Below are 121,484 nucleotides of genomic sequence, written 5' to 3' on the forward strand. Positions count from 1 at the left end.
CCCCGAGCTCAGAAGCAGGTCTAAGATTCGGGTTTCCTGGCCACCACTGGGCAGGCTGCTTCTCTGAGTGGGTCCTATGTTTGTCTTTTCTCCCTTTTGACTCCTTTATGGAAAATTGCTGCCACATACTCCTTTTTTTTTTCTTCAGGTATTTAATAAGGGTCTTCCCTTATCTGAGTGTGTAAGATGACTATTTTAGTGGCTGAAAATGAAGAGAGAAGCCTTGCCCACCGCTCCTGCAGCCTCACCCCGCACAACTGACAGCTGGAGGACATCAGGCCGGCGTGGCCACTGGGTCCTGCTGACAGTCCTGATGGCTGCATTGGAATGTGAATCTGGAGGTCCCTGCGCCCACCCGTGACCCCGTGCCCGTGACCCCGAGAAAGAAGTAGGAAGGTTCCCCTGAGCTGCTAGAAGATGCCAGTGTCTTTTCCGGGAGGCAGGGAGGGAGCACTGCTAAACGCGAACGTCCCCAGGTAGAAGTCGGGTTTCAGGACCGGGCTGTGGGGTAGAAGCCATTAGGCCTCAACGCCCGCCTGTCACGCAGTCCCGAGGGGGGCGGGGTCTGGAGAACTATCCAATAAGGGGCGCCAGGAGGCGGGGCGACGCGCCTCTAGTCCGCGTGGGCGCTTCCGCTCCCGCCGCGCGCGCGCGCCCCCGGGCCTCGCCTTCCCCGCCGCGTCGCCCTGTCCCCTGCGCGGGCCGCGGAGCGGAAATGGTGAGTACGCGGGGCCGGGGGCCCGGGCCTGGGGGGCGGAAGGCGCGGCTGGTTCTCGGTCGGCGCCAGCTGGGGGCGCGGGACCCCGGGTCGTCTCCGCGCTCCAGGCCCGGGTCTCGGGGTCCGCAGGGGGCGCTCGGGCTGCAGCCCCTTCGGTGCGCAGGGTGGGGCCGGGCCGGCCGCCGGGACCCCAGGCGTCCAGTCCAGTCCCCGCGCGCCGCCCCGCGCCCCTGCCCGCAGCCCTTCCTGGGCCCCTCAGCGCCGCCGCCCCGGTCTCCCGGGGCTCGGGGGTGGGCGCGGAGGTCCTCAGGGGAGGGTCTCCCTCGGTCTGTGGGGTTCGCGCCTGGGAGGCGCCCCCAGGACCCGCAGAGAGCCAGCGCGCAGGGCGGTGGGTGGGGTCCCGGCGCCTCCGTTTTCGCGGAGACTTCAGTTGTGGGGGAAGCGGGGCCTCGTCGACCTTGCCCGGGTCTACATCTCAAACAGCTGCAGTGTTTTCATTGTGCGTCCGTTTTCCCCGGTGCGACCGACGGACCCTTCTCAAGACGTGCTGTTGTTTGTGGCGATCTCGCTTGAGAGGAAAGCGGAGGTTAATGTCTTGCCTCACACCCTGGTATAAAATCCCTGGGCCTCTCCTCCCCGCATCTTGCCTGGCACAGGCATCCTGCGGGAGCCCTTTGGGTTGGGGTCCCGCTTTGGGGACGTCTGCTGGTGGCGCTGTCCCTTCAGCCCGCTCTCCTGCCTTTGGCTGGTCCTGCCCGGGGTGGACCAGGATGCCTGGAGCTGCCACCTTTCTTGGAGAGTCTAGGGAAGATCGCCAGCTCCGGGGTCTTCTCCTCCCTGAGGACAGCCCGGGTGGGGGTAGGAACCTCGGGGGAGGCGCAGGCTGCGCTGCGTGGGAGGGAGCCTCGGATATGCGAAGCATACCCTTTGTGTAAAACATAACCTCTGCATGTACACTGGGCATTTTATTGCCCAAAACCAGGTTTCCTTCTTTGGAGACCAATTGTTTCTGACCTACAGGAGGCTGGCGTTGAGGGGGACCACAGGTAGAAATGACTCCTCTTTCTGGGTTCTCACAGACTAGTGAAGGGAGAAAAACTAACCGAAAAGAAAAAAAAAAAAAAAACAGTGGGGCGTTGCAAAGCGAATTGCTCGCGGACCTGGGGGCGGGCGCGCCACCCGTATAAGCGGCAAGGGGTGTCAGGGAGCAGGAGGGGAAAGGTCCCTGGGGTGAGATGACCCGAGTGGACAGAGTGGGACAGGTCTCGCTCCAGTTCTGCACCACGTCCCCCGTTGTCCCCGTGACAAGATTTAGTCACTGAATGAGCCTCAGTTGTTTCTTTTCAGTAAATGCGAAATGTTTAATATGTTTAATAGAGATTGAGAGCAAGATAAAATATTTCAGAGATGCCAGAAGAGGCGAATTTCAGAAAAATAAATATTCTGGTGTTACATTGCATTTGTTAAAAATTCTTGACTGTTTTCTCCCACGCAGTTTCTCAGGTGTGCTCTTTTCTCTTGGGTGAAAAGAAATGGGATTCCCAGTCCTAGCCTTGAGAATGCTGTTGGGGAAAGGAATCTCAGGGAAGAAGAGAAAATATTTCTATTATTCTTTACCAAAAAAGAATACAGTTCCACCCACCCCACTCCACCCCCAAAAAGTGTGATGGATAAATTAGCGAATTTTAGAAGATTTCTGAAAATACTACTTTCTCTTCATTATAGGGTGGTGATTTTGTGTAATGGGAAATTCTGTTTCCTGTTACCTGGACATTGGAGGTTAATTACCCTGTGATGAGACTTGTAATGCCTGGAGGTGTTCAGTTGATGGTTTGCCCAACAATTTATTGTCCTGAAATAATAATTAACCAGCACCTTTAAATTCTGAAAGGAATAAATACATGTGTTGATGAAAAATAAAAAGTGTTTTGCAATTTTTGTCCCTCTTTTATGTATAAACAAACAATGGGTTGAATGATTTTGCTAGATTCTTCAAATGTTGGGTTGGACTAATTTAAAACTCTAGTGCCCAGAGCAAGGACTAACCTTGACCAGGGAGCAGAAGAGGCCTAAGGCGTCCACTCCAAGCTGAGGCCAATCTTGAGGCTGTAGAGGGAGGTAAATGCAGGCCCAAGACCCTTCATCTTAAGAGAAGCTGGAGATGATACGCAGATGGGAATGGGAATGAAGTTGTCTTTGTAGTTTCCTCGTGGCTGTTTCTGGAACTTTTTCTTTTTGTTCCTAGTAATGGTAGCCAACTTAGAGAAAATTTCCTTGGGGTGTGTGAAGTTAAGAGTTCATTTGGGTCACGATCTTCAACTGAATCAGCTGAGTCTCCTCATTGGGGGAATTGAAGTCTGGAGTGGGAGGCTCCCTGAGTTACTTCCTGGGGCTGCTCAGGTTCCCTCCCTTCCATCCCCAAGACTGACCCATTCAAGGGGTCGTATTTCAGGGATGAGAGTCTGTGTTACTGGACAAAGGCTGTGGATTCTTTTGCCCGAGGTGCTTAATAACCAATTCCTGAGACACTAGGGTTTCAAAGAGAGAAAGAGTTAACTACTAGGCACGTAGTAGGAGCAGATGGCCTATTGGCCCAAAATCTGTCTCCCTGCACTGCAGTTATTCAGGAAGTTTTATTAGAGAAAAAAGGGTTTAGGATAATGAGCGCCGTGGTCCCAGTTGATGTAATAAGAGGGGATCTGAGTATTGAGCATCTGCAGGTTGATTACATGCTTAGTCACAGAATGTATGGAAAAAAACAGTGGGATGGGGTATAGGTGACTTATAGGTTAAAGTCTAAGCTACCTCGCATGTCAGGAGGGCGCACTTGGCTAGATCCAGTCTCGGTCATCAAGATAACTTTAGATTTGGGGTGGGTTAGCTCTCGGCTTATGCAAGACCCTTCATTAGTAAACATTGAGGGCTGTCTTAGCTATTACAAGAAAACTGGATAACTGGGTACAAATGAAGGTTAGTTACAAGGTTTTTACAGTCACAGGGGCAGAAGATAAGGGCTCTACAACCATTATCAGAGATCAGGGCAGCTGTATTATAATTCAGAGATTTCAGGTATTTCTCTGTATATTCCAATATGTCAGAAAGCAAAAAGGAATATTTATATAATGATTCAGTAATCAAAATCACTCCTGACTCCTGATTTCTTGGTTACATCTGGATCCATGCTGGGGAGTGTGTTTCACCTGATTGTGGGTTTTCCTTGTGAATTCTGCGTGGAGCAGGTGGCTTGTCTAAGTTGATTGAAATGTGGCTCTTCTTTCCCCTTATGCTGTTATATAACTATTACTTCCCTAGGTATTTGATAGTTGTATTAAAGCCCTGAGTGTGTAAGGCTTATATCTTGGTGATGCTCTGGGTGGGTTGAAATATAAGATGTGAGGAACACAAGAACATTCTGTAATAAGAATTTTTTATCCTTTTTGTGGAGGTTCCTCATGATATGATGGGTTTATTTAAGTTCCCATTTTTCATTTTCTAGATCCAAATTTTGTATTTATGTGTGCCTAGGAAAATTTGATATTTAAAAAGCTTTACTATTTGGAAGATGATTGAATTTCCATTTTAACTAAAAGCTTATGCAAATCCTTCCTTGAATATCCTAATACATTTACCAGATTATGCACAAAACCCTGATGCTTCAAATATGCTAGCCATTTCTGAATATAGCGCAGTGTGTCAGACAAGAAGTACAAACTGGGACCGCTTGTCATTTTAGTGACAAAGATATTGGAAAAATCTCACTTTTGTTTTGCATTTTCATAAATCTTCCAAATAGTCTTGGTAGCCATTCTAGTTTAAGTATTTTTTAAGAAGTCAATAGGTAAGTTACTTAATGTTAATTTAAATAAAAATGCATGCAGTGGTTAAAAATATCCATAAGACAAGGAGGTCTAACGGATGAAGACTCACAGCCAGCAAGCCCTAGTCCACTTCTGTATTCTGGCTCCAGCCACCCCTGCTTAATTAGTATTAAAAATTTCTTATACATTCTGGCAGTTTCTTCATATAAAAATAAACAATTATGAAAACATATCGTTCGCCCTACAAAAAGGTAACATGGTGTTCATGTTGCAATGCCCTTTGCTTATTATTATCAATAAATCCTAAAGAAATTTCATGATTCCTGATGCCCTTTGGTTTTATGAAAATGCGTATGATGATACATTTATGTAATTCTTTCTGTATAGACACTTGGCACATTTCCAAGCTTTTGCTTCCAAAACTGAATTAAAATTAGATCGTCACTTTAATAAAGGATAATATAGATAAATAAAAATCATTCATTTCCTAACTCACTCAATATTTAACATTTTTATTCTGAGATATATTCACAGAAGAATTTAATAAATATCTTACAGTTAAGTTTTAGTAGTAATAACAGTTTAAACCTCATTGGAATCATGTTGAAGCTTATAATGGGCCTTGGCAGTTTTTAGACTCTCCTGATCGCCCCCCCCCCCACCCCGAGCTTGCATCTGTATTACCTGTTGATGCCTACTGCCCTGATTCTTTTGCATTTCGTCATAACTTTACCCTTTTATTATTTTCTATTAAGCAGATTTTTGTTTGTTTTTCCCTCTCTTGAGCTTTCCATAGATGAATATTAACGTGATTACTCTGAAATGGCTTTTCTCTGCTTTCCTTACCTCAGTGCTTCTCACATGCTGGTTTGTGAGGCATAGGCAGTCTAGTTTACTCTTACATCAGTGCTTATAGTGTTTGGATGTTAGGAAATTTATTTTTATTTTTAATGGTTCCTGTCACTCGTTTCATTCTCCTAAATTTAATTGTGTTATAAACCTCTATACATTGTGGGTGATGGCCAAATTCAAATTTGCTAGGAAATGGCAATGGGGTGTATTAGTTGACCTTCCCACTACCTGCGTGTACTTATGTATTAATTCCATATCTATAGCATCAGTACTTGGGATTATGTGATTTACTCATCTTTGCCCTTCTGATTGGTGTGAAATGGGATCTACCTGAAGTTTTATTTTGCTCTTTGCTAGTGAAGGTGACCTTTTGTCCTATTTGGTCTATACTAATCAGCGTCCTCTTGATTCAGTGAGACCAACTCATGTTATGGAGGGGAAGCCCTTTTACTTATAGTCAGCTGATTTTGCTAACCCTTCTCAGCAGTATCAGAGCTAGTATCTGACCAAATAAGTGGGCACCACAGCCTAGGCAAGTTAGCATGGAAGGTTAAGCCATCGCATGATGTTTCACCTTTTGTTAAATATGTTTTGTCATTTTCCCATTTTTTATTCATTTCTCTGTTCATTTTTTTAAAAACTCAGCATGCAGTTCTACATTTGTTACCATGTTGCCATATGTTTGAAAGTACCCCAGAAAAGCCATGTTTTCCTGATTCATTATTGTAGGGCAGAAACTTTTGACTAGATTTTCTCTACAGAGATGTGACATGCCCAATATATATAATAGCTAGTTAAGTTGAAATTTTTTTCATCTGTTCTTTTTTTTTTTTTGGCATGGGCAGACTGGGATTCGTCTGCTTTTTAGCCATTTGTCTTTCTTCCTAGGAAAAGTATCTGTTCAAGTCTTTGATAAATTTTGAGTTAATTTTGTATAAGGTGTGAGATAGAGGTACTTGTTCCTTCTTTTCAGTATGGATATTCAGTTCCTGCACCATTTGTTAAAGAGATGGTTCTATCCTGGTTGAGTGGACTTGGCAACCTTGTTAAAAATCAATTGACCACAGGCCTGAGGGTCTATTTCTAAACTCTCAGTTCCTCCTGTTGATAAATACATCTCTCTTTATGCCAGTACCATGTGCTGTTTTTACCACCATAGCTTTGTAATATGCCTTAAAGTTAGGAAGTGTGAGTCCTCCAACTCTGTTATTTTTCAAGATGTTTTTGTCTATTCAGGGTCCCTTACCATTCCAAGTAAATTTGATAATAGCTTTTTGGCTGTTGGAATATTGATTGAAATTTTGTTCAATCTGTAAATCAACTTGGGTAGAATTGACATGTTAACAATACTGAGTCTTCTAATACATCAACAGAGGATGCTTTTCCATCTATTTGGGTCTTTGATTTCTTTTAGCAATGATTTGTAGTTTTCTGAATATAGGTCCTTTATATCCTTGGTTTATTCCTAGATATTCGATTCTTGTACTAGCTATTGTAAGTGAAATTCTTTTTTTTTTATTTCCTCTTCTGATTGCTCATTACTAGTATTTAGAAACACTACCTATTTTTGCATGTTGATCGCCACTTTGCTGACCTTGTTTATTGGATCTAATAACTTTGTTACAGAATTTTCAGGACTTTGTAAATATAGGATCATGTCATTGCAAATGGTGAAAGTTTTACTTCTTCCTTTCTGATTTGGATGTCTTTTATTTCTTTTCCTTGCCTAATTCCTCTAGCTAAAACTCCTAGCACAATGTTGAATAACAATGGTGACAGTTGGCATCCTTGTCTTCTTCATGATCTTAGAGGGAAAGCTTTCAGTCTATCGCCATTAAGTATAGTGTCAGCTGTGGGTTTTTCATATATGCCCTGTTCTAGTTTGCTAGCTGCCAGAATGCAATATACCAGAAACGGAATGACTTTTAAAAAGGGGAATTTATTTAATAAGTTGCTAGTTTACAGTTCTAAAGCCAAGAAAATGTTCCAGTTAAAACAAATCTATAGAAATGCCTAAACAAAGGCATCCAGGGAAAAATACCTTGGTTCAAGAATGCCAGTGAAGTTCAGGGTTTCTCTCTCAAGTGAGAAAGCACAAGTGAGCAATGTGTGAGTATTTTAAATTCTCCCTTTTTTTAAAAAAATTTTTATTAATTAAAAAAAATTACAAGAAACACAAACATTCCCAACACATACACTCACCAATTCACAGTATCATCACATAGTTGCATATTCATCATCATGATCATTTCCCAGAACATTAGCATCAATTCAGAAAAAGAAATAAAAAGACAACAGAAACATATAACAAACAGAAAAAAAAAATTTTACAGGCCATACCCCTTACTGATCCCTTTCATTGATCACTAGCACTTCAAACTAAATCTATTTTAACATTTGTTCCCCTATTATTTATTTTTATTCCATATGTTCCCCTCATCTGTTGACAAGGTAGATAAAAGAAGCATCAGACACAAGGTTTTCACATTCACACAGTCACATTGTGAAAGCTATTTCATTATACAATCATCATCAGGAAACATGGCTACTGGAACACAGCTCTACATTTTCAGGCAGTTCCCTCCAGCCTCTCCATTTCATCTTGGATAACAAGGTGATATCTACTTAATGCATAAGTATAACCTCCAGGATAACCTCTCCACTCTGTTTGGAATCTCTCAGCCATTGACACTTTGTCTCATTTCACTCTTCCCCCTTTTGGTCAGAAAGTTTTCTCAATCCCTTGATGCTGGGTCTCAGCTCATTCTAGAGTTTTTCTCAATCCCTTGATGCTGAATCTCAGCTCATTCTGGGATGTCTGTCCCACGTAGACAGGGGGAGGGTGGTGAGTCTGCTTGCTGTGTTGGCTGGAGAGAGAGGCCACATCTGAGCAGAGGTTCTCTTGGGGGTGACTCTTAGGCTTAATTTTAAGTAGGCTTGACCTATCCCCTGTGGAGTTAAGTTTCATATGAACAAACCCCAAGACTGGGGGCTCAGCCTATAGCTTTGGTTGTCCACACTGCTTGTGAGAATATCAAGAATTCAACGTGGGGAAGTTGAGTTTTCCTCCGTTCTCACCATTCCCCAAAGGGGACTTTGCAAGTACTTTTCCACTCACTGATCAAATCACTCTGGGATTCATCAGGGCATCACCTGGACAAACCAACAAAATCTCATGTCCTATACAAAGTTCCATGTCCTTAAGGTGTTCAATCAACTATCTACATAGGTTATATTAGGAGATGCACTAGTCAAAGTATAGATTTGTACCAAATAAACATTTTTTGCTTTAGTCTCACACATTAGTTGAAATTTTAAAATATTAAGTACCATCTGTTTTCAGCACACTGCAGTAATGACATTCTTTTGTTCTTCCTCATGCAAAAACATTTTTTTAATCTGTACATTTAGTCACTATCATTATACACTCTAGGCATTCCTAGATTACACCATCTCAGTCTTTATCATCTTTCTTTGTGATTTCATTTATGCCCCAGCCCTCCTCCCTCTATCATTCTCATATGCAGCTTCATTCAGTGTTTTTACATAATTGTATTACAGTTAGGTAATATTGTGCGTCCATTTCTGAGTTTTTATATTCAGTCCTGTTGTGCAATCTGTATCCCTTCAGCTCCAATTACCCAATATCTTACCCTATTTCTATCTCCTGATGGTTTCTCTGTTACCAAGGAAATATTCCAAGTTTATTCAGTAATGTCAGTTCATATCCGTGAGACCATACAGTATTTGTCCTTTTGTTTCTGGCTAATCACACTCAGCATAATGTCCTTAAGGTCCATTCATGTTGTTACATACTTCATAACTTTATTCTGTCTTACAGCTGCATAATATTCCATCTTATGTAAATGTCACAGTTTGTTTAGCCAAGTGTCTGTTGATGGACATTTTGGCTGTTTCCATCTCTTGGTAATTGTTAATAATGCTGCTATAAACATTGGTGTGTAAATGTCCATTTGTGTCCTTGGCCTTGTGTCCTTTGAGTAGAGACAGCGTATAGATGGGTCCTGGTTTTTAATCCATTCTGCCAGACTATGTCTTTTGATTGGAGAGTTTAATCCATTAACATTCAGTGTTCTTACTGCATGGGTAGTACTTTCTTCTACTATTTTGCCTTCTGGATTTTATCTGTCATAGCTATTTTTCCTTCTTTTTACCTTTACTCATAGTCTTCCTTTCTACACTCTTCTCCACACCTCTCTCTTCTGTCTTTGTATCTGTCTCTAATGTTCCCTTTAGTATTTCTTGCAGAGCTGGTCTCTTGGTCACAAATTCTCTCAGTGGTTTTCTGTCTGAAAATGTTTTAATTTCTTCCTCATTTTTGAAGGACACTTTTGCTGGATATAGAATTCTTGGTTGGCAGTTTTTCTCTTTTAATAATTTAAATATATTATCCCGCTGTCTTCTCGCCTCAATGGTTTCTGCTGAGAGATCTGCGCATAGTCTTATTGGGCTTCCCTTATATGTGATGGATTGCTTTTCTCTTGCTGCTTTCAAGATCCTCTCTTTCTCTTTGACCTCTGACATTCTGATTATTAAATGTCTTGGAGTATGTCTATTTGGATCTATTCTCTTTGGGGTATGCTGCACTTCTTGGATCTGTAATTTTAAGTCTTTGATAAGAGTTGGGAAATTTTCAGTGATAATTTCCTCCATTAGTTTTTCTCCTCCTTTTCCCTTCTCTTCTTCTGGGACACCCAGAGCATGTATATTCGTGCGCTTCATATTGTCTTTCAATTCCCTAAGTCCCTGCTCATATTTTTCCATTTTTTTTCCTATAGGTCTGTTTCTTGTTGGATTTCAAACGTTCCGTCCTCCAGTTTTGAAATCCTATGTTCTGTCTCTCGAAATCTACCATTGAAGGTTTCCATTGTGTTTTTCATCTCTTCTACTGTGTCTTTCATTCCCATAAGTTCTGTGATTTGTTTTTTCAGACTCTCAGTTTCTTCTTTTTGTTCTTTCCTTGCCTTCTTTATATCCCTCAATTCATTGATTTGGTTTTTGATGAGGTTTTCCATGTCTGTTCGTACATTCTGAATGAATTGTTTCCGCTCCCGCATGTCATTTGAATTGTTGGTTTGTTTCTTTGACTGGGCCATATCTTCAGTTTTCCTGGTGTGATTTGTTATTTTTTGCTGGCATCTAGGCATTTAATTACCTTAATTAGTTTATTCTGGAGATTGCTTTCACTTCTTTTATCTAGGGTTTTCTTGCTGGATGAATTTGTTGTCTATCTGTTCTTTGACATTCAGTTCAGCTTTTTCTTGCTCTAGCTTAATTTTTGTTTAACAGAGGAGAATTTTTCAGTTCTTGTTTTCTTGTTTCTTGCCCTGCTTGTATAGTGCTTTTTTTCCCTCCATCCGTAGGAGGATCTACTTAGGTATTATAGACCCCAGCCAGATTTTCCCAGACCAAACTGGCCTCCTATCAGGAGGAAAAAGTCACCTGCATCACTTTTCCCTGAGAGTGAGGCCCAACAGGTTAAAAGACTTTCCTGTGAAGTCTCTGGGCTCTGTTTTTCTTATCCTGCCCAGTATGTGGCGCTTGTCTGACTGCAGGTCCCACCAGCATAAGATGATGCAGTACCTTTACCTTTGGCAGACTCTCCCTGCTGGGGGCGTGGTGGAGACAGAGGACAGGTTGTAGGCTGGTTTTAATGGCTTCAAATTATCAAGGCCTGGGGTCTGAATTCCTTGATGGAGGGATTCCACCTGGGTGGGGCTTCACCGCCCCCTGGGGAAGGCACAGGCTCCAGACAAGCCCCCAAAAGAGCTCACTTCTGCCTATGCCTGGGGCCGTTGCAGCCTGAAAATTCCTGCCGCTGTATCCAGAGGCAGTCAAGGCTTTGTAGATACACAGCCACAAAAACCTGTTTCTTTCTTCCCCCCCCCCTTTTTCTTTTAGTCCTGCCCCCTTGCCACCGGGGCAAAAATGAGCAACCTCCACTTTGATCAGGTACACCTAAGCTGGGGGCCTATTTTTAGTAGTCAGAATTTGTTAATTAGTTCCACAATTGGCGTTTGATTGTGCCCAGTCCCTGCTGCTGGTAAAGTCCTTTCCTTTCCCCTCTGGGAAGTGGCCTGTGGGGGAGGGGCGCTGGCTGCCACAGCTTTGGGAACTCACGGTTCTGGGGGGTGCTCACAGCCAGTCCAGCTGATCCAGACTGGGGTACGCTGTGTGTCCGGTCTCTATCGTGGCTCCAGGAGCTGTTCTGTACTGTTTCTAGTTATTTAGTAGTTGTTCTGGAGGATGAACTAAAATGCGCATGTTGTTTAGCCGCCATCTTGACCTGGAAATCTGTATACATATTTTTAAATTTAATTATTTTGTATTATTATTGCTGTTAGTTATTTTAACTTATTTTCTCTCTCTCTTTTGCGGGCACCAATCTGAGTTCATTCACTATGTATCTTGGGGTAACTCCTTCTGACTTCTGGGACCTATAGCTGTTGAAGTGTGTTTTTTTGTTTTTCTTTTATATTTTATTTCATTCATTCATTCATTCATTCATTCATTCATCTACTGGTGCACGGGCTGGGAATAAAGCCCAGGTCTCCCACATGGCAGGCAGGAATCCTGCCACTGAAGTTCCCAGGCACTCCTGCCTAGCCTTTAATACACCTTCGGTAGACCTGCATGCCCTACATGAGATTCAGGCCTTGGAGTGGTGGGAATTACTGACAAACCAAGAGCAAAAGGAAACCTTCAATGAAAACCAAGTAATACAAAATTTCAGAGTGAAAGGAAACAACTTGCAAAATAACCTTGCTAAGGTAAACAAATGCACTGAACACAACAGAAAATCACAAAGCACTTGAAGATCTAAAAGGAAATGGCCCAGCCAAATGACCAAATAAAAACTTCAGAGGTAATACAGAATATGGAACATCTATTCCAGAAATTATAAAGAAATAAAGGATATCAGAAAGACACCAGAAGAGCATAAACAAAAATTCAGAAGATTAAATAAAAATGACAGATCTCACAGAGATGAGAAATACAGTAGACCAAATTTGAAATATACAAGAGACACACGATAGCAGATTCAAAGAAGCAGAAGGAAGAGTAAGTGAGTTAGAAGACAGTACAATTGAACTAGAGTGTGCAAAAGAACAAATGCCAAGAAAAATGGAAAAAATGCAACTGGATCTTAGGAAAATGATGGATAACAAGAGGCATCCAAATATAAGAATCAATGTTATCCCAGAAGGAGAAGAGTAAAGGGCTGGGAAGGTTAGTTGAAAATATAATTAGGGGGAAATTCCAACCCTTATAAAAGGCATAAATATGCAAATCAGAGAAGCCCAATGAACTCCAAACAGAATAATCCCAAAATAGGCCATTCCAAGACATACTAATCAAACTGTGAAATGTTGAAGAGAAGCATTAAGTCCTGAAAGCAGCACAAGAAAAGCAATCTGGTACCTACAAGGGAAAAAACATAAGACTGCGTCCACACTACTCAAACGACACCGTGGAGGCAAGAAGGCAGTAGTATGATATATTGAAGATCCTGAACAAGAAAGGCTTCCAGCCAAGAACTCACTATCAGGTCAAACTGTCCTTCAAAATTGAGGGAGAGGGTAGGCCACAGAGGCTCAGCAGGCAGAATTCTCGCCTGCCATGCCAGAGACCTGGGTTCAATTTCCCATGTCTGTCCATGCATTAAAAAAAAAAAAAAAAAAAATTGAGGGAGAGATTTAAAATCTTCAAAAACAAACAAAGACTCAGAGAACTAGTCAACAAGAGATCTATCCCTTAAAAAATACTAAAGGGAGTCTTGTCAGCTTGAAGAAAGAAAAAGACAGGAGAGGGAAGTCTGGAGGAGGGGACAAAATTGAAGAGTACCAAAAATAGTAATTTAAAGGATAAAAAGGGAGAGAAGGAAAAGAATATATAAATCTGGCAAATAAAAACTAAAGGATAAGAAGGTATATTCAAGAACTGCTTTTACAATAACTTTGAACATTAACGGACTAAACTCACCAATTAAAAATATACAGATTAGAAGAATGAATTAAAAATGTAGTCCATCTATATGCTGTTTACAAGAAATGCATTTTAGACCCAAGGACACAAATACACTGAAAGTGAAAGGATGGAAAAAGATCTATGCAAGTCGTAACCAAAAGAAAGCAGAAATAGCTATTCTAATATCAGATAAGACAGACTTTAAATGTAAATAAGAGCCAAAGAAGGACACTACATATTAATAAAAGGGATAATTCACCAGAAGGAAATGATGTTCATAAATGTTATGCTCCCAATGAAGGTGCTCCAAAGTACATGAGACAAACTCGGGCAAAACTGAAGGGAGCTATGGATGTTTCAGCAATAATAGTGGGAGACTTTAAATACACCACTCTCCACTGTAGATAGAACAGGCAGACAGAGGATCAAAAAGGAAATAGAAAACCTAAACAATGTGATAAACAAGTTAGACCTAACAGATATATATAGATCATTACACCCCAAACACCAGGATACACATTTTTCTCTAGTGTACACAGAACGTTCTCCAGGAGAGATCATATGCTGGGATACAGAATGAAATGTTTATAAATTTAATGAGATTTAAATTATCCAAAGCACATTCTATGACCACAAAAAAATGAAGCTGGAAATTAATAATCACCAAAGAATAAGAGCTTTCACAAATATAGGGAGATTAAACAACATACTCTTTTTGTTGTTAATTTTTTTTTTATTTAAAAAAACAAACAACGCACTTAGAACCACCAACAATGGATATTTTGGTTAGCTTAACCATAGACATATTTAAATAAAGTATCCATATAATCATTATAAAGCCTGTGTTTGTGCAGTAAGTTTCATAAACCAATTTAAAATTATGGCAATAAGGAAAAAATATACATACTCAGATAGCAAAGTTGTTAAATTCTAAGAATTAAACACTACCATAGATACCATTTGATTAGCTGTTAAAACTGTGAATATTCTCAAAATATCAAAAATCAGCATACTCTTAAATAATCAATGGGTCAAAGAAGTTGCCAGAGAAATCAGTAAAAATCTTGAGATGAATGATAATGAGAATACAACATATCAGAACTTACAGATTTCAGCAAAAGCAGTGCTGAGAGAGTAATTTAAGCCCTAAATGCCTGTATTAAAAAACAAGAACAAGCAAAAATTGAGAACTTCACTGTACACCTGGAGGATTTAGAGAAAGAACAGCAAACTAACCCCAAAGCAGGTAAAAGAAGAGAAATAACAAGATTAAAGCAGAAATAAACAAACTGGAATACAATAAAACAAAAAAGTTTGTTCTTTAAGAAAATAACTAAAATTGATGAAGACCTAGCTAGACTAACAAAGGAAAAAAGAGAGAGGAAGCAAATAAACAACATCAGAGAGGGTGTCATTAACCATGGATCCTGAAGAAATCTTTAAAAATCTTAAGAGAGTACTACAAACTCCTATATGCCAACAAACTAGACAACCTAGAAGAAATGGAAAAATTCCTAAAACACATGAACTATCTATACTGACTTGTTAAGAAACAGATCTCGACAAACCAATTATTAAGTAAAGAGATTCAATCAGTCATTTAAAATTTTCCCACAAAGAAAAGCCAAGGACCAGGAGTCTTCTTCATAGGGGAATTTCATCAGACGTTCCAAAAAGAACACCAATCCTGCTCAAACTCCTTCCAAAAACTGAGGGGAAAAGGAGCGCTACCTAACTCATTTTATGAAGTTAACATCACTCTAAACTAAAACCGGATGAAGATGCTACAAGAAAGGAAAAATACAGACCAATCAACCTAATGAACATAGATGTAAAATTCTTAACATAATAGTAACAAATTGAAGCCAACGACACATTAAAAAAAAAAACTAAACATCAGAACCAAGTGGGGTTTATAGCAGGAATGCAGGAACACAAGAAAATCAATGAAAATAATACAGCACATTAACAAATCTGAAGTGAAAAATCACATATCCTATCAATTGATAATGAAAAAGCATTTGACGAAATTCAGCATCCTTTCCTGATAAAAACACTTCAAAAGGTAGGAGTCAAAGGAAACTTCCTCAATATCATAAAGGCTATATATGAAAAACCCACAGCCGGCATCATACTTAATGGTGAGAGACTGAAAGCATTCCCCCTAACATTGGAAACAAGGCAAAGGTGCCCACCAACACCACATTATTCAATATCGTACTAGAAACCTTCCTTAGCAATTAAACTGGTGATTAGACAGGAGAAAGAAAGTGAAGGCATTCAGATTAGAAAGGAAGCAGTAAATTTTTCATTATTTACAGATGACGTGATCCTATACTTAGAAAACCCTGAGAAATCTATGACAAAGCTAGCTGAGATAAGCAAATTCAGCAAAGTAGTGAGATGTAAGATTAATGCACAAAAATCAGTAAAGTTTCTATATATAACAATGACCTATTTGAGGAGACATGTAAGGAATAAATTCCATTCAAAACAGTGACCAAAAGAATCAGGACTCTGGGAATAAGCCTAACCAGGGATGTCAAGGACTTGTACACAGAAAACTACAAAATATTGCTGAAAGAAATTTAAAATGTCCTAAACAGACCATGCTCATGGACAGAAAAGTTGAATGTTGTTAAGATGTCAGTTCTATAGACTTAAAGGTGAAAGAAGAACCAGAATACCTCTACAGTTACAGGCAAATGATTCTATAATGTAAGAATAGGGAGAATTTTCTCATATAAAAACAAAGGAGTAACCCATAAAGGAAGAGACTGACAAACACCACTATATTAAATTTGAGTGAAAAAAAATAAACTACAAACTGGGAGAAAATTATCTGCAATATATACCAATTTTGAAGAGTGAGTACACAGATAATGAATAGAGACTTGAAGGAAATTGGCAAAATAGGGAGGGAATAGTACAGGTCTCACTCCTCTCCCAAAAGAAGTGGGCAGGCAGGAAAACTGTCCATATAAACGGTTTTGGGACTCTGGAGACCAGTGGAATTCTGTACAGCACCCGGGAAAGTGTGGGGCAAAGTGACTGCAAACTGCAGGCAGAGACTGAATTAATTTCATCTGCTGCTCCTGGTGCCCATTCCTACACTTTTTTAAAAAAATGATGATTGAATAATGATATAGCTTTCACAGTGTGACTCTGTGATTGTGAAAACCTTGTGTCTGATGCTCCTTTTATCTACCATATCAACAGACGAGTAGAACATATGGAATAAAAATAAATAATAGGGGGAACAAATGTTAAATTTAGTTTGAAATGCTAGTGATAAATGAAAGCAAGGGGTAAGGTGTATGGTATGTACAATCTTTTTTTTCTGTTATTGTTTTTTTCTGTTGTCTTTTTATTTCTTTTTATAAATCGATGCAAATGTTCTAAGAAATGATGAATATGCAACTATGTGATGATATTGAGAATTGCTGATTGTATATGTAGAATGGAATATGTTAATATTTTTGTTTGTTGTTAAAAAACATCGCCAAAAAAATTTAAGTTTTACTTATACATAAGTAATTAGAATATGTATAACACAAAATTATCAGGATAAAATGTCGCTGCCATTTTGATTGCAGGGAAGACTCAGGAAATGGAACAATGAGATATTCTAAGACTGTCCAAAGAAGCTAGTTTAAGAATGCAAAAAGGCAATGACTAGAAAATCTCAAGTACAGCTAAACAGCTCTGCTAAAGCTTAAAAGTACTGTGAGATTGACCAGTAAAACATACAGAACAAAAATAAATAATAGGGGAACAAATGTTAAAATAAATTTAGTAGATTGAGCTGCTAGTCATCAATGAAAGGGAGGGGTAAGGGGTATGATATATATGAACTTTTTTCTGTTGCCTTTTTATTTTTCTGAATTGATGCAAATGTTCTAAGAAATGATCATGATGATGAATATACAACTATGTGATGATATTGTGAATTACAGATTATATATGTAGAACGGAATGATCATATGTTAAAAAATATTGTTATATTTTTTTAAAAATTAAAAAACTAATACAAAAAAAGTACTGTGAAATTGTTGGTGTAAATTTCAGTCTAGTGTAGGCTTAAATTTTGTATTGTACAAAGGCAGCAATTACATTTTGGCTTTTATTCTAGAAGGTGAAAAGTAATCTTTTGTGTGTGTGTGATCTACACACTTTTTAATGCTTAAATGGAATGAAGCCAGTGTTACTTTATTGGCGTCTTACACACATATTCATATAAACAGAATTAGGAAAAAAAATATGAAAGGCAATCATTCTAAAAGGCAATCAGTCTAAATGTAATATGGCAACACATTAAAATGCAGTTTATCATGGAAATAAAATAATACAATCAGCACTCACTATATAAAGGCAATTCCAACACAAAGGTAAGAGCCTGTACCACTCATCTTTTTAATCATAATGGCTTGTAGAAAGCATCAAATTTCCGGTAGATAAACTACTCTATGAAAGTCTGTATATCTTTTGAAAGTTTCACATCTGTAAAACCTGGATAAGGCTACAACTATCTTTAAGCTTGGACAATTTTACAGTAAGATTCCCAGTCATGCACAATGCTCTTTGGCTCCGGGAAAGCCTCATGCACATAATACAGAAGCTGCTGAAGAAGTTAACTGCACTGGAATAGTTCAGCTAAGTTTCCATTATGAAGTTGACCTTTAAACCTCAGGGATAGTGTGATCCATCATGCCTTCATAATGCTTGATGCCGTCCATTTAATAATAGGTTCAAAGATAAAAGCAGGCATGGTTGTTACAGTAACTACAACTCCAGATGTCGACAATATGTTTGCAATTTAAGAGTCCTTCAATCCAATGACATTCTGTCCACTAATTTCACAGATGCTGTGTTCTGTGAAAAGACTGTTTCTGGCTGCAGAGCTATCTTTCACTAGGGATGTAATTTTCCCATTTTTGAAGATAAAGCCAACGTGCCAGTACTGTCCTTATGCTTGGTAACAGCACGTTCAAAGGGCCTGTCATGAATAGTCATAGTTATCTTTTCTCCAAAAGCCTGTTTGAGAACTTTGTGTGCTTCATCCAAGCTCCAGCCTGCACAGTTTTCACCATTAATCTGGAGTACTTCATCACCAAATCTCAGACCAACCAAGGATGGTGGAGAATTAGCTTGGACTAGCTGGATAAATACACCATTATCTACTGACTTCTGAGGCCAATTTTTCCATCTTGATCCTTACACAAAACAACTCCACGAATTTCTTGCTTAATTTCTGCTCTTTGAATTCCAACATCATTACCAGTTACTGGAGCCACCATGTACTTGGCACTGGAAGGTCTACTCCCTACACCAGTTCTCCAGAGATCACGGCCATATTTGCATGCATTTCTTCTTCATTGAGACTCAGGCTCATGTACTGAGAGAGCTCAGGACACAGTTGAAGATAAAGACTTCCATCTTGGGTGATGGGCACAGAAGCTTCTGAGAAAACTGCTGGGTTGGCAGGGTTTGCAGAAAAGGCAGTTTGAGCCTGAATTACTTTGTCTACTTTCAGGTCTTCAAGAGATGGATACAAAGACATTTTTGCTGGAATTTTCTGGGCTGCAGGACCACTTGCAGCCACCATCTCTGCACAGACTTTGAAACCTGAGGCATCCCCCACTCTTGAGGCAAGCAGCGTCAGTCAGTCCAATGCCTGCCTTGTGGGGTGCTGTTATTAATACAGACTATAGGGGACTTAGAGATACACAGAAGCTGAAGATGGGTGAACCATTAGCTAATGAGGTTGAACTCCAATGTAAGGGAATAGATAGGAGTGAAGGTGGTTCTCTAGTGGGTCTAGAAGTAATGTTATCATATTGAAGATGAACAAGATAGAAAGGGGTTGTATAGACCTACATGTCTCACACCAAAAATATGAACGAGTTCTCGTATTACTTCAAAGATATGGTTCTTGTATAAAGAGTGTTTAAGTCCAGGCTACAGAGGGAAAACTGCTATTGCATGCTATGAGCTATGTTCAGAAGGAAACCATCAGCACTACCACAGCAACAGCAGAGGTAAATAATGGCGTGAGGGACAAGAGTTAAGAGGAGGTTTAGATTTCCTGTTTGGTGAGGGTGTGTGTTCTAGTTTGCTAGCTACTGGAAAGCAATATGCCAGAAATGGAATGGCTTTTAAAAAAGGAAATTTAATAAGTTGCTAGTTTACAGTTCTAAGGCCAAGAAAAATGTCCCAATTAAAGCAAGTCTATAGAAATGTCCTATCAAAGACATTCAGGGAAAGATACCTCGGTTCAAGAAGGCCAATCAAGTTCAGGGCCTCACTCTCTCAAGTGAGAAGGCACATGGCAAACACAGGGTTTCTCTCTCGGCTGGAAAAGGCACATGGTGAACATGGCATCATCTGCTAGCTTTCTCTCCTGGCTTCCTGTTTCATGAAGCTCCCTGGGAAGTGTTTTCCTTCTTCATCTCCAAAGGTTGCTGGCTGGTGGACTCTGCTTCATGGTGCTACAGCATTCTCTGCTCTCTCTAAATCTCTTTCATTCTCCAAAATGTTTCCGCTTTTATAGGATTCCAGAAACTAATCAAGACCCACCCAAATGGGTGGAGACACGCCTCTACTTAATCCAGCCTACCAACCACTCCTGATTAAATCACATCTCCAAGGAGATGATCTAATTACAGTTTTCAAGCATACAATACTGAATAGGGATTAGAATACTGAATAGGGATTAGAAGAAACGGCTGCCTTTACAAAATGGGATTAAGATTAATACATGGCTTTTCTAGGGTACATACATCATTTCAAACCAGCATGGTGTATTTATTGGTTTTCTGTCTGTTGGGAACAAATGAAATTATCTAAAATTGAAAATGTTGATGGACTGTGGGCTTTGGGATGTCTACATGATGCCTGATGAATGCAGGTGGCTGAAGGATGCACTGATGGAGAAATAGATTGATGAACAATGGTGTATACTTATGAAAGTACGTTGTGCTGCTACAAAAGGAGCAAGGTTGTGAGGCTTGTAGCAATGTGAGTGAACATGTGGGACATTTGTGAGACAAAATAAGCCAGGAACAAAAAAATAACACTAGTATGGTCACCTTTAGAAAATGCTTATAAGAAAATAGGGGCCTAGACTGTAAGCTTTTAGAGCAGACACATTAAGTCCAGAGTGGTGATTATTATTTCTGGATTTTGAGAGGCTGTTTTGTATATATAATCTGATATTTAGAGATAAGAACAAAGTGCAACAGGTTGGGGTTAATGCAATTCAGATCACAGGGGTAAGGAAGACAGTGTCTATATTTTAGAACCAAACATACTCTTTGAGACCAACGGAAGAAAGGTTTATTTGATCTGGAACTGAAATTTTCTATAGTGCATAATCTAAATCAATGTATCTGTATAGCTCATTTGAACAACTGAAACACAGGGAGCACAGAAAGAGGCCCTTTAATCCTGTATAGAGTATTGATATGCCTGGCAACATCCTAGAGTATATTCAAAAGAAAATAAAAAAGTATTGGAAAAGTCCCCTGAGGGAGGGGAGAAAGACTATGGAAATATTAAACTTACCATCAGGGAATCCCCTAATACTGCGGCAAACTTTAGGGATACCCAAATCAATAGGCCATGCCCACGATCATGAGGCTTACTCTTGTGAATCTTATGTAGGTAGCAGAGAAGCTTAGACTACCTATAGGCATGCCTAAGAGTTACTTCTGGAGGACCTCTTTTGTTGCTCAGATGTGGCCTCACTCTCTCTAAGCCCAGCTCTGCAAGTGAAATCATTGTCCTCCCCACTACATGGGACATGGCAATGTGGGAGAGGACTCCCACGGATGAATCCAGACCTGGCACTGTAGGATCAAACAATCCCATTCTTACCAAATGGGGGAAAAGAAGTATAATTAATAAAGTATCAGTGGTAAAGAGAGCTCAAACACAGTTGAGAGGCTACTCTGGAAGTTGCTCTTACACAAGTTTCAGTTAGACCCTGTGTTCTAGTTTGCTAGCTGCCGGAATGCAACACACCAGAGATGGATTGGCTTTTAATAAAAGGGGATTTATTTTGTTGGTTCTTCAGAGGAAAGGCAGCTAACTTTCCACTGAGATTCTTTCTTACGTGGAAGGCACAGGATGGTCTCTGCTGGTCTTCTCTCCAGGCCCCTGGGTTCCAACAGCTTTCCTTGGGGTGACTTCTTTCTGCATCTCCAAAGGCCTGGGCTGAGCTGCGAGTGCTGTGATGAGGAATCCCGAGCTGCTTAGGCTGGGCTACATTGCTCTCTCTCATTTAAGCACCACCCAATTAAGTCAAATGTCACTCATTGCAACAGACCCGCCTCCTAGCTGACTGCAGATGTAATTAGCAACAGATGAGGTTCACGTACTGTTGGCTTATGTCCGCAGCAACAAGATTAGGTATGCTCACCTGGCCAAATTGACAACTGAATCTAACACACCCTGCTACCTATCATAACCTGCCAATGCCCAACCAGGACTATTCAGCCAATCCTAAAGAACACCTAGGGTAATATATAAGATTCCACAAGGTTTCCATGGGTCCCTGGTCCAGATAAGCCCTGAAACCTAGCCCAGCCTCTCCAGAACATCAGACAGTTCATCTCCCTACCCCATACTAGGACAGACCCTTCCAATATGAAAAATTTAGAATCGCTATAGTCCAAACAACCCCAAAGAGAGGTATGGAAAGAGCAAAGGTGATGGTGTAATTATAGATAGAAAACAGGACTTAACAAATGAATATGAATGCTGAATCATTAAACTGATATCTCTTTTAGGCTCCAGTATTTTAGAGCAGCTAGAAGGTAAAAACCTAAAATTGTGAAATTGTAACCCATGTCAAAGTCTGAAATATGTTCTACAACTAATTGTGGTGGTGTGCTTTGAAATTTACAGCTTTTTTTGGTATATATGTTATTGATCACAAAAAAAGAAGGGAAAAAAAGTCGATTGTGATGATAAAAAAGTATGTAAGCCCTCTAGCCTCCTATATTCTGGAGCAGCTAGATGGAAAAATATGAGGATCGTATGGTAGCCCATGACAAACTCTGGGATCTATCTTGTAACCACTTTTTGAAGAGTACTTTGAAAACTATTGCTGTTTTATTTCTTTTCTTTGTATATATGTTATACTATACAATTTAAAAAGCTGGAAAAAAAAAAAGATGATCAGATGCCCAGGTATCACCAAAAAAATGACAAGTCATACTGAAAAACAGGAGGATATGACCCACTCAAAGGAACAAATCAAAAAGAGAGGATACAGAATTTGAAACAACTAATTAAAGGTGTTCAAACAAATCTCATAAGTCAATTCAAGGTAATGTAGAAAAATGGCTAAAGAGATAAAGAACAGTAAGAAGACACTGGGTGAACATAAAGATTTGAAAGTATGCTAAGAAAAAAATAATAGATTTAATAGGAATGAAAGGGACAACAGATGAGATTCAAAATATACTAGAGGCACACAACAGATGTGAACAGACAGAAGAAAGGATCAATGACTAGAAGACAGGATATCTGAAATCAAACAGACAAAAGAACAGATAGAGAAAAGAATGGAAAATTTGAGCAGGTTCTCAGGGAAGTGAATGACAGCATGAAGGGCTGGGGGTCTCAGAAGGAGAAGACAAGGGAAAAGGGGCATAAAGAATATTTGAGATGTTAAAATAAATTTAGAGTGAAATGCTGGTGACTGGTGAGGGGGAGGGGTGGTGGTAATGGTATGTATGAATTTTTTTTGTTTTCTTTTTATTTATTTTTCTGAATAGATACAAATGTTCCAAGAAACGATCATGATGATGAATATGCAACTATGTGATGATATAGTGAATTACTGATTATATATGTAGAATGGAATGATCAAAAGCTATGAATGTTTGCATTTGGTGTTTTTTGGTATTTTTTTTAATTTTAAAATTAATTAAAAAAAGAATTTTTGAGGAAATAATGGTGGAAAATTCCCCAACTCTTACTAAAGATATAAATATGCATACCAAAGAAGTACAACATACTACAAACAGAATAAATACAAATAGAACTCCAAAATACGTATTAATCAGAATGTCAAATGCCAAAAAAAAGAGAATCCTGAAAGCAGCAACAGAAAAGCAATTCACCACAGACCCGGGCCCAGTTTTTCACCCGAAACCATGGAGGCGAGAAGGCAGTGACATGATATACTTAAGATACTGAAAGAGAAAAACTGTCAGTCAACAATTCTTCATCCAACAAAACTATCCTTCAAAAACAAGGGAGAGGGGTCAAGATGGCGGCTTAACATCGTGGACATTTTAGTTCGTCCTCCAGAACAACTACTAAGTAACCAGAAACAGTACAGAACGGCACCTGGAGCCATGTCAGTGACTAGACACACAGCATATCCCAGTCTAGACCAGCTGGACTGGCTGTGAGCCCCACCCCACCCCCAACCGTGAGTTCCCAAAGCTGCAGCGGCCAGCGCCCCTCCCCCACAGGCCACTTCCCAGAGGGGAAAGGAAAGAACTTTACCAGCAGCAGGGACTGGGCACAATCAAACGCCAATTGTGGAACTAATTAACGAATTCTGACTACTAAAAATAGGCCTCCAGTCAGGAGAACCTGGTCAAGCGGAGGTTACTCATTTTTGCCCTGGTGCCAAGGGGGCAGGACTGACAGAAAAAGGGGGGGAAAAAAAAAGAAGGAAACGGTGGTTTTTGTGGCTGTGTATCTACAAAGGCTTGACTGCCTCTGGATACAGCGGCAGGAATTTTCAGGCTGCAGCGGCCCCAGGCATAGGCAGAAGTGAGCTCTTTTGGGGGCTTATCTGGAGCCTATGCCTTCCCCAGGGGAGGGGTGAAGCCCCACCCAGGTGGAATCCCTCCATCAAGGAATTCAGACACCAGGGGCTTGGTAATTTGAAGCCATTAAAACCAGCCTACAACCTCTCCTCTGTCTCTACCACGCCCCCAGCAGGGAGAGCCTGCCAAAGTTAAAGGTACCACATCATCTTATGCTGGTGGGACCTGCAGTCAGACAAGCGCCACATACTGGGCAGGATAAGAAAAACAGAGTCCAGAGACTTCACAGGAAAGTCTTTCAACCTGCTGGGTCTCACCCTCAGGGAAAACCAACACAGGTGACTCTTTCCTCCTGATAGGAGGACAGTTTGGTCTGGGAGAATCTGGCTGGGGTCTATAATATCTAAGTAGACCCTCCTAAGTGTGTGTGTGGGGGGAAGGTACCACACAAGCAGGGCAAGAAAAAAGAACTGAAAAATTCTCCTCTGTTAAACAAAACTTAAGCTAAAGGTCCAGATAAAGCTGAAAGGAGTGTCAAAGAACAGATAGACAACAAATTCCTCCAGCAGGAAAACCCTAGATAAAAGAAGTGAAAGCAATCTCCAGAATAAACTAATTAAGGTAATTAAATGCCTAGACACCAGCAAAAAATAACAAATCACACTAGGAAAATTGAAGATATGGCCCAGTCAAAGGAACAAACTAACAATTCAAATGACATACAGGAGCTGAAACAATTAATGCAGAATGTATGAACAGACATGGAAAACCTCATCAAAAACCAAATCAATGAATTGAGGGAGGATATAAAGAAGGCAAGGAAAGAACAAAAAGAAGAAACTGAAAGTCTGAAAAAACAAATCACAGAGCTTATGGGAATGAAAGACAGTAGAAGAGATGAAAAAAAACAATGGAAACCTACAATGGTAGATTTCGAGAGACAGAACATAGGATTTCTGAACTATAGGAGGATGGAACATCTGAAATCCACCAAGAAACAGAAACTATAGGAAGTAAATGGAAAAATATGAGCAGGGATTCGGAATTGAAAGACAATATGAAGCGCACGAATATACGTGTTGTGGGTGTCCGAGAAGGAGAAGAGAAGGGAAAAGGAGGAGAAAAACTAATGGAGGAAATTCTCACTGAAAATTTCCCAAACTCTTATGAAAGACTTAAAATTGCAGATCCAAGAAGTGCAGCGTACCCAAAAGAGAACAGATCTAAATAGACATACTCCAAGACATTTAATAGGCAGAATGTCAGAGGTCAAAAAAGAGAGGATCTTGAAAGCATAAGAGAAAAGCAATCCATTACATACAAGGGAAGCCCAATAAGACTATGTGCAGATCTCTCAGCAGAAACCATGGAGGCGAGAAGACAGTGAGATAATATATTTCAATTATTCAAAGAGAAAAACTGCCAAGCAAGAATTCTATGTCCAGCAAAATTTTCCTTCAAAAATGAGGGAGAAATTAAAACATTTTCAGACAAAAACTCACTGGGAGAATTTGTGACCAAGAGACCAGCTCTGCAAGAAATACTAAAGGGAACACTAGAGACAGATACGAAGACAGAAGAGAGAGGTGTGGAGAAGAGTGTAGAAAGGAAGACTATGAGTAAAGGTAAAAAGAAGGAAAATTAGCTATGACAGATAAAATCCAGAAGGCAAAATAGTAGAAGAAAGTACTACCCATGCAGTAAGAACACTGAATGTTAATGGATTAAACTCTCCAATCAAAAGACATAGTCTGGCAGAATGGATTAAAAACCAGGACCCATCTATATGCTGTCTCTACTCAAAGGACACGAGGCCAAGGACACAAATGGACATTTACGCACCAATGTTTATAGCAGCATCATTAACAATTACCAAGAGATGGAAACAGCCAAAATGTCCATCAACAGACACTTGGCTAAACAAACTGTGACATTTACTTAAGATGGAATATTATGCAGCTGTAAGACAGAATAAAGTTATGAAGTATGTAACAACATGAATGGACCTTAAGGACATTATGCTGAGTGTGATTAGCCAGAAACAAAAGGACAAATACTGTATGGTCTCACTGATATGAACTGATATTAGTGAATAAACTTGGAATATTTCCTTGGTAACAGAGGCCATCAGGAGATAAAAATAGGGTAAGATATTGGGTAATTGGAACTGAAGGGATACAGATTGTGCAACAGGACTGAATATAAAAACTCAGAAATGGAAAGCACAATATTACCTAACTGTAATACAATTATGTTAAAGCACTGAATGAAGCTGCATGTGAGAATGATAGAGGGAGGAGGGCTGGGGCATAAATGAAATCACAAAGAAAGATAGATGATAAAGATTGAGATGGTGTAGTCTAGGAATGCCTAGAGTGTATAATGATAGTGACTAAATGTACAGATTAAAACAATGTTTTTGCATGAGGAAGAACAAAAGAATGTCATTACTGCAGTGTGCTGAAAACAGATGGTACTTATTTCAACTAATGTGTGAGACTAAAGCAAAAAATGTTTATTTGGTACAAATCTATACTTTGACTAGTGCATCTCCTAATATAACCTATGTAGATAGTTGATTGAACACCTTAAGTACATGGAACTTTGTATAGGACATGAGATTTTGTTGGTTTGTCCAGGTGATGCCCTGATGAATCCCAGAGTGATTTGATCAGTGAGTGGAAAAGTATTTGCAAAGTCCCCTTTGGGAAATAGTGAGAACGGGGGAAAACTCAACTTCCCCACGTTGAATTCTTGATATTCTCACAAGCAGTGTGGACAACCAAAGCTATAGGCTGAGCCCCCAGTCTTGGGGTTTGTTCATATGAAACCTAACCCCACAGGGGATAAGTCAAGCCTACTTAAAATTAAGCCTAAGAGTCACCCCCAAGAGAACCTCTTTTGTTGCTCAGATGTGGCCTCTCTCTCCAGCCAACACAGCAAGCAGACTCACCACCCTCCCCCTGTCTACGTGCGGCATGACTACCAGGGGTGTGGATCTTCCTGACAGCGTGGGACAGACATCCCAGAATGAGCTGAGATTCAGCATCAAGGGATTGAGAAAAACTCTAGAATGAGCTGAGACCCAGCATCAAGGGATTGAGAAAACCTTCTTGACCAAAAGGGGGAAGAGTGCAATGAGACAAAGTGTCAATGGCTGAGAGATTCCAAACAGAGTGGAGAGGTTATCCTGGAGGTTATTCTTATGCATTAAGTAGATATCACCTTGTTATCCAAGATGTAATGGAGAGGCTGGAGGGAACTGCCTTAAAATGTAGAACTGTGTTCCAGTAGCCATGTTTCCTGATGATGATTGTATAATGAAATAGCTTTCACAATGTGACTGTGTGAATGTGAAAACCTTGTGTCTGATGCTTCTTTTATCTACCTTGTCAACAGATGAGGGGAACATATGGAATAAAAATAAATAATAGGGGGAACAAATGTTAAAATAGATTTAGTTTGAAATGCTAGTGATCAATGAAAGGGATCAGTAAGGGGTATGGCCTGTAAAATTTCTTTTTCTGTTTGTTATATGTTTCTGTTGTGTTTTTATTTCTTTTTCTGAATTGATGCTAATGTACTGGGAAATGATCATGATGAATATGCAACTATATGATGATATTATGATTTGCTGAGTGTATGTGTTGGGAATGTTTGTGTTTCTTGTAATTTTTTTTAATAAAAAATTAAAAATATATATGTGACACCTCGCCAGCCAGCCAGCCCGCCCGCCCTCCTCTCCCCCTTTGTCCGCCGACCCGGTGCATGGCGCCCACGCCCCGCCAGCCAGCCCGCCCTGCCAGCCAGCCCACCTGCCCTCCTCTCCCTCTTTGTCTGCCGGCCCGGCGCGCAGCACCCACGCCCCGCCAGCCAGCCCACCCGCCCTCCTCTCTTTGTCCGTTGGCCCGGCGCGCAGCGCCCACGACCCGCCAGCCAGCCCGCCCGCCCTCCTCTCCCTCTTCCCCCTTCTGCTCCGGCGGCGCTCCATCCGCCATCTTATCCTTCCATTTCTCCTCCTGCTCCGGCGGCTCTCCAACCACCACCATGCCCTCTTCCGCCTTCACCGGCTCCTCCGCCACCGGCCTCGACAGCCTTGCCACCCTCACCTTTCCTCCTCCAGAAAAGCTACTGGGGGAGTGGAGACAATACAGAGCAGCTCCCGGAGCCACGGAGATCAAAGGGACGGCGTACCCCATCCTGGAGTGGCTGACTGTCTGGGAGAACCAGTTCCGGTGAGATCGCCGAGGGGCGCGGGCTTTCCCGGGTGGGACGGCAAGCGGCCAGAGTCCCTCCCTTCCTCCTTCCCAGGCCAGCTGGCAGAATTGGGCAGGGGGTCCCCTTGGGCCGCAGCGGCTGGCGCCCCCACCACGTGAGCCCCCCGGACCAACTGAGAGAGTTGGGTCGGAAATCCCCAGACTGCGGAGAACGGTGACCGGGGGGTCCCTTCCAAACACGTGACTCCCCGGTCCGGCTGGAAACAGTGCACTCTCCCAGGCTGCGGCATCCGGCGCCCTCCCGCCACGCTTGGTGCCCCCGGCTGACTAGGAAATTCGGTCGGGCGCTCTCCCGTGCTGTGGCAGCCGGCGACCCTCCCCGCGTTTGGACCCCCGGGCCGGCTGGCACTCTTCCAAGCCGCTTCGGCTGCCAAACCTCCCCCACGGCGAGAGTTTTCCAAAGTTAAAGGACCCACAGCACCTTTTACTGGTGGGACCCGTAGACAAACGTGTGCCACGAGCGCCACCTACTGGGCAGGATAAGAAAAACAGAACCCAGAGATTTCACAGAAAAATCTTTCAACCTGTGGGGTCCAACACCCAGGGAAATCTGACTAAATGCCCAGACACCAGCAGAAGGTAATGGATCACGCTCAGAAAATTGAAAATATGGCCCAGCCAAAGGAACAAACCAATAGTTCAAATGAGATACAGGAGCTGAAACAACTAATGCTGAATATATGAACAGAAATGGAAAACCTCTTCAAAAAAGAAATCGATAAATTGAGGGAAGACATGAAAAAGACATGGGCTGAACAAAAAGAAAAAATAGAAAAACTGAAAAAACAAACACAGAGCTTATGGAAGCGAAGGATAAAGTAGAAAAGATGGAAAAAACAGTGGATACCTACAATGATAGATTTAAAGAGACAGAAAATATAATTAGTGATTTGGAGGATGGAACATCTGAATTCCAAAAAGAAACAGAAACTATCCGGAAAAGAATGGAAAAATTTGAACAGGGTATCAGGGAACTCAAGGACAATACAGAACCGCACAAATATACGTGTTGTGGGTGTCCCAGAAGGAGAAGAGAAGGGAAAAGGAGGAGAAAAACTAATGGAAGAAATTATCACTGAAAATTTCCCAACTCTTATGAAAGACCTAAAATTACAGATCCAAGAAGTGCAGCGCACCCCAAAGAGATTAGACCCAAATAGGCATTCCCCAAGACACTTACTAGTTAGAATGTCAGAGGTCAAAGAGAAAGAGAGGATCTTGAAAGCAGCGAGAGAGAAGCAATCCATCACATACAAGGGAAACCCAATAAGACTATGTGTAGATTTCTCAGCAGAAACCATGGAAGCTAGAAGACAGTGGGATGATATATTTAAGTTACTAAAAGAGAAAAACTGCCAACCAAGACTCCTATATCCAGCAAAACTGTCCTTCAAAAATGAGGGAGAAATTAAAACATTCTCAGACAAAAAGTCACTGAGAGAATTTGTGACCAAGAGACCAGCTCTGCAAGAAATACTAAAGGGAGCACTAGAGTCAGAACCGAAAAGACAGAAGAGAGAGGTATGGAGAAGAGTGTTGAAAGAAGGAAAGTCAGATATGATATATATAATACAAAAGGCAAAATGGTAGAGGAAAATATTATCCAAACAGTAATAACTCTAAATGTTAATGGACTGAATTCCCCAATCAAAAGACATAGACTGGCAGAATGGATTAAAAAACAGGATCCTTCTATATGCTGTCTACAGGAAACACATCTTAGACCTAAAGATAAATATAGGTTGAAAGTGAAAGGTTGGGAAAAGATACTTCATGCAAATAACCAGAAAAGAGCAGGAGTGGCTATATTAATATCCAACAAATTAGACTTCAAATGTAAAACAGTTAAAAGAGACAAGGACACTATATACTAATAAAAAGAACAATTAAACAAGAAGACATAATAATCATAAATATTTACGCACCGAACCAGAATGCCCCAAAATACCTGAGGAATACACTGCAAACACTGAAAAGGGAAATAGACACATATACCATAATAGTTGGAGACTTCAATTCCCCACTCTCATCAATGGACAGAACATCTAGACAGAGGATCAATAAAGAAATAGAGAATCTGAATATTACTACAAATGAGCTAGACTTAACAGACATTTATAGGACATTACATCCCGCAACAGCAGGATACACCTTTTTCTCAAGTGCTCATGGATCATTCTCAAAGATAGACCATATGCTGGGTCACAAAGCAAGTCTTAACAAATTTAAAAAGATTGAAATCATACACAACACTTTCTCGGATCATAAAGGAATGAAGTTGGAAATCAATAATAGGCGGAGTGCAAGAAAATTCACAAATACATGGAGGCTCAACAACACACTCTTAAACAACAAGTGGGTCAAAGAAGAAATTGCAAGAGAAATTAGTAAATACCTAGAGGCGAATGAAAATGAAAACACAACATATCAAAACTTATGGGACGCAGCAAAGGCAGTGCTAAGAGGGAAATTTATTGCCCTAAATGCCTTTATCAGAAAAGAAGAAAAGGCAAAAATGCAGGAATTAACTGTCCACTTGGAAGAACTGGAGAAAGAACAGGAAACTAATCCCAAAGTAAGCAAAAGGAAAGAAATAACAAAGATTAGAGCAGAAATAAATGAAATTGAAAACAATAGAGAAAATCAATAAGACCAGAAGTTGGTTCTATGAGAAAATCAATAAGATTGATGGGCCTTTAGCAAGATTGACAAAAAGAAGAAGAGAGAGGATGCAAATAAATAAGATCAGAAATGGAAGAGGAGACATAACTACTGACCTCACAGAAATAAAGGAGGTAATAACAGGATACTATGAACAACTTTACGCTAATAAATACAACAATTTAGATGAAATGGATGGGTTCCTGGAAAGACATGAACAACCAACTTTGACTCAAGAAGAAAAAGATGACCTCAACAAACCAATCACAAGTAAAGAGATTGAATTAGTCATTCAAAAGCTCCCTAAAAAGAAAAGTCCAGGACCAGAAGGCTTCACATGTGAATTCTATCAAACATTCCAGAAAGAATTAGTACCAACTCTCCTCAAACTCTTCAAAATAATCGAAGTGGAGAGAAAACTACCTAATTCATTCTATGAAGCCAACATCACCCTCATACCAAAACCAGGCAAAGATATTACAAAAAAAGAAAATTACAGACCAATCTCTCTAATGAATATAGATGCAAAAATCCTCAATAAAATTCTAGCAAATCGTATCCAACAACACATTAAAAGAATTATACATCATGACCAAGTAGGATTCATCCCAGGTATGCAAGGATGGTTCAACATAAGAAAATCAATTAATGTAATACACCATGTCAACAAATCAAAGCAGAAAAATCACATGATCATCTCAATTGATGCAGAGAAGGCATTTGACAAGATTCAACATCCTTTCCTGTTGAAAACACTTCAAAAGATAGGAATACAAGGGAAGTTCCTTAAAATGATAGAGGGAATATATGAAAAACCCACAGCTAATATCATCCTCAATGGGGAAAAATTGAAAACTTTCCCCCTAAGATCAGGAACAAGACAAGGATGTCCACTATCACCACTATTATTCAACATTGTGTTGGAAGTTCTAGCCAAAGCAATTAGACAAGAAAAAGAAATACAAGGCATCAAAATTGGAAAGGAAGAAGTAAAACTATCACTGTTTGCAGACGATATGATACTATACGTCGAAAACCCGGAAAAATCCACAACAAAACTACTAGAGCTAATAAATGAGTACAGCAAAGTAGCAGGTTACAAGATCAACATTCAAAAATCTGTAGCATTTCTATACACTAGTAATGAACAAGCTGAGGGGGAAATCAAGAAACGAATCCCATTTACAATCGCAACTAAAAGAATAAAGTACCTAGGAATAAATTTAACTAAAGAGACAAAAAACCTATATAAAGAAAACTACAAAAAACTGTTAAAAGAAATCACAGAAGACCTAAATAGATGGAAGGGCATACCATGTTCATGGATTGGAAGACTAAATATAATTAAGATGTCAATCCTACCTAAACTGATCTACAGATTCAATGCAATACCAATCAAAATCCCAACAACTTATTTTTCAGAAATAGAAAAACCAATAAGCAAATTTATCTGGAAGGGCAGGGTGCCCCGAATTGCTAAAAACATCTTGAGGAAAAAAAACGAAGCTGGAGGTCTTGCACTGCCTGACTTTAAGGTATATTATGAAGCCACAGTGGTCAAAACAGCATGGTATTGGCATAAAGATAGATATATCGACCAATGGAATCGAATAGAGTGCTCAGATATAGACCCTCTCATCTATGGACATTTGATCTTTGATAAGGCAGTCAAGCCAACTCACCTGGGACAGAACAGTCTCTTCAATAAATGGTGCCTAGAGAACTGGATATCCATATGTAAAAGAATGAAAGAAGACCCGTATCTCACACCTTATACAAAAGTTAACTCAAGGCGGGCCGCGGTGGCTCAGCGGGCAAGAGTGCTTGCCTGCCGTGCCGGAGGACCCCGGTTCGATTCCCGGCCCCAGCCCATGTAAAAAACAAACAAACAAACAAAATATAATAAAACAAGAAAATGTTTAAAAATGTTTCCCTTTCTTCCTCCCTTCCTTCCTTCCATCCTTCCTTCCTTCTCTGTCTTTCCTTCCTTTCCTCCCTCTCTCTTAAAAAAAAAAAAAAAAAAAAAAAGTTAACTCAAAATGGATCAAAGATCTAAACATTAGGTCTAAGACCATAAAACAGTTAGAGGAAAATGTAGAGAGATATCTTATGAATCTTACAACTGGAGGCGATTTTATGGACCTTAACCCTAATGCAAGAGCACTGAAGAAGGAAATAAATAAATGGGAGCTCCTCAAAATTAAACACTTTTGTGCATCAAAGAACTTCATCAAGAAAGTAGAAAGACAGCCTACACAATGGGAGATAATATTTGGAAATGACATATCAGATAAAGGTCTAGTATCCAGAATTTATAAAGAGATTGTTCAACTCAACAACAAAAAGACAGCCAACCCAATTACAAAATGGGAAAAAGACTTGAACAGACACCTACCAGAAGAGGAAATACGGATGGCCAAGAGGCACATGAAGAGATGCTCAATGTTCCTGGCCATTAGAGAAATGCAAATCAAAACCACAATGAGATATCATCTCACACCCACCAGAATGGCCATTATCAACAAAACAGAAAATGACAAGTGCTTGAGAGGATGTGGAGAAAGAGGCACACTTATCCACTGTTGGTGGGAATGTCAAATGGTGCAACCACTGTGGAAGGCAGTTTGGCGGTTCCTCAGAAAGCTGAATATAGAATTGCCATACGACCCAGCAATACCATTGCTAGGTATCTACTCAAAAGACTTAAGGGCAAAGACACAAACGGACATTTGCACACCAATGTTTATAGCAGCGTTATTTACAATTGCAAAGAGATGGAAACAGCCAAAATGTCCATCAACAGAAGAATGGCTAAACAAACTGTGGTATATACATACGATGGAATATTATGCAGCTTTAGGACAAGATAAACTTATGAAGCATGTAATAACATGGATGGACCTAGAGAACATTATGCTGAGTGAGTCCAACCAAAAACTAAAGGACAAATACTGTATGGTCCCACTGATGTGAACGGACATTCGAGAATAAACTTGAAATATGTCATTGGTAACAGAGTCCAGCAGGAGTTAGAATCAGGGTAAGATAATGGGTAATTGGAGCTGAAGGGATACAGACTGTGCAACAGGACTAGATACAAAAACTCAAAAATGGACAGCACAATAATACCTAATTGTAAAGTAATCATGTTAAAACACTGAATGAAGCTGCATCTGAGCTATAGGGTTTTCTTTGTTTTTTCTTTTTTTTTTTTTTACTATTATTACTACTTTTATTTCTTTTCTCTATATTAACATTCTATATCTTTTTCTGTTGTGTTGCTAGTTCTTCTAAACTGATGCAAATGTACTAAGAAACAATGATCATGCATCTATGTGATGATGTTAAGAATTACTGAGTGCATATGTAGAATGGTATGATTTCTAAATGTTGTGTTAAGTTCTTTTTTTTTTTCCGTTAATTAATAAAAAAAAAAAAACTGGTTAAAATGGGAAATGTTATGTAGTATATATTACCACAATAAAAATTTTTTTAAAAAAGTTGAAAATAAAAAATATATATATATATGTATAAGTAAAGAATACTAATAAAATATAGAGAGAAAATATAGAGAAAAGGCAGAAAAAATAGAATAAAGGGATAAAACTATACTATATATTTTTTTCCATTCATAAAACTTTTATTCCGGTAGTTTAGTGGTTAGAATGCCTGCCTTCCATGCGGGAGACCCAGGTTCAGTTCCCAGACCATGCACCCCCCCCCCCCCAAAATCAAAAAACCTTTTATTCCACTTACATCAACTTAATACATGTGTTAACAGTTATGTTTGGATTGTTCATGAAAATTTCATAAGACATTAAGCAAAGTTAGTCATCATCAAATTATTTCACTGCTAACTATTTATACAGCACATGCATATCAGGCAAGTATCAAAAAAAATCTCAAAAACCAAAAGCTTAAAAAAATGAAATAATTGTTTTTTTGTTTTACTGCTGTGTTTGATAAATACGAAGTAAGGACTATCAAGCAACTCATGTTTACTGAGTCATTACTTGTACATTTGTTCTTAGGTTGACTGAAACATTTAAATACAAATAAAGTGAGTGTAGCAAAAATAATGAGGCAAACAACAGGTAACATTACATATAATGGAATGTGAACAGTTTCTGCCCTTCAGGATAAATTGTGTCACAGCTTTGTCTAAAGGAGCATTTCTGCAGTTGGAGTCAGAGGTATGCATACTGAGATCGTGTATTTTACAGATACACGTGGTCGTGGTTCACCATGTAATATACATGGGATATCTATTTCTACCACAGCCCTTGAAAATGTTCCAGCCTTAAAGTACCAACAATAACTATACTTGTGACTGGAACCTGTTATCCCTTTTATCCCCAGCGGGACAAACCAATATGTTGTGGGCAGTTTTCTTTGCTTACACACGGAAGTAGTTTTAACACTGGCCCTTATGAAGCCACAGTGTACCAAAAGTACTATGCCGAACATTTATAACTTGTATAAAAATTCTACATCCCCATAGTAGCCACCTCAAGATGAAAACAAAAAACTCTCTAATTGTTAAGTTGCTCTACTCCCCTAATAGTAAACATAAAAATCACATGAGAAATACAGAAATTCAAATAGAAGTAACATAAACCTGTCATAAATCGTAAACAAAACCTATTTGTGGGATAGCATGGATGACAAACAATCTATTGTGTAAATTTTAGTATGAGGCAAGACAAAAGTTGGAAGGCCAGTTAATTTTCCCCTCCTCTTGCTTCAGCTTCGTCTCCTTGGAAATTCGAATCCACAATGTCAAGTTGTCTCTCAGTAATTGCATTACTAGTGTGGTGTCTTTGTATGATTCTTCACTTTATGTTCCAGCAATGGCGTCATCAGAAGCTATCTTTGCAAGAGAGCAGGCTTTCTCCAGGGAGTTCAGAATCTCATAATAGAACACAGAAAAGTTTAGGGCTAGACCCAGTCTGATAGGATGCATCAGTTGCATTTTCTTTTTGCTGATTTCAAATGCCTCTTGGTACGCTTGTTGTGACTGAGCCACAATCCCTTTCTTGTCATCACCAGCAGCAACCTCAGCCAAGTTAACGATAGTAGTCACCTTTCATTTTCAAATAGAAGCCTTTTGCTCTCTGCTTGTGAGGCACTGGGAATCAAAATTTTTTCCAAAAGAGACAGTAAATCATTACAGATATCTCTTTACTCAGTCTCAATTTTCTCTCTGTGTTCTCGAGCCATCTGCTTTTTTTTTTTTCTCAGCACTTTCTGTCTTTTGCTCAGTACTTGAGAAGACCCTCCTAGATGGCTTATGAGCTCCTACATTTTTATGAGCAACTGCGAGAAGTTGCTCCTCATTGGATAATTCAGCTCCTTGCTCAGACTTCATGCAGGCTGCCGTGTCATCATGTCACCCAGCCTGCACGTCAGGTCTGGCCTTCTGCACCAGCTCACGTTCTGTGTCCGGAGTAGGTGGTGGTGATGGATGGGGCTCAGCATTCTCTGGGCAGTGGCAGCAGCAAGGCTGAGACTCATATAGTAAATTTATAATTCTGTATGGATTAGATGTGAATACAATATAAATACCCCATCTACCTAACAGTTTGTCCCTGGCCCATATATCAGTATGTGTCATTTTCCCCAGTGTGTTCTGTCATCTACCTGGGGGCTTGCTTAGGACTCTTCTCTGCCATTACTGTTCACCTCCCTGCTCATACCATGCGATGGATTACTGAAGTTTTTAAATCCTTGATATACGTGAGGTGAGGCAGGGCTACACCTTGTTCTTCAGAAAGCTCACAATGTTTTGAGATTTGTTTTTCTTATTAGTTTGGAGAGAGCATACTCATTAAGTCCAAAAAAAATAGTTTTGGATATTTAATGGAATTTTGTAAAGGCTATTTGTCTGTTTTGGGAGAATTGATATCGTGGTGGCATCTTTCATTTATTTCCTTCTGCTTTGATAGCGTCTAATGAAATTTGCTAAATTTTTCTATTAGGATCTTTTTCTCTCCTTCATTTGACTTTACTACTTAGGTAAAATTAGTTTTTCCCATCGAATAGACTAGCTTTATTGACGTATAACCTACATACCATATCATTTACACATTTTAAATGTGCAGTTTTATTATATTAGCAGGGTGTGCAGTCATCACTGGAGTGAAAATGTAGAGATAATTTCAGTGTGTCCATGGTGGTTTTTTGCTTCTGAGGAAGTATGTCCAGGACAGTTCTAACAACCAAGTCATGAAGTGAATGTTTGGAGTTCACAGACTCTGATGTCAGCGTTCTATGAATTCAGTATCAGCACCAGTGCTGTCATTCTCACCATCTTCCTTCACATATACATGGGCTCTTTTAGGACTCAGTGACCTTTGAAGATGTGACTGTGAACTTCACCCTGGAGGAGTGGGCTTTGCTAGATTCTTCTCAGAGGAAACTCTACAGAGATGTGATGCTGGAAAACTTTGGGAACCTGTCCTCAGTAGGTAAGGGTATGTCATTCCTTCACTTAGTCAGTTAGAGAATTGATATTCCTTGCTTATCAGTACTGCTGCCATTATATTTGTGGGAAAGGTATATGGGCAAATAAATAAATTAGCTGTGGTCTCAGACATCATGGACCTAGAATCTGTTTCCATGACAGTGAAAATCTATTCATTAAACTGAGTTTTCCTTTCTGTCTTGAGTAAGAGACTTAAAAGTTCTTTTAGCCTCATTAGAGTATAGTCTTCATGGGTTCTTTTCAATATTGGGATAGTTTTACTATGTTTATTAAATTGCTGGTCATTTGACGCCTTGTACTTGTTTCTGATGACAATCTGAAATAGTGAAACCCCTGAATAGCTTCCTTTGCTCCCTGGCACCTTCCGAATAATACTTGTTCACTCATTTTACAGATGAGGAGGCTCAATTTCAAGCCAATGGATCAGTTGCTCATGAGAATATTTTTAAGCAGAAGACGTGCAAGGAACAGATAATGGCAAAATTCACAAGAAATCATTCTAGTGCCTACGCATTACGAAAATATTTGGCAGACCATAACATTGAAAATCAGCAAAAAACACTGGGGGGGCATCACCGGTAAGTAAGAGAAACCAGTTTCTCAAAAGAGAATATTAGTATATCATGAAATTTTAAAATAATTAAATTATATCCAGTTTCAGTTTATTTTCAGAGAATTTTACCTGAAATACTTTTTTCTTAAATGTGACATTCCTATTTAGTGTTTGAAACATAATTCAGGTGGAAACGGTATCAGGAAACCCCATGTCTGAGAAACACTTTTAATCATGTCATGCCATCTTCCAGAACACTCAGAATGTTTATTGGACTGTTGAACAGTTCACACAGGGTAGAAAACCACTTTCACTGAAAACACCAAAAATGTAATTCTAATACTCAAGAATAAATATTAGGTTATTGATAAACTATTAATGTGCTTCTCATTTTTAGCAGAAGTCATATGGTGGACAAAGTCTGTGAAAATAATGAAAGTTCTCAGTGTGGAGAAACCTTGAGCCAGACACTAAATCTCTATCTGCAAAAGAAAATTTCTTCTGGAGTAAGTCTTTATGAATGCAGTGAGTGTGGAAAATCCTTCATGCATCATTCCTCTCTTAAGCGGCACATCAGGTCTCTAACTGTACATAAACCAGATGGCTGTAAGGAAAGTGGACCAGCCTGCAGTCGTCCCTCCTACCTAAGAACATTCATGAGAACTCAAAGCAGAAAGAAAACCTATGTATGTAAATTTTGTGGGAAAATCTTTCGTTATCGCTATTGGTTCGGTGAACATATTAGGACTCACACTTCAGATAAAACATATGAATCCGACCAATCTGGCAATGTCGTCAGTGAGTTCTCAAGTTTTACTAGACATGTGAGAACTTACAGTGGAGAGAAAACTGGTAAATGCAAGGAATGTGGGAAAGAGTTTATTTATCTTGGATCCTATAGAAAACACATGATAACACACACCCAAGAGAATCCCTATGAATGTAAACTGTGTGCTAAAACCTTCACTTCTTCTGCCTCCTTTAGAAGACATGACAGGGTTCACACAGGGGAGAAACCCTATCATTGTAAATTGTGTGGTAAAAACTTCAGGTATTCACAATCCTTTCGAAGACATGGAAAAATTCACACTGGAGAAAAACCTTTTAAATGTCAGTATTGTGGGAAAGCCTTCAGTTCACGTGAATCCTTTAAAGGACATGTCAGAATGCATGCTGGAGAGAAACCCTACGAATGTAAACAGTGTGGTAAAGGCTTCAGTTGTGTCAGGTCAGTGAGAAAACATGAATGGATTCATACTGGAGAGAAGCCCTACAAATGTAAGTATTGTGGGAAAGCCTACCGTTCACTTACAGGCTTTACAGTACACGTGAGAATGCACACTGGAGAGTATCCCTATGAATGTAAACAATGCGGCAAAGCCTTCCGATGTCACAGTTCATTAAAAGGACACTTAATGATTCACAATGGAGAGAAGCCCTTTGAATGCGGGTATTGTGGGAAAGCCTTCCGTTTGCTCAGATACTTTAAAGGACATGTGCGAATGCACACTGGAGAGAAACCCTATCAGTGTAAACAGTGTGGCAAAGGCTTTGCTTTTCCAGAATCCTTTGTAAGACATAAAAGGATTCACACTGGAGAGATGCCTTATGAATGTAAATATTGTGGCAAAGTCTTCCGTTGGTCTGAATCTTTTCAAGGACATGTTAGAACACATACAGGAGAGAAGCAGTATAAATGTGAAATATGTGGGAAAGCTTTTGGCTGGTCCTCATCCTTTAAAAGCCATGTGAGAATGCACAGTGAAGAGAAACCCTAAGAATGACACAAATGAGGAAAACTTCAAGTGGATCTTACCTGCATGAAAACATGAGGATGCACAATAGCTAGAAACAGTATATTGTGAAAAGTATGGAAAAGCCATTACTTGGTCCTCATCCTTACAAAACCACGTGGAAGATCTCACTGGAGGGAGGTCCTATAAATAATCTGAGAATGCCTGATGCTAATTCACTCGTGGAATCTTCAAAAAAGTTCGCACATTTTCCTTGCTAATCATGATTGATATATATGTGTAAATAGTTTATCAAAGAGTATATTCTTATGTGACACATTTTTTACCTTTTTCTTTTTGGTCCTTTCTTCTTGCTTCTGACTGGGATTTGAATGCTAGAGTTTGAATTAAGGAGTGAGACCTGTGGTGTGACCATAAAATCTGGAGTTAGATTGTATTGTGTCAACACAGATAATGTTGGGAAGTCCATTTTCCAGAATTGTTTCATTATGGATGCATGATAGAATTCACCACTCTAATTGTATAAGATTTGGACACAGAAATTAAAAGGCCATTATTGAGGTTTTGAAGCCACCAGACAAGATATGTATAGGCAAATTGTGGACCAGCTTCCCGCACATTTTCCTTGTTCCTTGCTGATTCTTGACCCTCTCCTACCAGAACATCCTCAAAACAGCACCAACTTCTTAACTCCCATTTTCTGAGAGGTGTGTCTTCCACAGACATCTCCATATGCTTGATGTCAATGAAACATTTGAAAATGCATGTTCCTGTGTCCCAGTGCGTCCATTGAGCCACTGATTCCAACTGTCATGGTCAAGAATGTTGCTAAATTTCGGACACCTCTCTACTTGGAGTGTATTTGTATCAGTCTAATTTGTACATTAAGGACCAGGTTCTCTTACTACTGCTAGTGGCTTTTTGTCCTTAATTTCACCATGTCAGCTAGAGCAGTCAGAAAAAGAAACCAGATGGGGATTTGGTCCTCACTTGCAGTGTGGTGACAACATTGGCCTTGTCCTTCCATGGAAAGATGACACCCTTCTCATAGCAGGCAGACTGTGTGCACTCTTGTACCTTAGAGTAGCATGGGATCCCCCAGTATGTGTTTGATCATTGTTTGATTGTATATGATTAAAATCAATGTCCTTTTTTAAAAAGTTTGTTTTCAATATATTGTTATTACAGTAACATATACAGCATAACATTTACTATTTTTTGAAACTATTTTACTGGAATTTTATTGATATATTCACATGCCGTATAATGTATCCACAGTGTACAGTCAGTGGCTCACAGTGTAGTATCATCACATAGTTTGTGCATTCATCACCACAATCAATTTTAGAACATTTTCATTACTCCAGAAGAATACAAAAGAAAACCCAAAACCTCCCATACTCCTTCTCCCCACCCCCCATTATTGACTCCTAGTATTGGTGTGATACATTTGATACTGTTGGCAAAAGAGTATTAGGTATTACTATAAACTCTAGTCCATAGTTTGAAATAGGTTCATTTTTCCCATTAACTCCTTGTGAAAGTGACTGCATTCATCTAATTCATGAAAGAACTTTATATTTGTACTGTTCATTATAATCATTGTCCACCGAAGATTGGCTATGTTATATATTCCCAGGCTTTGACCTCCAGGTTTCCTAGTGGTGACATACATGACTCTAAAAGTCCCCTTTCCACCATATTCACCCACAATTCAGCATTGTTATACTCACAATAATGTGCTACCATCACCTCTGTTCATTTCCAGATTTTTAAGTTAGACCTATTTAAAATTTCTGTGCATACTGAGCAACCCCTCTCCATTCTCTTATCATTCTATATCTTGGTAACCTATATTCCAGATTTTATGCCCATGTGTTTACACAGAATAACTAGTTCATATTAGTGAGATCATAAAATGTTTGTCCTTTTGTGTCTGATTTATTTCACTTAGCATAATGTCCTCAAGGTTCATCCATATTGTTGCATGTTTCAGGACTTCATTCCTTCTTTCTGCTTAATAATATTCCATTATATGTATATACCACATTTTGCTTATCTATTTATCAGTTGATGAATATTTGGGTTGTTTCCATCTTTCGGCAATTATGAATAATGCCACTATGAACATTGGTATACAAGTGTTTATTCATGTCTCTGCTTTCAGTTCTGGGTATATACCAAGTAGCAGGATTGCTGGATTGTAAGGTAACTCTATATTTAGCTTTCTGAGGAACTACCAAACTGCCTTCCACAGCAGCTGTACCATTTTACATTCCCACCAGCAGTGAATGGGTTCCTCTTTCTCCACATCGCCAACATTTGTAGTTTCCTGTTTAATAATGGCCATTCTAGTAGGTGTGAGATGGTATCTCATGGTTTTGATTTGCATTTCCCTAACAGCTAATGAAGCTGAGCATCTTTTCATCTGCTTTTTAGCCATTTGTATTTCCACAGGTCTTTTTTCCATTTTATAACTGGGTTGGTCTTTTTATTGTTGAATTGTAGGATATCTTTGTATATTCTAGATACTAAACCCTTATTGGATATATGGTTTCCAAGTATTTTCTACCTTTGAGTAGGCTGCCTTTTCGCCATTTTGACGAAGTCCTATGAAGCACAGTTTTGAGGGGGGTCACAGTTATCTATATTTATTTTCATTGCTTGTATTTTGGGTGTAAGATCTAAGAAACTACTGCCTATCAGTAGATCTTAAAGATGCTTCCCTACATTTTCTTCTAGGACTTTTATGGTACTGTTTTTACATTTAAGTCTCTGTTCCATTTTGAGTTGATTTTTGTGTAAGGCATGAGATAGGGTAAAATTCCTATCAGTTTCTCCATCAGGTTCGCAGCTTTTTGTTGGGATGTTTTCGAGGACTGATTGAATCTCTTTGTTTGTGATTGATTTGTTGAGGTCTTCTAGTTCTTCTCAAGTCAGGGTAGGTTGTTCCTGTGTTCCTAGGAAATGCTCCATTAAATCTAAGTTGTCTAGTTGGTATACAGTTGTCCATAGTATCATCTTATGATCTTTTTTATTTCTTCAGGTTTCATTGTAGTGACCCCACTTATCATTTATGGTTTTATTTATTTCCATCTTCTCTTTTTTTCTCTCTGTCAGTGTAGCTATGGCTTGTCAATTTTGTAGCTCTTCTCAAAGAACCAAATTTTGGTTTTATTGATTCTCCCTATAGTGTTTTATTTCTCTGTTTCATTTATTTGTGCTCTGATCTTTCTCATTTCTTTCTGCTTGCTTTAGGATTAGTTTACTCTTCCTTCTCTAGTTTCTTCAGGTGTTCAGATTGGTCTTTAATTTTAGCTCTTCTCTTTTTTTATATATATCTACTAAATGAATTTAATCCTTAACTCAAATTCTTCCCACAAAAAATGCACACCTAGATGTCCACTCTAATAATTTTTATTGAACAAATAAGGAATAACGTATCCCAGTCATGTGGAGGAGGATACCACATTGCCATCTCATTTTATGCATCAGTATGACTATGATAGCAAAACATGTAAAACATGTCAAAAGTAAAGTACTTGGCATTAACATATCCACAAAAATCCTTAACAAAATCTTGCCAGATTGAATCCCCCATTATTTAAAATGAAATAATAACAACCAAGTGGGGTTCGTCCGAGGATGGCAAAGTTGGTTTTACATTGGAATATAGAATGTCAGTCAGCTAAATATATTAAGCGAATACATCTTTACCTTTTTTTTTGGGGGGGGGTGCATGGCCCGGGAATCGAACCCAGGTCTCCTGTATGAAAGGCAAGCATTCTACCACTGAACCACCCGTGCACCCTCATCCTTTTTAATGTAGTATTAAAGCTATAACTTTCCCCCTCAGCATTACCTTTGCAGCATCCTGTAAGTTTCAGTATGTTGTGTTCTTCTTTTCATTCATCTTGAGATATTTCCTGACTTCTCTTGCAATTTCTTCTTTGACCCACTGCTTATTTCAGAGTGTGTTGTTTAACCTCCATATATTTGTGAAATTTCCAGTTCTTTGGTTATTGATTTCCATCTTCACTCCTTTATGATTAGAGAAAGTGCTTTGTATAAATTAGTTATTTAGACCAGTTTTGTGCCCCAGCCCATGGTCTATCCTGGAGAATGATCCATGAGCACCTGAGAAGAATTAATATCCTGATTGGAGTGCAGAGTTCTGTATGTATCTGTTAGGTGTAGTACACTTATCACATTACTTAGTTCCTCTGTCCTGATTGATCCTCTGTTTGGATGCTCTGTCTACTACCACTATTATCTTAGAGACGTTACTATTCCCTTCAATTTTGCCACTTCTCCTGGTTTGAGTCTGTGGTGGACCCCAGAGAAGCCATGCCCTTTAATCCTCATTCATTATTGCTGGGTGGGAGTTTTTAATTGTTCCCATGGAGATGGGACTCACCTGATTGTGGGTGTTAACTTTTGATTAGAGGGAGATGTGACTCCACCCATTCCAGGAGAGCCTTAACTGGAATTCTTTAAACATTTTGGAGAGAGTCCTTTTAGAGCCACGACAGAGCCCACGCAGCCAGAGACCTTTGGAGATGAAGAAGGAAAACGCCCCCTGGAGAGCTTCATGAAACAGGAAGCCAGGAGAGAAAGCTAGCAGATGACGCTGTGTTCGCCATGTCCCCTTCCAGCTGAGAGAGAAGCCCTATGTTCACCATGTGTCTTTTCACTTGAGAGAGAAACCCTGAACTTCATCGGCCTTCTTGAACCGAGGTATCTTTCCTTGAATTCCTTAGATTGGATTTCTATAGCCTTGCTTTAATTGGGACATTTTCTCAGCTTTAGAACTGTAAACTAGCAACTTATTAAATTCCCCTTTTTAAAAGCTATTCTGTTGCTGGTATATTGCATTCTGGCAGCTAGCAAACTAGACTACCAGTGTTTGCCTCATGTATTTTGGGAAATATTTATGATTGTTATTTCTCGATGTATTGCTTTTTTATTAATATGTAGTATTCTCTATTTCATAACATTTTTACATTTAAAGTCTATTTTGTCTGTTATTAATATAGCTACTTTCCTCCCCCCCACCTTTTTTTTTTTGGTTACTGATTGCATGGAATATATTTTTTCAGTCTTTCACTTTCCGCCTATTTGTAACTTTGGGTCTAAAATGTCTCTTGTAAATGGCATGTAGATGGATCATATTTTAATACATTCTGTAAATCTGTCTTTTGATAGTGGAGTTTAATCCATTAACATTCAGTGTTATTCCTGTAAAGGCAGTACTTGCCACAGTCATTTTATTTGGCTTTTGTTTGTCAGACCTATTTTTCCCTCTTTTTATCCTAGTTACCCTTACTAATAATCTTCATTTCTGTACTCTGGTCTTCCATGCTTCTCTTTCCTTTCTTTTCTTTTCAACCAGCAGAACTCCCTTTATTATTTCTTGTAAGGGAGGTCTCTTGTTAACAGACTCTGTCAGTTTGTATTTGTCTGTGACTGTTCTAAACTCTCCCTCATTTTTGAAGTGTGGCTTTGGAGGATAGAGAATCTTGGATGGCAGTTTTTCTTTTTTGATATCTTAAATATCACTGCCTTCTTGCTCCATGGTGTCTCATGAGAAATAAGCATTTAGTCTTATTTGGCTTCCCTTTTATGTGGTGAATTGCTTTTCTCTTGCTTTCATAATTTTCTCTTCTTTGGCATTTGACAATCTAATTAGTATGTGTCTTGGAGTATATCTACTTGGATATTATTCTAGTTGGAGTACTTGCTTGTTTGAAACTTTTATATACCCCACAGTTCTTTTAATCTTAATCCAGTCTTTGGGGCAGACCTGTTGTAGGGTGGAATCTTTTGATTAGGTTGTTTCCATAGAGATGTGACCCACCAAATTGTGAGTGTGACCTTTTGATTAGATGGAGATGTGACCCTGCCCATTCGAGGTGGGTCTTAATTAATTTACTGGAGTCCTTAAAAAATCAGACAGCAGAGAGTTCAGATACTTGGAGCACTGAAACCAAGACAGACATTTGGAGATGCTAAGTTAAGAGATGAAATCCAGAGTTTGCTCTAGAGAAGCTAAGTAAGGGGCCACAGAAGCTCAGAGAGGAGACCACTGGAACAAGGAGCTGCAAGCAATGAAACCCAGGACCAAAGGGCCAGCAGGCATTGCCATGTGCCTTCCCATGTGACAGAGAAACTCTGAAGATGGGATCGGCCTTTGTTGATGCCTTAATTTGGACATACCCATGACCACAGAACTGTAAACTTGTAACTGAATAAACCCTTTGTAAAAAGCCAGTCCATTTCTGGTATATCAAAGCCAGTTCATTTCTGGTATATCACGTTCTGGCAGCTTTAGCAAGCCGAAGCAGATTTTGGTACTGAGAATGGGGTGCTACAGTTTGCAATTACCAAACATGTTGCAACAGCTTTTTACATGGACAAGGGGAAGGCTCTGGAAGAATTATCATATACTTGATAGAGAAGGCCTAGATTGTTTGAACAGATTGTGTTAGATATATGGACTCTAAAGATACTTCTTGTGAGGGCTTAGTCAGAAACAGTGAATGTGTCATTGCAAACTGGAAGGAAGGAGACCATTGTTTTAGTGGGAGAGAATCTGGCACCATCGAGTCCTAGTGCTGGATGGAAGAGAGAATTTGACAGTGACCACCTGGGATATCTGGCTAAAGAAATATCCAAAATAACTGTGGAAAAAATGCAGCCTGGCTTCTCCATACCACTTCTAGTAAAATGCAACAGGAAAGGGATAAGGTGAGAACTAAACTCTTGGGTACAAGGAAACCAGAAAATGATGGTCTAGAAGATTCTTGGCTTCCAGAAAGTGAGACCCCAGAGGCTAGTGCCCCACATAAGGATTGAACCAAACATGGAAGCAGTCAGCCATTGTAGAACAAGTCAGGATGGAAATGGAGTCATCTGGAAAGGATTTTGGAGAGTCCTATTGTCTGATGGGTTTGACCCCTGTATACTGCATGCAGAATTTTTTGTGCGCACTGTATAAACGGAACCACTGCTAGTTGGGACTAAAAGGAATAGAAAAGGGACTGTTTGAAGGAAAAATTACTTCAAAGGCAGAACCAAGGAAGCTAAGGTCTGAAGCTACAAAGTTTTGGGCCAGGAGAGCGGATCCACCTTGCCTGTGGAGAGGGTGCGTTTGCCCTGAAGCTAGAGGGTGGGCTTTCCACCTCAAGGTTCAGGAAGCGTGTTGCCATCGTGGGCCTCGAGAGGGTAAAGCCTATTCCCTGGGGGGAGTTCCCTGTTCTGAGGGGGATGAGTGTGTGCCCCAGAGCTAGAAGAGAATTTGGGTGCTGCCCTGATGCTTGGAGAGGGTGGAGCTGAGGAAAAGGTCGTCTCCCCAACGTCTCCCAATGTTGCAACCCTCAAACCCAGTGTTTGGGGAGTGCAGGACCACTGTGTAAGCCCTTGGAAAGGGTGGGACTGCCCCTCTCTCAAGTCCTGAGGATTAGTGACTCTCAGACTATGGGATCTCGTGGAGTTGGCCCTGTAGGTTTTGGAACTATTTGGGCCCAGTGACTCCTCATTTCCTTCCAGTTTCTCCCTATGGCAGTGGGAATATTTATTTGTCCCTCCTTTGTACATTGGGAAAAGATCATTTAAGTTTCATAGGGCCACAGCCAGAGGAGAATATTTGCCTTAGATAATGCCTATAACTGCCTTTGATGAGATTTGTACTCTTTTTGACTTGGTATTATAGTTGCATGGTTACTAACATGGTTTAAGGCTTTTGTAATATTGTGATGGATGATTGTACTTTGTATATGGAAAGAACCTGTCTTTTGGGGGTCCCAAAGATGGAATGTGCTGTTTTTTAAACTATTATGTTCCCCAGAAAAGTCATGTTCTTTTAATCCTAGCCCAGTCTTGTGGGGGCAGACCTGTTGTGGGGTGGGATCTTTTGATTAGATTATTTCCGTGGAGATATGATCCACCTAATTATGGGTGTGATGTTTTGGTTAGATGGAGTTGTGACCCTATACATTCAAGGTGAGTCTTAGTTTGTTGGAGTCTTTAAAAGAACTGATACTGAGAGTGGAGAGTTCAGATGCTTGCAGAGTTGGAAACAAGACACAAACATTTGGAGATGCTACGTTAAGAGATGAAATGCAGAGCTTGCCCAAGAGATGCTAAGTGAGGGCCCACAGAAACTCAGAGAGGCCGCCACTGGAACCAGGAGCTGAAAGAAGTGAAACCTGGGACCAAAGGGCCAGCAGGCATCGCCATGTGACAGAGAAACCCTGGACAGGATCGGCCTTTCTTGAGTGAAGTATCTTCTTGTTGATGTGGCCTTAGAACCGTAAACTTGTAAGCTAATAAATCCCCTTTGTAAAAGCCAATCCATTTCTGGTATATTACATTCTGGCAGCTTTAGAAAACCAAAACAAGTACATTGGGCTTCTTGGACTTGTATATTATGTCTTTTATAGGGGTGGGAACTTTCTGCTATTATTTCCTCAAATATTCTTCCTGGCCATTTTCCCTTCCTTTTTCCTTCTGGGCACCTATGATAGATATGTTTGTGTGCTTCATCTTGTCTATAATTTCCCTGCAGTCCTGCTCAAAATTTTCCATTTTTTTCTCCATTTGTTCTTTTGTGTGCTCAAATTCAGTTGCTCTGTCTTCTAGCTCACTGATCCCTTCTTCTGCCTCTTCAGATCTGCTGTAGTGTGTCTCTGTATATTTTCAATTTCATGTACAGGGTCTTTCATCTCCATGAGGTCTGTTATTCTTCGTTGTGTTCTTTCAAGTTCTTTATCCTTACCTAGTATCATCTTACTATCTTTTATCTCATTATCTGTCTTGTTGAATCTTTTTAGAAGACTTGCTTGAATGTCTTTGGTTAGTTGTTCCAAATTCTGTGTATCTGATTTTATTGTTGATATCTGTCTGTTAACTGATTATTTTGTTGGGTCTATCCTGAAGGTCAGTTTTTCTTGTCTAGGATTTAGTTGTTACTTGGGTTGGTATTCAGGCACTACCGTGACAGTTGGATCATCAGTTTTTGCCAGCCAAAACAGGTTCCTATGCAGGGAATGTGGACTAGCTCTGATGGAACTGGGCTTATGTCTAAAGAAATTCGCAAAAGCTGTTCTCTTTTCCCCTGCACTTTCCAGTCTGCCCACCAGATGGCACACTTTGGTTACTTATCCTGCCCAGCAGCATCTGGGTGCAGCTGAAACTGTGGGGTCACATTTTCTCATTTAACCTTCCAGTATCTGGTTTAGTGTTGGGCTGTGACCCATCTGTTCTTGGAACAGAGGCTACCACAGCCACCCCAGTCCATAGCTACCCCCCAGGCAAGGATTGGGCTGCCCACTGTTGCTTTCCTCAGTGGCGGGTTTGGGTGCCAGATGCCATGACCAGAATTAGAGGATCTGCTCACATTTTCTCAGTCTTTGTCCCACCCTGACCTAGGTATAGAAATGTCCTCGCCTGTCCCCTGGGCTCTCAGATAGTTGATTTAGATATCTTCTGCTTAACTTTTTCTTGCTTTTGAGAAAGATCTGCATTACCCTCCCTAATCTTTCATTTTGGATGCCCCTCCTTGGGACCCTTTCATATTTTGCATCCCTTAGCAGCTTCTGTGTTGCTGTGGGTCTCTGTGGACTTTGGTCTTTGTGTCTGGGATAGACCCCATATGTGGGGGTCTATCTCTCTGCTTTGAGAGATGTTACAGTCTGTCCCAGCCACTGCCTCTGGGCACTTCCTAAGCTGTGTGGGACTGCTGGTTGATTGGGGGCAGGGGAGAACTGGCTGATCTGGGATGGACATTTTTCCTACCTGATATTTTTCTTTCTGCAATTAAGCATTTGTGAGATCCTTCTCCAGTCTTGACCTTCCTTCAGAGTTCTGAGCAGGTGAGATTTGCCCTTTTTTTTTTTAGAATCACATCCATAATTCTAACACTATTTATTCTAATACAGCTAAAATTCACAAAACACTACTTTCACCCAACACCAACACCTGACACACTAGATACAACTAAACAACTAACCCTTGAGAAACAAGATGAATGAAAATTTATTTGCCTCCTTCATCACTCCTACGATAATAGGACTCCCTACTGTCATATTAATCATTATATTCCCCACTATATATGGGAATTGGTATCCAGTGGATGACTTATATTGTCATGTTGGTGGCATAACTTCCAATTTTATTGTGAAACAAACCTTTCTGTAGGTAGAGTAGATACCCTGTCAACAGTGTTTTTAAAAATGTTGATACTAACAAATGTTCTTGTCTTCATTTTTTATTTATTGGAATATAGTAAAATATCCCATTGAGACTGGATTGTCCACTCAACTTTGTAATTTTGTGAATTGCCAGGCACCTTTAAATCGGGCTTTTTTTTCCTTCAGGTAAACTTTATTTCATATTTTTGTATAGTTAGAACTTTTGTCTTTAAAAGAACTTCTTATTCATTCATTTTTTTTTTTCTATGCTGTATGGTGGGTTCACATTTCATTCTTTTTCCATGTAGAGTATCTCCTTATTGCCACACCATTTGTTGAATTTTTCTTTTTTGGTTTGGTTTTTTGTTTGTTTGTGTTTGCTTGTTTGTTTGTTTGGGAAGTGCATGGGCTGGGAATCAAACCCGGGTCTCCTGCATGGCAGGCAAGAATTCTACCACTGAACTACCCTTGTACCCCTCCCCCTAATTCATTCTTAATAGCGAAAATATAAATTATAGCTTAGTCAATGTCCTCTAGCCAGAGACCACCAGGATCACATGTATCACAGAGCTGGGATTGAATTGTCACAATCAGGATGAACACAAGTCATAAAGGACTGGGTGGTATATCTGGAGAAGGTGCTCATAGGGACTTATTACAGGATGTTTGCTTGGGTGAGGTGATTTGCTTGATGATTCAAAAGGCACTGCCCTGTATTGGATGCTGCAAGGAGATGAGTTCTGTGGTAATCATTTTAGAGCCCATCTACAAGGCAGAAAGGATGCTATGCAACGAAATGGAATTGGTAAGGCAGAACTAGTCAGTTGCATTAGTGAGATGGAGGAATGTTTGGTTAATTTTGTGGTTCTTTAGATCACATATCTTTTAAATATGTAATGATGGGCTGCCTTTGTTTTTGTCATGATCTGTTGTGGACACCAGATAGCCTTGTCTGATAATGGAGGTATGTCATTTGTCTCTTCAACAGGATAAAACATGACCTAGTGGTGAGGGCCAGGCCACCTCCAGGGGGTCTGTGGACGCTGTTGCCTTTCTCACTATCTAAGCAGTAAAATATCTGGACACCATTCTTAGTGTTTTCTATAAAGTAACTCGATTTACTCCGTTATGTGCCGGGCACTGTCTACTCAGAAGGCGCACGACTCAGCCCCCCCAGCCAATCAGTGTCCTCTGCACTCTGGTTACAGCATCAGGCAGTCCTCGCAGTCCTGGTGCTGGGAGTTCCGGGGAAGAGAGAGAACATTAGGAAAGGGAACACTTTGATTCATCAGATAAAGGGCTTAGGAGGAAAGTGAGCTCTGAGGTGAGATAATGAGTGTATAGTTTGTACCAACCCTCTGGAGGCATCAGTAAGTGAAGTTGTCACTGCAAATTCATTTATAGATCTGTTGCTGAGCTGGGCTCACCTGATGTACATGAAAGACCTGTCCAGTGACACCGGGTTTCCAAAGAGAAAGAGTTTATTGCTAGGCACCAAGTAGGAAATGGGAACAATAATCTCAGATCTGTCTCCCTGAGCTGGAGGAGCGAGGGATTTTCAACTCTGATTTGTGGGTAGGGTCCTGCTCTACTGTAAGGCTGGGGTGGTGCTCAGCAGAGTGTAGCTGCTGCTGGTTGGTTACTTTTTCTGAGGAGTGGGCTGTAATGTTGCCAGAACCTAGGTGCACTGGACGTCTTACCTTTTCTTAGGGTCCAGTGTTTCTTTTCCCTGAGGCCTCTGTTAACCTGGGTTCTATTTACAGGGTTACTTTTGGTCAATATTGCTTTATCTTCACATGTCAGAGAAGAGGGTTAATTCTAACTGGTCTTGGCTATCTATTGGGTGAAGAAAACAAGGGACTTATTCTTTTAATGGGAAGTTCCTTAACACTAAATGTGAGGTGAGTGTTAAGAAAATGAAGTGAGCAAGCAAGTAAGGGCTTTTTAGAAAAGCATAGATGTTTTGGGAAGGTTTTGTGTCCCACATTTGTCTTAACTAACACTGTTTCGGGAGCTGATCACTGCTACCTAAACAGTTTGAAAAACTAATTATGGTCTGTGTATGAAACATTTATAGCAGCTCTAGTCACTATCATCAGAAACTGGTAGCAACTCAAATTTCCTTCAACTGGTGACTGAATAAACAAATTATGGTACATCCATACAATGGAATACTACTAAACAACAAAAAGAAACAAACTATTGACATATACAGAATCATGGCTGAATCTCAAATGCATTAATTCTAAGTGAGAAAAGCCAGACTCAAGGGCTTCAATCCATCTCATTCCACTTGTACGACTTCTTGGAAAAGCCAAAGCTATAAAGACTAAGAAAAAGATCAGTGGGTGCAGGAGGGGTATCTAAGCCAAATTTCTGGATGATGAAACTGTTCTATAATCTTGATTATGGTGGTAGTTAAGAGCTCCATGATTATGTCAAAACTCAAAACCAAATGTCAAAAATCAGTGAATTTTACCATACGTAAATTAAAAATAAATAAAGCAATGATATTACATAAGAAAAAAACAAACTAATTATGGGGCATGATAGTGAGACAGCCCAGCATTCGTGGAGTTAACAGTAATGATTCCCCATTGAAACAAAGGCACAGGCATGGTGGGAACTTCATTTTTGCAATAGTTACAAATTTTAGGGATAGTGATCATGAGCTTGGACATGGGTATCTAGGCAGGGGTGTTTCCCGGTGAAGTGGGTTACAGGGAGTTGGTGTCTGTGTTTTATGTCCTTGTGAAAGAATTTGTAATTGACATGAATGAATTTGCTGCCATTACAGATTGTGTGACATAATTTATGCCCCAGACAAACATGGTGTTCCTATGACCCAGAGGGACATAAGTCCAGTCTTACCTATCAGCTGAAATACTGAGCAGGCCATGGGTATTTAGAGGGCAGTTATCTAAGAATAATTAAGATAAGCTACAGACAGAAGGTATTTTGGGGAATTTCCCTAGTTGGTGAAAAAGTGGTATATATGACATCGAAGGGGAAAGTTTCATGGCTTTTTCTAAATGGAAGAGCTGTAAGATTTTGTTTTAATGATCTGTAAATCCCCAAAAAGCCCATTTTAAACATTTGCAGATATCATTTCCATATGGTTAGACTTCAGATTTAGGGAATAAGAAAAGTAACAGCTATGTATTTTATTAAATAGCAAATGATACTTGAAACTCTCCTGAACACTGACTTTCAGATGTAGAATAATACTTCTTTCCACCACCCTAGAATCATTAGAAGGACTTCAAGGATTGGTAAAGGACTTGTACTCCAATAGACCTTTTGTGGCACGGATTCTTAATTTAGGACCCACCTGTTGGCCGCACCTGCCCTCATCTCACAAACATGCCTGGAGGAAGTGAGAAGACCCCCAGGATCTGCATGAGGTTCCCTGGGTGAGATTTTGGGGAATGCTATACCACTTCTCTCTCCCAGGGAGACCCTACTGGGGGACCCCCTTACATTGGGCATCAATACCATATCTTTCCAGAGCTTGTTCTGAAGCTGTTTCCATATCTAAGGTTGTTAGCTTAGAATTCTGTGACTTTTTGATGGGAAATGGCATTAGGAATCCACACTTGCCACACTCTGGAAAAGTTCTCCTTTGCAATCCCAGATGGCTGTGTGACGAGAGGCAGAAGAAGAAGTAGTACCCATGTCATGGGGCCACAACTTAGTGACCACAGCCACCCCAGCTATCAAATAATCATCAGCTCAGCATCCAAAGCACAATCACATTTCATAGCTGCCAGTGACATCACAGAGAAGCCCTGCCTCAGCTGCTGGGACCCCCGCTGCAAACAGAGCCTCTACTCAGAAAGCACACACCTCAGCCCCCAACTGATTGATGTCCTCTATGCTCTGGATATAGCAGCATCAAGTAAGTCCTTTCAGTACATTTGAGTTACTTTATGGAAAACACTTGGCACCATGTCCAGATATTTCACTGTTCAGATAGTGAGAAAGGCAACAGCACCTGCAGACTGTGAACTTTTGGGGAGTTGAAATTCCTTTAGGAAACTGATGGTTGATCTGTACTTTCAGGCTGCCCTCCTACCTTTTCTTGGTCCTGGGACTGAAAACTTGCTAAGTTTGACCCAAGATGCCCCATAGCTCCCAACTTTTTTTAGAGAAGCTGGTGAGAGTGTCACCTAAGAAGGAAAAAGTAACTTAAAATTATGTTCTTTTCCAGACTAAAAGTTTTAAATCTTTGTTGTGGAAATGTTCACAAAGAATGCACAGAATATCCTGTGGTAACTTAATCCTAAAAACACAAGCTTCCTTGGAGTTCCCATCAAGATGAACAAATGGGGCTTTGGATCTCCAAATATGCCCGTCCTGGAGCTCTCTGTCTTGCCCCACCAATGTCCACTGTCCTGATTCTCTGGTAAATTTTCACACCTTGACCATCTATTATTTTTCATATAAGCAGTGTGCTGTTTAGTTTTTGCCTCTTCTGAAATTTCAATTACTATTAATGGGATTCCACTGAAATCAGTATTAGTAGGTTTTTGCCTCTGTGTTTGGTACATGCTGATGTGTGAACCTGTGGACCCTCCCACTTTCTCTTCCATTCCAGTCCTGTTCCTATTTGCTGGGTTTTTTTTCAAACTTAACTTTTTCTTTTCTTTTTGCAAAAACTACCACTTCCGTTATTCATGTTTCATTCTACAACTGTGAAGAGATAAAAGCTCTCCATGCACTGGAGTAGAATCATCTGGTTGTAGATGGTGGGCAAGTTCACATTGACCAGAGTGGCAACAGGGCGGAAATAGGTCCTCCCTCCCTCCATCCATCAATGTTTGCATGATTACCAACATTTTGGATTATCTAATTTACTAACTTTTACTCTAATCATCTTTATGAAATGGGATCTATTTGAGATATTTTCATTATCAGTAAGGTTGACCTTTTCTCTGTGGCCTTTTATCTTTGGTGCAGTTTGTTCAGGAACTCTGAAACTTAAGCAATTACTTCCCATTCCCCACTCTCCCCGGGCCCTGATACATTTCATTCTCTACACCTACCAGTTAATATATTCCAGTTATTTCTTAGAAGTGGAAATATACAATATTAGTCCTTTTGTTTCTGACATTGTTCACTTAGCATAATGTTTTCAGTGTTGATCTCTTTGGTAGCAGGTATCAAAGCTCATTCCCTTTCCTGGCTGAGTAATGTTCCATTGTATGTATATACCATATTTGATTTTTCCATTCATCTGTTGGGCACTTGGGTTGTTTCCACTTTGTGGTAACAGCTCTAAGTGCAAAGTTTCATCAAAGTCTGTTATGCTTGTCAATCATGGGACCAGATTCCTCTCCTTCTGTGGACCTGTGAATACTAAGAAACAAGTTATCTGCTTCCAAAATACAATGATGGGTCGTGCATAGGTTAGACAGTCTCATTCCGGACATTCCCATCCCCCTCAAAAATGGGTTTGAGGTGTGTCAGAAAGCCGGCATGGCAAACGCCATTAGGTTCTGAGGTCTGAGAATCATCATCAGTTGATTTTTGCCGCTGGGCCTACTGGACCAGCATCCCCACGTTTCCCAAGGGCAGGGGTCACGGTCAGGCTCTCCCCAAGCCCCTAGGCCCCACCCTCTGCAAGCTCTGGGCTGCAGCCCTGCTCTCCCTGAACATGATCACGAGGGGAAGTCCTGGCCCCTCCAAATGTAAGGGCTTGCCCTTTCCAAACAGTGGAGTATTGGAGTCTCCAGTTACTGCTGGATTGTCTACTCCTCCCATCATTTGTCAGTTATTGCTGCCTGTATTTTGCTCCTATATTATTAGGTGCCACTATGTTGGTAATCATATCTTCCTGAGGAATTCACCCTTTTATTATTTTGCAGTTTCTCTATTTAACTCTAGTAGCACCTTTAAATTTTGTTGGATATTGGCATAGCCACTCTAGCTTTCTTATGGTTCCTGTTTGCTTCATTATCTTTTTTTCCATTTTTTTCCTTCCAATATATATGTATCTTTTGAATCCAAAGTGTGTCTCCTATAGGCAACATATGTTTGGATCCTTTTTCTTATGCAGTCTGACAGATTTATGCCTTTTGATTTTATTGTTCATCCATTCACATTTAACATTAATGATAGTTAGACTTAAATCTGATATGTCACTTTTATTTCTATACATCTGTTTGCTTTTCAAGTGCAACATTTCAATGTCATTAATGATTTTTTCACTTTTAAGTTATCCTTGAAGTAATCTGAGACCATATAGATCATAACATATCAGAATATATACATTTATATATATTTAATCCCAGAGAGACAATAGAAATCTTACCCCCACATACCTGTCAATTTCCCTTCTTTTAGTGATGGCATTTTTAATAAAGATTACATTTATTAATGCCAAAAATCCAATAATTCATTATTTCCTAAAACCAGTTCAGTTTTGCTCTTACTTTGTACTGTCATTGGCATATTATACATATATTTCCTTCCTATATATTATGGGATTGTAGGCTTTTTGCGTGTGTGTGAATTGTACAGTCCTCTTTTTTCTTTAATTCTTGTAACATGAACTAAAATTTGTTTTAACTACATTCACATTTAAATTCAGTGCTTTAGTTACATTCACAATGTTATGCTACCATCACTACCATCCATTACCAAAACTTTACAGTCTACCCCAATAGAAATCTGTACAGTTTAAGCATTAACTCATCAATCCTTATCCCCAACTCAGCCCCTGTAACCTCTATTCCAGATTCTAACTCTGTTTACTAATTCTATTATTTCCTATTAGTGAACTCATAAACTATTTGTCTTTTCATATCTCGCTTATTTCACTCAACATGTCTTCAAGAGTCATCCGTGTTGCTGCCTGATTCAGAACTATATTCCTTTTTAATGCTGAATAATATTTCACTGTATGTATATTTCACATTTTGTATCTATTCATCAATTGAGGGACATGTTTTGGTTTGCTAATGCTGCCAGAAGAAATGGACTGGCTTTCCTAAAGGGGATTTATTGTTACTAGTTTACAGTTTTAAGGCCATAAAATGTCCAAACAAAGGCATCCAGAGAAAGAAACCTGGACTCTGAAGAAAGGCTGGTGTCTGTCCCATGGGAAGGCACATGGCTGGCATCTGCTGGTCTTTCTTCCTGGTTCCAGTGCTCTCAGCTTCTGAGTCCAGTGGCTTTCTCTCTGTCTGTGGGTCCTCACTTATCTGCTCCCTCTGAGTTTCATCTCTTAGCTTAGCATCTTTTGGGCCTGGAGATGTCTTGTCTTGATTCTGGCTATTTCTGTGAGGCCTTGGTTGGCACCCAGGGTACTTCTGTCTCGGTCTCCAACGGTCTGTGTCTAGGTGTCTGTTCCTGTTATAGACTGCAGTAAACAAACACCCACTGTGAGTGGGTGGGCTCACAGCTCCATCTAATCAAAAGGTCCCCCCCTAAACAATAGGTCTCCCCCACAAGACTGCATCAGGAGTAAAAAGAACTTGGCCTGTCTGGGGTACATAACAGTTTCAAACCAACACAGGACACTTGGATTGATTATCTCTTTTGGCAATTGTGAATAATACTGCTATGAATGCCAATGTGCATTCAATGTTCGAATCTCTGGTTTCGATTCTTTTGGGTACAGACCTAGTAGAAGGTTTGCTGGATATGACAGTTCTATACTCAGTTTCCTGAGGAGCAGCCAAACTGTATTCCACAGTGTCTGCAACATTTTTCATTGCCACCAGCAATGAATGTTTCCATTTCTCCATACCGTCTCCAACACTGGTAATTTTCTGTTGTTCTTTTTAAATGGTAGCCATTCTAATGGGAGTGAAATGGTATCTCACTGTGGTTTTGATTTGCATTTCCTTAACAGCTGATGATGTTGAGCATCTTTTCCTGTGCTTTTTAATCATTTGTATATCCTCTTTGGAGAAATGTCAGTTCAAGTCCCTCACCCATTTTTAAATTGGGTTGTCTTGAGTTGTAGGATTTCTTTTTATATGTTCTGGATATTAAACCCTTATCAGATATGTAGTATCCAAATATTTTCTTCCACTGAGTAGGGTGTCTTTTTACATTCATGTTAGAATCCTCTTCTTTTTTTTTTTTTTTGTTGGTGCTTTTTTGTCTTTATTAGAGAAGATATTGTTTACAGAACAATCATGCATAAAATACAGGATTCCCATATACCAACCTATTAATAACAACTTGCATGGGTGTGTAATATTTGTTATGATCTATGATAGTACATTTTTATAATTGTACTATAGTCCATAATTTAACTTAGGGTTCACAATGTAGTGTAAACCTATGAGTTTTTAAAGAATCTTATTCTTTTTACCATATATACAATCTAACATTTTCTCCCTTTTAATCACATTCAATTATATATTTCATATAATTACCTTCTCAGTGTTGTACTACCATCACCACCATCCATTACCAAACAATACCATCATTCTGAATAGGAACCCTGTATATTGTAAATCTTAACTTCCCATTCCTTATCACCTCATCTGCTGGTATCACAGCTTCTAGAGTCTGATTCTAATCGTTTCAAATCAGTGAGATCACACGATATCTGTTCTTTTGCTGCATATGTTATCTCACTCAACATGTCTTCAAGGTTCATCCATGTATCAGGATTTTGTTCTTTTTTATGGCTGAATAATATTCCATTGTATGTAAATACCATATTTTGTTCATCCATTCATTGGTTCATGGACACTTGGGTTTCTTCCATCTTTTAACAATTGTTGTTGAAAGATGCCACTATTGAACATCATTGTTCAAATATGTTTGAGCCACTGCTTTCAGTTCTTTTATATACCTAGTAGTGGGTCTGCCAGATCATATAGTAGTTCTGTACTTAACTTTCAGAGGAACTATCAAACTGTCTTCCACAGCAGCTGCCTCATTTTACATGTCATCCTGTCCAACATTTATTTTCCGTTTTTTAAATAGTAGTCATTCTAATAGGTGTGAGATGGCATTTCATTGTGGATTTGATTTGCATTTCCCTAATGGCTAATGATGTTGAGCACTTTTTTCATGTGCTTTCTGATGATTTCTAGATCTTCTTTAGATAATGTCTATTCAAGTGGTTTGTCCCATTTTTTAATGGGGTTGTTTGGTCTTTTGTTACTTGAAGGATTTATTTATATATTATGGATACTATCCATTGTTGGATATGTGTTTTCTAAATATTTTCTCCCACTGGGTAAGTTTGCATTTTACTTTCATGATAAAGTCCATCAAGATGCAAAAGTTTTTTATTTTGATGGGGGCCCATTTACCTATTTTTTCTTTTGTTGCTTTTGCTTTGGGTGTAAAGTCCAAGAAAATAATGCCTGATAAAAGATCTTGAAGGTGCGTCCTTCTAGCTGTTTTACTTTTCTAGCTCTTAAATTTAGGTTACTGATCCATTTTGAGTTAGTTTTTTGTATATGGTATAAGATAAGTGTTCTCCTTCATATTTTGCATATTGATATCCAGTTCTCCCAGAACCATTTGTTGAAGAGATTATTCTTTCCCAATTGAGTGGACTTCACAGTCTTGACAAAAATCAGTTGGCCAGAGATGTGAGAGTCTATTTCTGAACTCTCAGTCTGATTCCATATCTATATCTATCCTTGTGTCAGTACCAATCTGTTTTGACCACTGTATGGTCCTGAGTTTTAAAGCCAGGCAATGTGAGTTCTCCAACTTAGTTCATCCTTTTCAAGATGGTTTTGGCTATTTGAGGAGACCTCCCCTTCCAAATAAATTCCACAATTGGCCTTCCCACTTCTGCAGTGTAGGCTGTGGAATTTTGATTGGGGTTGTATTGAATCTGTAATCATTTGGGGTAGAATTGACACCTTGACAATATTTTTAAATCTTCCAATCCATAAGAATGGGCTATCCTTCCATTTATTTAGGTGGTCTTTGATTTCTTTCACCAGAGTTTTGAAGTTTTCCATGTATTAGTCCTTTACCTTGTTGGTTAAATGCATTCCTTGATAGGGTTCTTCTTTGTTGTTATTGTAAATGATTGTTTTCTTGATTTCTTCTTGAGATTCTTGTTACTAATCTAAAGAGATGCTATCATTTTTATTTATTGACCTAGTAGCCTGCCAGTTTACTGAATTCCTTTATTAGCTCTAGTAGCTTTGCTGTAGATTTTTCAAATCTATATATAGGACCCCGTCATTTACAAATTGTGGAAGTTTTTACTTCTTCCTTTAAAATTTGGGTATTTTTTTTTTTCTTTTTCTTGCCTTATTTCTCTGGTTAGAATTTCCAGTACAATATTGAATAACAGTGGTGTAGTAGAGGTCTTGGAGGGAACCAGCTTACAGTCTCACTATTATACTTAGCAGTGGGTTTTTTATATTACCCTAATAGCAAAATAGTATATGTTGCCCTCATAGAATGAGTTAAGTAGTGGCCCTTCCTCTTCAATGTTTTGGAAGAGTTTGAACATGAGTGGTATTAATTGTTCTTGAAATGTTTAGTAGGATTCACCTGTGAAGCCATCTGCTCCTGGGTTTTTCTATGTTGGGAGATTTTTGATGACTGACTGATACAGTCTCTTGTAATCGGTCTGTTGATATTTTCTATTTCTTCTAATGTCAATGTAGGATGTTTGTAGAAATTTGTCCATTTAATCTAAGTTGTCTCATTCATTGGCGTACACTTGTTCAAATGTTCAAAATGGAGCAAAGACCTGAATATAAGAGACACTAACATAAAATTCCTAGAAGAAAATCTAGGGACACATTTTCAAGATCTAGTAATAGGTGGTAATTTATTAGACCTTACACTAAAAGCACATGGAATGAAAGAATAGAGATAATAAATGGGATCTCTTCAAAGTTGAAAACTTCTGTCCTTCAAAGGACTTTGTGTTACTCAGTATTCTCTACAGAAACAAAACCAACAGGAGAGATCTGTAAATATGAGATTTATAAAGGTGTCTCATGCAACTGTGGGGCAGGAAGAATCCAAAACCCACAGGGCAAGCTGTAAAGCTGGCAGCTCTGTCCACAGGAGAGGGTGGCAGGCTTAGAATCAGTGAAAGAGCTGCTCTTCTCCCTTAAAAAGCCTTCAACTGATTGGATTATCTTGTGGGGAGGCATGCCTTAGTTGACTGCAAACTTAATCAGCCACAGATGCATTCAACTGACTGATGACTTAAAACACCAGCCTTCCAGTTTATCACTGGTCACGAAATATCCTTGCAGCAATGGTCCAGGCCAGTGCTTGCCTGACCAGACAAACTGGGCATCATCATTTGGCCAAGCTGACACCAGAACCTAACATCACAGACTTCATCAAGAAGGTGAAAAGGCAGCAGGTGACTCAATGGGCAAAAATATTTGGAGACCATGTATCTCATATCTAGAATAGATAAAGAAACCCTACAACCCAATTCAAAGATGGGCAAAAGACATGAATATAAAATTTCCCACACACACACAAAATACAAATGGCTAAAAAGCATTTGAAAAGATGGTCAGCGTCACCAGCTATTGGAGAAATAAGACTCAAAACCACAATGAGATATCATTTCACACCTACTATAATGGCCATTATTAAGCAAAGCAAACAGGAAACTAGAAGTGTTGGACAGAATGTGAATAAGTTGCTGGTAGAAACGTAAGATGGTACAGCCACTGTCCAAGATGGCTTGACCATTCCTCAGGAAGCTAAGTACAGACCTGTCACATAACCTGGCAATCTTACTATTAGGTATACATCCAGAAAAACTGAAAGCAGGAACACAAACAGATATCTGCACACTTGATATTCAAGGCAGCATTATTTACAATTGCCAAAAGATAGAAGCAACCCAAGTGTCCCTTCACCAATGAATGGATAAACAAAATGTGATATATAGATATGATGGAATATTATTAAGAAGGAATGAATTTCTGAGGCATACAATAATGAAGCTTGTGGACATTATATTGAGTGAAATAAGTCAGATACAAAGGCAAATATTGTGTGTTATCACTACTATGAGCTAATTATGAGAAAACTCATAAATATAAAATCTAAAATACAGATTACCAGGAGATAGAATGAGGTGTAGATGCTTAGGTTGAATTTAAATGTTTGGAAATAGATAGAGGTGATGGTAGCACATTATGATGAGTGTAATTAATGGCACGAATTGTGGGTGAATGTGGTAGAAAGGGGAAGTTTAGAGCCATGTGTGTCATTAGAAGGAATGCTAGAGGTTAGAACATGGGGCTGTATAACACAGTGAGCCCTGTGGTGGGCAATGGCTGCGATTAATAGTACAAGTATAAAAAAGTTCCTTCATGAACTTGAACATACGGTTGTCACTATTATATGGAGTTAATAATAGAGTGTGGTATAGGGAAAATACACTTGTTGCAAACTATGGACTCTAGTTGAAAGTGATATTTTAATATTCCTTCATCAATAGTAATAAATGTACTCCACCAGGACTAGGGATGAATAGTCCCTAGGGATAAAGGGTATGAGATGTTTTGAGTTTTCTTTTTTGGACTATTGAAAATGTTCTGGGCAGGCCACAGTGGCTCAGCAGGTAAGAATACTTGCCTGCCATGCTAGAGGACCCGGGTTCGATTCCTGGTGCCTGCCCATGTCAAAAAAAAAAAAAAAGAAAGAAAAAGAAAATGTTCTAAAATTGATTGTGATGAATGCACAACCATGTGATGATACTGTGAGCCACTGATTGTATACTTTGGATTGACTGTATGGTAAATGAATATATCTCAATAAAACTGTATTAAAAAAGAAATTTGAGTAATTAACACCTAAGCAACCAATGGGCCAAAGAAAAAATCACAAGGGAAATTAGAAATTTAGAGGTGAATGAAATTAAAGTCACAATATGCCAAAACTTAACGCATGCATTTAATAATGCTGAGAAGGAAATTTATAATACAAATGCCTATATTAAAAAAAAAACCAACCTACCTTTACACCTTAATAACCACCTTAAAAATTTTCCACATTAAGCAAACGAATCCCAAAGCAATCATAAGGAACTAATAAGATTAGTTTCTGCACTAATTAAAAAGAGAATAGAAAAACAAAAGAGAAAATAAAGCCAAAACTTGGTTCTTTGGAAGATCAAGGATGCTGACAAAAATTTAAAGTAGAACAGATCTACAGACAGTCTGAATAGACCTCTAACAAGTGTGACACTGATATTAAAAACAAATGACAAAAGAAAAGCCTAGGCCCAGAGGTTTTTATAGGTTAACTCAACCAAACATTTAAAGCAGAATGCTTTATTCTTAGCAAATTCTTCAAAAAACTGAGTAGAATATTTTCCAACTCAGTCCAGTCTATAAAGCCAGAATACCAATGCTAGACAAAGCCCTTATAAGAAAAGAATATATTAGACTAATATCTCCTTTGAATATACATGCAGAAATCCTCAACCAACTACAAGCAATCAGATCTTGCAGTATATAAAAAGACCATTTTATTACCCGTTACCAAGTAGGATTTATCCCAGGAAACAATGTTGACTGAACATCTGGAAGTCAATCAGTACAACATATTAATACAATAAAAGTAATAAACTACAGATCATCTCAACAGATTCAGAAAAGCATTTGACAAAATTCAATATCCCTTCATGATACACACTCAAAACTAGGAAGAGAAGGGAACTTCTTCAACCTGATAAACAGCATGTATGAGATGGTGAAAGACTGAGTGCTTTCTCACAGTGATCACAAATAAGGCAAAAATGTCCATTCTCAAGACTTCATTGCAACACATTCCTACTGGTGCTACCCAGGACAATTAGGCAATAAATGAAATAAAAAGCATCCATGTTGAGTGAACCTTGAAGGCATCATATTGAGTGTGATAAGCCAGGCACAAAAGTACAAATACTGTGTTAGCTCGCTGATTTGAAACCATTAGAATAAGCAAAGTCATAGAGTCTAGAATATATAGGCATGGGGTGGGGATAAGAAATGGGAAGTTAAGGCTTAAAATGTACAGGGTTCCTATTTGGAATGAAGGAAATGTTTCGATAATGGGAGTACCACACTGTGAATGCAATTAACAGCATGGAAATATATACCTGAATATAATTAAAACAGGAAGTGTTTGTATATATGGTAACAAGAATAAATTAAAAAAAAAAACTCCATGGAACTATACTACACAATGAGCCCTAACTTAAACCGTGGACTTTAATAATACAATTATAAAAATGTGGTATGATCAGTTGTAACAAATGTTCCACACCAAGGCAAGATATTGGTGGGGGGGGTATATAGGAATCCTGTATTTTATGCATGATTATTCTGTACACGCACTTCTCTAATAAAGAAAAAAAGACATCTAGAATATAAAGAAATACTTTTTTTCCTCCATTTGGTAGTTACATAACCTTGTATGCGGACTACCCTAAGGAATCCATTAAAAAAAAAAAAACTATTAGAACTCATAAACCAGTTTAGCAAGATTGGCTAAGATCAACATGCAAAGAATAATTGTATTTTTGTAAAGTGGGTCAATTAAAAAAATTTTGTGGAAACATACACAGAACATAACATTTCACATTTTAGCTCCTTCCAAGCATACAGTTCAGTGGTGGTACTCACACTCCCAACGCACTGCCATCACCATCACCCATCACCAAAACTTTTTCCTCACCCCAAATAACACATTATACCCAATAAGTATTACCTCCCCATTCCCCACTCCTACCCTGCCCCTTTGTAACCTGTAATCTTCTTTTCTAGTTTTTCATGTAAGTGAAATCAAACAATATTTGTCCTTTTGTGTGAGGCTTATTGCACTCTATGTGTAACTCCATACATGTTGTAGGATTTTTCAGAAGTTCATTCCTTTTTACAATACCTGATTGTTTGAGGAGGAAATCAGACCTGACAGGAGGGTACAATCTTGAGCCTGCTGCTCTGGTGACTGTTTTGTTCATTAGTTTTGTGTGTGTGTGTGTTAAATTGTAGGTTTACAGAACTATCATGCATAAGATTGTCCATTTTTGAGTAGGGTGCCAAAAAAATGGCAAGTAATCTGAATAGATGTTTCTCCAAGGAAGATACACAAATGGTCAATAAGTACATGAGAAACTTCTTAACATCATTAATCATCAGGGGAATGCAAATTAACACCATGATGAAATATCATTTCACACCCACTTGAATTACTATAATAAACAGGGCAAATAACAATACAAATGTGAATGTGGTGAAATGAGACCACTTGTTCTCTACTGGTAGGAATGTATAATAGTGCAGTTGTTTTGGAAAACAGTTTTACACTTGAAGGGTCAGGAATCCAACTAGTTAGTTTATACAAAACAGCATAAAAATATATGTCCACACAAAAATGCATACATCAGTGTTCTTGGCAGCATTATTCCTAATAGCCAAAAAGGGGGAACAACACTAATATCCATCAGTTGATGGATAAATAAAATATTGTATATCGTACAATGGAGCAGAATAAAACAGAGTGAAGTATTGATGCATGCAGTAGCATGGGTCAGCCTCAAAACAGTTATGCTAAATGAAAGAAATTCGAGGCAAAAAGTCACATATTATGAAATGTCCAGAATAGGCAAATTCAAAAATGTAAAAATTAGATCAGTAGCCTAGATGGAATGGATAAATTCCTAAAAAAAAAAACACAAAGCATATACACTGACTCAAGAAGAAATAGACAATCTCAGTAAACCAATAACTAGTAATAAAATCGAACCAGTACGGTGGTTTAGAACCATACCCTGGAAAATCATGTTCTTAAAGTTAATCCAGTCCTGTAGGTGTAAACCTATTGTAAGTAGGACCTCTTGTGTGAGGCTACTTCAATTAAGGTGTGGTTCAAGGTGGGTCTTAATCCTCGTGCTGGAGTCCTTCATAAATGGACGCAGAAAGAGAGAGAGAGACATGGAAACAAGAACCTGAAAGCACTGAAACTCAGAAGAGAAGGGGAGAGATCAGCAGATACCACCATATGCCTTGCCATGTGACAGAGGAGCCAAGGATCACTGGCAGCCAGTTTTTGGGAAGAAAGCACTGCCCTGATGATGCCTTTTAGTCAAGAAAAAGAAATAAAAGGCATCCAAATTCGAAAGGAAGAAATACCACTTTCCCTATTTGCAGATGGCATGATTCCATAGAGGAAAATCCACAACAGAGTGGTAATAAATGAATTCAGCAAAGAGAGGATGCAGTATAAGATCAATACCCCAAAATCAGTAATATTTCTATAAAATAATAATGAACAATTTAAAATAGATATCAAGAAGGAAATTCCATTTTAAAACAACTAAAAGAGGTTTTTATCTAGTAATAAATCTAACCAAGGATATAAAGGACTTTTAAACGGAAAACTACCAACTATCATTAAAAGAAATTGAAGATCTTAATAAATGGAAGGACATTCCATGTTCATGGATTGGAAGACTAAATATCATTGGAACAGCAATTCTGACCAAAGTGATTTACAGATTCAATGCAATCCTAATCAGATTCCAATAGTCTTCTTTGCAGAAATGGAAAAGTCAATTTTCAAATTTACACAGAAGGGTAAGGGGCACCAAATATTCAGAATCAACAACAAAGTTGGAAGCATTATACTTCCCAGTCTTACAATGTATTATAAAGCCAAAATAATCAAAATATGGTGTTTCATGATAAACTTAGTGTATGCACAACTACATGATGACACTATAAGCCAGTAATTGTACACTTCAGATGGTTTTATGGTATCTGAATATATCTCAGTAAAACCACATTTTAAAAAAGAGCATGCTGTTGGCAGGAGGGCAGATACATAGACCAATGGAATGGACTTGAGAGTTCAGAAATCAACCCTCATTTATACAGCCAACTGATTTTTGACAAGAAGGCCAAGTCTGCTCAATTGGTCCTCTGCTCAACAAATGGTGCTTGGAAAACTGGATGTCCATATGCAAAAGAATGAAAGTGTACCCTTACCTTATACCACGTGCAAAATCAACTCCCAATGGATCAAAGACCCAAATATAAGAACCAGAACAAAAAAAAAAAAAAAAAAAAAAACTCCCAGAAGAAAACATAGTGAAGCATCTTCAGGACCTTATCTTAGGTGATGAGTTCTTAGATTTTACAAAGCACAAGCAACAAAAGAAAAAAATAGATAAATAGATCCTCATCAAAACCAAAACTTTTGTGTATCAAAAGACTCATGACAGCAAAATGTCTATCAGTACACTGAGAGGAAATATTGGAAATCACATATCTGATAACTTTAATATCCTGAATATATAAAGAACTCATACAACTTAACAAAATGATATACAATCCAATTTAAAAATGGGCAAAAGAAAGTCCATTGAGGGACTGGAGAAAAAATATGGAACTATTAAGCTTTACCATTGAGGAAAGATCTGATACTGTCTCAACATTAGGGACTCCCAAGTCAATAGGCCAAGCTCTTGCTTGCTCTTATGAAGCTTATTTCTGTAGTGAAGAAGCTAAGCCTACCTCTTCCTAGAAGTTACTTACAGGAAACTTCTTGTTGCTCAAATGTGGCCTCAATCTCTCTAAGCCCAACTCTGCAAGGAAAGTTATTACCCTCCCCCTACGTGGGACATAATGTCCAGGGGGCAGTGTCTTCCTGGCAACATGGGGCCTGACTCCCAGGAATGAGCCTGGCCCTGGCATGGGGGATTGACAATGCTTCCTGACCAAAAGGGGGAAAAGAAATGTAATAAAGTATCAGTAGCTAAGAGAGTTCAAATAGAGTCAAGAGGCTACTGTGGAGGCTACTCTTACACAAGCTGTAGCTAGACGTTCCTAATTACCATGGTTTGCCAAACCCCAACCAAAACCATTCCTGTCAACCCTAAAGAACACCTAGGGCTCTGTGTGAGATTCTACTAAAGTTTCACGAACTAAGATTACCTTCCAGAAACCTACAACCTCCACATGGTTCCTAGGCCAGATAAGTCCTGAAACCTAGAGGGGCCAGGCTTTCCAAGAACATCAACTAGTCCCATCCCCCTATCCCATATTGTCAACACTCCTTTTCAACATAAAAAAGTTAGAATGGGCATAGTCCAAGCCCTCTTAAAGATTGGGAGAAGGGTCAAAGGAGAAGGAGGAGTTAGAAGATGTGATTTCAAAAATGAGTAAGACTGCTGAATCATTACACTGATATTTTTTTTAGTCTCTATCTTGGAGAAGCTAGAAGGAAAAGTCTAAAATTATGGAACTTTAACCCATACCAAACTCTGAAATCTGTTCTATAACTATTTGTTTCAATGTACTTTGAAATCTATTGCTTTTTGTATATATTTCACAATTTTTATGTTTTAAAAAATGGGCAAAAAGACGAATAGACATTTCTCAAAGTAGATATACAGAGAGCAAAAAAAGCACTTGAACAATTGTTCAATATCATTATGCATTAGGAAAATGCATATCAAAACCACAGTGAGGGCGGGCCACAGTGGCTCAGCAGGCAGAGTTCTCACCTGCCATGCTGGAAACCCGGGTTTGATTCTCAGTGTCTGCCCATGCCAAAAAAACAAACAAAACAAAAAAACCACAATGAGATACAATAAACTATCGTAGAGGATATAGAGAAACAGAAACACTCATTCATTGTTGGTGGAATGTAAAATGGTGCAGCCACTGCGGAAAACAGTTGGGCAGTGTCTCAGAAATTTACATATAGAATTAGCATATGACCCAGCTTTTATGTATAATACCCAAAAGAATTGAAAGCAGAGACTCAGTCAGCCATTAGCACACTAATGTTCACAGAAGCATTATTCACCATTTGCAAAAGATGGAACAACCCAAGTGGCCTACAACCAATGAATGGATAAAACAAATATGGTATATACACACAATGGAATATTATTCACCATAAAAACGAATGAAGTCCTGAAAATGCTACAACATGGATGAACCTTGAAGACATCATGTTGAGTGAAATAAGCCAGACACATAAGGGGGGAAAAATAGTGTATGATCTCACTGATATGAAAGAGAGTAAAGAAATTCATAGAGTCAGAATCTAAAATATCCCAGGGGCTGGGTTGGGGTTAGGGAATGGGAAGCTAATGTTTAAATTGTACAGAATTTCTACTTGGGATGATGGAGAAGCTTTGAGAATGGATGGTTGCTGATAGTAGTACAACATTAAGAATGTAATTCAAGGCCCCAAATTGTATATTTGAACATGATTAAAAGGGGAAATTTTTGGTTGTATATGTGTTACTAGTATAAAAAAAATTTTAATCCATAGGATTGTAAACACAAGCAGTAAACCCTGAGGTGAACCATGGACTACAGTTGGATTTCTGTATGTGATAATAAAAATGTTTTAAATTTGAATGTGGTGAGAGATGCACAACACAAAAGAAATACTGAATTATACACTTTAAATGCATGATAGAATTATATCTTAATAACCCTGTTATAAAACAAAATTACGTACTTAGGAATTAATTTAACAAAATAACTGCAAGACCTCTAAACTGAAAACAACAAACATTGCTGAAATAAGCTTAGAAAGAACTAAACAGAGATAGACTACGTTGAGATAATGAAACAATCATTGCTGATAATATGGCAGTGCTTCTAAAATAGGCACTGCACTAAAGCAAAAACCTATCACAATCCTAGAATTTTTTTCTAGAAATTGAAAAGTTTACCCTAAAATAGAAAGGAAAGTGAAAAGAATCTAAAGTAGTCAAAACAAACTTTAAAAATAAAATATACTTCATTTCAAGACTTATAAAGGTATAGTAATAAAGATTGTTATTATGGGCAAAATAAAGATGCTTAAATCAGTGAAAGAGAACACAAGGTCTAGCAATCCATATATTTATGGTCAATTGATAATTCATCAAGGTGCCTAAGTAATTCACCAAAGAAAGCATAATCTTTTCATCAAATGATGCATTAAATAATCATATGAAAAAACTATGTATTTACCTCACACTACCCACCAAATATACTAAAAATTAATATACTTAAATGTAAGACTAAAATGTTGAAACTTCACGAAACAGAGGGAAGAAATTCTTGGTCCATAGAGTTAGACAGAGATTTTAATGGATGATACCACAAGCAAGCTCCAACAAAATTGATAAATTGGAACTTATCCCAATTAAAAACATTAGCTTTCTAAAGACACCACTAAGCATACATAAAGTACAAAACACAGAGCCCAAGAAAAATATTTGGAAATATTATAGGCTGAAAAAACACTGTATCCAGAATATAGAAAAAACTCTGCCAAACAATAATGATAAATATCCAGGTAGAAAATGGGTGTAAGTTTTCAATAGGCATTTTACCAAAGAGTAGATCTACTTTTTAATCATGATAAAATATACATAACAACTTTTTCATAATGGAAATAAAAGTGTGAGATACCTTTACAAGCACACTAGAAAAGCTCTTGAAAATCAATGGTGGACTTTGAATAGGAAATGGCAGGGCTCACTTCTCTTCCAAAAACAGCAAATGGACAGGCAGAAACTGTTCTGGGGCTTTGGAGACTAGGGGAGTAATACATAGTATCCAGGGGAAAGTGAAATGAAGAGGGTAAGAAACTGTGGTGAAAAACTGAGTAACTCACTTGACTGAGGCTCCTGGGCCCATCCCCTATCCTCAAGGCAGGCAGCTTTGAGTTGGCCCTGTCCCTGCCTGGCACGCTGCTGTTGACAGGGAGGGCTGTGGAAACCCACCTTCCCAAGAACAGAGGGGGACACAGCCCCTGTGCTGATCCAGCCATTGGCCAGGGAATTTAGACCACTGCGCCCAGTTCCTTTAGCCTGTCCTGAACAGACACTGGCTGTGACAACTTTTCAGCCTACATCAGGAGTGGAATTACCAGAGGTATTACCATGAAAACATGCTGCATTGTTAGCTGCAGGGGTAGACTGCTGAAGAGCTTCTAGGTATAATACCCAAAAGAATTGAAAGCACACACTTAAGGAGCTGAAATAAAGTCTTTTTGACATCTTTCCTGACTCTCTTCCCAGCACAGGTCCCTGGTGCTGTTTTGGCTAGGAAATATGAACCAAGAGTCAGAAAAGAACGTTAACACAAACCCCATCAACAGGAAAACCCTAAGCAAGAGAGAGAAACTGACTCTGGCATAAACTAATCAAGAAAATCAGATGCCTAGGCACCAGCAAAAAATCACAGGCCACACTAAGAAACAAACAAAAATATGGCCCATTTAAATATATATGTAACAAACAAAAACTTCAGATGAGACATGGGTTGAAACAACCAATTATTCATGTTTAAACAAATCTAAATCAATTCAAGGAGATGAAGGAGAATGTGGCAAAAGAGAAAAGAATATAAAGAAGATGCTGGTGATCATGAAGATGAATTTGAAAGCAGGCCCCCAAAATAACAATGTATGAGAATGAAAGTCACAATAGAAAAGATTTTTTAAATGAAGACACAACAACAGATTTAAAGAGGCAGAAGAAATTATCAGTGAACTAGAGCACAGAACATCTGAAATCTTATACACAAAAGAACTGAAAGGAAAAGGAATGAAAAAATTTGAACAAGGTCTTGGGGAACTGAATGGCAGCATGGAGCACACGAATATACACAGTATCATTGTGCCAGAAGAAGAGAAAGGAAGGGGGAAGAAAGATTTGAGAAAATAAGGGCTGAAAATTTCCCAGCTCTTATGAAATACATCAACATACAGGTCCAGTAAGTGCAATGTACTCTGAATAGAATAAATCCAAAAAGACCTACTCCGAGACACAAATCAGACTATCAAATACCAACCAAAAAAAAGGATTCTAAAAAGCAAGAGAAAAGTAATTCATCACATACAAGGGAAACTTTATAAGACTGAGTGCTGATTTCTCATCAGAAACAATGGAGGAAAGAAGGAAGTAGTAAAATCTATTAAAGATACTGAAAGAGAAAAACTGGCAGTCAAGAATTCCATATCTGAAGATTCTTTATTTCACATCTAAGCTTTTTAGATATCTTGAGGTACCAATGTATGATAAAAAGTAGAACTAAAGAATTATTGAATTATAAATATCTTTTTGTTAGTAGAGTAGAAACGTCTTTAGCATGGAATTGTTACCCCCTCTGAGCGGTATGCTTTGGGAATTGTTCATCAGGTTGGCTGCAGAGGGACAGAAGACAGTGCAGGGGAGAGATGTACGTAGACGTATTAATATTCTTTTTTTAGTATGCTGAGCAGTGGGGATCACATTTCATTATTTTTCCATGTGAATATCCCATTATCACAATTCATTTGTTGAATTTTGGAGTGGGGGGGGGGAGTGCACGGGCTGGGAATCGAACCCAGCTCTCCTGCATGGCAGGTAAGAATTCTACCACTGAACTACCTGTGCACTGCTCACATTTCCATTTTGATGTAACATTGTATGTGTGCATTTCTTGCTGTACTATAGGAAAATGCAGTTAACTAACTCAATGGAAACAGATCTTGCTATTACTCTGATATAGATCTGACGATGAATTCTCATAGATGCATTATAATTTTCTACTTGTATTTATGTCTAATTTTAAATTGAGCACTAAGAGATTACAGTATTTATAACTCTGCCAGTATCTATAGAAACCTCTTGCCATTTTTGTCTTTTATGAAATTTTTTTTCTCAAAAAAGGCAAGAATACATTTTTCCCCCGATTGAGTTACTGTCATATATTCTTGGTTATCACAGTACTCCTGGCTTTGGGACTTTGAATTGGTAAATATTCATGAAAAAGCTTGATACATTCTGTGTAATCTCAACCATGTAAAAATGAATGCTGATTTTGTGTAGGACCACATAAAGGACCTAGAAGGAAATGTCAGCCTGTAAACTGTGATTCTGGTTGACTCTTTTCTTTGCTTCTTGTGCTTTTCAGTTTTCTATATTGCACAATTTAAAGGGTTTTTAAATAAATGTTACTTTTAAAACCTTAAACAATTCTATATCTTGCAAAACTGTCCTTCAAAAATGGGGAAAGATAAAAATATTCACATAAACAAAAACTAAGAGAGGCCATTAATAAGAGAATTGTCCTACAAGAAACACAAAAGGGAATGCTACAGTACAATAGGAAAAACCAAGACAGTGATATAGAAATGAAAGTATAGAAATGAAGAATGTAAGTAATGGTAACTAAAAGGGACAAACAGAAAAATAATAGAGGACGTATAAAAGCTAAAGGATAAAATTGTTGAAGGAAGTATTGCCTTTATAGTTATAACACCGAATGTTAATTGATTAAACTTTCCAATCAAAAGCAGACTGGCAGAATGGATAAAAATATATAATCTATTATATGCTACCCATAAGAGGCTCACTTTAGACCCAAGGACATAAATAGGTTGAAAGTAAATGGTTGGAAAAAAATTCCAAACAAACAGTAATCAGAAAACAGTGAAGGTAGCTATACTAATACCAGACAAAATAGACTTTAAATGCAAAAATGTGAAAAGAGGACAATGAAGGTATCATATATTAATAAAAGGGAGGCCCATCAAGAAAAAAATGGCAATCATAAATATCAATGCATCTAACTAGTGTGCCCAAAGATACAAGGCAAATACTAGCAACACTGAAGGGGAAAAGTAGATGTATGTACAATAATAATTGGCGATTTCAGCACACCATTCTCTTCAATAGATAGATATTTAATCAGAGAAAGCCTAACAAGACTTAACAGACATTTACAGAACATTGCACTCCACAATAATTGGATATTTGTTCTTCTTAAGTGCTCATGGATCATTCTCCAGGATAGACTACAGGTTAGGTCACAAAACATCTCAGTAAATTTAAAACTATTCAAGTTACACAGATCACTTCCTCGATCATAATGGAATGAAGTTGGAAATGAATAACAGGGAAAAGACTGGAAAATTTACAAATTTATGGATATTAAAAACAAAATCTGTTTTTTTCTTCTTTTTTTCTTTCTAATCCTGTTAACTAAAACCTAAAGTAGCTTTGAATTCTCCTCAGGCAACCTTTTGTTCCAGGAGACAGATAACTCCAAAACCAAGTGGATAAAACTGAATTAACTAGCAACGAAAAACACACAATCAATGGCTTGATGTTACATATGGCTGCAATGCAGATATACTGTAAACTGCAATTTAGTGTTATTGCTTTCATCTAATCAGAAACTTAAGGAAACCAGCAAGACCTATAGGATGGATACACCTTATATTCTAAGCCTGTCAGTTTGGGATCTAAACTATTCCATGTCTGGTAGAGTACACTCAGGAAAAAAATACACAGCTAAAACAGATGACATAGAAAGTACCCAAAGCTTAAGACAAGAGCATAGATACATAAAAACCCTTACTGGAAGCACAGAACTTACTGAATGGCAGTCATTCCATACATATTTTCATATTGAAATCCTATTCAATTAACCACTGTCATTGTCCACTTTAGGTTTCACTAACTTATATATTCCAATTTTTATCCCCTAGCTTTCCTTCTGGAAATCAGTGGGTCAAAGAGGAAATAACAAAAGAAATCTGTAAATATCTCAAAACAAACGAAAAGGAGAACACAACATATCAACACTTACGGATAATGGGGTAGGCAGCTGTGAGGGAGATTTTACACTAAACACCTGTTTATAAAAAAAAAAAGGAGCTAAAATCAAAGACCTCACTGCACACCTGAAGGAACTCAAAAAAGAAGAGCAAACTAACCCCAAAGCAAACAGAAGGAAAGAAAGATTAGAGCAGAAATAAATGAAACTGAAAATAAAATAAAATAAACCAGAATATTGGTTCCTTGAGAAAATCAATAACATTGACAAACCCTTAGCAGTCTGAAAAAGATAAAAATATGCAAATAATTAAATTAGAAATGAGAGGGGTACATTACTTCTGACCCCAAAGAAATAAAAAAGATCATAAGAGGATAGTCTGAGCAACTGTATCTCAACAAATTTGACAATTCATATGAAATGGACAACTTCCTAGAAACAATAAAAACCCTATACTTATCTAGAAGAAATAGAAGACCTCAACAAACCAATCACAAATAGAGTGAATCAGTCATTAAAAATATTCCAACAAAACGAATGGTTCCACAGGTGAATTCTACTATGCATTTCAACAAGAATTAATACCAATCCTGCTCAAACTCTTCCAAAAAGAAAATGAAGAGTTGGAAACACTGCCTAACTTATTCTATGAAGCCACATTACCGTAACACCAAAGCCACACAAAGATACTACAATAAAATTACAGACTGATTTATCTAATGAATATACATGCAAAATACTTACAAATGAACTCCAAAATCACATTAATTATACAACATGACCAAGTGGATTTATCTCAGGTATGCAAGAGTGCCTCAACACAAGAAAATCAATTAATGTAACATACCACATTATCAAAACAAAAGGGGAAAAATCACATGATCATCTCGATTGATATGGAAAAGGCATTTGAAAAAAAAAATCCAGGATTCTTTCTTAATAAAACCACTTTGAAAGGTAGGAATTGAAAGAAACTTCCTCAATATGATCAAGGGCATATATGAAAAACCCCTCAGCTAACATCATACTCAACAGTGAGGCTCACTGGTACAAGACAAGGATGCCCTGTTACCACTGTTATTCAACATTTTCCTAGAAGTTCCTGCTAGAGCAATTAGGCAAGAAGAAGACACAAAAGGCATCCAAATGAGAAATGAAGAAGCAAAACTTTCACTATTTGAAAACAGCATCATCCTATACTTAGAAACTCTGGAAAATCTTTGCCAAAGCTACTAAGGCTAATAAACTATTTCAGCAAACTGGTAGGAAGCAGTATCACACACAAAAATAATAGTGTTTTTATACGGTATAATAAGCAATTTGAAAGGGAAAGCAAGAAAAAAATCCATTTACAAAAACAACTAAAAGAAAAAAATACCTAGGAATGAATTTAACTAAGGATGTAAAGGACCTGTTTTCAGAAAACTACAAACATTACTAGAAGACAGCAAAGAGGTCCTAAATAAATGGAAGGCCATTCCATATTCAAGGATTGTAAAACTAAATATTGTTAAGATGTCAGTTCTACTCAATCGATTTACAGATTCAATGCAATCAAACTCAAATTTCTAACACCTACTTTGAAGAATTAGAAAAGCCAATTTTCAAATTTTATTGGAAGGGTAAGGTGCCCCAAATAACCAAAACAACTTGAAAAAGAAAAATGAAATCAGAGGACTCATGCTTCCTGACTTTAAAGCATATTCCAAAGCTAAAGTGATACAAACAGCATGGTATTGCAAAAACAAAGACGTATTGAACAATGGAATCAAAATAAAAGTTCAGAAATAGACCGTCAGCTCTATGAAAAATTTGTTTTTGACAAGACTGCCAAGTCCACCCAGCTGGGACAGAGCAATCTCTTCAACAAATGGTGCTGGGAAAAATTGATATCCATATCCAAAGGAATGAAAAAAGGTCCCTGTATTACACCTCATACAAAAAATTAACTCAAAATGGATCAGAGGCCTAAATATAAAAGGCAAGATCATAAAGCTCCTGGAAGAACAGGTATGGAAGCATCTGCAAGTCTTATAGGAGGTAGTTTCTTGGACCTTACACCCAAAGCATAATCAATGAAAGGAAAAATAGACAAATAGGACCTTCTAAAAACTGAATACTTTTGTGTTTCAAAGGACTTTGTCAAGAGGGTGACAAGGCAGCCTATTCAATGGGAGAAATATTTGAAAACCACATCCAGAATATATAAAGAGGTTTTACATGTCAGTGATAAAAAGAAAGAAGAAAATATTTTTTAAATAGGCATTCTCTATCAGATATGGGTTTAATATACAGAATATATAAACAGATCCTGCAGCCCAACAACAAAAAAACAAACAACTCAATTAAAAAATGGGCAAAAGTTTATGGATAAACACTCTTCCAAAGAAGAAATACAAATGGCTCAAAAGCCTATGAAATGATGCTCAACTTCACTACCTATTAGGGAAATGCAAATCAAAACCAGAAGGAGTTATCTCACACTGGAATGGCCGTTAGTAAAAAAAAAAAAAAAAACACAGAAAACTACAAGTACTGTAGAGAATGTGAAGAAATAGGCACACTTATTCACTGTTGGTAGGAATATACAATGGTGCAGCCACTCTGGAAGGCAGTTTGGTGGTTCCTCAGGAAGCTAAGTGTAGAATGGCCATATGATCCAGCAATCTTATTGCTAGGTGTATACTTGGAAGAACTGAAAGCAGAGACATGCAGACATTTGCACACCGATGTTTATAGCAGCATTATTCATGATTGGCAATAGATGGAAACAGCCCAAATGTCCATCAACTGACTAGTGGATAAACAAACTGTGGTATATGCATACAATGGAATATTATACAGCTGTAAGATGGAATAAAGTTATGACGAATGCAACAATGTGTATGAACCTTGAGGACATTCTATTGAGTGAAATAAGCCAGAAATAAAAGGACAAATAACATACGGTTTCACTAATATGAACTTACTATAATGACCTAACTTTGAGAGTTAAATTTGAGAACGCAGGTTACCAAGAGATAGAAAGAGGGTAGAGACTGGGCAATTGATGCTTAAGAAGTACAGAATGCTTAACAAGATTGATTGTAAAGGTTCAGAAATGGAAAGCACAACACTGTGGGATGGTAGCACTATATTGTAAGTATAATGAGAAAAACTGAGTGTGACAATGGTTGAAAGAGGAAGGCTAGGGGCATGTATGGCACCAGAAAGAAAGACAGAGGATAAAACCTAAGATTGTATAGGTTAGCGACACCTAGAGTGGACAATGATGGTGGTTACTTCTACAAATATAGGAACATTGTTACATGAATGAGAATAAATGTATGTCATTATTACAAGATGTTAAAAATGGGGTGCTATATGTAAAAAATACAATTATGCAAACTAAGGTCTATAGTTAATAATAACATTATAATATTCTTTCATTGATTGTAACAAAAACAATAAACCAAAGCTAAATGTCAATGAGAGAGAATATAAGGGAAGGGTATGGGGTTCTTTCTTTCTTTCTTTTCCTTCTTTTCAGAAGAAACGGAAATTTCTCATATAGATTGTGGTAGTGAATGCATAACTATGTGATTATACCAGGAGACATTGCTTACACACTGAGGATGGATTGTATAGTGTGAGGATAAAACTGCTTAAAAAATTTTTTAACAGAAAAGTACACATGCTGGAGAAAATGTGGAGCGAGAGAAGTACACCTGTTCACTGTTGTGGGGAAGTGGAGTTGTGCAGCCCCTCTGGAGGGCAGGGTGGTGGTTCCCCAGGAAGCTATGTCTAGCGTTGCCATTTGATCCAGCAGTCCTGGTACTAGATATATACCAAATTGGTATATATCTGAACTGAAAGTAGGGATCCAAATTGGCATTCTCCCACTAATATTTATAGCAAAATTATTCACAATTGCCAGTGGATGGAGGCTGCCCAAGTATCCATCGACTGATGAGCGGAAAGGCAAACTATGGTGTATACATATGATGGAATACTGTGTCGCTGCAGAAAGGAATTAAGTCATGAGACATGCAACAAGGTGAATGAGTCCTGAGAACATTGTGTCGAGCAAAATAAGCCAGAAACAAAAAAGCAAATATTGTATGATCTCCCAAACAAAAACTAACTATAATGAGAAAACTCTGAGAATTAAATTTGAGAGCATAGAGTACTAGGAGATAGAAAATAGGCAGAGATCAGGCAATTAATGATTAAGGAGTACAGGATGTTCAATAAGGTTCACTGTGAAAGTTTAGGAATGGATAGCACAGTGCTATGTGCTGAATGCACAATACTGTGAGTGTAACTAACAAAGCAGTTTGTGGGTATGGTTGAAAGAGAAAGGCTTGAGTCATGTATGTCACCAGAGGGAAAGCTACAGGATAAAAACTGGGATATTAAAAAATTGGCAAAACCTAGAGTGGACAATGATGGTGGTTAATTATATAAATATAAGAGAGTTCTTACATGAACTAGAACAAGCATATGTTACTATTACAAGATATTAATAATAGGATGTTATATAGGGAAAAATGCAATTAATGTAAACTAAGGTCTACAGTTAACAGTAACATTGCAATATTCTTTCATTAATTATAGCGAAGCCACTATACCTAAACTAAATGTCAATAATACGGATATAAGGGGTATGGGTTTTTTTTTTTTCAGAAGAAATGAGAATGTTCTCATATTGACTGTAACTATGAATGCCACTTTGTGATTATACCAGAGCCATTGGTTGTTCATTAAATGGATATAATTGTATAGTGTATGAGTAAAATTGTATGGTGTGTGAGTAAAATTGTATGGTATATGAATAAAAGTGTATGGTGTGTAAATAAATATGGTATTTTTTAATGAAAAATAAAAATCCTAAAAGAAATTTTTATAAAAAGAAAATAACTAAATGAGCATTCTCACCTGCCATGCAGGAAACCCAGGTTGGATTCCCAGCCCATGCACTTTCCAAACAAACAAAGAAACCAACAAAAACAAACAAATGAAATTCAATAAATGGTGCTGCAATAATGGGAATCACACATGGAAAAAGAATGAAATATGACCCCGCCATACAGCATACAAAAAAAAATGGGCAAAAGACATAACTAGACATTTTTCCAAAGGGAATATACAAATGGCTAAAAAGCACATGAAGAGATGTTCCACATCACTAGCTATTGAGGAAATGCAAATTAAGATTATGAGATATTCTCTCACACCTACTAGAATAGCCACTTTTAAGAAAAACAAAACTCCAAATGTTGGAAAGGATGTGGAGAAATACGAATATTTATTCACCATTTTTGGAAATGTAGAATGGTGCAGCCACTGTGGAAGATAGTTTGATGGTTCCTCAGGAAACTCAGTGTAGAACTGCCATTTGATCTGGCAATCCCACTACTAGATATATACTCAGAAGAACTGAAAGCAAGGAACTCAACAAGCTGGCATACAGATGTTAACAGTGGCATTATTTACATTGGCAAAACAATAGAAACAATCTATGTGTCCATGAACTGATAAGAAAGGAAAATGTGATATATATATATACACACATACACACACACATACCATAGAACATTATACAACTGCAATAAGAAATGAAGTCATGATGCATGTGTCTGCATGGATGAATCTTGAGGACGTTATGTTCAGTGAAATAAGTGAGACACAAAAGGCAAATACTGTATGACCTTGCTAATAAGAACAAAATATAACTAGCAAACTCATGGTGTTAATATCTAGACCACAGGTCACCAGAAGATAGAATGAAGGCAAAGAATGGGAACTGATGCTTAATTTTGTTTTTTCAATATACAAAACTAATTTTATTTCTATATACTACTAGCAAACAGTTTTAAAATGAACAGTTTTAAATACCATTTATAGTAACTTCAACAAATGCAAAATACTTAAGAATAAATTTAATAGCAGATATGTAAGACCTTGTGTTGGTTTAAATCTGTTGTGGAACCCAGAAAAGCCATGTCCTTTAGTCCTCATTCAATATTGCTGGCTGGGAACTTTTTGATTATCCATGGAGATGTGACCCACCCATGTGTGAGTGGTAACTTTTGATGAGATGGTTTGCATGGAGATGTGTCTCCACCCATACAAGATGGGGTTACTTACTGGAGCCCTTTAAGAGGGAACCATTTTGAAAAAGGCTTTAGAGTCCACGAAGCCAAAGACCTTTGGAGATGAAGAAGGAAAATACCCCTGGAGGAGCGTGATGAAACAAGAAAGCTGGAGAGAAAGGTAGCAGATGTCACCATGTTTGCCATGTGCCTTTCCAGTTGAGAGAGGAACTCTGAACGTCATCGGCCTTCTTGAATAAAGGTGTCTTTCCCTAGATGCCTTAGATTGGACAGTTCTATAGCCTTGCTTTAATTTGGACATGTTCATAGCCTTAGAACTGTAAACTTGCAACTTATTAAATTCCCCTTTTTAAAAATAATTTATTAATTTAAAAAATTAACCCAAATAAAACATCAACATATATAATCAGTAATTCACAATATCATCACCTAGTTGCACATTCATCATTTCTTAGAACATTTGCATCAACTCAGAAAAGAAACAAAAAGACAATAGAAAAATAAATAAAACAAACACAGGAAAGAAAAAAAAAGATACCTACCATACCCCCCACCCCTAGCCCTCACTGATCACCAGCATTTCAAACCAAATCCCCTTCAGCATTTGTTCCCCCTATTATTTACCCCTACTCCATATGTTCCACTCGTCTGCTGACAAGGTAGATGAAAGGAGCATCAGACACAAGGTTTTCACAATCACACAGTCACATTGTGAAAGCTTTATCATTATACAATCATCCTCAAGAAACATGGCTACTGGAACACAGCTCTACATTTTCAGGCAGTTCCCTCCAGCCTCTCCCTTACATCTTGAATAACAAGGTGATACCTACTCAACGCGTAAGAATAACCTCCAGGATAACCTCTCAACTCTGTTTGGGATCTCTCAGCCATTGACACTTTATTTTGTCTCATTTCTCTCTTCCCCCTTTTGGTCGAGAAGGTTTTCTCAGTCCCTTGATGCTAAGTCTAAGCTCATTCTAGGGTTTTTCTCAATCCTTTGATGCTGAGTCACTGATGCTTAATTTATGCAGAATATGTAATAAGGCTCATTGTAAATGTTTGGAAATGGATGGAGATGATGAGAGCTCATAATAATGGTGTGACTAACAGTGATGATATGTGGATGCAATTTTGGTCAAAAGCAGAAATGTAAAGTCATGTATATCACTAGAAGGAAAGCCAGAGGACAAAACATGGGACTGCATAACATAATGAACCTTTTTCAGGGTGAATTTGTTTTGGATTGATTGTGGTGATAAATGCACACATTTTTTAGTATAGTAGAAGATAATGATTGCTTATTCTAGATGGATTGTATGGTGTGTGAATTTGTCTCAGTAAAACTGTTTCTTTTAAGAAAGAAAAACTTATAGGATGCAGTGGAGGCAGTGCTGAGAGGAAAATGTATAGCCCTGAACACCTACATTAAGAAAGAAGAAAGACCTAAAATCAAAGACTTAACTGCATTCCTGAAGGAACTAGGAAAAGAACAGCAAACTAATACCAAGAGAAGCAGAGGAAAAGAAATAAAGGTTAGAGTAGAAACAAATGAAATGGAGAACAAAAAAATATAATAGTATTAACAAAGCCAAGAGTTAGTTCTTTGAGAAGAGCAATAGACTTGACAAACCCTTAGCTAGACTAACAAAGAAAAAGAGAGGAGGTGCAAATAAATAAAATCAGAAATGAGAAAGGGTCATTACTACTGACCCCACAGGGAAAAAAAAGATGATAACATCTATGAACAGTGGCATGTCAACAAATTAGACAACTTAGATGAAATGGACAATTTCCTAGAAACACAGGAACACCCTACACTGACTCAAGAATAGAATGTCTGGGGGAAGGGGTATGGTACATATAGTTGTTTTTTTTTCTCTATTATCATTTTATTTCTTCTTCTGTTGTCTTCTTATTTCTTTTTCTAAATTGATGCAAATGTAGTAAGAAATGATGAATATGCAACTATGTGATGATATTAAGAATTACTGATTATATATGTAGAATGGAATGATTTCTAAATGTTTTGTTTATTTTTTTTAATTAATAAAAAAAAAATCCCCTTAAAAAAAAAGAATAGAACGTCATCAAATTAGTCACAAGTAAAGAGACTGAATCATTCATTAAAACCCTCCCACAAAGTAAGCCCAGGACCAAATGTCTTCACAGGTGAATTCTACCAATCATTCTAAGAATTATTACGAATCCTATTCAAACCCTTCCAAAAAATTGAAGAAGAAGAACACTATTTAACTCATTCTATAAAGTCAACATCACCCTAATGCCAAAGCCTGATAAAAATATTACAAGGCAAACTTTCGGGTCAAGATGGCAGCTTAACGTGCACATTTTAGTTCGTCCTCCAGAACAACTACTAAATAACCAGAAACAGTACAGAACAGCTCCTGGGGCCACGTCAGAGACCAGACACACAGCATACCCCAGTCTGGACCAGCTGGACCGGCTGTGAGCACCCCCCAGAACCGTGAGTTCCCAAAGCTGCAACGGCCAGCGCCCCTCCCCCACAGGTCGCTTCCCAGAGGGGAAAGGAAAGGACTTTACCAGCAGCAGGGACTGGACACAATCAAACGCCAATTGTGGAACTAATTTAAAAATTCTGACTACTAAAAATAGGCCCCCAGCTTAGGTGAACCTGATCAGGGCAGAGGTTGCTCATTTTTGCCCCGGCGCCAAAGGGGCAAGACTGAGAGAAAAAGGGGGGAAAAAAGAAGGGAACAGAGGTTTTTGTGGCTGTGTATCTACAAAGGCTTGACTGCCTCTGGATACAGCAGCAGGACTTTTCAGGCTGCAACTGCCCCAGGCATAGGCAGAAGTGAGCTCTTTTGGGGGCTTATCTGGAGCCTGTGCCTTCCCTAGGGGAGGGGTGAAGCCCCACCCAGGTGGAATCCCTCCATCAAGGAATTCAGACACCAGGGCTTGGTAATTTGAAGCCATTAAAACCAGCCTACAGCCTCTCCTTTGTCTCCACCATGCCCCCAGCAGGGAGAGTCTGCCAAAGTTAAAGGTACCGCATCATCTTATGCTGGTGGGACCTGCAGTCAGACAAGCGCCACATACTGGGCAGGATAAGAAAAACAGAGTCCAGAGACTTCACAGGAAAGTCTTTCAACCTGCTGGGTCTCACCCTCAGGGAAAACCGACGCAGGTGACTCTTTCCTCCTAATAGGAGGCCAGTTTGGTCTGGGAAAATCTGGCTGGGGTCTATGATATCTAAGTAGACCCTCCTAAGTGTGTGTATGGGGTGGGGGAAGGCACCACACAAGCAGGGCAAGAAACAAGAAAACAAGAACTGAAAAATACTCCTCTGTTAAATAAAACTTAAGCTAAAGGTCCAGAAAAAGCTGAGCGGAACGTCAAAGAACAGATAGACAACAAATTCATCCAGCAAGGAAACTCTAGATAAAAGAAGTGAAAGCAATCTCCAGAATAAACTAATTAAGGTAATTAAATGTCTAGATGCCAGCAAAAAATAACAGATCACACTAGGAAAATTGAAGATATGGCCCAGTCAAAGGAACAAACCAACAATTCAAATGACATACAGGAGCTGAAACAATTAATGCAGAATGTACGAGCAGACATGGAAAACCTCACCAAACCTCCCTCATTGAGGGAGGATATAAAGAAGGCAAGGAAAGAACAAAAAGAAGAAACTGAAAGTCTGAAAAAACAAATCACAGAACTTATGGGAGTGAAAGACACAGCAGAAGGGAAACCTGCAATGGTAGATTTCGAGAGACAGAACATAGGATTTTTGAACTGGAGAACAGAATATCTGAAATCTGACAAGAAACAGAAACTATAGGAAAAAATGGAAAAATATGAGCAGGGACTCAGGGAATTGAAAGACAATATGAAGTGCACGAATATATGTGTTGTGGGTGTCCCAGAAGGAGAAGAGAAGGGAAAAGGAGGAGAAAAACTAATGGAGGAAATTATCACTGAAAATTTCCCAACTCTTATGAAAGACTTAAAATTACAGATCCAAGAAGTGCAGCGTACCCCAAAGAGAACAGATCCAAATAGACATACTCCAAGACATTTAATAGTCAGAATGTCAGAGGTCAAAGAGAAAGAGAGGATCTTGAAAGCAGCAAGAGAAAAGCAATCCATCACATACAAGGGAAGCCCAATAAGACTATGTGCAGATCTCTCAGCAGAAACCATGGAGGCGAGAAGACAGTGGGATAATATATTTAAATTATTAAAAGAGAAAAACTGCCAACCAAGAATTCTATATCCAGCAAAATTGTCCTTCAAAAATGAGGAAGAAATGAAAACATTTTCAGACAAAAAATCACTGAGAGAATTTGTGACCAAGAGACCACCTCTGCAAGAAATACTAAAGGGAACACTAGAGACAGATACGAAGACAGAAGAGAGAGGTGTGGAGAAGAGTGTAGAAAGGAAGACTATGAGTAAAGGTAAAAAGAAGGAAAAATAGCTATGACAGATAAAATCCAGAAGGCAAAATAGTAGAAGAAAGTACTACCCATGCAGTAAGAACACTGAATGTTAATGGATTAAACTCTCCAATCAAAAGACATAGTCTGGCAGAATGGATTAAAAAACAGGACCCATCTATATGCTGTCCCTACTCAAAGGACATGAGGCCAAGGACATAAATGGACATTTACACACCAATGTTTATAGCAGCATTATTAACAATTACCAAGAGATGGAAACAGCCAAAATGTCCATCAACAGACACTTGGCTAAACAAACTGTGACATTTACATAAGATGGAATATTATGCAGCTGTAAGACAGAATAAAGTTATGAAGTATGTAACAATATGAATGGACCTTATGCTGAGTGTGATTAGCCAGAAACAAAAGGACAAATACTGTATGGTCTCACTGACATGAACTGACATTAGTGAATAAACTTGGAATATTTCCTTGGTAACAGAGACCATCAGGAGATAGAAATAGGGTAAGATATTGGGTAATTGGAGCTGAAGGGATACAGATTGTGCAACAGGACTGAATCTAAAAACTCAGAAATGGACAGCACAGTATTACCTAACTAATACAATTATGTTAAAACACTGAATGAAGCTGCATATGAGAATGATAGAGGGAGGAGGGTGGGGCATAAATGAAATCACAAAGAAAGATAGACGATAAAGATTGAGATGTGTAATCTAGGAATGCCTAGAGTGTATAATGATAGTGACTAAATGTACAAATTTAAAAATGTTTTTGCATGAGGAAGAACAAAAGAATGTCATTACTACAGTGTGCTGAAAATAGGTGGTAATGAATATTTTAAAATTTCAACTAATGTGTGAGACTAAAGCAAAAAATGTTTATTTGGTACAAATCTATACTTTGACTAGTGCATCTCCTAATATAACTTATGTAGATAGCTTGGTTGAACAACATAAGTACATGGAACCTTGGGTAAGACATGAGATTTTGTTGGTTTATCTAGAGTGATGTCCCAGTGAATCCCAGAGTGATTTGATCAGTGAGTGGAAAAGTATTTGCAAAGTCCCCTTCGGGGAATGATGAGAATGGGGGAAAATTCAGCTTCCCCAAGTTGAATTCTTGATATTCTCACAAGCAGTGTGGACAACCAAAGCTATAGGCTGAGCCCCCAGTCTTGGGGTTTGTTCATATGAAACTTAACCCCACAGGGGATAGGTCAAGCCTACTTAAAATTAAGCCTAAGAGTCACCCCCAAGAGAACCTCTTTTGTTGTTCAGATGTGGCCTCTCTCTCCAACCAACACAGCAAGCAGACTCACCACCCTCCCCCTGTCTATGTGGGACATGACTACCAGGGGTGTGGATCTTCCTGGAAGCGTGGGACAGAAATCCCAGAATGAGCTGAGATTCAGCATCAAGGGATTGCGAAAAACTCTAGAATGAGTTGAGACCCAGCATCAAGGGATTGAGAAAACCTTCTCGACCAAAAGGGGGAAGAGTGAAAAGAGACAAAGTGTCAATGGCTGAGAGATTCCAAACAGAGTGGAGAGGTTATCCTGGAGGTTATTCTTATGCATTAAGTAGATATCACCTTGTCCTTCAAGATGTCGTGGAGTGGCTGGAGGGAACTGCCTGAAAATGTAGAGCTGTGTTCCAGTAGCCATATTTCTTGGAGACGATTATATAATGATACAGCTTTCACAATGTGACTGTGTGATTGTGAAAACCTTGTGTCTGATGCTCCTTTTATCTACCTTGTCAACAGACGAGTAAAACATATGGAATAAAAATAAATAGTAGGGAGAACAAACGTTAAAATAAATTTAGTTTGAAGTGCTAATGAAAGCAAGGAAAAAGGGGTATGGTATGTACAACCTTTTTTTTTCTATTTCATTTTATTTCTTTTTCTGAATTGATGCAAATGTTCTAAGAAATGATGAATATGCAATTAAGTGATGATATTGTGAATTACTGATTATATATGTTAATGTTTTAGTTCATTTGTTAAATTTTTTTAATAAATAAATTTTTTTTAAAAATGTCTGTGGTCCCAATCAAGTTGCTCCAAGGTACATGAGGCAAACATTGGCAAAATTGGAAGAAGTGAGTGAGGGCAAGATGGTGGTGTAGTGAGGTGTGGAATTTAGTTTCTCCTCCAGGGCAGCTAGTAAATAGCCAGGAACTGTATAGAACTATTGGAGAACTTCAGTGACTAGACACACATTGTACACCAGTCTGGAATGGGTGGGATGGCTGAGATCCCACAGAGAACTGTAAGTCTCCGAAGCCTTGGAGGCCAGCACCCCTCCCACGTGGGCTTGGCAAACTGGTTCCTTTGAGGGTAAAAGAAACAAATCTACTAGGAATAAGGAAGGTAGCTCTAACAAACTCCAATTGCAAAGTTAACAGTTTGGACTGCTGAAAACAGACCACTCCAGTACACTAAAGGAACCAGGAGGTTTTGCCCCACAGAAAAGGAGCTGGACTGACAGGAAAAAGCAACAGAAGCTTTTTTAATTGGACAGCACAAAACACTGGAAAAGGGCTGGACCCCAAGAAAAGGGGCACATAAAGCCATTTACCATCTCCAGCTCTTGAAAAGTCTTTTCTTTTTTTTTAATCTTCTTAACAGCCCACTAGATAGAACTGCAGGCCTTCTCAGGCCTCTGCACTGCCCCAGGCAAGGATGGAATTAAGGTATGTCTGAGAGACAAAGTAACTAATCAGCTGAATGGAAATAATTTACATCTTTAAGTTGTTTCTACTGGTAACACGGGAACATAGCTCAATCAAGCTCAAATTGTGGTTTTAATTGCAGCAGATAGGAGGCAGGGCTGACAGGAAAAAAAAGGGGGAAATAGAATAAAGATGGAGGATTTTGAAGTTGGCCAAGCTCAGAGTATTGGAAATTTGGGGGCCGGGGACTGACTCTGAAAAGGGATTTTTAATTTTAATTTTGAAATATTTTATTATTTTAAAGTATTCCAAATAGCTCATTAGAGAAAGCCCCAGACATTCTTATTTGCCAGCTGGACCCAGGCAAGGGCTGAGTTAACACAGGACTGAGAGACAAACTAAGGAATCAAGTGGGGGAGGTAATTCCCTAAAGGGTGTATCTTCTCAAGAAAAGGGGAAGCAGAGTCCAGCTCAAGTGGTGGCCCACCTTCAGGTAATTCAGGCCACAGGACCTGGGAAACAGAAGCAACCTAAGCCCCTTGTACCTTAGCCTCTGTTTCAACCAAGTCCCTTGCAAGGAGAGGCTGCTGAGAATTAAAGGTACCACAACACTACACTGGTGGGAAGCTGCAGCCTGACAAGCATCACTGACTGGACAGAAAAGGGAAAGCATGGACTCTAGAGGTGTCATTGGAAAGACCGACAACCTGCTGGGTCTCACCCTCAGTGAAGCTTGATACTGATTACAAACTCCTCCTGAGAGGTGGGCCTGACTAGTCTGGGAAAACCTAACTGGGGTCAATTATATCTGAGGAGAACCTCCTTAGAAAAAAGTGCAGGGCAAAACCAGAAAAACAACAGCTAAAAATTTCTGATCAGTTAAACAGAATCTATGTAGAGGTCTAGAATAAGCTGAACTGAATGCCAAAGAACAGGTAGAAAACAAAGCCAACCAAGAAATCTCTAGGTAAGAGTGAAAACAATCCTCAGATGAACTAATTAAGGAAATAAAATGCCTAGACAGCAACAAAAATTAACAAGTCATACTAGGAAAATCCAAGCTATAGGCCCAATCAAAGGAACAAATCAGTATTTCAAATGAGATACAGGAGTTGAAGCAACTAATTAAGGATGTTCAAACAGACATGCAAAATCACATCAAAAATCAAATGAATGAGTTGAGGGAAAATATGGCAAAAAACAGATAAAGGATTTAAAGAAGACATGGATAAACATAAGTCACAAGCCTGAAAAAACAAATGACAGAACGTATGGGAATGAAAGGCACAATAAAAGAGATGGGGGGAAAAAAACCCATAATGGAGACATACAACCACAGATTCGAAGAGGCAGAAGACAAGGATTAGTGAACTAGCGAACAGGAAATCTGAAATATGACACACAAAAGAAGAGATAGGGAAAAGAAAGGAAAAATATGAGCAGGGTCTCAGGGAACTGAGTAACATGAAGTGCATTAATATACATATTGCCTTTAGATATTTTGTTTGTTTTTCACATGGGCAGACACCAGGAATCGAACCTGGGTCTCTGGCACCATCTTGCCTGTGGCTGCCACAGACTCAGGGTAAAGGCTTGGGGATGGGAGAAAGCCACTGAAAAACTGCCCCCTGCCAACTTAAATGGCTGCAAACCTATGGAATGCCACTGGACCCAGCTGAGCTGGCCAGTTTCCACCACATCAAGTCATGTGAAAGGAAGTAGTTTAGGAGAAGGGAAAGTTGCATGTGGTGGAAGAAGTGTCTATAGCAGGAACCCTGACAGAAAGCTTCCTGGGAGAAAACAAGCCACAAAGATGAAGGTGAATATGCTGAGCTAGTACCTGGACAACTACATCTGAAACAAAGCTGGACTTACAGAGAGTTCAAAGAAACTGTGATCCTGCCTTACATGTTTTTGAGGTTCTATGAGAATATATAAGAGCTTTAAATGCTACCCAACTAGAACAGGTATTTTGCAAAACCATTCCTTGCCTCCTCGGATGGTCACCAAGAGGGAGTCAACTGCTTGGCAAAACATTCAACAAGCCTAGCTACAATCCTTTCTGGGGCATGTGATGGTGAGAATTTGGAACTTGACTAAATGAAAATGTATCCATACAATACAACCACATGAAGGTTTTCTATGAGGAATATGTACTCACTTTTGTAGGACTTCTTTTTTTACTATTGGTGATGACAAAACTGTGAAGCACTGGAAAGTGAATGGCCCAGGCCACGAAGAGGAGGAGGAGCCATTGCATACAGTGTTAGGAAAGGCAATGTATAGCAGAATTGATCACCACTGGAAAGAAGCTGTTTTTGCTACATGCGGACTGTAAGTGGATATTTGGGATGAACAAAAAACCAATCCTATATGTTCAATGACATGGGGATTTCACAGTATAAGTAGTGTTAAGTTTAACCCAATTGAGACATTTCTCTTGGGAAGTTGTGCTTGACAGAAATATAGTGCTGTATGATATGAGGCAAGCCACTCCTCTGAAAAAAGATATTATCTTAGATATGAGAACAAATATAATCTGTGGGAACCCTATGAGGCTTTCATTTTTACTGCAGCAAATAAAGATTACAACTTATATACTTTTTATATGTGAGCACTTAACTTGCCTGTAGTGTTACATATGGATCATGTACCTGTAGTGCTTGATGTGGATTACTCTCCTACTGGGAAAGAGTTTGTGTCTGCTAGCTCTGATAAATTTATTCAAATCTTTCCTATGGATAAAGGTCAAAGTAGGGAAGTTTATCACACAAAGCAAATGCAACATAAAAATGGAATTCTGACAGCAAGTACATTATGTGTGGATCTGACGAAATGAATATTTGTCTGTGGAAAGCTAATGCTTCTGAAAAGTTGGGTGTGCTTATGTCATGAGAAAAAACAGCCAAAGATTATAATCAGGAATTGAAAGAGAAATTTCAGCATCATCCTCAGATAAAACATATAGATCACCGTCATCTACCAAAATCTATCTGCAGCCAGATTCAGGAGCAGTGCATCATGAAAGAAGTTTGCCGGTGAAAGGAAATGATCATCACAAACATAGCAAGCCTGGATCTCTGCCAGTTGTGCCAGAGAAGAAGAAACACACAGTGGCAATTGTGAAATAATATATGGCATTCCTCCCAATCCTTATGTATAATTGTTATATTTGGGTGTGTACTCTCTAGAAATCAAAGTACTGGCTCCAGTTTAATAACTGACATTTCAGTTACGTGTGTAGAACCTTACATTGCTCATTTTAGCTTCCCTGAAAAACTATTCTTAAAGGTGACCTGGTTGCCAGGACTATCCAACACTTTACACTTTGATCTGTTTCCTTATTTTATTAAACAATATAATACTTATAAACGAATTTAATGTTTCCTGTTAGGCATTGCAGTTATACTTTTTCTCTGATCTGTTTATTATATAGTAGACACTATATGTTTGAATTTACATTTAGGCCCAATAGCTCTTTGTTATGATTAATAGTGGATTGGATAATGATCGCCATAATCTTTAGAATCTATGTTTCTACATAACATTTAGAACTCTGTTATAACTTTTTTCAACTAAATTTATATTCTGTGCTTTATATATATATTTAACTTTTTGAGACTTTAAAGATGATTAGCCTGCATTTATATAACTTTTATAAATAATTATAATTTGTGGTCAGGATAAAACATCCTTTTTCTCGGCATCAAAAAAAATGAGGCAAAGTTTAAAATATATTCAGACAAAGAGTTTGTCACTGAAAGAGTTTGGACTAAGAGACCATTCTACAAGAAACACTAAAAGGAGCACTACAGATAGGAAAAGACAGGAGAGAAGGATCTGGAGAAGAGTGTAGAAATGAAGACTATCAGTAAAGGTAAAAAGAGAAAAAAAATTAGATATGACATATAAAATCCAAAAGACAAAGTGGTAGGAGAAAGTATGCCTTTATAGTAATAACATTAAATGTTAATGGATTAAACTCCCCAATCAAAAGACATAGACTGGCTCTTCCACTCATACACTAAGGCTGCCCAGGATTGCCCGCTGGCTCATGCCACACTGCACGGTTTTCCACTGCTCGTGGCGCCTCTCACCCTCCCCACCCACCCCCCACACACACACACACATTGTTATCTCAGGACTCCTGGATCCCCAGGAGCTGAATTTGGGGCCTGAGCCAGGAAGGGGGAGAAACTTGGCTTTGTTTGAGGGGTCGGAGGTTTGGGGCCAGGACCCCTGCTCCCCTCCCCCACGGCACTTTTGGGTGTGTAGATTATCACATTCTGGCAGGAAGATGGGGAGCACCCACCTCCCCAGCAACCCTGCAGGATGAGGTGGAGCCAGCGGCCTGGGGCCGCGGTGCAGACGCTGTGGCAGCTGCTGGGGGGACACTGAGGGAACCACCCACAGCGGACAGGGTGGATGCGCTTCTCCCCAGCATTCCTGGGCCTCGAGGCTTTTCTTCTCCAGCCAAGAGGATGTGGCTGTGATAATGAAGATCCCATGTGGACAGTAATGACATCATGTTTCTGACTGACTGCTGGCAGAACCTACAATGTGCAAGCTTCAGAACTGGCCCGAGACAGACTGCATACAGAGGTGGTTTGCAATATCCTTCTTCTGGATAACACTGTACATGCTTTCAAAGTTAATAAGCATGAACAGGGGCAAGTGCTATTGGAGATAGACTTCAAGCATCTTGACTTGACTGAGCAAGACTATTTTGGTTTACAGTTGGTTGATGATTCCACAGACAATCCAATGTGGCTGGATTCAAACAAGCCAATAAGGAAGCAGCTAAAGAGAGGATCTCTTTACAATATGAACTTTAGAGTCAAATTTTTCGTAAGTGACCCCAACATGTTACAAGAAGAATATACAAGGTACCAGTATTTTTTTTGCAAAGTACACAAGACATTCTCACTGGAAGACTGCCCTGTCCTTATAATACTGCTGCTCTTATGGCTTCATTTGCTGTTCAGTCTGAACCTGGAGACTATAATCAGAGAACTTGCCAGGCTACCTCAGATTATTCTTTCATTCCTAAAAAACCTCAAATTTTTTTTAAAAAATTTTTATTATGATCATTCCATTCTACATATATAATCAGTAATTCATAATATCATCACATAGTTGCATATTCATCATCATGATCATTTCTTGGAACATTTGCATCAATTCAGAAAAAGAAATAAAAAGAAAACAAAAAAATTCATATATACCATCCCCCTTACCCCTCCCTTTCATTGATCACCAGCATTTCAATCTAAATTTATTTTAACATTTGTTCCCCCTATTATTTATTTTTATTCCATTTGTTTTACTCATCTGTTGATAAGGTAGATAAAAGGAGCATCATACACAAGGTTTTCACAATGATACAGTCACATTTTGAAAGTTGTATCATTATACAATCATCATCAAGAAACATGGCTACTGGGGGCGGGCCGCGGTGGCTCAGCGGGCAAAGTGCTTGCCTGCTATGCCGGAGGACCTCGGTTCGATTCCCGGCCCCAGCCCATGTAACAAAAACGGAGAAACAGAATACAATAAAAACAAGAAAATGTTTAAAAATGTTTCCCTTTCTTCCTTCCTTCCTTCCTTCTATCCTTCCTTCCTTCTCTCTGTCTTTCCTTAAAAAAAAAAAAAAAAAAAAAAAAAAAAAAAGAAACATGGCTACTGGAACACAGCTCAACGTTTTCAGGCAGTTCCCTCCAGCCTCTCCATTATATCTTGACTAACAAGGTGATATATATTTAGTGCGTAAGAATAACCTCCAGGATAACCTCTCGACTCTGTTTGGAATCTCTCAGCCAGTGACACTTTATTTTGTCTCATTTCACTCTTCCCCCTTTAGGTCGAGAAGGTTTTCTCAATCCCTTGATGCTGAGTCTCAGCTCATTCTAGGATTTCTGTCCCATGTTGCCAGGAAGCTCCACACCCCTGGGATTCATGTCCCACATAGACAGGGGGAGGGCAGTGAGTGTGCTTGTTGTGTTGGCTGGAGGGAGAGGCCACATCTGAGCAACAAAAGAGGTTCTCTTGGGGGTGACTCTTAGACCTAATTTTAAGTAGGCTTGATCTATCCTTTGTGCAATCTCAAAATTTTGAAAAAGAAATTGCAAGATTACATCAGCAACATACAGGTTTATCTCCTGCAGAAGCAGAATTTAATTACCTGAACACAGCACATACCTTAGAACTCTATGTAGTTGAATTTCACTATGCAAGGGATCAAGGTAACAGTGAAATTTTGATTGGAGTTATGTCAGGAAGAATTCTGATTTATAAAAACAGAGTACGAATGAATACCTTTCCTTGCCTGAAGATTATAAAAATTTCTTTTAAGTACAAACAGTTTTTTATTCAACTTAGAAAAGAATTGCATGAATCTAGAGAAACATTGTTCGGATTTAATATGGTGAATTACAGAGCATGTAAAAATTTGTGGAAAGCATATGTAGAACACATTCTTCCATTTGGACAGACCACTTCCACCTCAAAAGAATTTTTTTTGCACATTATTTTACATTGGGTTCAAAATTCAGGTACTGTGGGAGAACTGAAGTCAAGTCAGTTCAATATGGCAAATAAAAGGCAAATAAAGATAGGATATTTGCAAGATCCCCAAGTAAGCCCTTGGCACAGAAATTAATGGATTAGGAAGTAGTAAGCAGAAATTCACTATCTGATGACAGATTAGAAACACAAAGCCTTCCTTCACAGTCTCCACCTGGAACAACACCCAATCATGGAAACTCTGCATTCACACAAGAGGGAACCCGGTTATGACCACTGTCAGCTGGGCATTTGGTAGACCATGTGGTTCCCACTTCCCTGGGTAAAGTATCTGTGCATCACAGATATCCATCATCAACACATAAGCTTTGTTGCTGGAAGCCTTGTTCTGGAATCATCACCATCAGAAGAGGCCGTTGGACATGGGCAGCCTCCAGCTTTACCACCCAAACAATCTAAGAAAAAGTTGGAACCAAATTCATCATTCGCACTCTCAACAAGATCTGGAAAACTATATTAATGAAACTTTTGATGTTCCATCTTCCCCTGAAAAATCTACTGTAAGTAACTTCTTAATATATCCTGGCATTGCTATGAATTGCTTTTAATCTAAATGAAATTTCTTTTGTACCTATGACATTTTTTAACTGTCATAGGTACAAAACTGACATTTTTTCTCTTTTTCATCATATTGTTTGGTCAGAAAATGTGCCGTAATGTAACCCAAATGTGGAAATTCCTTTTGTCATCATTTATAAAATGCTTATTGCTCCAAAAATTAAATTCTTGACAAATTTACATTGATTTGGATCTTGTGAAACACACCTACACTTTCAGAAACGTGTAATCCATTCAATGCTGTTAACTTTACTATGTAATTCACTTAGAGGAGAGATTTTATAATTTTCATTAACTTCGTGAAATTGGGTCAGGTTCTTACAGTATATGATCATTCTGTTCTAAAAAGTCTATTATGAATTATCTTGATACTTTAGTTTGAGAAAACATGCTTTTGTCACAACATAATGGTCAGTTGTTAGAATGCCCTCAATCATGAATTTTCATTGTTTTCTCATGTAGATGTAAATAAATCAAAAGTGAGATTGCCAATAAAGTTTAAGGATAAACTGTGTTCCCTTAAAAGTATAAAAGATAGACAGAAATATGGGTATGTTTCAGGAAAGAAAATTAAAGAATAAAACAAGATTCAGAGAAAGGAAAGTCTACAGCAGGTATTAATAACAGGTAGTTTCAGAAGTTTCTGTTGACTCCTAGCCCTCTCACTTTTCATTCATAGGCCTCCCACATTGTCTAAAGTTGAAACTCAAGAGGCAGCCACTCTGTTCTCCCACACTCAGTGCTCTATCATCATAGACATAAAAGACATCAGAATCTTACCAAGCATGTGCTATCCAGGTGGTAATTATGGGTAATAGCTCATTAATTTGTACATTCATTCATTGATTCATAGACATTGAGCTCTTGCTGTTTGCTAGGTATTTTGTTGGGGAATGGAAATACAAAGGTAAATAAGACATGGTCCCTGCCAATAAGTAATTTATAGCCTTAAAAAAAATAGACATAAACTGGCAGAACAGGACCTATCTATATGCTGTCTACAAGAGACTTTGTTTAGACCAATTACAAAAACAGATTGTGGGCTGGCCACGATAGCTCAGCTGGCAGAGGTCTCACCTGCCATGCCAGAAACCTGGGTTCGATTCCTGGTGCCTGCCCATGTGAAAAATAAAAAATAAGAACAGATTGAAAATGAAATGTTGGTAAAAGATACTTCATGCAAACAACAACCAGAAGAGTGAAGGTAGCAATACTAATATCTGACAAAGTAGACTTCAAATTGAAAACAATTAAAAAAGACAAAGAAGGACACTATGTATTAATAAAAGGACCAACTCATCAAGAAGACATAACAACCAAAAATATTTATGCACCTAGCCAGAGTGCCGCAAAATATATGAGGCAAACACTGACAACACTGAAGGGAGAAGTAGACACCTCTACAATAATAGCTGGAGACTTCAATACACTGTTCTCATCAACAAATAGCATATCTAGACTCAGGATCAAATAAGGAAACAGATTTTGAATAATATGACAAATGAACTAGAATTAACAGACGTTTACAGAACATTGCACACCATAACAGCAGGATATACATTTTTCTCAAATGCTCATGGATCATTCTCAAGGACAGACCATAGGCTGGGTCAGAAAGCAAGTCTCAAATTTTAAAAGACAAAGTATACAAAACACTTTCTCAGATCATAACAAAATGAAGTTGGAAGTCAATAACAGGGTTCGAAAATTCACAAATATATGGAGGCTAAATAATAAACTTTTAAAGAACCAGTGGGTCAAAGAAGAAATTACAAGAGAAACCAGTAAATATCTTGAGGCATGTGAAAAATAAAACACAACACACCAAAGCATAAGGGATGTGGGAAAGGCAGTGCTGAGAGGGAAATTTATTGCCTTATAAAAAGTCTATATTAAAAAAGAAGAGCAAAAATTGAGGGATTAACTGTTCACCCAGAAAAACTAGAGGAAAAACAGCAAACTAACCTCAAAGCAAGCAAAAGGAAACAAATAACAAAAATTAGAGAAGAAAAAAATGAAATTGAGATTATGAAAACAATAGAGAAAATCAACAAAGCCAGAGGTGGTTCTTTCAGAAAATCAATAAAATTGATAGACACTTAGCTAAGCTGATGAAAAACAGAGAGAGAGAGTATGCAAATAAATAAAATCAGCAATGGGAAAGGGGTACAACTACTGACCCTGCAGAAATAAAGGAGATAATGACGGGATACTGTGAGCAACTATGTGCAAATAAACTAGACAATGTAGATGAAATGGACAACTTCCTAGAAAAGCATGAACAACCAACACCAACTTAAAAAGATATCGTTGACCTCAACAAACCAATCACAAGAGATTGAATCAGTCATCAAGAAGCTCCCCAAAAAGAAAAATCCAGGACTATATGGCTTCACATGTGGATTCTACCAAGCATTCAAGAAAGGATTAGTACAATCAACAAAAAAATTGAAGAGGAAGGAAAACTACCTAATTCTTTTTATGAAGCCAACATCACCCTAATACCAAAGCCAGGCAAAGAAAATTACTGACTAATCTCTTTAATGAACATAGATGCAAAATTCCTCAACAAAATACTTACAAATCAAATTCAGCAACATGTTAAAAAAAACTATACACATTACCAAGTAAGATCTAGTCCATGAATGCAAAGCTGGTTCAACACAAGAAAATCGATGTAATACACCACATCAATAAATCAAAGTGGAAAATCACATGCTCATTTAGATTGATGCAGAAAAGGCATTTGACAAAATTCAACATCCTTTCTTGATGAAAACACTTCAAAGATTAGGAATAGAAAGGAACTTCCACAACATGATAGAGGGAATATATGAAAAACTCATTGCTAATATCATACTCAACAGTGAGAAACTGAAAGCTTTCCCTCTAAAATCAGGAACAAAAAAGGGATGTACTGTCACCACTGTTATTCAACACTATGCCAGAAGTTCTAACCACAGCGATTAGACAAGAAAAAGAAATAAAAGGCATCCACACTGGAAAGGAAGAAGTAAAACTCTCCCTTTTTACAGATGACATGATACTGTATGTCAAAAATCCTGAAAAATCTACAGCAAGGTGACTAGACCTAATAAATGAGTATAGCAAAGTGGCAGGGCACTAAATCAACACTCAAAAATCAGAAGTTTTGACAGTCATGAGAAACACAAAGCCCATGCAGCCAGAGACCTTTGGAGATGAAGAAGGAAAACAACCCTGGGGGAGCTTCAGGAAACAAAAAGCCTAGAGAGGAAGCTCCAGCAGACATCGCCATGCTCGCCAGGCGCTTTTCCAGTTGACAGAGAAACCCTGAACTTCAGCCTTTCTTGAGTGAAGGTTTCCTCAAGAACTGAACATGGGAAAAATAAGTGCTGAAACTATGTGGATTCTTTTTGCTCAGGATATGAAATATTCACTAGAAGACATGAAAAGCAGCAGTTATGTAAGGGCACTGATTATATGAATTTGCATCTCAAAGTGAAATGGTTTTATAATGAATATGTGTGAGAACTTCCTGCCTTCAAGGATGCTGTTCCTGAATACTTCTTGCAGTTTGAATCTTTTGTCACGCAATGGCTAGACGAAAATGAAGATGTATCAATGGAGTTCCTTCATGCAGCACTAGGAAGAGACAAAAAAGATGGATTCTAGCAGACATCTGATCATGCCCTCTTCTCTTACTCTGTGGTTGATATCTTTGCTCAGCTTAATCAGAACTTTGAGATTATCAACAGACTGGAATGCCCTAATCCTGAAGCATTATCTCACTTAATGAGAAGATTCGCAAAGACTATCAATAAAGTATTGCTCCAGTATGCTGCAATAGGATCAAGTGATTTCAGTTCATATTGTGATAAGGAAAATGTGCCCTGTATCTTGATGAACAACATTCAAGAGTTGAAGGTCCAGCTGGAAAAAATGTTTGAATCCATGGGTGGGAAAGAGTTAGATCCTGAAGCTAGTACTATTCTAAAAGAACTTCAAGTTAAACTCAGTGGAGTTCTGGATGAGCTCAGCATCACTTATGGTGAAAGCTTCCAGCTTACAACAGAAGAATGCAAAAAACAGATGAATTTTGAACTAAATCAAATGAGAGAAAATGGAAATACCACATCTAATAAGAACAGTGCAGCAATAGATACAGAGATTGTACTAAGACCGCTCATGGACGTCTTGGACAGAACATTAAGACTCTCAGCAAAAATCTAGGAGAAAACAGTCCTCAAGAGAGTTTTAAAAGAGTTATGGAAGCTTGTTCTTAACAAAATAGAAATACAAATTATTCTCCCTCCTCTGACAGATCAAACAGGATCCCAGATGATTTTCATTGCAGCTAAAGATCATGGATAATTATCCAAGCTGAAGGAGCACATGATTCGAGAGGGTGCCAGGGGTCTGACGCCAAGACGGTGTGCTATAATGGAGGTGCTCCTGGCCACCATCAAGCAATACTTTCATGCAGGAGGAGATGGCCTGAAAAAGAATTTCTTTGAAAAAAGCCCAGCTCTTCAGTTTCTAAGATATGCTCTCAGCCTTTACACCCAGTCTACTGATGCCTTGATAAAGAAATTCATAGAATTCAAATTTCACAGAGTCGCTCCTCCAAAGAAGTAGTGGGCCAGGTATCTGTTCAGGTGGACATCACTGCCAGCCCAGGAACTGGAGAGCATAGAGTCACTGTGAAAATGATTGCTATTAATGAACTAAACTGGCAGACCACAGCAATGTTCCACGCCTTCATGGAAGTTTGTATTGTGGAGACAATAAGAGAAAACAAGGTACAAAGACCAAAAGCAACACATGGTCACCAAAGTATAACAAAATATTTCAGTTCATTCTGAGTAATGAAAACCGTCCAGGGGCCTATGAACTTCACTTGTCAGTTAAGGATACTGCTTTGCCCGAGAAGATCGAATTATAGGAATGAGTCATTCAGCTGCAGAACGTAGCAGAAAAGGGAACCTATGGGGCACGGTATCCTCTTTTGAAAAATATCTCTATGGATGAAACTGGTTTGACTGTCCTTAGAATACTTTCTCAGAGGACCAGTGATGATGTGGCTAAAGAATCTGTAAGACTTAAATCTGAAACGAGATCTACTGAAGAGAGTGCTTGAAACAAATACTGCAAGATATCTTCCAGAATTCATATACTATAATTGTTGACCACTGCATGCATGTGCAAATATATGGGAATGTCTAGTTCACTTTCACTATGTTTCAGTGTTGGCCAGTAATTGCATACAACGTCTACAAGGTATGTAGAAAACCTGTTGAATTTTTATACTAATTATGATCTTTAAGAAGTAAATGTTCTATGAAGTGCCAAAATTATGATGTAAAGTGAAATATCAAGGTTAGCTTTTAAAATGTGGATTTCAATTCATTGCCATTTTTTCATCTATTAAACATACTAACAAACATTTAGTCTTTTGAGTTTGTTCATTTGTTTTCTTTCTTAAACTAGTTTATATTGCCTATATATCATAAAGCACTTGTTACTCAAACTCTGTTTTATTTAGACTTAAACTAAGTGTAGATGTCTTACCCTTTTCCACCATATACAGAACTGTGGTAACTTCTGCATTTGTAATTTTATAATTGCAGCTACACTGGGATGATTTTTGCATACAAATTAAAATACAAAAGGTGGGAATATTTTATGCTGACCAGTTTCCAATCTTTCTGAAATATCACTGTGAAGAAATGCTATTAAAGCAAACTTATACAAAGCAATGCTAAATAGAGTTTGTTAAAAATGTTTTATATATTGAAGAAAAAACTTTGTTCTTCAATACTGCCAAGGTCACATCACATTTGTAAAAACAGTAAGTTGATGCATTTGCCATACAGCATTGTGTCTCAGCTTTACCAAATTTCATTCTTTGGAAAGTCATAGAGTAATGGTCTAGAAATGAGATGAAAGAGTTACTTCTTAAAATTACCCATGATAAGTAACTATACTATTAGTGTTTTCCCTCTAACAGCTATGACTGTCTCCTTATTTATTTAGCTCTATAATCAGTTAAATGTTTTTTTCTTTTAAAAATATTCAACAATTTGTACTGAATGCAGCATTACTATATATTGCACTGGAACAAAAGTCATGCCTTCATCTACTTAGTGATTAATGTAAAATAGAGTCTGAAGAAATTGCTTAAACTTTCATAATTGATGCTATTTATAAGTTCAAAATGATCAGGTGCAGTAGGAACAAAATATAGCTCTGTATATAAAGATATATCTACGTGGGTTTGGAATATGAAATAATCTCTGAATATTTGCATTTTCTGTATTTTTATGGTTTGACTTTTTAGAGTCTGTATTTACATACTTGGCTGTAGAAGTTACTTTGTAATTGTGACTTAGGCTCATAACTTTTAGTGGATTCCCCTCTAATGCAGAAGAGCCTGTTAAAATGACTGTGTGGTGGACAAGCTGGTCTGATGTGTTAAGGACAGAAGGGAACAGTGTCCTACCTGTCAGAATCGTGCTGCTCCTGGGTGTGAAAACACAAACAGACACAATTAATCATATTAAATTGTTAGGCAATTGCTTTGATAATGATTTTTCCAAATGCATACTATGATGTGATCCTTTGGCATATGCATTAATAAATGGTGTATACTGAGCACATACCACAAGAAAAAAAAATCAGTTTCCATACATCAGTAATAAGCAACCTGAGGGGGATGCAAAACTATTATATTAACAATAGCAACCAAAAGAATCAAATATTAGGAATAAATTTAACTAAGGACAGAAAAGACCTATACACAGAAAACTACATGAAATTGCTAAAATATGGAAGACCGAAATAAATGTAAGGGCATACTGAGTTCATGGATAAGAAGACTAAATATAGTTAAGATGTCGATTCTACCCAAATTGATTTATAGATCAATGCAATATCAATTAAAATCCTAACAACTTACTTAGCAGAAACAGAAAAACCAATAACTAAATTTATTTGGAAGAGCAGTGTGCCCCAAATTGCTTAAAATATCTTGGAGAAAGAAAAATGAAGGGGCGGTCTCAACACTGCCTAACTTTAAAGCATATTACAAAGCTCCAGTGGTCAAAACACCATGGTCCTGGCAGAAAGATAGATGTACTGACCAAATGAATCAAACTGAGTGTTGAGACTCTCTCACCTATGGACAACTGATCTTTAACAAGGTGGGCAAGTCAACCCAACTGGGACTGAACAGCCTATTCAGTAAATGGGGTTTGGAGAAGTGCATCATATGCAAAAGAAGGGAAGTGGACCCATATCTCACACCCCACACAAAAACTAACTCAAAATGGATCAAAGGCCTAAACATCAGAACTAAGACCATAAAAATTTTAGAAGAAAACGTAGGGAAACATCTTCTAAATCTTGTGATTAGAGGTGGTTTCCTAGACCTTACACCCAAAGCACAAGCAATGAAAAAAGAAATAGATAAATGGGATCTCCTCAAAACTAGACACTTTGTGCATCTGAGAACTTTGTCAAGAAAGTAAAAAGGCAGACTATGCAATGGGAGACAGTATTTGGAAACCACATTTCAGATAAGCAATTAATATCCAGGATATATAAAGAGAGTCTACAAGGCAACAACAAAAAGATAAACAATCTAATTTTAAAATGGGCAAAAGACATGAACAGACACTTTTCAGAAGAGTAAATACAAATGGCTAAAAGGATTATGAAAAGATGCTCAACTTCACTAGCTATTAGGGAAATGCAAATCAAAACCACAACGACATATCTCACACCTACTAGAATGGCCAAATTAAAAAAAAAACAGAAAATGACAAGTGCTGGACAGGATGTGGGAAAAGAGGCACACTTACCCACTGGTGGTGGGAATGTAGTATGGTGCAACTACCCTGGAAGGCAATTTGGCAGTTCCTCAGGAAGCGAAGTATAGAATTGCCATATTATCCAGCAATCCCATTACTAGGTATATATTCAAAGGAACTAAAGGCAAGGATACAAATGGGCGTTTACACACCAATGTTTATAGTGGCATTATTCATGAATGCCAAGAGATGGAAACAGCCCAAAAGCCCATCAATGGAAGAATGACTAAACCAGCTGTGGCATATACATGCAATGCAACATTACATGGGTGTAACACAGAATTAAGTCATGGCGCACGCAGGATGTGGATGAACCTTGAGGAACATTAGGCTGAGTAAAATTAGCCAAAAACAAAAGGACAAAATTAGCCAAAAACAAAATGCTGTATGATCTCACTAATATGAATTATCATCACAGAGTGAAATTTGAGAGTTAAACTTAAGAACACGGATCATCAAGGAATAGAAAGAGGGTAGAGATTGGGCATTTGGTGCTGAAGGAGGACAGAATGTGTAACAGGCATGACTGTAAAGATCCAGAAATGGATAGCACAATACTATCTTATGGTAATACAATAATATAAGTACACTGAATGAAATTGAGTATGAGTATGGTTGAGGGAGAAGGGCTGAGTGCATATATGACAGCAAAAGGAAAGAGAGCAGATAAAGACTGAGACAGCATAACTTTGTGATGCCTAGAGTGGACAATGATGGTGATTAAACGTACAAATATAAGAATGTTTCTGCCTAAAGGAGTACCAATGAATGTCAACATTGCAAGGAGTTGAAAATGGGATGGTATACAGGAAAAAATACAATTAATGCAAACTATGGTCTATATTAACAGTAATATTGTAATATGCTTCCATTGAATGTAACAGAAGCAGTATGCTGAAACTAAATGCCAAAAAGTGGGTATTGGAGGAGGGCTATGGGATTCTCTGCAGAAGAAAAGAAAATATCCTCCTATAGACTGTGGTGGTGAAGGCATGGCTATGTGATTATACCAGAAACCACCGATTTTTTTACTTAGGTTGGATCCTATGATGTGAGGGGAAAAAAAAACTTTAAAAATGAACAGAGAATCTGTAGCACATAATCTAACTCAACCTGTCTGAATAAATCCAAAAACAGGGAGCCCAGAATGAGAGCCTTTAATCCTGTATAGCTAAATGCAATTCTATACATCCCAGAGTATATTAAGCAGATAATCAAAAAGTACTGGCAAAATCCCTTGAGGGATAGGAGACAAATTATGGACCTATTAAACTTTACCACGGGGAAAACCCCAGATACTGTGCCAAACATTAGGGACACCCAAATCAATAGGCCAAGCCCTAGATCTTGACGCTTGCTCTTGTGAAGCTTATGTAGGGAGTGGAGAAGCTTAGCTTACCTATAGGTATACCTAAGAGCCACCTCCAGAGGACCTCTTTTGTTGTTGCTTAAATGTGGCCTTTCTCTCTCTAAGCCCAACTCTGCAAGTGAAACCACTGCCCTCCCCCCCCCCCCATGTGGGACATGACATCCATGTCAGTGTGGGAGATTACTTCCAGGGATGAGCCTGGCCCTGGCACCATGAAATCATTACCACCACCCTGACTAAAAAGGGGGAAAAGAAGTGTAATAATTAAGGTAGCAATGGCTGAGAGAGTTCAAATAGCATCAAGAGGCTACACTGGCGATTACTCTTACGCATGCTTCAGTTAGATATTGCTACCTATCATAACATGCCAACCCCCCACCAAAACTATCCTGCCAATCCTAAGGAATACCTAGGGCATTATATATGATTCTGCAAAGGTTCCATGTACTAGGATAATTCTCCAAAACCTACAACCTCCTGATAGTTCCCTGGACCAGATAAATCCTGAAATGCAGAGGGGCCAGCCTCTCTAGAACATCAACTATTTCCATTCCCCTATCCCATATTATCGACAGCCCCTCCAACATGAGAAAGTTAGAATGGGCATAGCCCAAATACCCCTAAAGAGTGGGAGAAAGATCAAAGGTGATGGTGGAGTTATACAGAGAAGTTCAGGTTTAACAAATGAGTATGAGTGCTAAAACATTATACTGATATTTCTTTTAGCCTACAGTACCTTAGTACAGCTAGAAATAAAACCTATAATTGTGGAATTATAACCCATACCAAACTTTGAAAATCTGTTCTACAACTAATTGTTGTAACGTACTTTGAAATATATTGCTTTTATCTATATATGTTATTTAAAGAGAAAGAGGAGTATAGCAGAGAAGATTTAACAAATGAGTATGACTAGTGAATCATTTTATTGATATTTCTGTTAGTCTCCAGCATCTTTGAAGAAATGAAAAATCATGGAACTGTAACCCATACCAAACTTTAAAATCTGTTCTACAACTACGTTAAAATGTACTTGGAGGGACTTCCGGGAAGATGGCTGACTAGAATAGCTCAAGATTGGCCCTGCTCCACGGAAAAGTTATGCTTAGTGCTCCACCCATGTCCTGGTCTCTGCTGTACAACCATCCCACAAACACAAGGCCTTAGACTACTGAAAGAAATCAACTCCCAAAGTAAATCAGTCAAGATATTTACGTGCGACGAAGACAGCAGATCACTAAGCAAATCACAGTGCAGACAGATATGGCCCTGCCTAATGACCAAATTAAAACACCAGAGGAGACACAGACGTTGGAACTAATCAAATATGTTCATACAACTCTATTAAATAAAATCAATAGGATGGCTAATGACATAAAGGAGATCAAGAAGATTTTCTTTGAGAAAACTGATAAAATCGATGGAACACTAGCAAGGTTGATAAAGAAAAAAAGAGAGAGGATGCAAATAAACACAATCAGAAATGAGAGGGTTGTATTGTCACCACAGACCCTGAAGAAATTTAAAAAGAAATCATAAGAGGATACCATAAATAACTATAATGCCAACAAACTAGACAACTTAGATGAAATGCACAAATTCCTGAAAATACACAAACAAGCTACCCTGACTCAAGAAGAAATAGAAGATCTCAACAAACCATTCACAAATAGAGATTAAATCAGTCATCAAAAATCTTCCTATAGTCTGGTTCTTCATCTCTAAAATAATAAGAATAAACCCCAAAGGGTGGGTATTAACATGCAATTAGACAGGTGAAAAGGCCAAACTCAATTTTATTTTCTTTATTCCAAACTCAATTTTATTCTCCATACATATATATTAGGGTGCATTATGTAGACCACAATTAGAAATACTGTAATTTTTTTAAATACCAATATTCCTTATTCAGGAAATATTTCAGTCACTGAGGTAGAGAAAATGCAAAGACTTCAACTTCTTCAAATAAGAAAGGTCCTAGACAGAGTAGCTTTTTATAATAAATTAGCACCAGAATTTTACACTTTTATACTCAATCTTTACAAAAACTTTAAGAAGTCCAACCTTACCTTGAAAAAATACCATTAGTAATGACAGTTTCCTCCTGCTTTTCTTCCCCCCTATTGTTTATTTTTATCCCATTTGTTTTACTCGTTTGTTGATAAGGTAGATAAAAGGAGCATCAGACACAAGGTTTTCACAATCACACAGTCACATTGTGAAAGCTGTATCATTATACAATCGTCTCCAAGAAATATGGCTACTGGAACACAGCTCTACATTTTCAGGCAGTTCCCTCCAGCCTCTCCATTACATCTTGACTAACAAGATGATATCTATTTAGTGCATAAGAATAACCTCCAGGATAACCTCTCGACTCCGTTTGAAATCTCTCAACCAGTGACACCTTATTTTGTCTCATTTCACTCTTCCCCCTTTTGATCGAGAAGGTTTTCTCAATCCCTTGATGCTGAGTCTCAGCTCATACTAGGATTTCTGTTCCTCGTTGCCAGGAAGGTCCATACTCTTGGGAGTCATGTCCCACGTAGACAAGAGGAGGGCAGTGAGTTTGCTTGTTGTGTTGGCTGGAGAGAGAGGCCATATCTGAGCAACAAAAGAGGTTCTCTGGGGGTGACTCTTAGGCCTAATTTTAAGTAGGCTTGACCTATCCTTTGTGGGGTTAAGTTTCATATGAACAAACCCCAAGATTAGGGTCTCAGCCTATTGATTTGATTGTCCCCACTGCTTGTGAGAATATCAAGAATTCAACTTGGGGAAGTTGAATATTCCCCCTTTCTCACCATTCCCTGAAGGGGACTTTGCAATTACTTTTTTATTCACTGGAAAACCTTATTTCTGATGCTCCTTTTATCTACGGTATGGACAGGTGAGTAAAAAATATGGATAAACAAATAATAGGGGTAACAAAAGTTAAAATATATTGGGTAGATGGAAATATTAGTGGTCAATGAGCAGGAGGGGTAAGGGGTATTGTATGTATGACTATTTCTTTTTCTGGAGTGATGCAAATATTCTAAAAAATGATCATCGTGATTAATATACAACTATGTGATGATATTGTGAGCCACTGATTGTACACCATGTATAGAATGTTTTATGTTAAGAATGTTTGTGTTTGTATGTTGTTTTAGCAATAAAAATATTTTTAAAAAAACATTTCATGATGAAACACAAGGGCCTTGTTGCTGGGGCTTGTCCCAAAGAACACAAACAGAAAATATGGTGAACTCCTCTGAAGGATGGGAAGACAGCAGCCTCTTCAGCAGCATCATGATGTTCAAGAAATTTCCCACATTACAAGGGACGTCACAGGCCACTGGGTCTCTGCATATGTTGGTGGGAAGCAAGGGAATCACAGATTTGTGGTCATAAAAACAGCCCAGGCAGCTGAATCTGTTATTCTGGACGTGAGAGATCTCTTCCAACTCATTTATGAATTGACACAAAAAGAATAGAGGAAAAAGGCACAAAAGAATACGGGTGAACAAGCTATGGACCGGGTTCACATCAGCCAAAAAAAAATGTGTTTAGGGTGTACCAAAAAGTCAACCTGTAAGTAATGAGCATTGTTGAAGGATTTTGGAAAATAACGTGCTGCAGTCACCCCAAGAAGAAATCTACCGACAGATTTTGATGAAGTTTTTGAAGCAACGAAGGTTGTGACCTAATCAGAGCTTCTGGGGACCTATCTACCCTTCCTGCTCTAACCACTCCCCGCATTCTTACAACTCCAAGTGATTTTATCCCATCTTCTTCTCACATACTTCTGGCAGTGCAGATACATTCCATTTTGCACCTTTCAGCACTGCTGCTTTACCTCCCAATTATGTCACCACGAGTCCCATCTCTGGAGAGATACTTCTCAAGTGAAGTGATACTTCAGAAGTGAAGACAAAGCAAGAAGGAAAGTAGAGGGTTTAAGGTGAAGGATACAAAAAGGAAAGGTACCTACCCAGATCTGTGTTATCTAGTTACTGCCCTGTATATTCTTCTGGAGCCCGTGGTCCCACATCTAACCACCATGAGTGCTCAGCCACCAGTCACTCAGATGATGCAGGGGGCTCTGCTCATCACATAGGAACAGCCAGTTCTCTTCCCTGCCACACAGTAGACTTGGCCAACTGATTCTGGGAAGTTTCTGCCAGCTGCCTTCATGTATAAACAAGCTGTTAGGCCACCATACTCCAGGCTCCCTCGTCCCCCTTGAAACTATCCCAGCCACAAGTCATTCTAATGGGTAAAGTTCACAAACTGGCAAGTACAGACAGAAAATGGGGAAGAAAATGTTTTAAATATTCCCAAATGGCCCAGAGCCTTCTCCTATCCCACCTGGAAATCCAACCATGCCTTCTTCAGCTGTATTTCAGAGGCCTTCTCCAGTTACTTTAACAAAGCTGGGGCAGCACAGGATACAAACTACTATGATGACGACTACGATTTCCCTCCGGTGAATTTGACTCATGACTTCTACCACACCATGTATCAACTCACCTCTAACTCCAACCCCTAGGCAGAGCTCTTCACCTAGATGTGTCCCGTTTCAGTGATCCCACCAAAGATGACATCTTCAAAGAGGACTTTAAAAGTCCTAGAAAAAGTAAAGAGCAAGAAGCTCCTGATGGATCACAGGCCTCATCCAACAGGGATCCATTCTGTGAGCCCCATGGGGGATCCTAGTGGTGGTGAATATACAGGGCAGTAACTAGATAACACAGATCTGGGTAGGTACCTTTCCTTTTTGTCTCCTTCACCTTAAACCCTCTACTTTCTTCCTTGCTTTGTCTTCACTTCTGAAGCTACATTCCCAGTGCTGGCACCGTATCTTCTTGCACAGGCTGTATTCCTAATGTTTGCACTATATATGCTTGCCCTACCTATATGTCAATGTTTGCAACACTGCTCCTTCCCTCACGTCTTTCACCTTGTTTTACCTCGAGATGCCTAGCCTTTGATATATACTGGGAGGCAAGGGGTAAAGAGTGGGAAATGGACAAGTGTTATTATCAATTATATATTCTAAGTGGGTAGTGTTGGTGTAATGAGGTATAGCCAACATTTAACATGGATTTGGTTTCTGGTAACATCAATTTTTCAGTGAGGTATGGTCCAGATGCTTTCATCATTTAAGCAAAATGTCACTGAATTTTCCTATACTCAAACTATCTAAAAAGCCACCAACACAATGAGAAGTCAAACTAAGAAGCAAAAGGCAAAACAGTGCATGAAATAAAGTTGTCTGAGGTGTAAGATCATGCTAGCCCATTCTGTCTGGTCATAGGAACACCGAACTCTATTCAAAGCCCAAGGACATGCAGCACCCACGTGGGAGACTGTGCTGTGCTGGTGTGTTACTAGCCATCAAGTCACTTCAGAATCCAGCAGTTGCTGCTTTGTGAAAGGTATACTTACATTTTGACACTTGAATTTCAATTCATCTGATTTGAATGAAAGAAAAATGGCCTGATTAAGTGAACTTTATCAGGAAACAGAAGTACCCTTTGCTACCCGGATGATTTCTAAAGTCACTCCTTTCCAAATATGTTCAATTTTGAAATACTTTCCTAGTTTTCTATAAATGTGTAAGATGGCCAGGCCATACCCACAGAGCACTTTTCAGTTTTAAACAGTATGAACAGACTATCAAAATGGTAAGTAGTTTTCACTGTTCATAATGGGTTCTGAAAGTACCTCAAAATCATTCTCAATCCGTGCATAAGTTATTCTGATGGTAAGTGAAACCTAATATACTGTTTTGAAAGTGCATTTTAATATATTTCATGATTAAGAAACTGTGGCCACATTTTTATCAGTATACTAGCACACAACACATCATGCCAGGCAAAACCACATAACACCCATTAAAAAAATTCCATCTTGCAAAGCTATTTTGTAAGCTGGTGAATTAAAGGCAAAGGCAATGTTCCAGAAATGAGAAACACTGAGAATTACGGGCAGACTTCTGGAGAAGATTTCTCGTGTTTGCTAACCCCCTTGTGTAGCAAACCATAGTACAGGTATAAATACCATGTACTCAACCCCCTGCCTTGAAAAATTTGGTGAATGAACAAGAGGGGACTAGAGCCATTCACTGGGATAAGCAGCAAGCATTTTTAAAATTGAATGTTTTTTAGAAAGCAAAGATAACACACCCTTTGCATATCAATGTATAAAAACATTTTTCAGAGCTTGTTCAGCTTGAGACAAACAAGCTCAACTGTTTCATGTGAAATCAGCCTATTCCACATTTGATGCTCCATCCAGTGGCCCAAGCAATAACTGTCATAAATGGACATAGCTCAGGGTTTGGAATTTGAGTTCAAATTCTAGCCTAGCTATCTAATAACAGGAAATCTTGAGCAAGAACCATAATTCACTGGGTTTTCACCTGCTAAATATGGCTTATATTATTCATTACGTTAACTGAGAAACTGTATGTCAATTCTCTAGCAGAGAGACATGCTCAGTACCTCGCATAAAACTCAACTTTAATATCTGGGTTCTGAACGCTAAATTCAGATTCTGGTTCTACTCCTTACTGGTTTTGTGACTTCCATGAGATTTCATAATAATTATCTTATTTTCATTTAAAAGCAGGAATAAAAACAGCATGTGCCTCACAGAGCTATTGTGTAGACTAAATTAGGTGATATTATGTGGATTTTTTAGCACGATGTCTGTCACAAAGAAAGCATCTAATAATTGCTAGCAGCCATCACCATCTAAATTGCCAACAACAGCATTATCACCACCACCGCCATCTGTGATCAATAAATGTTGGCTTCCCACCACCCTTATATACACACAAAGAGAAAAAACATACAGATTTAAAGTATTCCCTCAGGAAAGACTCAGGACTGTCCTTAAATTCTCCAACCTTGAAATTTTGAAAACGTAGTAGGGTTCTCTAGAGAAATAGGAGATATCTGTAAATATAAGATTTATAAAACTGTCTCCTGCAACCGTGGGAATGCAAGAATCCCAAATCCATAGGGCCGCCTGCAAGACTGGCAACTCCAATGGAGAGTCTCAACCAACTCCACGGGAGAGGCTGACTAAAGGAGCAGTGAAAAGTCTCTTCTCCTTTAAAAGTCTTCAACTGATTAGATCAAATCCCACTGACTGAACTATCTCACTTATGGGAGACATGCCCTTAGTTGATTGTAGATGTAATCAGCCTTAGTGCCAACTGACTGATGATTTAATAAACCAGCCTTCTGGTTTAATAATCAGTCACAAAATTTCCTTGCAGTTCCTAAGCCAGTGCTTGCCTGACCAGACAAGTGGGAACCATGAGGCCAAGTTAACACCAGAACCCAACCATCCCAGTCCACCCCTTGTCAACTTGGCAGTCACACACATCCCCATAAAACATGCTTAATTTCTAAATAGAACACAATAACATGTTTTGCCTAACAATATTCAACCATTCTGTATATGACAGGAAATGTACTAAATCTTTCCAGAATAGGGTGCAAGTCCTTAAGCAACACTTACTCTTAAACTTGATATTGGCATCCTATAACATAAATACGATAATATGAACACAACTTATGTCATATGATAAGAAAACAGATATTTATTTGCCTTATGTACAAGTACAAACATACTCATAACAAAATGATGAAATATTCATACCATCAGTCCTTGTTTCTATAACTGGTCACATGATCATAGTACAAAATTATCACCACCTTTTCCACTACCTATTCCATGTTCCCTTTACCCTCAGCATACACTTCAGCTGGCCGTGGTTCTTTGCCTGGTAGGGTGACCCAAACCTTCATTCCTGAAGTTACTGGGCCATTGGTAGTCCTGCTGGATTGGGTTGTTGCAGTTTTCCACTGATTTTTTTAATTTTTTAAACATAACAACATACAAACACGAACATTCTTACCAAACGATCATTCCATTCTTGGTATATAATCAATAACTCATAATATCATCACATAGTTGTATATTCATCATCATGATAATTTCTTAGAACAATTGATCAATTAAGAAAAATAAAAAAATAAAAAATTCATACATACCATACCCTTTACCCCTCCCTTTCACTGATCACTAGCATTTCAATCTACTAAATTTATTTGAACATTTGTTCCCCCTATTATTTATTTTTAATCCATATGTTTTACTCATCTGTCCACACCATAGATAAAAGGAGCATCAGACACAGGTTTTCACAATCACACAGTCACATTGCAAAAGCTCTATCATTATACAATCATCTTCAAGAAACATGGCTACTGGAACGCAGCTCTACATTTTCAGGCACTTTCCTCCAGCCTCTCCATTATACCCTAACTGAAAAGGTGATATCTGTATAATGTGTAAGAATAACCTCCAGGATGACCTCTTGACTCTGTTTGGAATCTCTCAGCCATTGACACTTTATTTTGTCTCATTTCTCTCTTCCCACTTTTGGTCTAGGTTTTCTCAATCCCTTGAAGCTGAGTCCCAGTTCATTCTGGGATTTCTGTCCCATGCTGCCAGGAAGGGAGTCATGTCCCACACAGAGAGGGGGAGAGCAGTGAGTTTGCTTGTTATGTTGGCTGAGAAAAGAGGCCACATCTGAGCAACAAAAGAGGTTCTCTTGGGGGTGACTCTTAGGCCTAATTTTAAGTAGGCTTAGCCTATCCTTTGTGGGGTTAAGTTTCATGTGAACAAACCACAAGATTGAGGGCTCGACCTATTGCTTTGATTGTCCCCACTGCTTGTGAGAACATCAGGAATTCTCCACATGGGGAAGCTGAATTTTCCCCCTTTCTCGCCATTCCCTCAAGGGGACTTTACAAATACTTTTTTATTCACTGTTCAAATCACGCTGAGATTTATCGGGGCATGACTCTGGACAAACCCACAAATCTCATGCCCTACTCAAGGTTCCATGTACTTATGATGTTCAATTAAACTGTCCACATAAGTTATACTAGGAAATGTGCTACTGAAAATATAAATTTTGTACCAAATAAATTTTTGCTTTAGTCTCACGCATAAGTTTTAAAATATGAATTATTTTCCATTTATTTTAATCACAGGGCATGATAGTACTAAGACACCCTAGGGTATCTTCTGTACTCCAGGAAAACTCTTCTTTACCTCCATTGTGTAACTGCAGTCCTATTTCCCCTGGATTGTCAGGATTAATCACCCCAGACAGTACAGTGGGCCCCTTCCTTGCCTGGTGACTCAGAGGCATGAGAAGCCCCAAGTGGTCAGGTGGCAGTCTTCATTCCCAGTTCAATGGAATCATTGTCTCTCCTGGGAGGAGCACTCCTCCTTTTGGAACTAAGACCTGTAGAACAGCAGAGCATAAGGTTTCAGGGACAGAAAGCAAAAATGTTTCTAGTGGATCACCAGGGGTGGTAGTGAGTGGTGCCACTCCTGTATTTCCACCCCTTGATTTCTGGACCTGTGAATCCTGGCTATAGGAGAAACACTGCCAGAGTGGATGCTGATTCAGAGCATACACAGCTTCCTGGAGAACACTACCCACCCCTGCCCCTCACACACACCTAGTTGGCACCATAACTGGGTTTTCAAAAAAACATTCCACCATCCTATCAACCCAGCTGCCTCTGGATGATGTGGAACATGGTAAGACCAGAGAATTCCATGAGCAGTGCCCATTCCCACACTTTATTTGCTGTGAAGTGGGTTCCTTGATCAGAAGCAATGCTGTGTGGAACACCACGATGGTGGATAAAGCATCCTATAAGCCCATGGATGGTAATTTTATGGGAAATAATGCATGCAGGGGAAGCAAACCCATATCCAGAGTATGTGTCTATTTTAGCTAGAACAAATTATTGTCCCTTCCATGATGAAAGTGGTCCAACATAATCAACCTGCCACCAGGTAGCACACTAATTACCTCTGGGAATGGTGCCAGATCATGATCTGAGTGTGGATCTCTGCTGCTAGCACACTGGACATTCAGCAATGGCCATAGCTAAGTCAGCCTTGGTGAGTGGAAGTCAACGTTGCTGCGACCATGCATGATCTCCATCCCCACCACCAGGCCCACTTTGTTCATGAGCCCATTGGGCAATGGCAGGAATGGCTGGGGAAAGAAAATGACTTGTATCCACAGAACAGGTCATCCTATCCACTTGATTATTAAAACCTTCCTCTGCTGAAGTCACCGTCTGATGAGCATTCACATATGACAACAAATATCTTCACATTTTTTGCCACTCAGAAAGGTCTATCCACATACCTCTTCCCCAGACCTCTTTATTGCCAATTTTCCAACCATGTTCCTTCCAAGTCCCTGACCATCCAGCCAAACCATTAGCAATGGCTCATGAATCTGTACTCAATGTACCTCTGGCTAGTTCTCCCTCCAAGCAAAATGAACAACCAGGTGCACTGCTCAAACTTCCGCCCACTGGGAAGATTTCCCCTCACCACTGTTATTCAAGGACATCCCTGAAAGGGGCTGCAGTGCTGCAGCTATCCATTTTCGGGTGGTACCTACATATCTAATAGGGGACTGAAAATAATAAAATTAATAGATCAAAAAAAGATTAAACAAATTCAATTAACGTTTTTAAACAATGAATATTATTTGAAATTTAAGCAGTATTCAACAATGGTCCAACACAGTAACTCTAGTATCCAGGTAGATTCTCATGAGCAGTCAACCCTACATAATGGAAAGACATGCCTGCTTTAAGTAACTTTTCCAGAGAATTTAAAACAGTCCATGTAATCATTATCAATGCCTAATTACATAACAAAAGGGGAAACCACCAGATTCTATGTGACACCTGCTCAAAATCTTTAACATAACCTATGAATTATTTTCATTAAAACATCACCTGGAAATCAATAGGCCAAATCCATGATCTTGAGGCTTGCTTTTGTTAAACTTATGTATGTATCAGAGAAGCTTATCCTACCTACAGGTATGCCTAGGAGTCAACCCCAGAGGACTTCTTTTGTTGCTCACATGTGGCCTCTCTCTCCCTGTCCCAATTCTGCAAGTGAAACCATTGCCCTCCCCACTATGTGGGACTTGACATCCAGGGATGAAAGTCTCCCTGGCGGTATGGAAGATGACTCCCAGGGATAAGCCTGGCCCTGCACTGTGGGATCAAAAATGCCATCCTGACCAAAAGGGGGAAAAGAAGTGTAACAAATAAGGTATCAGTGGCTGAGAGTTCAAATCGAGTTGAGAGGCTACTCTGCTTCACTTAGACATTGCTACCTATCATAATCTGTCAAACCCCAACCACACCCATTCCTGCCAATCCTAAAGAATAACTAGGGCATTATATAAGATTCTAAAGGTTCCATGCACTAGGGTAACTTTCCAGAAAACTACAACCTCCAAATGGGTCCCTGGACCAGAAAAGTCCTGAAATACAAACAGGCCAACCTCTCCAGAACATTAACTAGTTCCATCTCCCTACCCCATATTATCGACAGCGCCTTCCAACATGAAAAAGTTAGAATGGGCATAGCCCAAATACCCCTAGAAAGTAGGAAAAAGATCAAAGGTGATAGTGGAATTATACAGAGAAGGTGGGATTTAACAAACAAGTATGAGTGCTGAATCATTATATTGTTATTTCTGTTGGTCTCCAGTGTCTTGGAGCACCTAGAAGAAAAAAACAAAAAATCATGGAACTGTGACCCATAGCAATCTTTAAAATCTGTTCTATCATTACTTCTTAAAATGTACTTGGAAATTTATTGCTTTTTTGTATATATATTATATTTCACAACAAAAAATGTTAAAAAATATATATATATTAATAGACACAAGTGACAAATCAGTATTGAAATATACAAATCCTATTAAATCCCAATTCAAATCATTCAATAGCAAACTTTTTAAATTATGGCATTCAGCAGGGGAATTAATACTACTTTTATATTTGTTTGAATATATTAATATTTAGCTGTGATAATAGCATTATATTATTTTTAGCTGTGATAGCATTATATTATACTTATGTTGAAAAATACTTTGAAATACTCATGGATATGATATATTAGAGAATTGCTTAAATGAGCATATAAGTTTGATTAAACTGCTCTCATTTTATATACAAAGGGCTACTTAAGGGATTTTGGGGTAGATTATCTTAATCATGAGACATAATGAAGTCCCAAACTCTCAAAATTTATATTCCTTATACAGGAATCAAGGTTCAGGACAGCGTAAGTCATCTCTTCACACATGAAAGCACTTTAGCTGTGTTTTCTATTATTTTAAATGTTAATACCTACTATTTTAAGTATAGTTCTGAGATTTCCCATTCTGCCAGGCAGAATGCTACAAACACAGGGAGGGGGCAAGCTTTCTGTCTTCTGAAATAAGCCAATAAATTTCCTGCTGCTAGGCCAATTCATTGTGTGGTATTTGTCCTAGCAGTCAGGAAACAAAGACAGCACCTCTATATCCAGAACCCAGAGTAAATTATTTTGCATCAAGTTTATACCTTGAATCAAGAATCCCTGGCATATGAGCAATGCTCAAAAATTGGCATCAAGTAAAGAATATGGTCTCTGAGCAAGAAAGACCTGAACAACGATTTTGACTCTGTCCCTTGCTCAGTTTGTATTCTTAGTCATCTACCTAAACAAACAGGTCTCAGGTCACTTGTAAAAGAAGATACTGAAGGTACTTATCGTACAGAGTCTGTTACATACTTTAAACGAGTTACACTATGGGAAACACTTAAACAATATTCAATATACAGTAAGAAATAGATCGCTTATTTAGTTAGCAAGTGAGATAGGCAACAGCAGCCCCAGACAACTAAGAGTTGGCCTGGCACTCACTGCTGGATCAAATCTTACCCTGTTGAAGAGAAACAATTTCATATACCTCCATCATAAGACAAGGCTACTCAGTGATTGTGATGAACCAATTAAAAGACAAGGACAGGACTTCCAGGTCAAGATGGCGGCTTAACAACATGCGCATTTTAGTTCATCCTCCAGAACAACTACTAAATAACCAGAAACAGTACAGAACAGCTCCTGGGGCCACAACAGTGACCAGACAGACAGAGTACCCCAGTCTGTACAGGTTAGATAGGCTGCGAGCACCGCCCCCCTGCCCAAACCATGAATTCCCAAAGCTGCAACAGCCAGCGCCCCTCCCCCACAGGCTGCTTCCCAGAGGGGAAATGAAAGGACTTTACCAGCAGCAGGGACTGGGCACAATCAAATGCCAACTGTGGAACTATTTAACAAATTCTGACTACTAAAAATAGGCCCCCAGCTTAGGTGAACCTAATCAAAGCGGAGGTTGCTCATTTTTGCCCCGGCACCAAGGGGGCAGGACTGACAGAAAAAGGGAGAAAAAAAAAAGAAGGAAACAGAGGTTTTTGTGACTGTGTATCTACAAAGGATTGACAGCCTCTGGATACAGCGGCAGGACTTTTCAGGCTGCAACTGCACCAGGCATAGGCAGAAGTGAGCTCTTTGGGGGGCTTATCTGGAGCCTGTGCCTTCCCCAGGGGAGGGGTGAAGCCCAACTCAGGTGGAATCCCTCCATCAAGGAATTCAGACACCAGGGCTTGGTAATTAGAAGCCATTAAAACCAGCCTACAACCCCTCCTCTGTCTCCACCATGCCCCCAGCAGGGAGAGTCTGCCAAAGTTAAAGGTACAGCATCATCTTATGCTGGTGGGACCTGCAGTCAGACAAGCACCACACACAGGGCAGGACAAGAAAAACAGAGTCCAGAAACTTCACAGGAAAGTCTTTTGACCTGCTGGGTCTCACCCTCAGGGAAAACCGATGCAGGTGACTCTTTCCTCCTGATAGGAGGCCAGTTTGGTCTGGGAAAATCTGGCTGGGGTCTATAATATCTAAGTAGACCCTCCTAAGTGTGTGTGGGTGGGGGAAGGCACCACACAAGCAGGGCAAGAAACAAGAAAAGAAGAACTGAAAAATTCTCCTCTGTTAAACAAAACTTAAGCTAAAGGTCCAGATAAAGCTGAACGGAATGTCAAAGAACAGACAACAAATTCATCCAGCAAGAAAACCCTAGATAAAAGAAGTGAAAGCAATCTCCAGAATAAACTAATTAAGGTAATTAAATGCCTAGTCACCAGCAAAAAAAGAACAAATCACACTAGGAAAATTGAAGATATGGCCAAGTCAAAGGAACAAACCAAAAATTCAAATGACATACAGGAGCTGAAACAATTAATGCAGAATGTACAAACAGACATGGAAAACCTCATCAAAAACCAAACCAATGAACTGAGGGAGGATATAAAGAAGGCAAGGAAAGAACAAAAAGAAGAAACTGAAAGTCTGAAAAAACAAATCACAGAACTTATGGGAATCAAAGACACAGTAGAAGAGATGAAAAAAACAATGGAAACCTACAATGGTAGATTTCGAGAGACAGACATAGGATTTCAAAACTGGAGGACGGAGCATCTCAAATCCGACAAGAAACAGAAACTATAGGGGAAAAAAATGGAAGAATATGAGTAGGGACTGAGGGAATTGAAAGACAATATGAAGCGCACAAATATACGTGTTGTGGGTGTCCCAGAAGGAGAAGAGAAGGGAAAAGGAGGAGAAAAACTAATGGAGGAAATTTTCACTGAAAATTTCCCAACTCTTATGAAAGACTTAAAATTACAGATCCAAGAAGTGCAGTGTACCCCAAAGAGAATAGCTCCAAATAGACATACTCCAAGACATTTAACAATCAGAATGTCAGAGGTCAAAGAGAAAGAGAGGATCTTGAAAGCAGCAAGAGAAAAGCAATCCACAACATACAAGGGAAGCCCAATAAGACTATACGCAGATCTCTCAGCAGAAACCATGGAGGCGAGAAGACAGTGGGATAATATATTTAAATTATTCAAAGAGAAAAACTGCCAACCAAGAACTCTATATCCAGCAAAACTGTCCTTCAAAAATGAGGGAGAAATTAAAACATTTTCAGACAAAAAATCACTGAGAGAATTTGTGACCAAGAGACCAGCTCTGCAAGAAATACTAAAGGGAACACTACAGACAGATACGAAAACAGAAGAGAGAGGTGTGGAGAAGAGTGTAGGTAAAAAGAATGTTAATGGATTAAACTTTCCAATCAAAAGACATAGTCTGGCAGAATGGATTAAAAAACAGGACCCATCTACATGCTGTCTCTACTCAAAGGACACGAGGCCAAGGACACAAATGGACATTTACATACCAATGTTTATAGCAGCATTATTAATAACTACCAAGAGATGGAAACAGCCAAAATGTCCATCAACAGACAGTTGACTAAACAAACTGTGACATTTACATAAGATGGAATATTATGCAGCTGCAAAACAGAATAAAGTTATGAAGCATGTAACAACATGAATGGACCTTAAGGACATTATGCTGAGTGTGATTAGCCAGAACCAAAAGGACAAATACTGTATGGTCTCACAGATATGAACTGACATTAGTGAATAATAAACTTGGAATATTTCCTTGGTAACAGAGACCATCAGGAGACAGAAATAGAGTAAGATATTGGGTAATTGGAGCTGAAGGGATACAGATTGTGCAACAGGACTGAATATAAAAACAGAAATGGACAGCACAATATTACCTAATTGTAATGTAATTATGTTAAAACGCTGAATGAAGCTGCATGTGAGAATGATAGAGGGAGGAGGGCTGGGGACATAAATGAAATCAGAAAGAAAGATAGATGGTAAAGATCGAGATGGTATAATTTAGGAATGCCTAGAGTGTATAATAATAGTGAAATGTACAATGTACAAATTTTAAAAATGTTTTTGCATGAGGAAGAACAAAGAAATGTCATTATTGCAGGGTGCTGAAAATAGATGATAATTAATACTTTAAAATATCACCTTATGTGTGAGACTAAAGCAAAAAATGTTTATTACAAAATTTAGATTTTGACTAGAGCATTTCCTAATATAACTCATGTAGATAGTTTGATTGAATGTCATTAAGTACTTGGAATCTCAGGTAGGACATGAGATTTTGTTGGTTTGTCCAGAGTGATGCCCCGATGAATCCCAGAGTGATTTGATCAGTGACTGGAAAAGTATTTGCAAGCCACCTTCAGGGAATGGTGAGAGTGGGGAGAAATTCAACTTCCCCAAGTTGAATTCTTGATATTCTCACAAGCAGTGTGGACAACCAAAGCTATAGGCTGAGCCCCCAGTCTTGGGGTCTGTTCATATGAAACTTAACCCCACAAAGGATAGGTCAAGTCTACTTAAAATTTAGGCCTAAGAGTCACCCCCAAGAGAGCCTCTTTTGTTGCTCAGATGTGGCCTCTCTCTCCAGCCAACATGACGAGCAGTCTCACCACCCTCCCCCTCTCTGCGTGGGACATGACTCCCAGGGGTGTGGACCTTCCTGGCAACGTGGGACAGAGATCCTGGAATGAACTGAGACTCAGCATCAAGGGACTGAGAAAAACCCTAGAATGAGCTGAGAATTAACATCAAGGGATTGAGAGAACCTTCTTGACCAAAGGGGGAGAGTGAAATGAGACAAAGTGTCAATGGCTGAGAGATTCCAAACAGAGTTGAGAGGTTATCCTGGAGGTTATGCTTACACATTAAGTAGATATCACCTTGTTGTTCAAGATGTAGTGGAGAGGCTGGAGGGAACTGCCTGAAAATGTAGAGCTGTGTTCCAGTAGCCATATTTCTTGATGATGATTGAACAATGATATAGCTTTCACAATGAGTCTCTGTGAATGTGAAAACCTTGTGTCTGTTGCTCCTTTTAGCTACTATATCAACAGAAGAGTAGAACATATGAAATAAAAATAAATAATAGGGGGAACAAATGTTAAAATAAATTTAGTTTGAAATGCTAGTGGTAAATGAAAGTGAGGGGTAAGGGGTATGGTATGTATAATCTTTTTTTTTCTCTGTTATCGTTTTATTTGTTTTTCTGTTGTCTTTTTATTTCTTTTTCTAAATCGATGCAAATGTTCTAAGAAATGATGAATATGCAACTATGTGATGATATTAAGAATTACTGATTGTATATGTAGAATGGAATGATATCTTAATGTTTTATTTTTTTAATTAATAAAAAGTTAAAAAAAAAAAAAGACAAGGACACTCTGTAATGTCTCTAAAAGCACTACAACAGAACAGTCCAAGCCACAAAAATGACTAAATATTTCCCCCTTCTTGCTAAAATGACTGGTGCTTCCTGGCCAATTAATTCTAGCTTGACAGCACTCTTTCTGCCTTTTAGATAACTATTATGATTACCAATCACAGAATTAAATTTGCCTCCTTACA

General features: G+C 38.6%; 1 protein-coding gene, 1 long non-coding RNA gene and 6 pseudogenes across 5 annotated transcripts; 7 read left to right on the forward strand and 1 right to left on the reverse strand.

Moving 5' to 3' along the window:
- The first annotated feature begins 659 nt into the window (after nucleotides 1-659).
- Nucleotides 660-49,589, forward strand: LOC143650658 (uncharacterized). Its single transcript, XM_077121710.1, has 4 exons — nucleotides 660-718; nucleotides 37,446-37,572; nucleotides 37,984-38,167; nucleotides 38,540-49,589. The coding sequence occupies exons 1-4, from the start codon at nucleotides 716-718 to the stop codon at nucleotides 39,918-39,920; spliced, it is 1,695 nt and encodes a 564-aa protein (XP_076977825.1). The 5' UTR covers nucleotides 660-715; the 3' UTR covers nucleotides 39,921-49,589.
- Nucleotides 17,890-20,365, reverse strand: LOC143650663 (syntenin-1 pseudogene; annotated as a pseudogene).
- A 783-nt stretch (nucleotides 49,590-50,372) lies between the features above and the next one.
- On the forward strand, nucleotides 50,373-109,621 carry LOC143650666 (uncharacterized). Of its 4 annotated transcripts, none has more exons than XR_013159632.1 (4): nucleotides 50,373-50,891; nucleotides 53,333-53,984; nucleotides 54,297-54,491; nucleotides 109,499-109,621. It is a non-coding gene; the product is annotated as an uncharacterized LOC143650666 (long non-coding RNA). The 4 variants fall into 4 exon arrangements; XR_013159633.1 differs by lacking the exon at nucleotides 109,499-109,621 and adding an exon at nucleotides 74,546-77,139; XR_013159631.1 differs by lacking the exon at nucleotides 109,499-109,621 and having other exon boundaries at nucleotides 53,333-53,499; nucleotides 53,721-53,984; nucleotides 54,297-58,327.
- LOC143650660 (DDB1- and CUL4-associated factor 13 pseudogene) lies at nucleotides 89,654-91,341 on the forward strand (annotated as a pseudogene).
- Nucleotides 92,359-95,955, forward strand: LOC143650975 (tyrosine-protein phosphatase non-receptor type 4 pseudogene; annotated as a pseudogene).
- LOC143650976 (protein unc-13 homolog C-like) lies at nucleotides 95,874-100,675 on the forward strand (annotated as a pseudogene).
- LOC143650977 (disabled homolog 1 pseudogene) lies at nucleotides 107,306-108,109 on the forward strand (annotated as a pseudogene).
- LOC143650978 (disabled homolog 1 pseudogene) lies at nucleotides 108,242-109,491 on the forward strand (annotated as a pseudogene).
- Nucleotides 109,622-121,484: the final 11,863 nt, after the last annotated feature.

This window comes from Tamandua tetradactyla, chromosome 11 (assembly GCF_023851605.1).
Source record: "Tamandua tetradactyla isolate mTamTet1 chromosome 11, mTamTet1.pri, whole genome shotgun sequence".
In the NCBI taxonomy this organism is placed as follows: domain Eukaryota; kingdom Metazoa; phylum Chordata; class Mammalia; order Pilosa; family Myrmecophagidae; genus Tamandua; species Tamandua tetradactyla.

Excerpts from the sequence above, each read along its gene's own strand:
- LOC143650658 (XM_077121710.1), top strand. Across the intron at positions 37,573-37,983 it reads TGGGAACCTGTCCTCAGTAG|ATGAGGAGGCTCAATTTCAA; the intron begins GTAAGGGTATGT and ends CTCATTTTACAG. Across the intron at positions 38,168-38,539 it reads ACACTGGGGGGGCATCACCG|CAGAAGTCATATGGTGGACA; the intron begins GTAAGTAAGAGA and ends TCTCATTTTTAG.